We start from the raw sequence: 134,865 nt of genomic DNA on the forward strand, positions 1-134,865 counted from the left end.
ATCAGGACATTGTACAACAACGAGCCCAGGACAGAACCCTGCAGCACCCCACTTGTCACAGGGTGATGAGGGACCATTATGGGCTGGACCAGTATGCAGATGATACCCAGCTCAACCTCACATTTAAATTGGAACCAGTGAAGGCACTGAATGCCCTATGTCAGTTTCTGGGTGTGGTTGGAGGAGGGATGGCAGTCAATGGATTGAGATTGAACCCTGACACAATACTAGAATTCTGGGGGCATTAAACTGAATGTTGGAAGATTCAAGAAAGTCAAAAGGAGGTACTTTTTCATGCTTCATAAAAACTACATTTGCTCCCACCAATATGTAGTGATGGTCACTAACTTGAATGGCTTTAAATCGCTGAGGACAAGACTATCAATGGCTACTAGCTACAATGACCAAGTACTACCTCCAGTCTCAAAGGCATCCGAATAAGGCAAAGGTAAAGGACCCTTGGACACTTAAGTCCAGTCAAAGGCAACTTTGGGGTTGCGGCGTTCATCTCACTTTCAGGCCAAGGGAGCCAGCGTTTGTCCGCAGACAGATTTCCAGGTCATGACTAAACCGCTTCTGGCGCAATGGAACACCGTGATGGAAACCAGAGCGCATGGAAACACCGTTTACCTTCCCGCCAACAGTACCTATTTATCTACTTGCACTGGCGTGCTTTCAAACTGCTAGGTGGGCAGGGGCTGGGACAGAGCAACGGGAGCTCACCCCGTCATGGGGATTCGAATTGCTGACCTCCTGATCGGCAAGCCATCTGCATTCTACATCTGAATACCAGAGAATCACAAGATGGGAGAGCACTGCTGCACTCTGGTTCTGCTTGAGGAGATCTCATAAGCACAGGGTTGGCCACTGGGAGAAGGTTGCTGGCCCAGCAGGTTATCCTTATTTCTTTATGTCAGAATTATATGGCTGTGTGCTGCAAATATTGCCATAAGTCCACAGCCCCTTTTTGACTTTCCCCTTCCTCTGCACACACACAGGGACTGCCACATGATGGATCTTATTTTTCTCATTTCCCCATCCAGTCTTCCGTCTTGATACCAGGAACATACCTCAGAGTTGTGCTAATACCAAAAAAAGATTTAACAACAGTTCCATAGCTAAAATGTAAGGGAGAGAAATTTGTAATACATACCTCTGCAAATACATTTGACAGTTTAGTCATATTGGCTACTTGGGTTTCCATTTTTTTCTGGTACAACTGGATCTCCTGCTGGCACGGTGGTAAGATTTCTACCAGGTCTCTGTAACTTTCATACTTCTTAATCACTTCTTGCTTTATAATTTTTTGAAAAATTGAGCAGAATTTTAGCATCCCATGCACTTTGTATAACAATATTTTTCAGAAAACCTACCATATCTGGCCACTTTCAAGAACTTAGCAAAATTTTCTGATGGATTTGTATGCATTTATTATTTATTTAATAAAAATTATAAATAAAAGGGAAAAGAATAACATGAAATTATTAGCAAATGCCATTAAAAGATTCAAAAAATTAAAACAGCAATAAGCTATAAAAACACATCAGCATTCTAGATATTCTAGTTACAAGTAGGTAGCTGTGTTAGTCTGCCATAGTCAAAACAAAATAAAAAAATCCTTCCAGTAGCACCTTAGAGACCAACTAAGTTTGTTCTTGGTATGAGCTTTCGTGTGCATTCATAATTTTCGTGTGCATGCATAATTTTTGAATTATGGTGCTGGAGGAGACTCTTGAGAGTCCCATGGACTGCAAAAAGATCAAACTTATCCATCCTTAAAGAAATCAGCCCTGAGTGCTCACTGGAAGGAGAGATCCTGAAGTTGAGGCTCCAGTACTTTGGCCACCTCATGAAAAGAGAAGACTCCCTGGAAAAGACCCTAATGTTGGGAAAGATGGAGGGCACAAGGAGAAGAGGACGACAGAGGATGAGATGGTTGGACAGTGTTCTCGAAGCGACTAGCATGAGTTTTGCCAAACTGCGGGAGGCAGTGGAGGATAGGGGTGCCTGGCGTGCTCTGGTCCATGGGGTCACGAAGACTCGGACACGACTGAACAACAAAGGTGCTACTGGAAGGAATTTTTTTGTTTTGTTTTATCTAAATATTCTAGGTAGATATTCTATTATATTCTTTCCGAAGGGTGCAGAAAAAGCATTTAATTCCTCTTCTGATGCAATCATACAGATACATAATCATAAGGCAGAAAAAGAAGATTTTCTGCATATGAAGCATACAACAAGCAATAGGAAAGTTGTTTTTGCTCACTTGTCCAGCGGGCTTAATTGTTGCTGATATATAATACAAGGGGGGGAGGAGACAGGATAGCAAAAGGACCCACCTTGTCTTTCTTGAGTTTTTGCACTGTCTGCTGAAGTTGCTCTTTACGATTAGCCAGCTCCTCTGGATCATCTGCGATTTTGGACTTTAGTTGTTTTTGTTCTTCTTTTAGATTACACAGGATTAGTTTTTGCTCATTCTAATTAGCAAAAGAATATAAATATTCTTAATGTTACCACAGGTTGAAATTAGATATTGAACAACTGTTTTTAAGCACATCTATTACTGGACTGAAGTTAGTGATGATTAGACATTTTGCTTTCAAAACAAAACAAAAGCCATTTCACTTGATTAAAGTAGTCAAGGCTTTCATTTCCATGCACACACTTTGGAGAGCAGCACAAGGAGTGCAACATGCAGCCATTTCTGAATTTCCAAATTTTGGAACCTGTTCTACAAGGAGCAGCATGCAGGTAATTCTGCCTTAAAGTAGAGGAGATGCCTTATTCAACACTATAAAGAATTGTAAACAGCTGAATGCAGAGTTTACCCAAGTTTTACTTTACAAACTAATAAAAGGTATTTGCATTGCAGTGTCCATGATCACATGCTATTTTAAAATATAACCTCCTAGATTAAAAGGGCTGTTGCTGTAAATCAGGCACAAAACTACCTCATGTGAACCTGGGTCACTCAGAAGAACAAAAGTAGAAACCAAAACCAGGAGATATTTCAGGACTTGAGGAATGTTGAGAGCACATTGTCGAGAGAAGAAACATGGGGCGTAATGCCAAACACAGAAACTCCTCTCTTTGCTGCTACGCTTTGTCTGGGGGGTGAGTCATGCTACTGCTCTATCACAAGCATCACATGGATCTTTGGGGGGGGGTGAAAATTTGTAAATACTTAGGACAGAATTTACTCCATATTTCAGCAAATTTGTTATAGTCAGTTGCTGATGGTAGCAAATAACCAAAACCTCCCAAATGAAAATTTCAGTGACAGGCATTTCTGAAGACTCTTTAAAAACTAAGGATTCCCATATCAAATATAGCTGGAGAAGGAACTGGCAAGCCACTCCAGTATCCCTGCCAAGAAAACTCCATGGACAAAGACAAATATAGCTAGTTGTAGATAAACATATGCTGGTATTTCTTCAAGACTACCATTCCAGCTCCCCACTGAGCTCTACTTACCAGCTTCTGTGCTTTTTCTGCAACTTCTGTTTTCTTCTGGAAGATCTCTTCTTGCAAAAGAGCCTAGCATGAAAGAACAATCAGTTGCTAGTTAAGAAATGCAATTCTAAGGGGCTCATTCTGAACTCTAGAAGAATCTAGACTTTTACCTCACATGTTGTCCTTCAGATTATAGAGCCATTTTGTAGAAAGCTAGGGGAATAACATACCCACAGGAACATAGGTGAAATAATGGCAGTAGATAGGTGCCCAGTTCAAGTAAGCTGGTCTCTTTCTCTCTCTCATATTGCTCCTGCACAGGACTTTCATAAGCCCCACTCAAATGAGAGAGATACCAGCATGTTTCTATTGCTGGCTCTAGTAATTCAGAATTATTTCTGGAATTAGTTATTTTTTATTTTCTTGCTCTTATCTACAGCAGCACAGCATAATGAGCAAGTGTACAGAAAAGAAGCAAGATATTTTGTTAATATTTGAACCATTTTATGCTTCCATCACTTTTTCGGTTATTTTGGAGGTGGCAACCATTTTCCTCAGCCGCACCCCTAGCAACAGCCATTTTGTGAATGGTGCCCATCATCTCAAAATTCCAAATGCAACCCCAAAAAGAGAGGCAACCACTCATGCCATTGCCTTTAATGTTCTACAAATGGTAACAAGAGAAATTTAAAGGACAAGGTGTTCAACACTCTCCAGCAAAGACAAAAATTAAACAAAACCCCTAAGCATTATTTAACAGCAAATTTTAATATCAAAGCAACTTTGGATCTCCAGCTGACTTCAGTAAGAAAGAACACACACCGTTTTCTGCCGATATTCATGGTTCAGTTTTTGCTCCAGCTCTTGAATATCCTGAGAGAGCTCCTTGAACTCTGCCTCTTGATCTGCAGGAACAGTACTGCACATACAGAGAAAGGGTATTTTTACTTGCCGTATATGTTCACAAAGACCTACTTATTCTCACTTAGTTCAAAAGCTCACTTTAATGCAATTGCCTTACAATCTTAGGGGTGACATCCCACCAAAGGCTCTGCATGCAGATGAGCTTTCCCTTGCCCATTCCCTGTATCTGGTGGTGGGGAGAGCAATGTAGAAGAGAGGGGAAGTTCTGGTGGGTGGGCTGAAGTTCACAAGTGCAATGACTTCACTGGAATCATCCCCAATTTTCACAACATACAGGATGCTGCTAAATTTTGAATTTATTTATTTTTAAGCGTATAAATGTGAAGCATTCTCTCAACTAACGTCTCTCAAATAGATTTGCTTAAAAGACTCGTCTAAACCAAATGTAGTCCTACTGCATATGAGCTGTCTAGTCTTCTCAGTGGTGGCGCTCTCCCTGTGGAACTCCCTCCCGTCAGATGTCAAGGAGTTAAAGAACTACACAACTTTTAGAAGATATCTGAAGGCAGCCTTCTATAGGGAAGTTTTTAATGTTTGTTATTTTCTTGTGCTTTACATATGCTGTAAGCTACCCAGTGTGCGAGGAGCATCCAGCAGCATCTCCGCTGCTGCCTCCGCAGCGGAGGGTGGGGCGGCAGCAGGGAGTGGAGCAGATGTTGCTGGATCCTCCCCACAGCCTCCGTTCGCAAAAACAAGCCTGTTTTTGCAAACGGAGATGCGGGGAGGACGAGCTGGATACCGCCTCTTGCTGCTTGCTGGACAGGGAGCCTTCGCTCCATAAGACACACCAACATTTTCCCTTACTTTTTAGGAGGGGAAAAGTGTGTCTTATGGAGCAAAAAATACACTATTTGCATACTTTGGAGGCCTAGGGACTGTCCCTTAAATTCCATAGGTTGCTTTAAAGCATGGGTAGGCAAATTAAGGCCCACGGATGGTCCAGGAATCAGCGTGTTTTTACATGAGTAGAATGTGTCCTTTTATTTAAAATGCATCTCTGGGTTATCTGTGGGGCCTGCCTGGTGTTTTTACATGAGTAGAATGTGTCCTTTTGCATCTCTGGGTTATTTGTGGGGCATAGGAATTCATTCATTTTTTTCAAAATAAAATCCGGCCCCCCACAAGGTTTGAGGGACAGTGGACCGGCCCCCTGCTGAAAATGTTTACTGACCCCTTCTTTAAAGTGAGGTATCCAACCCTTAGCTGACTTACTCAAGTTTCTCCAACTTCAATGTTGCCTCCTGAATTGCTGTCTGAAGTCGTTGCTCTTTTTCCACAGCTGATTTCTGCAAAAAAAAAAAAAGAACGGTTTACATTGCATGCAACTCAAAATGTACACTTGGGTCTACAAAACAGTTTGACCTTACAGGCCAGAGAACTAGCATATTAACTGGGCCTATGCTTAGGTCCCACTGAAGCAGTGACTGTTTTTAGCCTATAGTACTGTACTTTATAGACTCAAGATTCCACAACTTTCTGAAGACAGTTGAATGTTATATAGAGTGATGACTGTCTGCAAGGTTCATTAACTTAGAGGCCTATCATGCTGGGGGAGTCAAAACCATGGGTGGCTCTTTCTAACTCCCACAGTGGAAATAGGAGCACTTTCGAAAGAGGGAGTCACTGCTGCTGCTACAAAAGTAAGGTGTTCCAGCCCCCAGAGTAGATTGGAATTCCAAACTTGCCACACGTTATTTCTTCACCTTGATGGTAAGAGGACTGATTTTCTGAAGGCAAGGCAGGTGGGGAAAAAATTTATTCACTTTCTTACATTTATATACCGCCTTTCTTCCACCATGGGACCCAAGGTGGCCTGCAAGGAGTTCCCAGACATTCATGTACCCGGGCACCAATTGCACCCAGACCCGCTTCGCTTCAGCAAAGTGGCCCTTCAGCCCCATCAGACCACATTGTGGTAGGCATATTTAGCAGGAGCACACAGAGGAAGAAGTAAATGAAATGCCCTGCAGTGCAGTATCTCTAGGTGCAAGAACTGGGAGGAAAACTCTGCTGCCAACTAGGGCTGGGTGGGGTGTGTCTGGTTTTCAACATTGTGATGTATCACCAGCCAAACATTGTGGTCTGGCAATACGTTGCAATGTTGAAACAACGAGCTGCATTGGCCCCGGCTTGCGAGGTGAAACTGCCACAGCTCTCACTGCGCCTTGCCATTGGGACAATGTAGCTTGCTTGCAAGGCACAGCTGGAGGGAGGGAGGGTTCCCCAGCAGAGCAAGCCCCATGCCTCTCCAGCGTGTGTGTGTGTGTGTGGCACTGGGGCTCACTCAGCTGGGGGATGGGAGCAGTTTAAAGAAGCAGAGCGAGGAGCAAGCTGCATTGGCCTGGCAGTACACCTGGCTTTTCCCTATGCAGTACGAGGGGCAGCGCGATGGTTGCTTCACCCAGAGGTACATCGCAGGTGAAACCACTGTCGAGTCCCTCTGCTACCGGCAGCCTGATGTTGGAAGCAGCGCTGGCACCAGAGGGACTCAGGAGCAGCGTCAGTTTTCACCTGCGATATGTCGCCAGGTGAAGCTGCCATCAGTCTGCCCCGTATACCGGTCCTGGGCGGTGCACCGATACATTGCCCAGGCCTACGACTACCAATTCCACTAAGCCCTGTCTCCAGTGACTGATGTGAGAACTCACACTGGATCTCCTCCTCCTGTTCTGAGAGAGAACCAACTGGTTAATCACTAGTCTGTGAAATTCAGATCCCCATATCCTTCCCTCACTGCCTTTTTGGGTTTTGCCACACTTGTTAGTCTTTATATCCAGAGTCCTGTATCTTAACTAAAAGGCTGTTTAAAAGGGAATAATTTCATTAGGTGTGGATTTTTCTCTTAGTTCTGGAAATCAATCAATAAATAGGTGGCATTCCAAAGGAACAAGAACCCACCTGGCAATTCTACATCCCCCCTGGCTTCCTACCCCACAACCACCAAGTCCCTAAATTTTGCCTCTGAAGTCCTGTTCTGCTGTCACCTATTACCCCTAACTCTGTCTGAATCTTCTTCCCCTCCTTGACCTGCCTTTTGTTGAAATCCATGCCTCCACCACCCACTATTTCTCATAGTTGCTGTCGAAAGCAAGATTTGAAGTGTCCTGTAGAACAGTGTTTTTCAACCACTGTTCCGCGGCACACTAGTGTGCCGTGAGATGTTGCCTGGTGTGCCGTGGGAAAAATTAAAAAATTACTTTATATATAGTCAATATAGGCACAGAGTTAATTTTTTTAACATTTTCTAATGGTGGTGTGCCTCGTGATTTTTTTCATGAAACAAGTGTGCCTTTGCCCAAAAAAGGTTGAAAAACACTGCTGTAGAACAAACAGCTGGTAGGGAGTTAGGCAAACTAAAGGAAGTAGGATCGACTTCCTAAACTGGGATATTTTCCTAATGAGATTTACCGTACTACCCTTAGCCGTTTTATCTTGCCTCCTGCTGTCCCACTTCCTGCCAAACTGACCTTTAAAAAGAAACTGAAATACTGCATATATCCTATTGCCCACAGCTTCATTTTGTCAGTACAAGTCTATGATTCTATGAAATACTACTATGGAGTATCTTTGTGTTCTGACATGTAAAGTCTAGAAACCCCAAACCTTGTAATTAATCTTACAAAGGTGCTCTGGATTTCCAGGTAGACCTCACGACGCGAGTCACGGAAGAAAAGGAAGTTAATGAGGCCACTCAAAAAACGAGCTGTCCTCTTGGCTTCTAGAAGAGCAACATAAGAGGAAATGCTTTTGTAAGACTTATGGGGCAAACAATTTTTCAAATTCAAAAAGCTGCCTGAAGTTTAAGCCTACAATAGATGGAATCTACCACATACAAATGATACATAGAAACTCTGGGATCCATGAATACTGTGTTGTGTGTGGGGTACAATCAAGGGAGTTAACTGTAAAGTTTCAGAAAAGAGATCCCCTTTGAGCTGGCCACAGCATGTCTAATGGAATATTATCAGGAACTGTACGTGTAGTTCTGCTATCATTTTTGCAGACGTTATCCTAATGCTGTTGTTGGAAACTGCAATAAGAAGTGGAAAACTGAACTTTCACACAAAAATTCATGACAACTCCCGCCGCTCCCAGTATCCCAATTCAACAGCCTAAAATTGTGGGAGTTGGGGTAGGTGGGTCAGTTTTTACTATTATCGTGCCATCTTGCTAACCTACTCAAAATCACCCAGAGATCAACACTAGTAGATCCGGATCAATCTCTGCAATAAACAATATGGCTCTTTTCGCACATAACACCAAGCCAAAACCAGGGCTTTACACAAATGCACAAGTTCCCAGAAATAAGAACGGCACCTATGCGTCGCCGTTCCCCCCCCCCCCCCGGCCCAAATCTCCTGCTGCCATGCCACTGGAGCTAAGCCACGGTTTGGCTCATTGTGTCATCCAAACCTGGGTTCATAGTTTGCCTCTTCTAGACAAATCAAGAATTGTAAACCAAGAACGAACCTTAATTACAAAAAAATGCAAGCTAGTAACTTTTATGGGCTCATTTATTATTAAATTTCTATACTGCTCTTCATCTGAGGATCACAGGGTGGTTTACAATATGAACACAAAAACACCTAACACAGTAGCTAACTAAACAATATTTACAAGGCTTTTCCTAAAGATCCACCAGGAAAATAAATTAATTAAAACTTCAGTTTTCACGCTGGCAGGGTCGTATGGTGAGAGGAACATATTGGCATACATGGGGGGATGTATATATGCCATGCATGCACACAATTTCTAGAAGCAGGTTGCTATGGAGATTGGTATTATTGTTGGCAGACAGGTCGCCTTGGACGCTAAAGCATGTCTCTTATCCGTTTTTGATGATAAAATGTTAATGTAATAAAGTTGTTTCCTCCTCCTGTAGCACGATGCGCCTTCTGCTTGGCTGCAATTCTGCCCTGTGATGGCAACAATTGTAAACGAAAGACCTGACTGGCCCAAGGTTTTCGCACTGATCTTTACAGCTTAACCAGGGATTTGAACCTGGGCCTCAGCAGTCCTAACAAACTGTAGGACAGGCAGTCATGCAATAAAAATCCATGACTGCACAACACATCCTAGGTAGTGCTAGTGTGGAAATTCCCCCAGACAAACTCTTACTGTGGGGAACACTGCGACCACGAAACAGAATCCCAACCAAACTGTGACATATGAGCCCTCGGTGGCAATTCCCTCAAGATCAAACCAAGAACTGTCCAAGACACAACACATTAGAACACACGAGACATTAAAAGCTTACTTGGATTTAGAATGTCAACAATCAGGAAGTCATTGACACGGCAGAGCGGGAAAAATCGTTCCCTGTCAATTGTACAAAACATTAAACATTTTAAAAATAGACTACAGTATACGTATACTTATAAACTTATTATTAGGGCAAACAATTAGAACCTGACAGATATACCTGTAGAAATGTTTACAATGCAATATTTTAATGGGGTTACTCTCTAGTAAACATGCTTAGGATTGCAGATTTTATCTTAGTGCTCTGAATCCGAAGAATTAAAATTTGTTGTTGTTGTTTTTTAAATAAAGAAATCTAGCATAAACATGTGCTTATCTCTATGAAATACCTTGCATGTGGCACAGCACTTTGAAAAAGCTGTAGTGCAAACCCCGGCTGACTAGAACTTTGAACTCAGCTTGCAAATTTAGCAGAACAAGATCAGCCATTACACAAGATTTATGTATTTGAGAAAATGTATGCCCTGCTCACTATTACAACGCTCAGTGCAGCTTCAAGAAAATTTAAAATTATTACAAAAATGAGTCATGAAAACAGTGCAATAAAAGCAAGAGATGGGCACAACAGATTAAAAACACAGAGGACATGGGATCATTAAGATATTAAAAACTCGTCAGCCCCAGCCTGCTGGAACAAAGAAAATGTTTTTTTTTAGCATCAGGAGAGGGGCTAGACAGATCTCCTGAGCCAGGCAACTCCATAACCCAGGCACAGCCACAATATCTAATTACCTGAACTCACAACACCTGCAACACATTTAATGTCTTACTAGAATAAAAGATGAACACAATGAAAAAAATTGAATCAAACCATACAAAATACATTCGCAGATCGCATTCAAAGGATAAAAATTAGTGTACAGAATGTGATTTCAGCATACTCACATGTTACTAAAGAGATTCGCTATTGGTAGGAAGCCATCAAAAATCTGGGGATATGGACTTTCAAAGGACACTGGCATCTAAGAATACAACAGAATCAGTAAAGAGATGCAATTTCTTTACTTACTGTATATTTCTGGAGTATAAGACTACTTTTTAATCCAGGGAAATCTTCTCAGAAGTCGGGGGTCGTCTTATACGCCGGGTGGAGAATCTGCGGTCGAGTATATATCAAGCTCTATATTTTAACTGGAAAAGTTGGGGTCATCTTATACGCCGGAAAATATGGTAATTCTTCGGACAATCCTGAAAAATCTTTTTGTAGCATTATTATCCGCTCACCCTCTCCTGGGGTGACACAGCATTTGTGGCCCAGTACCTTTACTGCCACCATCTGCCATACTGCTGTGGGTCTTGCTTCTGGAGGCCAACAGGAGATTGTTGCCCTCTCCTGATGGCAGCTGGAATTCAAAATTCCTGCCTGTGATTTGTCCAATCATGTGCAGACAGAGCATGTGGGCCTGAGGCTGACTCTCAGGAGTCTTCAGGACTCCCAGCATTTAAAAGCCAGAATGGCCTTCACTCAAGACCTATATTCATGGTTTATACAGTGGTGCCCCGCTAGACGAAAATAATTCGTTCTACGAATTTTTTCGTCTAGCGGTTTTTTCGTCTAGCGAAGCGGCAATGCAAACCACGGTTTTCGCTAGACGAAAAAAAGACAAAAAAAATTCGTCTTGCGAGGCAGCCCCACAGACTTTTTTGTCTTGCGGGGCAGCCTCCCGCTAGACGAATGCTTTCGTCTAGCGAGTTTTTCATCTAGCGAGGCATTCGTCTAGCGGGGCACCACTGTAATGTTCTCTTTTTCATTTGCCTTGTACCTTTATGGACTTTGCTGTGGTCATTACTGTCACCGTATTTGGGTCCAGGCAGGAATTTCTCTCATCAGACAAATTGGGCCCGTCTGTTGGTTTCGCCTTCCTCACTGCAATCGTCACAACACCGGTAGATAGAGCATTGGGGTTGGTTCCTAATCATTGGCAAAGGGGGAACTGGGAGCCTCTGCTTCCCCCTCCAGGGTGGTAGGGTATCCCATTAAAGGAATCGCAGGGAAGGGGCTTCTGTCCATAAGCCCAGGCAGGGGCTGAAGTCCACAGCACCATATAACGCAGCAAGACCGTGGGGGTTGCATCCACTTGATGTCTGTCATGGGTTAATCCTAGATTCAGCCTTGACCCCTGGTATCCCTCCAGCCCGCCTGCTGGATGGTGACTGACCCAGTGCCATGCCAAACTCACTGAAATTTGTGATCAATAAAGTTGTGGACCAATTTTAACCCAAAAATGTAGCCTGTGGTTTTTGGTTTACTGAGATGTCCTGATGTTCATGGCACCAAGGCGCACAAAACTAGGCCACTTCTGGCGAAACCAGAGCAGCGCACAGAAACGCCATTTACCTTCCCGCCGGAACGGTACCTATTTATCTACTTGCACTTTGATGTGCTTTCAAAATGCTAGGTTGACAGGAGCTGGGACCCAGCAACGGGAGCTCACCCCGTTGCAGGGATTCGAACCGCCGATCGGCAAGCCCTAGGCTCAGTGGTTTAGACCACAGCGCCACCTGTGTCTGCTATAAGTCTACATAAATACACAAGTGCTTCAAATTAGCATTATCTCGTGCGTTATGAAAATGACTGACTGTTCTGAGCAGGGAAGCCATGTTTGCTGTAATAGGCTAAGAATGTTGGAGACTCTTTAAGGCCTAACGTATTTCTTGCAGCCTAAGACAAACAACGGCTGCACTCACACACCACAGAAAGCCCTAGTGTGGATCCCAATAAGCCATGATCCCTGGTTTGGATGCAACACTATGTCACAGATTGTGGCTTGCTTTTCCTCCAATGTGAAAAAGGAGAAGCTAAATGGGCATAATTTGCTTGTGAGTGCTGAACAATTATTTACAGTTTACCACGACTGGCAAATAGAGCGAATAAATTTGTTGTTTTTTAAGGTGCCCCAAACTCTCCACTAAAAATAACTACGGTTCCATTATACTCTGGATTCATTGCACTTTTCCCCATGTCCTGTTTATACACTTACCATATAAAAGTGTTCCAGGCGGATTCCATACACAACTTGCAAGGCTCTCATAAAGATCATCTGCAGCACTTCAGGCTAAGAAGAGGCGAAATTTTATTTGCCATGGCAAACCAGACTAAGTTTAGATTTTATTTCACTTTCCACTGCGAGAGGCATTTTTTTTTTTTACAAATGCATATATTAATAATAGTATGTTTCTGCACAATTGCAACATTTGAATGCCACACTAAACCATGGGGAATAAGCTACAGGAAGCCTCAGGTTCACACTTCACCCTCATGACCAGTACAAAAATAGAACATAAGAAATTATAAAAACAGCCACAGATCTTAACTATGGCTGGTTGGTTTTCAAGTAGCAAGTATTAACATTAACCAGTTTGTTGGTCCAGATGATGCAACAAGCTATGGTTAAACAAACACAGAACAAAATGCTTCCAAACTCCTCCCCGAAGGGTGGGAAGCGGGTTTGTGGGTGCCAGTCTCATACTTGCTGCATCTCGTTGATAGTCCACTAGCCCTATGGAAGATGGAGCAAGCTTATTTTTTCCAGATCCAGAGGCTAGAGCACGAACAAAGAGTTTCAAGTAACAAGAAAGGAGATTCCAACTAAACATCAGGGAGATCTTTCGGAAAATAAGAGCTATTCAGCAGAGGAATGGACTCTTTAAGAAGTTGCTGGACTCCTTCCTTGGAGGCTTTTAAGCAGAGGGTGGATGGCCACCTGCCACAGCTGCTTTAGTTGAGATTCCTGCATTGCAGGGGGTTGGACCAGATGACCTTCGGGGGTCCCTTCCAACTCTATGATTCTACGATTCCACCCCCTGAGCTGAGTCTGTTTTGCCATACAGTCATACGCAACGCTAACATAGCAGTGAATTAAAGCGACATATATTTATATGCAAACAGCTACTTTGGCTAAATTCACTAATTCTGGCTCTGTACACAGGGAAAAATCAAATGCGTATTTTACCCACCGCAGTGCTGCACTTTGATTCTGTGCCATAAATCCGCTATCTTACAGCACTTACCTTGACGTTTGGAAATAAATCACCCTTGGAGAAGGTTTTGGCCTCGTTTGCTGTGAGCAAGCAGCTGCGGATGTGCGTGATGATGTCATTCTCACTGTACCTCGGAAAGGTGCAGCTATCCATTCCGTAAGGCGGTCCGTCCTAAAAAGAAAAAGTCAAGTACAACTTTTAAACTGCCGCCTGGGGGAGTGGGAGAAAGGGAACAACGACCAGAGTTTCTGCGGTCCTCGCCCCAATTCTCTCACCGACCTTTGTGAAATATGAGCGTGCAAAGGGGTTGATACTGAACAGGTGATTGCTTATTTTCAATTTCAGGGGTTCTTGGAAGTGGGAACTATTTTGTGTGTATGGGGTAGGAGTGTTATAGGTTCCCCTCCACCTGCTTATTTCGCCCGTGTTGTGTTTCTTTTCTTTTCTTTTTTTGAATTTTTATGCTGCGATCTTGGGACTGAGGGCTGCCTGTGAATTTAACTAATAATAATAATAATTTATTTATAATTCTCAGGTTTATACGTTTCAATAACTTTACAGTCATTTTAACATTTCAAAACTTGACTTCCTTCTCCCTATTTCTGCAATTCCTTAAATTTATTTTTAATATCTTCTGCATATCCATGTATTAACTTAATCTGTTCATTTATCCATCTACTTTAAATATATACTCTTATGATACTGCAGGTTATTACAATAATCCTGCCAATGTTCTAATCTGTTTACAATTTATCTGTAAATATTCCATAAACCATTTCCATCCTTTTATAAAAAGTTTATCTTGATTTCTTATTTTTCTGGTAAGTTTCTCCATTAAGTTTCCCCTCCACTTTGAGGTCTTCTTTGCTTCCCCTTTTAAGTTTTTAACTACAAGGATTTTTATTATTGTTCTTTTATCAAGTTTAAACTTTTTTTAACAGACCTCAATCATGACACTTGCTTCAGACTAAGTGCCCACCCCATAATTACCAAGGGGGAGGGGTGGAAGCGAGAGAGAAATGCTTATAAAATTCATAACTCATTGCCAGTTATAATTATGGGGTTGTTAATTTCAGTCCTGTAGATTTTTATTTTTATTATTCTTTAGATAGGGCTGGGCGACAAAAAACAAGGGAATCTCATTTAGGAGAGTAGTGGAATTGTGTTTAAATGTTAGCCTATGGTTCTGCTTCATAGCACCACTTTTTAAAACCATTAAACACTTAAAAAGAAAAAGAAAAGTTTCACCGGAATAATAATAATAATAAACCATATTCAACAAAAAGCAAAAAAACTAGGTAACCTCATTTAGCAGTTCAGTGGAATTGTGTTTAAATGTTAGCCTATGGTTCTGCTTCATTGCAGCACTTAAAAACACTTAAAAAAGAGCTTCACCGGAATAATAAGTATAATAATAATAATAATAATAATAATCCCAATGTAATAGCAGCAGCAGCAGCAGCAGCAGCAATAAACTATGTTCGCGGTGGGGAGCTATAACAATAATAGCAATACTAATAATACTAATCCATGTTTTTTTGGGGGGGTGGCTCTTTCTGGCTCCTGCCGAAAAACATTCCTACCCAGAGGCCTATGAAGTCGCCGTTTTATCCTTGCCTGTCTGTTTACCGTAACCAAGCAGCGGGGAGACGTTAACAGATGCGGCAGCGGAAGCTCCTCTCGGGAAGCCGCGGCCTCCTCGGCCCTCAAGCCTCCCTTCTTCAAGCCCAGAAGAACCGAGGCCTCCTCTTCGGCCGTTTGAATTTGGCGGGTAACGCCTCGCGCAGGCGCGCGCAAAAACACGAAACCGGCGTCTCGGTTGACGTCACGCCCAATCAGCGGCCCGGCTCGCGTCGTTCCGCTGGCTCCCTCGCTCGCGCGAGCGTTTGCATCTTGCCCTTTACGTCACGCCCAATCGGCTGCCGAGAAGCCTTTTGTTTTCTCGTTGACCTTCTCTCCTCCACCCCCCACCCCACGGTATTCGGTCCTTGAAGGTAACACGTGTCAGGATTTCTGTTGACCGACCTCAGATTTAAAAAGTTTTTTTTTAAAAAAAAAACACAAGTTAAAAAAGTGGGAGTTAGGAGAGAAAGGAGGTGGGAAAGAGCTCCGCTCTTTATTCTCCTGACGGAGCTGTGTTTATTCTACTCAGCTGCCTAGAGGGTCTCTGCCTCACTTGCCTCTGGTGTCATGGCGGCGGGAACTCACGGCGTAGTGTGACGAAAAGGTCAAAGGGGAGAGAGTAGTGCTCTGAACACTGAATCCCCTTCCTGTTTTCATTTATTTTATCTTCCACCTCGCGGGGAACGACAACAACAACAAAATAAATTAATAATAATTTTATTATTTATACCCTGCCGAGCAACCTTGGGGAGCTTACAACACATAAGAAATTGTAAAACATTAGACATTAAAAATTTCCCCATACAGGGTTGCCTTCTGATGTCTTCTGTAAGTCAGATAGTAAGATAGGGGTGTGTGATCTCCTCTGATTTTTATATGACTATAATAATTGCTGTAACTGTGGCTGTTAACCTTGGGAATGCCTTCCCACCTCCTGTCTGGGTTTTTTTTTTGGGGGGGGGGGTTCTCCCCTCCCTTTTTTAATTCCCACAACAACCCTGAGGTGTAGATTAGGCTGAGAGGGGGTGACTGGCCCAAAGTTGCGAAATGAGTTTCATGGTCGAGTGGGAATTTGAGGCAGTCCAACACACTGAGCACCACACTGTGCTGGCTCCCTGTCTACTTACCTGGGGAATAGAATCATAGAATCCTAGAGTTGGAAGAGACCACAAGGGCCATCCAGTCCAACCCCCTGCCAAGCAGGAAACACCATCAAAGCATTCCTGACAGATGGCTGTCAAACCTCCGCTTAAAGACCTCCAAAGAAGGAGACTCCACCACACTCCTTCGCAGCAAATTCCACTGTCGAACAGCTCTCACTGTCAGGAAGTTCTTCCTAATGTTTAGGTGGAATCTTCTTTCTTGTAGTTTGAATCCATTGCCCCGTGTCCACTTCTCTGGAGCAACAGAAAACAACCTTTCTCCCTCCTCTATATGACATCCTTTTATATATTTGAACATGGCTATCATATCACCCCTTAACCTTCTCTTCTCCAGGCTAAACATACCCAGCTCCCTAAGCCGTTCCTCATAAGGCATCGTTTCCAGGCCTTTGACCATTTTGGTTGCCCTCCTCTGGACACGATCCAGCTTGTTAGTATCCTTCTTGAACTGTGGTGCCCAGAAATGAACACAGTATTCCAGGTGAGGTCTGACCAGAGCGGAATACAGTGGTACTATTACTTCCCTTGATCTAGATGCTATACTCCTATTGATGCAGCCCAGAATTGCATTGGCATTTTTAGCTGCTGCATCACACTGTTGACTCATGTCAAGTTTATGGTCTACCAAGACTCCTAGATCCTTTTCACATGTACTGCTCTCAAGCCAGTTGTCACCCATCCTGTATTTGTGCCTTTCATTTTTTTTGCCCAAGTGCAGTACTTTACATTTTTCCTTGTTAAAATTCATCGTTTGCTTTGGCCCAGTTCTCTAATGTGTTAAGGTCATTTTGAAGTGTGATCCTGTATTCTGGGGTATTAGCCACCCCTCCCAATTTGGTGTCATCTGCAAACTTGATCAGGATGCCCTCAAGTCCATCATCCAAGTCATTGATAATAATGTTGAATAAGACTGGGCCCAAGACAGAACCCTGTGGCACCCCACTAGTCACTTCTCTCCAGGATGAAGAGGAGCCGTTAATGAGTACCCTTTGGGTTCGGTCAGTCAGCCAGTTACAAATCCACTGAATGGTAGCATTGTCTAGCCCGCATTCCAAATATTCCAAAACAAGGCTAGATTTAAAGGCACAGAGTGTCACTGTTGTATTTATTCAGTGTCTATCCACTTGGCATTTGGGATGACAGGCAAACAAATGCCAGTGTACTAGAAGAAGCAAAGATCACCAGTGTTGAAGCAATGATTCTTCAACATCAACTTCGTTGGACTGGTCATGTTGTGCGGTTGCTTGATGATCGTCTTCCAAAGCAACTACTGTACAGTGGTGCTCCGCTAGACGAATGCCTCGCTAGACGAAAAACTCGCTAGACAAAAGGCATTCGCTAGCGGAAGGCTGCCCCGCAAGACGAAAAAGTCTATGGGGCTGCCTCGCAAGACGAAAAAAAAAATTTCGTCACGCGAAAACCGCTATTTTGTATCGGTGCTTCGCTAGACGAAAAAATCACTGGACGAAGATACTCGCAGAACGATTTATTTTCGTCTAGCGAGGCACCACTGTACTCTATTCTGAACTTAAAAATGGAAAGTGTAATGCTAGTGGTCAACAAAAGAAAGACTCTCTCAAGGCAAATCTAAAAAAAATGTAGTATAAACACTGACAACTAGGAAACACTGGCCTGCGAGCACTCCAATTGGAGAACAGCCTTTACCAAAGGTGCCGTGGCCTTTGAAGACGCTCAGACTCGGGGCGAAAGGGAAAAATGTGCTAAGAGAAAGACACGCTTGGCAAATCCACACCGTGATCAACTCCTGCCCAGAAACCTATGTCCCCACTGTGGAAGGACGTGTGGATCCAGAATTGGCCTCCATAGTCACTTACAGACTTGCTGTTAAGACCAGGTTCATGGAAAACAATCTTACTCGCCAAAGAATCCACTCGGGGCCAGTTCGTGTCTGGGGAATCTCTACGACTTCTTCTGGTGCCACTCCTATATAAGATTTGGAGCCACAGGGAACAACACCCTGTTGCATATGTCTTGCATATGTCTTGTCTGGAGGCGGTTGGAGGATGGATGGCAGCGAACAAATTAAGGTTGAATCCTGACAAGACACAAGTACTTTTATTGGGGGACTGGGTGTGGGGGACTCCCTGATCCTGAATGGGATAACTGTGTCCCTGAAAGACCGGGTGTGCAGCCTTGGGAGACATTGTGGACTCAGAGTTGTCCATGGAGGTGCAGATCAATTCTGTGTCCAGGGCAGCTGTCTACCAGCTCCATCTGGTATGACTGTTTTGCCAGAGTGGTACATGCTTTGGTTGTCTCCCGCTTGGACTACTGCAATGCACTCTATGTGGGGCTACCTTTGAAGGTGACTTGAAAACTACAACTAATCCAGAATGCGGCAGCTAGAAAGGTGACTAGGAGCCACCGCCAAGACCATATAACACCGGTCCTGAAAGACCTACATTGGCTTCTAGTATGATTCCGAGCACAATTCAAAGTGTTGGTACTGACCTTTAAAGCCCTAAATGAGCCTCAGCCCTGTATACCTGAAAAAATGTACAGGACTGGAAAAAAAAGGAATCTGAACATTCAGTTCAGAAGAACCCCTGGCCAAAATATGAAAATATGCTTAAATAGATATCATCATCTCATTTCAAAGTTTTACTGAAATCAACATTGCAGAAGCTGAATTTCAGTGTTCTGTTGCAAGGTTTTATGGGATGCTATCTACTTGAAAAGATAAAGTGGCGAGGAAATGGGACGGACAGGGTAAATATTAGAGTTTAGCAAAGGAAGAAAGGATTTGCTGAAGAGAGTTGGTGAACTTGAGAATTATCTCAGCTTATCTCTTCCTCACCTACTGAGTCTGGGAATGGATTGTCTATGTCCAGCTCTGGCACATTCAGCAGATACTTGTTTTTATGGAAGGCTCCCATGTCTTTCTCTGCCATTCCTACTCCCCATATGGGAAAATCAGGAGCCGTCTTTAACCAGTAGTCTTCCATAAAACATTTTCCAGTGAACCACCACTCCTAGGAGAAATAAGGAAACAGGAACTGCTCAGAATGTTACTTGAGAGAGTCCGTTTGGGATAGAGAGAGAGACGAGCGGAGACATAGCTGTCAAGTCTCCCTTTTTTGCGGGAAACTCCCTTATTCCAAGTGGTTTCCTGCTGCTATCCCTTATTGTTGATATCCCTTAAATTTCCCTTATTTCCGGGAAGGAGAGTTGGAGTCCGGGGACTCCTTGGGTCCCTGCCTTTCTCAGCCCTGCCTGCCTGCCTGCCTGCCGACCTCACAGGACTGTTGTGGGGATTAAATGAGGACTAGGACCAGGGAGCTCCTTGGAGAAAAAGGTGGAATATAAATACCTAATAACAGACAGACAGATATATAAAGAAGAAGATAAAATAGACGAATGTTTCTCGGCAACAGGTGCTCAGATTAAGCATTGCTGCCCCTAACTGAAGGCAGAGCAGAGCCAACCTGGCCAGAAGCCATCTGTGGTCCTCTCCTCCTGTATGAATTTGCCCAATCCTTTTCTAAAGCCATCCAAGTTGGTGGCCATCGCTGCTCCCTGTGGCAGGGAGTTCCAGAGGTTAACTGTGTGCTGCGTGAATAAGTGCTTTCTTTTCTCTGCCCTGGTTTCTCTTTCCTAGGAGCTCTTTCCTGATGTAAATTAATTTGTAGTCTGGGGGGGATTACCACGGCGTGGACTGTCCCTGAGAACCGTAGACTGTCCCTGGGACAGGTGAGGGTGCTGATCCCTTATTTTCAAATCCGAAACTTGACAGCTATGAGCGGAGAGGAATCCATTTATCTTTTGCCTGGTACTATCTCTACCTGTCATGGGCTGCACACTAGAATCGTGAAACAGTTGTGAAAGAGCCCCTTTCTGGCCAGCACACCACTCTGCTTGGTGGGAAATGACAAGGAACATACCTGGTGCTATTTTTCTATGGAAAGAGGTGTGAGAACTCACCATGAACTCCTTCCTTGCTGGAACTGAGTTCCAGCTGAAAAAAAGGTCTGAGCGTACCACACGGAAAAGAGCAGGCTGCACAAGATATGAAGCCACACTGATGTTTAATCATGTGCAATTGAGGTTTTTTTAAAGTTGTTGCCTTTTTATTAAGAAATACAGATCAGTCAAAATTCCGCGCCAGCCATGCCATGCTTTATCTACAGGTAGTCGTCTCCAATCTGCTACATACCACCATGTTATTCTTGGGCATCACAAGTAATAATAATAATAATAATAATAATAATAATAATAATAATAATAATAATAATTTTATTATTTATACCTCGCCCATTTGGCTGGCTTTCCCGGCCACTTTGGGTGGCTTACAACATGTCTAAAAACATAATGAAAACATCCTTAAAAATGTCCCTAAACAGGGCTGCCTTCAGATGTCTTCTAAAAGTCAGATAGTTGTTTATTTCCTTGACATCTGAAGGGAGGGCGTTCCACAGGGAGGGCGGCACTACCGAAAAGGCCCTCTGCCTGGTCCATCGTCCATTGCCCCTGGAGAAATATTTTATACTGACTGGCGATCTCAAGACTTTACCTTGGTAATTTCCAGCCAGGATAGCTCCAAATGGTTTCCATACATCTTGCTGTCCTCAAATGCCTTCTCAAGGAAGCTTTGGCTGTTTTCATCCTGCCCAAGCATCAGTTGGACGTAGGCCTTCATATGGTAAACCCTGGAATAGTAGATGGGGCTTGTGGAGCAGTGAGTAATTGCTTGTTCCAAATTCTAATGGGAGCAATAGGAGAATCATGCCAGGCAGAGTCAGAAGGATGACGAGGTTGAATAGGAGAAGAAGGGTGGGAAGCAAAGACAAAACACAACTTCTCCTTTTTTAGTTTGCACAACACAGGGAGACAAACTGCTGTCCAAACCATGGCTTGCAATTAAGCCCTCACCTCACTAAAGACAAACTGTAGCCAAGGTTTGTTCTTGGCTGCAGCTCAGGGTTAGCGAGGAGATAGCGTAACTGCAGGTCACAGCTCGGGCAATAAACCTTGGCTTAGCTCAGTATGGTGAGGAGCAAAAAGACCCAAGGAGAAGCAACATAGCCAATCTCAGAATCAGCTATTTGTTGGCCATTATCTTGTATTTAATGTGTTGCAAAAGTGTAGTCTCAAGAGGCTAAGGGAGACAATACGTGCTGTGATTCCTATATTTTGGTGCACTGTAGGGGACTCTTAATTTCGGAACTTGAGACGGAGGAAATTTCCAGAGCCCACCTCCAAGCCCCTTACTTTTGTGATCTTGTTGCGCATCTCGTGAGCCTTCCCGGGCCTTTCCTCTATATATTTTCTCAGCAGCATAGCCTCACACTCCACAAACTTGCAGAATCCATGGTTAGCATAAAGCGAAGCACTCGTTCTCCTCACCAACCTTCTCGCCTGTTCAAACAGCTCCATAAAGTCATCCCACTCTTGAAGTCTGCCACACCTGTAAGATGGAGCGATGTCAGTTACAGGTCAAGAGGGGAGTCCTCTTTCTAAAGCTGTAGACTCTAAGCTCCAATTTCCAGCACAAAAGGGCAATAGATCTAAAATGCTGTCAGAGGTGGATTTAGGGCAACGCGACCAGATTCCCCACAAAGGGTTCAGGGACCAAGTGGATGCCTTCCCGCCATCTTCCCAAAGGCCAGTAAGTGCTTGCTTTGGGAAGGGGGCTACAGCACGAGTTTGCTGACATGTCCTTGAAGACCTCCTTCCTGCTTCCCAAAGTCCTTAGGGAAAGAGCTGGGAGAGCTCTAAGACCCTCCTAGAGCCCCTGCACCTCCTACCCAAAGCCCAGCACCCTGCTTACTGTGCTTTGGGGAGGCAGTGGATAAGGGGCATGTCAGATTTTGGCCTTGCAGAGGGTGTCCTATTACCAAGGTCCACCCTTGATGCTGTGATATTTCTAGGGTTGCAAGCGCCTCGTGTTATCTTCAAGTACATCTGTGCAACTGAAAAAGCCCAACCTCAAACACTGCCCCCTCCAAACAGAGTGGCAAATAAACATAGAACTGTATTGCCCCTAGAATAAATGGCTAAAAACATGGAAATTAGTGTGCGTTGCTTAAATATTTTTCAGCCGTTTTCACCCACAACATTTTGTTTCTTTCTAAGAAACTAGGTAAGTGATGCAGGGATGCCATCTATGGAGGCAGGACCCCCCCCCCCCCATTCTCTCTCTCTCTCTCTCTCTCTCTCTCTCTCTCTCTCTCTCTCTAATTTTTATTAGATTTTCTGTTTTGAATTTAAAAAACTCATTTTACATCCTTAAAATATCAATGAATTCCCTTCTTCTCTTTCCATGGTATTTTGCATATCATAAATCCCTGCATATTTTACAAAAACTATACCATTCAGTATTCCATTCTTGCATCCATCAAAACTTATTTACACTGTTGAATTTATCTTAACGCTGCCAACTTTTCCAGGTGTGCATAATTTCCCCCCATATAGTCAATAAACATTTTCCAGTCTTCTCCAAACCTATGTTCTTCTTGTTCTCTTATTCTATATGTTAGGTCTGCAAGCTGCACATATTCCATCAGTTTAAGTTGCCATTCTTCTTTAGCTGGGACCTTGCTCATTTTCCATTTTGGGGCTAACAAAACATGGGCCACATTAGTAGCATACATAAATAACCTTTTCTGACACCTGGGAATTTCAGTCTGAATTATTCCCAACAAAAGGACTCTAGTTTTTGGGCGATTTTTGAAAAGTACCTTTAAACATATTTTTTCCAATTCATTATATATTATCTCCCAATACTCTTTTACCCTTTTACAAGTCCACAACATGCAGTCTTAATGCTGAGATGAGAAACACCGAGTGCTAAACTTTACCAAATTGCCAGAGAAGAATACAGGCCAAGCATGATGCTGTTTTGAGACATAAGGATGCAGTTCATTTGATTGTTCAAAACAAAGTCCAGGCAGTAGTCAAAGGACTTAAATGCAAAACCTGCAAAAGGAAAGACACCTGTAAGCAGGCAGCCTGCCTCTGATCATAGCCCAAGTCTGAGATTACCAAATGTCCAAAAGTCATGGAAAAAGAATGGAAGACAACTAGTTTGAAGAAGGACTCAGCTGGATTGCTCACTGATTGTTGATGGCTTCCCATGGGAGCTAACAATATGTGCTGATTATCGGTAATTGTGGGATGTGATACACAGAAGTACAACATTCCTAGAGTGGACATGAAAGGGGATGTTTGCTCCAGTCAGTAGAAAACTTCCTGTTTCCTCCTGAGCTGGGACAATCTTCCTCTGCATGTGACTAGAGGTGGGCGTGACCTTACCTGCCCAGGTGACAAAAGGGCAAGGCAGGCACCACTCTCTCTCTCTTCTCCATTTTGCTTTCGCCGTGTGAACAGCAGCGACTGCCTGTCTGCAGTCACTGGGACTAACCCCCATATGGGGTAGTTCCACATGTATATGCTTTGTAACCTAAGTCTGCCATCAGGGATCCATCTGTGAACTGAATGTGTGAGTAAACGTCTTTTATAATACTTTGCACAAGATTGTGTTGTGTCTATTCTTTTTAAGGGGGAGGTAAGGGGATTACTAGGAATCCTATATTGAGAAGCTTAAATAAGCTTGCAACAAGCTAACTGCTGTGTGTTTAAAAGGGGAATGTACTCTGCTAAGTAAAGGGACTTGCTAAGTTAGAAAAGATATTATTAAACAATATATCCTCTCCTGCCTCCCTGAACATTCCCACAGTAATTGCAGTGTTTGGAAACATGCCTACCTGTTGACCTGTGGCCCGTTCTTACAGGTCTGTGTGTTTGCGTGTGTTTGTTGCAATGGCTAAATTATATATTTAAAAAGAAAAGAAAATATTTATTTGGTTTTTCAAATAAAAGTTTTACAATCACATATCCAACATACATCATAAAAGCAAGATTCCATAGAATCTCCTGGACTTCCCTCTTCCCCTTTGTGGATCCTATTGTTAGTCATTTCCTCCTGCACCTTTTATAATAATCCAAATCTTTTTACATCTGCATTATATCCAAAATTCACCATTAAACTACAAGTGTTATTCCAATCCACAATGGCTAAACTGTATATTGCAGGGTGTGCAGTCTTCTGGTTTAATGGGAGAACACACACATTTTTGGCTCAAACAGGTCACAAATTTTTTTTATGGAATATGCAGAAATGGTGAAACTTGCCAGAAAAATAAGAAATCAAGATAACAAACTTTTTGTAAAAGAATACAAACAAATTGTAAACAGATAAGAACATTGGCAGGATTGTTGTAATAACCTGTAGTTTCATAAGGGTATATATTTAAAGCAGATAAATAAATGAACAAATTAAGGTTAATTTGGATATGCAGAAAATAAATTAAAGCAACTGCAGAAAGAGGGGGAAGGAAGTCAAGTTTTGAAATGTTAAAATGACTGTAAAATTATTGAAATGTATAAACCTGAAAATCATAAATAAAATTAAAAACAAACAAATAAAAACAGCAAATAAAAACACAGGGCCCCTCCTATACATACAGTCTCACGAGGAACTAAATAAACATATGCAGTGCTTATTTTCTGGGTGGACACAGGGGTACACATAACCCTAAACATTTTGTGAATTTAAGTTTGGCCTCATTGAGGGGCAGTATTGAGTCTTTCTTTCTTCTCTTTGGTGATCACTCGTAGCCGAGTAAGATTGTCTTCCATAAACACGGTTTTAACAATGAGTCCATAAGTAACTATGGAGGCCAATTCTGGATCCACACATCCTCCCACAGTGGGGACATTGATTTCCGGGTGGTAGTTGATCACGGTGTGGATTTGCCAAGCGTGTCTTCCTCTTAGCACGTTTCCCCCTTGCATCCTGAGTTTGAGCGTCTTCAAAGCCCATGACACCTTTAGTAAAGGCTGTTCTCCAACTGGAGCGCTCGCAGGCCAGTGTTTCCCAGTTGTCAGTGTTTATACTACATTTTTTAAGATTTGCCTTGAGACAGTCTTTAAACTTCTTTTGTTGACCACCAGTATTATGCTTTCCATTTTTAAGTTAGGAATTAAGTTGCTTTGGAAGACGATCATCAGGCATCCGCACAACATGACCAGTCCAACGAAGTTGATGTTGAAGAATCATTGCTTCAACACTGGTGGTCTTTGCTTCTTCTAGTACACTGATATTAGTTCCCCTGTCTTCCCAAGTAATGTGTAAAAATTTTCAGAGACACCATTGATGGAATCTTCCGACGAGTTGGAGATGGCGTTTATAAGTGGTCCATGTTTCACAAGCATACAGTAAGGTTGGTAGTACAATAGCTTTGTAAACAAGCATTTTGGTTTCCCTGCAAATGTCCCGGTCCTCAAACACTCTGCAATTCAATCGGGAGAAAGCCGCACTCGCAGAGCTCAAGCGATGCTGGATTTCTGCATCAATGTTGACCCTTGTGGAAAGATAACTGCCTAGGCAGGAGAAGTGACTGACATTTTTGCAACGTTACACCATTGAGTTGGATTTGTGGCGCTGCAGAGGGGTTATTTTGTACTTGGGGCAGCACTTTGGTTTTTTGGATGTTGAGTGATAGGCCAAGCTTTTTGTAAGCTTCTGCAAAGATATTTAGGATGGTTTGGAGGTCATCCTCTGAGCGTGCGCACACTACGTTGTCATCAGCATACTGAAGCTCTATGATGGAAGTTACGGTAACCTTACTCTTTGCCTTCAGCCTGCTTAGATTGAAGAGTTTTCCATCTGTTCAATATATGATTTCTACTTTGGTGGGGAGTTTCCCTTCAACAAAGTGTAGGATCATGGCAATGAAAATAATGAATAGAGTTGGGGCAATAACACAACCCTGTTTTAACACCTGATCCCACTGTGAATGGTTCACTTTGAGAGCCATTGTTATCTGCGATTGTTGCTGTCATATTATCATGGAGGAGCCGAATGATGTTTACAAATTTATCTGGGCAGCCAATCTTCAGAAGGACAGTCCACAGGGCATTACGATTTACAATGTCGAAAGCCTTAGTCAGGTCAATAAACGCCATATACAGGGGTTGGTTTTGCTCTCTGCATTTTTCTTGAAGCTGTCGAGCAGTGAAAATCATGTCCACTGTCAGTATTGAGTAGGAAAAAAATTTTAAGAAATTTTTTAAAAGAAAAAAGCACTTGGACGTAAATTACATCCTCGGCATTGATAAAATTCCATCGTGAAATTCAGTTGGGACATTCCAAGTATTCCCCAATGCAGAGAACCAGCCCACCCATGAGGCAGGGGCAAGCACCCGCATCAGGAAGCAGTAGTCCAAGAGGCAGCACTATGTCTGCCCCACTGCTTCCATAGTCTCGATGTGTTGCCTACAGAAAACACTTTTTAAACTTGAAAACATGCCCTTTGGTACAAACCTCATCCTTCTTTTCCTTTAACCGACTCCTTACCAGCTTTGAACAGCTGTATGTTTTGAGACTCATGCCTTCCAGTTACCTGTACTTGCTTCTTTTCTTAGGCATTGCTCTCTGTTTTCTTCTTCTCAATATAGTGGTACCTCAGGTTACATACGCTTCAGGTTACATACGCTTCAGGTTACATACACTTCAGGTTACATACTCCGCTAACCCAGAAATAACGCTTCAGGTTAAGAACTTTGCTTCAGGATAAGAACAGAAATTGTGCTCTGACGGCGCGGCGGCAGTGGGAGGCCCCATTAGCTAAAGTGGTGCTTCAGGTTAAGAACAGTTTCAGGTTAAGAACGGACCTCCGGAACGAATTAAGTACATAACCAGAGGTACCACTGTATTCCTTGAGAATATTTTTGCTACAATGTGGGCTATCGATCTTTCCGATAGCTGCTTGTTTCTCAGAAGTCGCCCGTGGTGCTATTTTTCCATAAAAAGAGGTGCCGGAACTCACCACAAACACCTCCCTTGTTCTCCTGGAATGGCAATGGCACCCACCAGAGAGGTGTCAGAAATGAGTTCCAGCGAGTTCCAGCTGGAAGGGAAAAAAAAGCCCTGGCATTCCAGCCACATTGTGATAAGCGCACAGTTCTTACCAGCATAAAGCATGAGATCGAGACAGCCAGACACAAAGCAGGCCTGCCCAATGACATTATCATCTCGAGTGGATAACTCCTCCAGCCAGCTCAGCACACGCACAGAATCCTGGTATCTAGAGAGAAGCACAAAGGGGGGGGGGTCTCTCCAGGCAATTCTGGTAAGGTACTGCTTAGGTTTTGGGCATTATTAATTTCCCCCTCAAAGTTAAAAACATATATTTATTTCAAGGAAGTGTCTTCTGTAGGGCTGCCATATGCCCAGAATTTCCCAGACATAGCCGGAATACAGCAGTCGGAAACAATGTCCAGACGAAAATCGCTGAAACTTCCGGGAAAATCCGTATGTATGGCAGTCCCTGTCAGAAGTCTAGATTTTGGCGAATTTCCTTTAAAAAGCTCAAAAACAACTTTGGGCAAAGGTCAACAATTCTGCCCCCGCCCCCAGCTCAGTGACTTTGAAATATGGCAACCCTAATCTGTTGTAAACCACTTCGCATAGTTGTTATTTTTTTAAAGTGGTATATAAATATAGTTTTAGTGTATGGGCAATCTATCTGGAAGATAAATTGTATTTTGAGAAGTTAGTTATCTTCCTGCCTCTGTTCCTTCAGTTCTTTGGTGGTATGAAGAACAGCCCTAATCAGTTGGAAGGAAGTGATCGTGCTGGTTACCTTCTTTGATGTTGGACATTGTTTTGAGAAAGCGAGGCATTGGGAAGAGGTGGCTAATGAATGATCTGCACGTAGCCAGTCGGGCAAGCCACACAAGCTAGCTAGCTATAAATCAGATGGTTTTGGGCAGAGTTTTTAGAGAGAAGCTTGTGCATGGCGGCTGTGTAAACTGAGGCTACCTGGGGGAGTCACTTCTTGAGAGCTTCCAAGTGGCAGATTGAAGGGCTTGCTTGGTTTTCGAACTGCTTAGTTCTCGAACGTTTTGGCTCCCGAACACCACAAACCTGGGAGTAGGTGTTCCGGTTTGCAAACTATTTTTCGAAGCTGAACATCCGACGGGGCTTCCGATTGGCTGCAGGGGCTTCCTGCAGCCAACCAGATGCCACACTTTGGTTTTCGAACATTTTGCAAGTCGAACGGACTTCCGGATTCTGGATTCCGTTCGACTTCCAAGGTACAACTGTATATTGCTTGCGGTTTAGAATGAAATCTTTAACCTTCTCACTCACTTGTGTTTTATATTACTTCTGAATCACCTTTTAAAAGAACCACCTTACATTTGGCAAGACATTTAGTCAACAGTGGGAGATGCATTAGGCAAAGTACCTTGTCATGAGAAAAAGAGCATTGAAAAGGTCGTTGAGAACAATGCAGTCGAGTTTGGGCTTCTTCAGTTGCACACACAGCTCGTGTGCCCGGTAACCTGAAAAGAAAGCAACGCTCTTTAAGGATATCGCACAACTTCTCCTTGACCTTAGGAGAAGATATATCAATGTGACATCAGTTCTTAAGAAGAAAGGAATCTTTTTCCGCTGGGAATTCCCACAAGGCCTTTCCTTTAAGTATAGAGAGCGGAAGGTGAGAATCAGATCGATTGAAGACAAACATAAATTTCTGGACAAATATTCAGAGGATTTTGACGAGAGAAAGGAACAGGAGCAGCTTCTGGGGAGACTGGGAATAGCACCATCTGGATCAACACCCAAGACTGGACAAGACAAAGAGGATTTGCTGGGAGCTACAGCACCGATACCAATAGAAGACTAAAGACGGCGTTAAAACTTTTGACATGGAATGTGAGAGGCTTAAATTTGAAGGCCAAGAGGAACCAGGTGAACCATATATTGACTAAACAGAATTTGGATGTGATCTGCCTACAGGAGACTCACGTAATAACTCATAGAAGAGTGTTGCAAAACAAAAGATTAGGACAAGAATTTATTTTGTCGGACAAAGTCACAAAGAGAGGTGTAGTAATATATGCTAAAGAGAAGTACAATCCAAAAATACTTTTCAAAGACAATGAAGGAAGATATGTCACATTGGGGAGCCGGCCAGCTGACTTACCAAGCTGGACAGCTAAAGGCAAGTTCCCCAAGCAGAGCTTCATGTAGGCTAGTGACGTTGCCAGCTTAGCTATGATTAAGAGCTCTTCTCCAACAACTCGAAGGTGTGTGCTGCGTTGGATAGCCATTAACTCATATTTCATCCATTCTTGCTGGTAGCCCATCAGCTGACAGCAGAGTGAGAATTCCATGTAGGAGGAGATTATCTATGGCGATGCAAACAATAAGACAAGTGAACTTTTGTCACCTATTGCGAGCTCTCGATCAGAGAGAACTTGAAATGGATTTAAGGAAGCACCTTGATAGACCAGGAGCCCTCTGAATTTATGCTGTTCTTCCCTTGACCCTTTTCATTCTGACTTCCACCCCAGTGAGAGGACCAAGGGGGGAGTCAGTGGCTCTGGTGGGTGGGTAACATTTGTCTGGAGATGGCCCATGTTTAGGGTCCTGTGCACATCCAGCCCACGGAGGACAAAGGGACAGTGACAGCACAAACCTCAGGGAGCTCCTGAGGTGCACTAAATGCAAACACATACACACAGGCTTCTGGTGGCTAGGCAGCTGGTGCCCCTCTCTCGACTTGTTCTCTGAGCTGCACTGTTGGTAAGGTAAAGGTAAAGGACCCCTGGACGGTTAAGTCCAGTCAAAAGGCAACTATGGGGTTGCGGCGCTCATCTCGCTTTCAGGCCGAGGGAGCCGGCGTTTGTCCACAGACAGTTTTCCGGGTCGTGTGGCCAGCAGGACTAAACTGCTTTTGGTGCAACGGGACACCATGATGGAAACCAGAGTGCACGGAAAAGCCTATTTATCTACTTGCAGTGGCGTGCCTTCGAACTGCTAGGTTGGCAGGAGCTGGGACAGAGCAATGGGAGCTTACCCCGTCACGGGGATTTGAACCGCTGACCTTCTGATCGCCAAGCCCAAGAGGCTCAGTGGTTTAGCACCACCCGTGCCAGGACTGTTGGAGCAATGGATGGCAACATCTACACTCCAAAATCCAGTACCCTCATCTGACGGTGTAGCACAGACCCTTCCCCATCTTCCAGCTCTGGCACAAAACCCCATAAATCTCTACCCCCTTCCCCAGCATCTGCCTACTGCCCCCCCAGCTAACCAGCTAATCCTGCCACTCCTAGGAGCCCTGCTATTCCCTGACATTTAGAGGTGATAAGCCTACTTCTGAATGATGCGGTCGGTGTGACCTTATTTGACTAGAGGGTGCATTGCTTTTGGAGGAACATAGAGCTAGGTGTGTCCTTTTTTTGTCCCTAATTGTCCAAGAGGCTTTCCTCTCTTTTAGACAGCTTAGATTTTGCCTATGCTCATCCTTACTTTCATATCGACCAGGTTTGATCATTGCAATGCCCTCTAAAGTGAGCTGCCAATGAAGATGATTTGGAAGTTGCAGTCGGTGCCAATTGTTGCTGCACACCTTTCCCGTGAAGGAGCAGCCGGCAAAAAGTCAGGAGCAAAAGCTTTCTGTACCTGGGATTCGTCTTGAGATTCCTCTGCACAGTTCACATTCATGAGAGCTGCTAAGTGGGAGAACTTTTTGCTGCTGCTGGCAAGATCTAAGCTGAAGAGCTGCCACAGCACGGAAAGGCAGTGCCCTTGCTGGTACAGAACAGCTAGTTTCTTCTCCCTGCTATAAAAGATACCATAGGAGTGCAGGGGATCAGAAAGCCTCAGGCTAACCGCTCTCCTCACAATCCCCCTTACTATCTCTGAGATAACCCAGGAAGTTCTGATTTACTGGTGCAATAAGTCCGCTTACCTCTTTTGGTCGCAGGGTGGCAGAGGCTCACCTGGGACCCCAACGAGAGAGGCATGGCCTCAGTGCCCCTTCTTGATGGCTTCCACCATAAGGTTACCAGACATCCCCATTTCCTGGGGACAGTCCCCGGATTTACAAATCAGTCCCCATACAAAATCCATTGAAGTTGAAAAGTGTCCCTGGGTTCATCGAAAAAAATCTGGTAACCTTACTCCACTGCCTACCAGGAGCTGGATCCTAGCCTTTGGCAAATGGGGATGCAGGCTCGAACATGGGCTGTGCCAGGGGGCAGAGCTGCTGGAGCAGGAAGGCTTCCCTCAGGTCCTCCCCCTGGCCATTTAAATAGCCCTCACCTGCCTACTTTCCTTCGTCGGGTTCCCTCAGTTTAAGCTGTTAGTCAAGGACTTCACTGTGGCTACAGCGGTCGCCATTTTATGAGGCCGGGTAGGAATTTGTCCACCGGGCTAATTGGCCCTGACCTGGTGATTTTGCCTACCTCATAGCAACCGTCACAGCTGGTTGGGCAATGGGGCAATCCTTTGCCTTGGGTAGAGAGGAGGTTGTAGTCTCCACCTGCCCCTCCAAACGCTGGGGTATCCCGTTAAAGGGATCCGGGGGGAGTGGACATGTCCGCGTGACCAGCCGGGGCCAGGGCCGAAGGCGGTCCATCTGGGGGGTCACCCTATTTGATGTAAGTCTTAGGAACCCCTACCTGGATTGACCTACGCGTCATAGCTGATGGGACAGGTTGGAATTACAAGGGTGCAAGAAGAAGAAGAAGAAGAGTTTGGATTTGATATCCCGCTTTATCACTACCCGAAGGAGTCTCAAAGTGGCTAACATTCTCCTTTCCCTTTCTCCCCCACAACAAACACTCTGTGAGGTGAGTGGGGCTGAGAGACTTCAAAGAAGTGTGACTAGCCCAAGGTCACCCAGCAGCTGCATGTGGAGGAGTGGAGACGCGAACCCGGTTCCCGAGATTACGAGTCTACCGCTCTTAACCACTACACCACACTGGCTCACGTCGGGTTCCCTCAGTGCACCAGGTGATGTGGGAGCACAAAAATAGGTGCAGATGCAGAGGAAAATGTACAGTGGTACCTCCGGTTGTGGATGGGATCTGTTCCGGAGCTCCCAGAGGGACCGCTTGTGCACATGCACGTGCGGTGGGAGACGGCTTCTGTGCATGTGTGCGGCGTGATAGAGCACTTCTGCGCATGTGCGTGCGGTGAACCACTTCCGGGTTTGCCACTTTTGCAACCTGAAATTTATGTTACTCGAGGGTAGCATGAGCCGAGGTGCTACTGTATTTCTCATCCTCTCTAAGAAGATGAGGAACAATTGTCCATGCTATGCACAGTGACTGGGATAAAATCCAATCCAACACCTTAAGATAAGTCTCAGCTAAGTATATTATGATAAAAGTTTATGGCCCAAACAGCAGTTGAGCAGAACAATATGCTGCCTAGAGGGGAACAGGGTTGGAACAATTCCTCAACTTGAGAAGCTTCCTACTGGAGGCTTGACAGGCACCCAACTGTAGGTTACTTGAGATCTCAGCGGTGGACCTGTTGATCCACAATACCCCTTTCAATTCTATAACTCAGCAGCACATCCACTCCACCTTCTAAAAACAATTTGCCAGAATCACCATACCCACTGGACATTTGCCAAGAAACCTGCTTCTTCTGACGAGACAAGTGTTTGGAAGTTTCCACCATGGACTTGAAAAAGGCTCCCACAATGGTCATTGGGAAGCTTCTCTTCAATAAACTCAAAGCCTTCTTCAACAGTTTTTTTGCCAAATTGATTTGACCCATGTTGTAAGAGACCTACAGAGACGGGCGGGAGACAACAATGCAATGGTTATTGGCAAGTTCTTTAGTATCACCTGATAACTTTGCTTCTCGCGGTGAGCTAACCAGCAGAAGGCCCTCGGAGCTGGACCTCAGTGTCCGGGCTGAACAATGTGGGTGGAGACATTCCTTCAGGTATACTGGAATGAGGCCATTTAGGGCTTTAAAGGTCAGCAACAGCACTTTGAACTGTGCTCGGAAACGTGCTGGGAGCCAATGTAGGTCTCTCAGGACCGGTGTTATATAGTCCCGGTGGTTGCTCCCAGTCACCTGCCTAGCTGCCACATTCTGGATTACTTGTAGTTTCTGGATCACTTTCAAGGCAGCCCCATGTAGAACGTGCTGCAGTAGCCCAAGCAAGAGATAACCAAAGCATTCACCACTCTGGCGAGACAATCTGTGGGCAGGTAGGGTCTCAGCCAGCGTACCAGATGGAACTGGTAGACAGCTGCCCTGGACACAGAATTAAACTGCGCCTCCATGGACAGCTGTGAGTCCAAAATGACTCCCAGGCTGCTCACCTGGTCTTTCTGGGGCATTGTTACCCCATTCAGGACCAGGGAGTCCCCCACACCTGCCCACTCCCTGTCCCCCCAAAACAATACTTTGGTCTTCTGTCAGATTCAACCTCAATTTGAAAGCTGCCATCCATCCTTCAACCACCTCCAGACACTCACACAGGACCTTGACCGCCTTCACTGGCCTCCCCCTGAATCCCAGATACCTTGTTTAACACATGGACCTGCAAGAGAGCCTCTTGGGCCCATAACCACTTGTGTTTTTCCCATGAGAAAGACAGCTGTTTTGTCTGCTTTCTCAACCATGTGATGTTACTGTATATCTTTACTTTCACTTTCAGTTCTGGCTCGAGAGATGCTAGATGTGTTATGCACAGCTCTGACTTACTGAGCTGGCAAGCAGAGACATACTCTGCATCTTATCTACAATAAAATAGTTTAGCCTTAATGGCTTGTGTGTGTGGTTCTTCGCGCTGGGGAACAATCGCATATCAATGTGCCACTGGACTCGAGTAGCCAGGAATGCACTCAGGCTTCGTCCCTGCCTGGGGGGTCAGTCTCACAACTTGCCCCGGGCGGGACGTTTGCTAACACTTTTCGTGGGGGTGGGTTGATATGGGGCAAGGAGTATTGCATTTGTGCAGCAAGACTCCAACGGAAATAATGTTTGGCCATGATAATCCATGTTCAGAAAACACCTGAAGGCAGCCCTGTTTAGGGAAGTTTTTAAATTGTGATATTTTAAATGTATTTTAATGTTTGGTGGAAGCCGCCCAGAGTGGCTGGGGAGACCCAGCCAGATGGGCGGGGTACAAATAATAAATTATTATTATTATTATTATTATTATTATTATTATTATTATTATGTTGCCTATACAGCGATTGCGAGTATGTGACCACAAGAAGCAGAGTGAAGTTGTTCATAAAACAAAATCGTGGGGTGTCCAGCAGCTCTGCTCACCGCACAGCAGCAACGACTTCTGTAGGAACTATTGTAGCCAGTTTTCCCAGAGGGGGTGAGAAAAAGAAGGAGCTTATTCAAAGGATGGGAGCTGAAGGTTATCCCAGTGTGGAATGCCCAAGAGATGGGTTACCCTCAACCCCACCATGAGGGATAGATCAGTTGGTGGAGCACAAGACTCTTAATCTCCGGGTCGTGGGTTCGAGCCCTGCATTGGATGAAATATTCCTCCACTGCAGAGAGTTGGACTAGATGATCCTCGTGCCCCTTTCCAACTCTACAATTCTATGATTCTGTTATCTGATTTTGCCATTGCACTGTCTTTTTCCTGCCTCCATGTGAATTAGTGGCTCCATTAGTTCCTATGGGGGTGGAGAAACAGCTTGTGGGAGGAGCAAAAAGGTCACCGGTCATCCACAGGGCAGTGGCTTTCTGCCCATACTGTCCAGTATTAACCAATTTGATTTTTAAGAATTGAGAAGGCTGCTATTTTTAAAATCCTTCACTGCTTAATGAATAGTAATTTCAATTTTAACAAATAACTTGAGTGGAATTTACATCTCGGCCTGCACAAGACTTCTGACTGAGCAACTGGGTAGGAAATGATGGATTGATTTAAAAATAGAAATGTGGGGAAAGGGGTCATACTTGAGAAGAAAGGGAAGCCCCATAGCTCTAACCCTCAGGCCATCTCCATGGGCATGTGTGCACCAAGTGATAAGGTGCACATTGTTAGTTCTGCATGCAGACCAACCATTAAAAACTAATAGAATAGAATTAAGTGTGTGTTTGTGCATGTGTGTAAGATCTATTAAAGCCATACAAATAAATGCAATTTAAAAAGCACAGCATCAGCCCCCTCATTAAAAGCAGTCAGCTCCCAAAAGGCTGTTGGAAGAAGGAGGTTTTCACCCGCTGGTGAAGTGACAACAAGGAAGGAACCAGTCAGGCATCTCTAGGGAGGGAGTTCAAGAGTCTGGGAGTAGCCACTGAGAAGGCTGTGGGATGTGAAACACGGGAGCAGTCAAGTACAACATCCCTAGAGTGGATATAGAAAGCGGATGTCTGATCCGGCCAGTCAGAACTTCCTGTTTCTCCTGGGCTGGGACAGACTTGCTTTGCATGTGACTGGAGGTGGGTGTGGCCTCACATGTGCAGGTGAGGCCAGATGCCATCTCTCTCCCTGACTTCGCTCTCAAGCAAGCAACATCTTCTTAGCCAAAGATGCTCTCAGCCAAGAGAGGAGAAGGAACTATCTCCCATATGGAATAGTCTCCAAATACTGTATGTAACTTCACTAAGCTTAAGTCTGCCTTCTGGGATCCTTTTGTGAACAGATGTGTAAGTAAACTCTTTTTATACCTTTATAGAAGACTGTGTTGTGTCTTATCTTTTAGGAGGGAATAAAGGGGGAAATACCAGGACAATATTATTATAGAGGTTTTAGCGAACCTGAGCAAACATCTGCTGTGTGTTTAAAAGGGGAATGTAAACTCTGCTGATATTATTGAACTTGTAAACACACGTTGGAATAGGATATATTAGACAATATAACCTCTCCTGCATCCCTGAACATTCCCACAAAGGCCCCCACCCCCAGGGTGCTTGTGAGGGTGGCAGGACCAAAAGACAGGTGTCCCCTGAAGATCTCAGAGCCCAGGGAGGTTCCTATGGAGGAATACAGTCTTCTAGAAAGCCTGGACCCAAGCCATGTAGGGCTTCGGACTTCAAAATCTCCACCCTCTCCGTATCAACCAAATCCAGAAGGTCCTCTTACCTCTCCCTTGAGGCTGTGCAATACTGACTCCTCAAAGAAGCTAATGTTTCTTTGCTTGGATCTCACAGATTTCAGCATGAGGTCTGCTGTGTTCAGATATGTAAAAGCCTCAAAGAAGGACAACACAGAATAGAATATTTACTTCCTTGATCCCTGTTTACACCCATCCCTTGCCCATATTCTGGTGCATCTGGGGTTGAGCTCAACGCACACACTCTCCATTCACCAGAGGAGTACGGGGAAACGGGTGAGGGGGCAAGATTTTCTCTTTGCCTTTCTGACAAGTCCGCTAACCCCTCTTAGTGCGGTGGCATTGTGGAATGGCAGAGGCTTCACTGGAGCCCCAAAGAGGGAACTGGGACTTCAGTGCCCTTCCTGATAGGCGGCAGGGGCTTATGCTGCCACCGCCTATCGGAAACCAGATCCTAGCCTACATCCTGCTTTGGCGAATGGGGCTGCAGGCTGAGATTAGGGCTGTGCCAGGGCGCAGAGCCGACAGAGTGAATGGGCTTCCCTCGGGTCTGCCCCTTGCCCATTTAAGCAGCCTACCACCTGGGGCACTGCCTGTTTGTTCCTTCACCAGGTCACCGCACCAAACCAGTCACCCTCGGTTTAAGTTGGTAGTCAATGATTTTGCTGTAGCTACAGTCATTGCCACTTGATAGGGCCGGGTAGGAATTTGCCCACTGAGCTAATTGGCTTTGACCCGGTGGTTTTGCCTACCTCATAGCAATCTTCACAACTGATTGGGCATTGGGGCAATCCTTTGTTTTGGATGGAGGGGAGGTTGTAGTCTCCGCCTGCCCCTCCAAACGCTGGGGTATCCCGCTAAAGGGATCCGGGGGGGAGTGGATGGCACTCCCTCAGACAGCGGTCCCTGCAGAGGTCACCCTATTGGATGTAAGTCTTGGGAACACCCGCCTGGATTGACCACACATCACTTCCGGTGAGCGGGCCAGAAGTATTTAGATTGTCCCATGTCCATGCCAAACCTCTTTCATCTGTATTCAATAATGTTGTGGCCTGTTTTGACCTAAAACCAGTCTCTTATTTATATTGGTTGGGGTACAGGGAGCCCGGTGCCTGGTCCTGCAAGGCTCGAATAGTTGCCCAAGCCCAAGCCTTTTTTGTCCATTGACAAAACTGACCCTCTCACCCACTCAGCCAACAGAAGAGAGGGAGCAAACTCACCAAGCGTGGGAAACTGCCCCGCAGTAGAGTAAAATAAAACTAGCAACGGTTCTGTTCCCCACATGGCACTACAAATAAGAGTACAAACTTCTATCATACACAGTTTTGCCCTGTCACTATCCTGCGGCTTGGACTTTCACAAAACTTAACACATGCAATGTTGTGCATTTAGGGTAGCCTCTGACTGTGGAGAAGGAGAGAGGGGAGGAGGAGAGAGGTTGGTATTGCTGCCGTAGAGTATTTATACCGAGGAGGTAACTTGGTACGAGCCCTGATTACGTTTCTAGATTACAATTTAGCAAATTACATCTTCAGAGCCGAAAAACTATTTTAAACTATTTAAAAACGAAGGATTCGAGCTGCTAAGAATTTTTGAAAATAGAGCACCAATAGCTCCCCTCGTGGCTCCCAGGAGTGCTAAGACACGAGACGTGGAGGATCAAAAAGGGGGGAAATTCAAACAACAAAACAGATACCAAACGAGCCAGAGGGGCCACTATTTACAAGACCCATTAATTGCAAAAAGAAAAGATATAACCTGTGCTGACTCTCAATTTGCTACAAGAGACAATGAGGACTCTGTCTCTGAGGAGGAACGAGTTCTAATAAACCGCATCTGGTCACTTCAGTCTCCAGCTCAAAATGAAATCTTGGAAAAATTAGACATACTTAGAAGTAGACTGGCCAAAAAGAACGAACATAAGCTGACACCAGAGGGTCCACATCTGTGGCCCTTATCCCCCAACTGTCTAGTGGTTAAGAAAACGGCAGGAGGGTCATTTAAATGCATAGACTCGGACCTCCAACCACAACCCCCACTGAAGTATGACAATATAGGACCAAACCAGGAAGGAGAGAGGGATGAAGGACATGTGCAGCTGGAGTGGGGAAGATTGAGGAGGTCTTACTCACCATATAATTGTTAGAAAGGAGGACATAACCACATGCAGACTCCAACAAGTAATAAAGGGCCCGAGCGGTATCTTCCACAGCCACACAGTGTTGAGACAAAGGAACGAGGATGTACTCCACAATCTCTTCACATTCACAGGATCTCAAGTTCCCGATTCTTTTCTTGCCCATCTCAGTAAGCATGATGATTTCATCCATCCTCTCTAAAAACTTCATTTCTGTATCTTCCGCTCTGACCAAATGGGGACAGTGGAGGGGAAATCTCACCAACTCCTAATGTATGCTTGGCTCCTCAACCCAGGGCAGAAAGACCACACTTACATTTGCTCCACATTTCTGATATTTAGAATATACTGGACCCCATTACGTTTGTTTAAAAAAAGACTATCTAAGGCAGGCGTGTCCAAAGTCCGTTTCGGGGGCCTAATCCGGCCCGCTGGTCGGTTTAATCTGGCCCCTGTGGCAGTTTATTTCCTGGGGTAAAATCCTAAAAGAAACCTCCACAACTCCAATCTTAAAAAAGCTCAACAACTTTGCGGTAAAATAATTAAAAAAACCTCCACAACTTCGATCCTAAAAAAAGGTCAACAACATTGGCTGGCCCTTTGGTCAGCCCTCACGGCCCTTCACTTCATCAAATATGGCGCTCTTTGAAAAAAGTTTGGACACCACTGATCTACGGTATCTCATTGTTGAAGATGCAATAGGGATAACGCTTCTCTAAAATATGTATCTTTTCATTGTCCTATGTGGAAAGATTTTTGGCAGAAGGTAACTGAAACTATCAACAGAAGTGTACGGAACAACCTTACCTTTACAGAGCAAAATATCCTTTTGAATTATATGCCCAGCACATGGAACCTTACTAAAGGACAATACAAGTGGACTCTCCGTGCCCTTACCATGGGCAAAAAGACTAATACTGAAGAACTGGAAAAATAAAAGTGTGGCTCCCTTCTACGGTTGGATTGAAGACTTATACAAACTCACAATGCATGAACAACTTGCATATAAATGCAGACTTGTCATGGACAAATTCAATGATATTTGGAATCCACTTATCATGAACATGACAGCCCAAAATCGTAAGAGTAGCCGGAGCTAGAAAGTGGGCAGGCAGAGGAAGGACAGGGAGACTGGCAGATTTCTCAGGCAGCTAGCCTCCCCTTTCTGAAGCCATTAGGAATGCAGAATGAAAGCGGGCTGGATGAGAGCCAGCTCTCTGAAGAATCTCAATCTCTCACAGCACAAGTGGGGAAGAGGAATTCCTCACCGGAAGAGGAGGAAAAACTAAAATGGAAAGGGTCCAAAAACGAGGCAAATGGAAAGGGTCAAAGACAGAAGGAAAGTCAATAAACGTAAGGGGAGAAAGTTCAGAATATTCTGCAGGAGCCGGAAGTATTCTTCAGAAGACTCAACGTGATCATGATTTATGGATGCTCTGGGAGAGAGCGGACAGAGGCTAATTGCTTGTATGCAATAAATCGCCTGTAAATTACCGCCTGTGTGTTGTTTTCTCAAGCTGGACCAAGCTGGCCAGCTCCTGACACCACTCTTACAAATACTGTAATAGGTTGAGATCTGGTGAAGTACAATAACCACTTTGTAAAGTATAACGTTTTGGGGTTTTTATTTCCCATGCCCCTTTTATTTTCCCTTCTACATAGGTGCTGTTTCCTCCCCTCTTTTATTTACATCTCATCATGTTTAGTTGTACATATAATTATGTACTTTTTGAACTTTTCAAAAATTAAATAAATAAAACCTTTGCTCCTCAGGGCAAAAGTCCAGACTTTCCAGGTCCAGGTCCGAGACTCCCCAATGCTTTCCCCATGAAAACCAGCTCTTTACGGCTGAATTGGAGCAAACAGCAATTGGTGGAAAATCCAAGTTGCTGCTTCCTCCAGTTAAAAGAATCTCATGAAAATTCATCAGCCTTCATGCGCAAATTTCTCCTAATCAACATTCTTATTTGCGCTTTTGCCTAATATTGGTATATGCATTTCTGTATATTTGCACTAATATAGCCAGCTCCTTCAACCGTTCCTCATAAGGCTTAGTTTCCAGACCTGTGATCATCTTAGCAGCCCTCCTCTGCACACATTCCAGCTTGTCAACATCCTTCTTAAACTGTGATGCCCAGAATTGGACACAGGACTCCCAAGTGTGGTCTGACCAAGGCAGAAGAGCACTATTACTTCCCTTGACCTGGACACTAGACTTCTGTTGATGCAGCCTAGAATATTATTAGCTTTTTTTGCTGCTGCATCACACTGTTGACTCATTTTAAGCTTGTGGTCTACCAAGACCCCTAGATCCTTTTCACATGTACCGCTAGTAAGGCAGGTGCCCCCTATCCTATATTTGTGCATCTGGTTCTTCCTGACTTAAGTTAAGAATCTGACATTTGTCCCTACTCAAATTCGTTGTGGCCCAGTTCTCTAGTCTGTTAAAGTCCTTTTGAATCCCGATTCTGTCTTCTGCGCCATTAGCTACCCCTCCCAGTTGGGTGTCATCTGCAAATTCGATGACCGTCCCCACGATTCCTGCATCCAAGTCATTTATAAAGGCGCTGAAAAAACAACGGGTCCAAGATAGAACCCTGCGACACTCCAAACCACACGACTGCTTTGCAGCAGAGCAGGAAGTTAATAGTTAATTAGGTAGTCGCAGATACAGAGAAAAAGGGGGAGCGCCTGAGAAATAGGGCATAAGGGAAACCATGAAGAAACGGGGTGAGGTGGGGGGAGAGATGAGATGAAAAAGTGAAAAGTACAGAACTATCAGGGAAGATAAAGCGTGCTAGGGAAGGGAGAGAGGGAAGGAAAGGGGGCAGTGGGGTTCAAAGAAACCTGTGGAGAGAGGAAAGTATATTTTGGGGTTATGAAGAAAAAAGATGATTACTAGAGAATGGCTTTAAAAGAAAACCTGGGACTGAAAAGTCGACAAAATATTTTACTATATTGTGACTGAACCATCTTTTGAGTAAAAATAGAAAACTGAGCAATTTCAGATGAAAAGAGCCGAGTCCCCAATTCTAACCTCTAGGGAAGCTCACTCCGCCATATTTATGGTGACACAATCATATCATGAGTTTCCCCATCTCTGCTGCACATCATTACAACTTGGGGAGGGGGGGCAGGGAGTAGCAATGTCACATCAAGTGATGAGTTGCACCAAATCACGGGGAGCAGGCTGCCCTGTGTCTCCCAGATCTTTAGTTCTGCCCTAAGCTGCATTGTACTCTTTGGAGAAATGGTGGTGAAATACAGTCAAGGAAAAGGAACACTGAATTTCTTGGAAAACTGCAGCCGGTTCTAAATCTGCCAAGATACATCAGATATGGATTCACGGATGGCAAAAAGCCCTGCCTGTAGTAAGCTCTCTATTTTCTGACTCTTAGTAGACAACCTCTGGTAGTCTTCTGACAGTGACAACCCATAGTTTTTGCCAGAGTTGAAGCAGTGGGCTTCTTATTTAATCCCCTACGTTATCCCTAAACCAGGCATAGGCAACCTTCGGCTCTCCAGATGTTTTGGCCTACAACTCCCATGATCCCTAGCTAACAGGACCAGTGGTCAGGGATGATGGGAATTGTAGTCCGAAACATCTGGAGAGCCGAAGGTTGCTGACCCCTGCCCTAAACTAAGGGCTCTCAGGTTAACAGAGCTGAAAAAGACCCCCCCCCCAGTTGATCAACCAAGATATAATAACAAATACCAGCCAACGCTTTTAGTACTGGGCAAGATGAACTATTACTCTGATTTCATATAAGAGAGATCCTTAGGCCCTTAAAAGTGCCCCCGTCATAGCAGAATGCCAAGGAATATAGAAGTTCTTTTCATCGAACCTAAAGGAATCTTGAAAGCTGGTTTTCCACTGAAGCTCTTCTAGAAAAGGAAGGGAAGGGAAGAATGATAAATGCTTTGCTGCACACGTTATGGTTTCTTGTTAAGTAAGAAAAGGAATTGAATTCATAGGTATAAATGAGACTAAACCAAGCATTCATTTGGATGGGGTATGTGTGTGTGTGTGTGTGTGTGTGGAAGCATCACATGGAGATTTTTCAGTCGTGAACTGTTAAATACAGTTGAGCCTACCTTTGCTAAGAACGCGTCTTGCGATTCTACCGGTACTTTCCTTCCAGCTGTCAGAGACAAGAAATTCTGAGGGAGGAAAAGGAAGCAATGAAAGATGCATCTGATATGATTCCATCATTCAAGAAAGCGGTTAATTGTGTATGTACATCTGGGGTTTCGGTGAAATCCGTTTACCGTTACTTGATCCTAGAAAGTATTCTGAAGCAGACTGTTTACTGCTGGATAGGTGTGCTGTAAAGCAAACAAAATTAAAGAATAAGTCCAGTGTTAAGCCTACTAGCATCTCTCGGTACCTGCATTAACATTGCTGTTTCTTGGTTATGGGACACTGGTTTTCAATCAGTTTATTGTGCATAACCAAAGGCCACTACAATGCATAGCAGAGGGCAAGGCAAGGCTGCCCTCTGAAATTGCATGATATACCCTATAAAAAGTTTACAGCATAAAACTTTAAAATTGGAGAGCATTAACATATCCAGAATGGAGCTTCTTAGGTGCCAGAGCAAATTTGGCTACCAGGTGTGTAATCTGTAGGTCTTTATCAGCTAGGAGCTGAAGCGTCCCCTCCTGGGGTATCATCCTGAGAGACAGTCAAGAACAGGGGATAAAAAATTTTTTTTCCTGGGCATTGAATATAAGGGGCAAAGCAGCAGGGTCAGTGTCTCAAGGTAATGGGGCTTTAAGTGGATGATCTTGATTTGGGGGTACCAAACAGAATAACGGGCAGCCATAATAAATGCTCTGTCTTGGTTGGCATCCTGATCAAAGATCCAATTTCTTAGTTCGCATGGACTGAGGGCTAACTGTTTCTCCATTTGGAGATTATAAGCCCTAGGTTTATCACAACACTTTTGTGCCCAGCCACCTGTCCTTAGTTGCTCAGCAGAGCTTAGCAAGAACATGGTCATCTGAGACATTTAGTCGGTGCCAATATCAGGGATGCTGGTTGGGGCAGCTGACGTGTTCTGAGCTTGTTGAAAATTCTCAAGTTGCTCAGCAGAGGGACCAAGAATCTTGTACTCTTCTCCGTAAGGGAGAGATTCAAAATAGTGACATTACTATACTCAACAGGTTGTGTGAGCCCACTGTTGAAGATCAGTTGTCTTTTATGTTCCCATCACCCTGCATTCCATCTGCTGTTACAATAATTTTAAGGTCTCAAATATAGAATAAATATTCATAAATGCACACATATCTAAACATATAAGCCATGTGCCTGAAATAGTGCAGGAGAGCAGTCCTGAAGCCATTTTGTCTCTCCCAATGACCTCAAATATCCCTCTGCAGTAAGGGAGGCAAATGGGGAAAGCCTTCTCATTGTCTTTTCGCTTACAAATCCTGTCTTAGGGGCGTATTTGTGTATGGATAGGGTGAGCCTGTGACCTGGATTGGCCAAGCTGCCCAGGTAATGCAACCAGCGACCATTATGAGGTATCCTGGCAGAGAGGATTTCTGCTATAGACCCGCCTCCAATGATGTACGTATGATGATTTTGGGGTGGTCTTTGGCTAAGGGGGTTGGGCAATGTCAAAAGTCTTTAAAAGTTCCTGCACACTTTTGCTCAGGGTCTCTCCCTTCTTGGAAGGAGGAGGGAGAACTCTGTTGCAACAGAAAAATAAAGATCTGCCTTGCTTTCCACCGGATCCTGCCTCCATCCATTCTTCTCTGACCGATCATGGACATATGGGACTCAGAGCCCCATGGGGAGTTGGACAGCAAAAGCCAAACCCCGAATTTTTACATCATGCAATCCCATTCATCCTCCAATCAATATAAAACTTCCAGAAGGAGTTTTACCTGATTCTGATGTTGGGAAAGATACTGCGGTGCTGACTGAAGAACTGAACGGAACCAACACTGAGACATCTTCATTCATACCCGCTGCTAAAGGGAGACAGGAGCTGATGTGAATACTTCTCGCATTTGTATTTAGCATCAGTACAAACTCTGGGCTACACTGCAGGTTATGCTACAGAGGGATGGGGAGCCTTTTGCTCCTAGGGGGACCATGTCCCCATGAGGGGGCTGTATACTGGTGGTGGGTGAAGCAGGGCCACAGCACAAAGCTGGTGGTCCCAAAGCATAGATAATAGGCATATATATTACACAGCACATAGATATGTTTAATATATTAAGCAGTTTATAAACAACAGATCACAGTTAATGGAGTTGGACTAGATACCTTTGAAGGCCATCCCATTTTCTATTTTTGTTTCTATCTTTACCTTTCATCTACAGTTGTCAGTGTGCTGTCAGCGGCTCCCGGCTGGTTGACCAGGAAAGTATAAAGACAAGGGAACATTTCTTACCGTCCTTTTTATTTCAATATTACAGAGAGAGGCTATAGAACCCAACCTCTTGGATACTGGTGTTGTCCCGAGTGAATCTCCACCCCCTGTCTTTCTTACTTCCTCATTTGTCATTCTTATCCTGTCCTTTATGGGTCCTGCTACATGCCCTTTGTCTTTGAGCTTTTTGCTCTCCTACTTTTAAGGCTCACCAGGTTCTGGGAGATGGAGGGCCTGGGATGGTTTCTAATGACAATGTGTCAGCCGGGTGTTGTCCCGGCTGTCCCATGATTTCCCAGCTTTCCCCCTCGTCTGCCGCTGAGCTGCAACCTCCCTCAAACCCCTGTTGTAAATCTGTATTATCTTCTTCCTCTTCCCTGGAAGGGTCAGGATGGGGAGGCAGTCTCCACCATTCCTCCTCTGCCCAGTCCCTGACAACAGTGCTCTCAGTGACTTCAACTGATCCCTTGAGTTTCCGTCCGTTACAGATTACTTCCTGCCCTGTGGGCTCTCTGCAAAGTGACTACACTCGCACCCAAACACTCCTGTCCTTCAAGCGCCATCAGAGTTTTAGCACCTGCTAAGGGCATGGCTTTTACCTCCTTGATCTGCTTGCTCCAGTTTTTTCAGCGTTTCGGAAACGAGGACCGAGGCGGCCTCGTTCAGGACACTTTCCTTGCTGCCCTTCGCTTTCGTGCCCTGCGGGTCTATGTTGTGCAGCATGCCTTCCACGGCATAGCGGTGGAAGGGAATGAAGTCTCCTCCTCCGCAGCACAGGCATCGGTGAGCCTGGAACTCCAGGTAGCTGGCGCATTTGAGATGCAGGGCTCTCTTCTGGCTCTTAAGCCACAGCTCGTAAGCTGCTTCTTGCAGCAGGGGCGTGCAAAACCCCATGACTTTACACTGCATTATGGACTCCTCTTGCTTGAGCCTCTTGGCAATGACCATTCCAAGATCTGAAAGGCAAGGCGGGGTTTGCTCTCAGCTCTATTATTATTATTATTATTATTATTATTATTATTATTATTATTATTATTATTATTTATAACATCTTTATTGAAAGTTCAAAAGTACATAATTATATGTGCACTACACACTGTGAGACGTAAATAAAAGACAGAAAAAGAGAATCAGAACCCATGTAGAAGGGAAAATAAAGGGGGGAGCTGGGGGGACACCCCACAACTGTATATTTTACAAGGTTATTATTACAGGTAGGTAGCCGTGTTGGTCTGCCATAGTCAAAACAAAATAAAATAAAAAATTCCTTCCAGTAGCACCTTAGAGACCAACTAAGTTTGTTCTTGGTATGAGCTTTCGTGTGCATGCACACTTCTTCAGATACACTGAAACGGAAGTCACCAGACCCTTAAATATAGTGAGTGAGTGGGGAGGGGTATTACTCAGAAGGGTGGTGGGAATGGGTGATCAGCTGATAGGTGTGGAAAACCTGTTGACAACGACTGCAATTTTTACAGGGTCTTACAGGGAAAGGCAAGGGGTGAGATAGCTAAAGATAGCTTTGTCATCATGTATAATGAGATGAGAATCCAATGTCTTTGTTCAGACCAGGTTTCTCCACGGTTTTAAGTTTGGTGATTAGTTGCAATCACCAAACTTAAATTAATATTATTGTACTTCACCAGATCTTAACCTATTACAGTATTTGTAAGAATGGGTTCCAAATATCATTGAATTTGTCCGTGGCAAGTCTGCGTTTATATGCAAGTTGTTGTGTTTCAGGCTCAGAGAATCAGGTATTGCGAAGACATCCCTGCTCTCATTTCTGCTCCCTCTCTGGTAATAATAATTTATTATTTCTACCCTGCCCATCTGGCTGGGCTTCCCCACACACCCTAGTGTGTGCTGCAATAGGAAAATGCATCTTGAAACACAGCAAGGGAAAGCAGCCTCACTGTGTTTTAAGCCACTAATATATACAGAGTTTAAAAGGGTAAAGGTAAAGGGACCCCTGTCCATTAGGTCCATTCGCGGATGACTCTGGGGTTGAGAGGAATGGGAGATGTCTCCTAACATCTCTCATAAAGGTAAAGGTAAAGGAACCCCTGACCATTAGGTTCAGTCGTGTCCAACTCCGGGGTTGCGGCGCTCATCTTGCGTTACTGGCCAAGGGAGCCGGCGTACAGCTTCCGGGTCATGTGACCAGCATGACTAAGCCGCTTCTGGAGAACCAGAGCAGTGCACGGAAACGCCGTTTACCTTCCCGCCGGAGTGGTACCTATTTATCTACTTGCACTTTGACGTGCTTTCGAACTGCTAGGTTGACAGGAGCAGGGACCGAGCAACGGGAGCTCACCCCGTTGCAGGGATTCGAACCAGTTCGACATGAAATGCACGTATAGAAACACCCAAGATCTTGTGAAATCATCCTTTTCCTTTCGAGTAGCCAACTTGGAATATTCTGGATAGCATCAGTTTCCCAGGAATGCGCTTACCGGACTCTTGTCCCATTGATTTCACAGCTTCGGAGAAGAAGCAGAGCTCATTGGAAAGTTCGTCCTGAATTTGGCTGGTGTTCATTTCTTTCCTTTCACTAAAACACTTGAAGATGTGAGATTCCACCAGAGCTGCTAATGTCTGGTTCATCTTCATCTTGGTCCATTCAGGGAGGATGTGAAACAGCAACTCTGTAGAGAAGGTCACACCAATAATAGCTGCACATTTCACCACCATCTGCTCAGAAGGGTTCATGTTGTCCAACTCAGCCAGAGCAATCCCTAGACAGGAAAAAAAATTAAGCCATGAAGTGAGAAAACAGGTCAACATTAAAAACGCCACTGAAGGATGAATAGCACAATCAAATGTCAACTTTATCGGAGAGGCAAGCTGGATATTTTGTCTAAAATCCTTGACTTATATAATTTGTACAAAGAAACTCAGCTGGCTAAAAACACATTTACGGTAATGCCCTCCCTTGCTATGAGAGGCTTAGTCATGGTTCTTTTTTTCAGTTTCCATTTTATTTATTTGTACTTTTCAAGTTTACACATTTCACTTATTGTACAATCCTTTTAACAAAAGGGGGGGGAATCATCAGGAGAAAATGGGCAGGGGCAGTCACACTTTTAGTATCTTTAAAAAAAATATTTATGTTTTTCTAGTTTACAATTTGTCTGTAAATATTCAATAAACCATTTCCATTCTTTCATAAAAAATTTGTTATCTTGATTTCTTATTTTCCCGGTAAGTTCCGCCATTTCTGCATATTCCATAAGTTTTTGTATCCATTCTTCCTTTGCTGGGACTTCTGCTTCTTTCCATTTGGGGGCAAGGAACATTCATGCCGCTGTAGTTGCATACATGAATAAATTTCTATACAGGTTGGGTAGTTCTATCCCTATACAGTGGTACCTCTGGTTATGTACTTAATTCATTCTGGAGGTCCGTTCCTAACCTGAAACTGTTCTTAACCTGAAGCACCACTTTAGCTAATTGGGCCTCCCGCTGCTGCTGCACCGCCAGAGCACAATTTCTGTTCTTATCCTGAAGCAAAGTTCTTAACCTGAAGCGTTATTTCTGGGTAAGCGGAGTTTGTAACCTGAAGCGTATGTAACCTGAAGCGCATGTAACCCGAGGTACCACCGTAATTTTTTTTTAAAGAGCTTTCATTATATATCGTTCCCAAGTAAGCTTTACCTTACTACAAGACCACCACATATGATAAAAAGAACCTTCTTTCTCTTTACATTCCCAACACTTATTTGATTTAGATTTATACATTTAAGAGGCTTAGCCATGGTTCAACGTAGTGCAATGTCCAAACCGAGGCTCCTGGCTTGTCTCATTGCAGCCAAAACATGAGCTGCAGCCAAGCCTTCTTCTTGCCTTTTCCAATTGTTCTTCCTTTAAAGGAATCAACCCTAGGCCACACAATGCCTTAGTCCTTTGTATATTGCACTTAAAACACAATTAAAATGTTTTATTTGCAGCTGTATGGTGCAAATATGTGTCTACAGTGGTGAGACTACATCCAGTCTTTGTTGAACACTCCTTCTTCTTTGACGGTGAGATGATTAATTGCTTGCAGGGTATTGATACGTCTTCTCATTTGTCATGTCATGTAGCCATTTGTTGTGCTGGGGCGACAGAGCCCTTTAATCCACTTTAGCTGCACAAACGGGATGCGGGTGGCGCTGTGGTCTAAACCACTGAGCCTAGGGCTTGCCATTCGGAAGGTTGGCGGTTTGAATCCCCACAACGGGGTGAGCTCCCGTTGCTCGGTCCCAGCTCCTGCCAACCTAGCAGTTCGAAAGCACATCAAAGTGCAAGTAGATGAATAGGTACCGCACCGGCGGGAAGGTAAACGGCGCTTCCGTGCTCTGCTCTGGTTTCGCCAGAAGTGGCTTAGTCATGCTGGCCACATGACCTGGAAAAACTGTCTGCAGACAAACGCCAGCTCCCTCAGCCTGTAAAGCGAGATGAGTGCCACAACCCCAGAGTCGTTCGCGACTGGATTTAACTGTCAGGGGTCCTTTAAAGGTAAAGGTACCCCTGACCATTAGGTCCTTTACCTTTACCTTTTTAGTTGCACAAACCAACAGCACCACGATACACTAGAACCCCTCCCACAAATAGTGACATTTTGGGGGAACCCCGAGTTTGATCTCAAGGAAGGTTGGTTGCAGAAGGCACTGTTTAGCTGGAGTTTTCGAGAGCTCTGACACGTCTTCTCTCCCTTTCCTAATCCCCAGTCCTGAAATGGTTTTTGCTGAAGAAACAATGCAACATAGACAGCTTCCTTATACTTTTTCACAAGGGAGGATTTCACAGAGATGGGCCCAATGTCTCACCTTTTAATGTTGGAGGGAGCATTATGTTGTGCATCTTCACGTTCTGTGTGATGGTGCAAATGTATGAATCTGACTCCCTGGAGGTCATGGAGGTTTGAGTCTTGAGAGCAGTAACAGCTACACGGAGAAAGAACAACGAGATAACAGGGTTTAAATACCGCGTTTTCGAGAGCTTGGGGAACAAATATCACAACCGGAGAGAGAGACCTGTTGGAATGTAATGTAAAAGTGCTGTGTAAAATATTATTGGAATGGGAGGCAAAGGATGAGCAAGTAAAATCCTCAAAGAAACATTGGGCAATAGATATTGGTCATGATATAGACATGGAAGCATAGGAACGATGGTGGAATATGGATATAAAATTCACAGCATGTTATAATCAAAGAGAAAATTAAATGAAAATGATATATAGATGGTATCTAACACCAAGTAAATTGGCAAATATTTATAAATCTCAATCAAATAAGCATTGGGAATTTAAAGAGAAAGAAGGTTCTTTTTATCATATGGGGCAGTCTTATAGTAAGGGTAAAGCTTACCGGGAAATGATACATAATGAATTGAAAAGGATGTTTAAAATAACATTTGTAAAAAAAAAAAATCCATAAGCTTTTCTACTGGGAATTATAGGGACAGAACTACCTAAAGAAACTTATTCATGTATGCGACTACAGCGGCAAGAATGTTACTCTCCCCAAAATAGAAAGAAGCAGAAGTCCCAGCAAAGCTTAGTCATGACTAAGCAGGGTATTTATTATTATTATTATTATTATTATTATTATTATTATTATTATTATTATTACAGTGATACCTTGGGTTACAAACACCTCAGGGGTTACAGACTCCGCTAACCTAGAAGTTGTACCTCAGGTTGAGAACTTTACCTCAGGATGAGAACAGAAATCGCGTGGCGGCAGCAAGAGGCCCCATTAGCTAAAGTGGTACCTCAGGTTAAGAACGGTTTCAGGTTAAGAACGGACCTCCGGAACGAATTAACTTTGTACCCAGAGGTACCACTGTAATAACAATTTTATTATTTCAACCCCGCCCATCAGGCTGGGTTTCCACAGCCACTCTGGGCAGCTCCCAACAGAATATTAAAAACACGATAAAACACCAAACATTAAAAACTTCCCTAAAATGGGAAGCTAGACTTTCCTGCCTGTGGGATGACAGTGACTCCTCTTGGATTTCCCTGCAAAATCTGCTGGTCTGTGTCTTGTTGCGCGGCTGGCTCCTGCTGCCATTGCAGGCCAGCTGTGTGTCATTGAGCCTTTCCCAAAGGAGATGTTAGGATGCTGCCAAAATGGAAGAGCCATTGCTAGCGCCAGTCATTCTACAGAAGATGTGGCACAGAAATCCACGGCAGTTAATAAGCGGCCGCTTACTGAAAAGGTTGTCCCACTCGTCTTCTCTGTCTTCGTCTTCCTCTAGCATGTGGAACTGAAGCACGTTGTTCAAGTGGAGGTTCCGCAGAAGCTCTTCGCAGTACAATGGGTTCCCGTGGCTCCTTTGTATTAAGAACCTGGGGGCAGAGAGTCACAAGTGAATGCCAGGATTTAAGGCGCAACTTGTGGACAACGTTGTGTTGATTCGTAGCACGCTGCAGGCACGCTTGGGCCCCAGGAAAACCTACAGCTCAGTAGCTGTGCAACATCTGGCAATGCTACTGTCTCTGACCAGATGTGCACAAGCCAGGAGCACCCAGGGTTGGGCCAGGAAATATGAAGATTGCTCTTGGCCGTGGCTGGTGAGAAGTGTCTGCTGCTACATGCATTTTCTTGAAGGCCACATTCACTTGCAGCTTCCTGATGTTTGACTGGCTGCTGTAGTGCTGGAGAGTTTGTCAGTGCAGCAGAGCATATGCCCGTGCTGCCCAGGGCGGGTGCGCTCCCGAGGGGGGCAGGGCGCGAAGGATGCCCTCCCAAGCGTAGGATAGCTGCCCGGGTGCATGGAGCGGCGCGTGCGCGCCCTGCAGCCGAAGGCGGAGCAAGCCGCCGATGGTGGACATTCGGCACGCCGCTTGCCCGCAACTCCCAAGCCTCCCCCAGCTGTCAAAATGAAGGGGGGAGGGGGGACTGCCACCAGCAAAGTGGCACAGCTCCCCCCTTCCCCCGACGGCTTTGGGTAGGCTTGGGAGTTGTGGGTGGGCGGCGCGCCAAATGTCAACCCCCCCTCAGCGAAGACACTTGCAGTGGTTCGCCCCCACTGCACCCCCTTCCTCTACCCCTGGGCGAACAGCTGCTTCTTCTTCTTCTTTTTGAATTGCCACACATTTTATTAATGTACAATGGTACCTTGGTTCTCAAACTTAATCCATTCCGGGAGTCCGTTCAACTCCTGAAACTGTTAGAAAAGCAAGGTGCGACTTCCGATTGGCTGCAGAAGCCTCCTGCACTCAAGCGGAAGCTGCATCAGATGTTCAGCTTCCAAAAAAGGTTCGCAAACCGGGACACTTACTTCCGGGTTTGTGGCATTTGGGAGCCGATTTGTTCAGGAGCCAAGCCATTCGAGAACCAAGGTACCACTGTATTGTTATATAACAGCACAGGAAAGCCTCATTGTAAAATGGCTGTGACAGAAATTTGAGAACATTAGAAGGCATAGAATCATAGAGTTGGAAGAGACCACAAGGGCCAAGCAAGAAACACCATCAAAGCATTCCTGACAGATGGCTGTCAAGCCTCTGCTTAAAGATCTCCAAAGAAGGAGACTCCACGACACTCCTTGGCAGCAAATTCCACTGTCAAACAGCTCTTACTGTCAGGAAGTTCTTCCTAATGTTTAGGTGGAATCTTCTTTCTTATAGTTTGAATCCATTGCTCCGTGTCCGCTTCTCTGGAGCAGCAGAAAACAACGTTTCACACTCCTCTATATGACATCCTTTTATATATTTGAACATGGCTATCATGTCACCCCTTAACCTTCTCTTCTCCAGGCTAAACATACCCAGCTCCCTAAGCCGTTCCTCATAAGGCATCGTTTCCAGGCCTTTGACCATTTTGGTTGCCCTCCTCTGAACACGTTCCAGCTTGTCAGTATCCTTCTTGAACTGTGGTGCCCAGAACTGGGCACAGTACTCCAGGTGAGGTCTGACCAGAGCAGAATACAGTGGTACTATTATTTCCCTTGATCTAGATGCTGTACTCCTATTGATGCAGCCCAGAATTGCATTGGCTTTTTTAGCTGCTGCATCACACTGTTGACTCATGTCAAGTTTATGGTCTACCAAAACTCCTAGATCCTTTTCACATGTACTGCTCTCAAGCCAGGTGTCACCCATCCTGTACTTGTGCCTTTCATTTTTTTTGCCCAAGTGTAGTACTTTACATTTCTCCCTGTTAAAATTCATCTTGTTTGCTTTGGCCAGTTCTCTAATCTGTTAAGGTCATTTTGAGGTGTGATCCTGTCCTCTGGGGTATTAGCCACCCCTCCCAATTTGGTGTCATCTGCAAACTTGATCAGGATGCCCTCAAGCCCATCATCCACGTCACTGATAAAGATGTTGAATAAGACTGGGCCCAAGACAGAACCCTGTGGCACCCCACTAGTCACATCCCTCCAGGATGAAGAGGAGCCATTGATGAGCACCCTTTGGGTTCAGTCAGTCAGCCAGTTACAAATCCACTGAATGGTAGCATTGTCTAGCCCGCATTTTACCAGCTTCTTTACAAGAATATCATGGGGCACCTTGTCAAAGGCCTTGCTGAAATCCATGCTATGTCTTAGAGAACAACTTTGACTAGACCATAATCTTGAATTTGAAAATGAGAGTGGCCTTTCATTTTTTTCCCCCCAACACACAAGCCAGTTCGTCTGCAGCAGTGTAACCAGAAATTAATTGGTTAATAACTAGTATTACTTTGCAATCTGCCCCAATATTTCAGATCATAGCCCCTTTCTCATTATTATTCCTTGTAGACAAAAGCTGTAAAGGAAACATTATTGAGATAATCATCACAGCGACTAAGAACAGCTTACACATGTAAAGCACAAAGGTTATAATACACAAATCCATTTCTCCACATTTTACAGAGACCGCACAGAGATCTGTGAAAATCGCTTATTTACTGCTGTAGATAGGAATCCTTAATAGGCTGTAGGACTGCAAGCAAGACTTTCTCTTCAGCTTTGCAAGCAAGGGTTAGATCATGACGCATCTACATATGGAAGCATGGGAATGACTGTGGAATATGGATATAAAATTTACAGCATGTTATGGTTCAAGAGAAAAATTTAAAAGATCCACTGGACAAGGACTTCCCACTTACGTCTCAAGCTCCCTGGCGATGCTGACCACCCCAAGATCTTGGCAGGCCTTCTGAACAATGACTGAAGGGGTCAACTCCCTTAGCTGAACGTAGGTGGTGTCTTCGCTGCTCATGAGCCGCGCTGCGGCAGCGCAAGGCAGTCTCCCCTTCCGGGTTGTCGGAGACAACGACATGACCACAAAGATACCAATATTGCTTAGCAAGTTCTCCAGGAAGTCCCACGAGGCCGGATCCATGAACTGAGCTTCATCAATGACAAAAATGAGAACTTCTTTCAGCAGTGCCTAAAACGACAACAAACCCCACAAAAAATGAAGTGATAGCTCCTGCAGGGCGCTACACTTTTTAACTCTTCCCTGGGCTACCAGGAGCTTGTATCTTAGATGGTTCTAGCATCTGATATGCATTTTAAATTGTTTCATTTTTTCTTTACACTGCCTAGGAGGCATTATAGAATAGTTCTAAGAAATAAACTCACTGTTTAGCCTTAGATTTAGTCACTACAGGTGAAACTCAAAAAATTAGAATATCGTGGAAAAGTCCATTTATGTAAGCAATTGTTTTCATTAGCTACTGGACTTTAATAAATGAGATAGACTCATGACATGCAAAGCGAGAAATTAGAATTTAGAAAAATTAGAATATCATGGAAAAGTCCATTTATGTAAGCAATTGTTTTCATTAGCTACTGGACTTTAATAAATGAGATAGACTCATGACATGCAAAGCGAGATATGTCAAGCCTTTATTTGTTACAATTGTGATGATTATGGCATCCAGCTGATGAAAACCCCAAAGATGAAATTGTTAATTTGGGGGTCTCATCAGCTGTACGCCATAATCATCACAATTATAACAAATAAGGGCTTGACATATCTCGCTTTGCATGTCATGAGTCTATCTCATATATTAGTTTCACCTTTTAAGTTGAATTACTGAAAGAAACGAACCTTTCCATCATATTCTAATTTTTCGAGTTTCACCTGTGCATATATTTTTGTTGCTGTTCTTATTTTATTACTTATCGATTTTATAGCCCACTCTTCCTTCCAAAGAATGTACTTAGAGGCAGAAAACTGAATTTCCTTAATCCAGTCTGCATGACGCTGGTGGTGGTTTTTAAAAAAGCAACTGTAATATTTTAAAAACCACCTTGTAACTTGATGGTCCCCTCTCTTTCCTGTAGTTACTACTATTTTTCCTAATATTGTACGAGTTGTGTCATGTGTGGCTGTTAAGAGAGTATTACCTGAAAATGATGTATAGATGGTATATAACACCAGTGAAAAAGGCTAAGATGTTTAGGAAAGAAAATAATAGATTTTGGAGATGTAAGGAAAAGAAAGGAACTTTTTATCATATGTGCTGGGAATGTAAATGTATTAAAAAATATTGAGAAATGATATATAATGAATTGGAAAGAAATGTTTAAAATGAATTTTGTTAAACATCCTGAAGCCTTCTTGTTGGGTATTTCGAATCAAGAGCTGCCAAAAGAAAAGTGGACACTGTTTTATGTATGCTACAACAGCGGCGAGAGTCTTAATTGCACAACACTGGAAGACAGAAGAGATACCCTCAAAGGAACAATGGCAAGAAAAACTGATGAACTATGCAGAATTGGCTAAGCTAACAGATAAACTACGAGAGAAGGACAAAAAGGACTTTAAAAGAGTCTGGGAACCATTTACAGTATATCTGCAGAAACAACAAAATGGACTGGATTCACTGGCAGGTTTTGAATAAACGTTCACAACTTTATTACAGTAACATATAATTTAGAGAAACAATAAGGGAAGTTACTTTTATATAAAAAATGCAGGAGGCAATAAATAAAATCAGACAACTCAGTAGAGGGGGAGTTGAGGGAAGTCCAGGGGGAGGGAAGGGAGAATAAATGTATATAATAGGGTGGTTGAGATTTGTTATAAAATTCAATAAATATTCTTTTTTTAAAAAAATGAGTGTGGCTGTCAGGGGTGAGATAAAGATTGTATTGAGAATCAGATCCATGTCATAGGGACCCAGTTGATCAGCCATGTTTTGGTGGTTAGGATCTATGGGTTTGGCTAGAGATAGACCCCCTTATACCATGGACTGGTTCTACAAAATCAACTTCGAGCCAGAAAGATTAAGGTATCAACCGAATGCAAATGATTCTGAGGTCGTCGTGGGGAGGTAAATGTGATAGAGTTGGTCAGTCTTTCCTTTTCATATATATATAATTTTTACTAAATTTTATATTTTGCAATTTCAAATACTCATTTATACATCCTTAAGATATCAATTACTTCCCTTCTTCTCTTTCCATGGTTCATTTTACATATCATAGAATACCTGTATATTTTACAAAAACTATACCATTCAGTATTCCGTTATTATATCCATCAAAACTTGTTCACCCTGTTGAATTTATCTTAATGCTGCCAGCATTTTCAGCTGTACACAATTATTTCCCATATATTCCATAAACATTTTCCAATCTTCTTTAAACGTACGTTCTTCTTGTTCTCTTATTCTATATGTTAAGTCTGCATGTTGTGCATAGCCTGTCAACTGAAGTTGCCACTCTTCTTTGGTTGGGACCTCAGTCTTTCCCGAACTTGGGTCACCAGCTGTTTGGGGACTACAACTCCCATCATCCCTAGCTAACAGGACCAGCGGTCAGGGATGATGGGAATTGTAGTCCAAAAACAGCTGGCGACCCAAGTTCGGGAAAGACTGAGACCCAAGTTTGGGGAAACCTGCAATGGGCATTAGCCATACTTGGAGCAGACCCAATGAAATCAATGGTCCATTGATTTCATTGAGCCTCCTCTGAGTAGTACCTAGTTGCATATCACCCAGCCAGTTTATTGGGAGTTGCCAAGAACATAATAACTACTACTGCGTGATGAAAAGTATCACTTACATTCTTTAGAATATTGACGATAATGTTTTCCAGCTTTTCATTCTTTGTGTCATTGCTCATTTTGGAAACCTCTTCTGATGTGGGGAACTGACCAGAGAAACCAAACAAAGAAATCACACAGTGCTTTTGTTACCAACAGAGAGCTCTACATTCCTTGCCAGAAGTGCATATGGTAAGAAACAACCTCAAATCCATTTGAAACCTCAAGGTATCGGTTTCCCACCCTGTGAACTCGGGACTCAGCCAGACTGATAAAGAAAAGGTGTTTTGTATGTGTTGTATATGCATTATAGGTAAAGGCAAAAGACCCCTGGAAGGTTAAGTCCAGTCAAAGGTGACTATGGGGTTGTGGCACTTATCTCACTCTCAGGCCAAGGGAGACAGCATTTGTCCACAAACAGCTTTCCGGGTCATGTGGCCAGCATGAATAAACCGCTTCTGGTGCAACGGAACACCATGACAGAAACCGGAGCGCACGGAAACACCGTTTACCGTTTTGGGGATGCTAGCAGCGCTGTGGTCTAAACTGCTGAGCCTCTTGGGTTTGCTGATCGGAAGGTCGGCGGTTCGAATCCCCGCCACAGGGTGAGCTCCCATTGCTCTCTCCCAGCTCCTGCCAACCTACCAGTTCAAAAGCACGCCAGTGCAAGTAGATAAATAGGTACCACTATGGCGGGAAGGTAAATGGCCTAGGATCTCTGTTTCAATGGGCATCTGTCCTGGGTGCTTTAGCTGAGATGCCTGAAATGATGGGTGTTGGGCTATTCAGGGCATGCAGCTTTTGAAAGTTCCCCTCTTAAGATTTCTTCCGGTGGGAAGGTAAACGGCGTTTCCGTGCACTGCTCTGGTTCGCCAGAAGCGGCTTTGTCATGCTGACCACATGACCCAGAAGCTGTACGCCGGCTCCCTTGGCCAGTAACGCGAGATGAGCGCCGCAACCCCAGAGTCGGACACAACTGGACCTAATGGTCAGGGGTCCCTTTACCTTTACCTTTATGAGAGATGTTAGCAGATATCTCCCATTCCTCTCAAAGAGATATAATTTCCAGAGTTTCCTGAGAAGAACGGGGAATCTTCTGCAAACCAACATTGCTGCAGCTTTTTTTTTAACACCATGTCAATGTATTTTATATTAGTTCTGCTATTGGAATACGCAAAACAAACAAACAAACCACCAAGCACCAGGAAAATGAATTCAGAAGAGATAAAGGCCTTGCCTGCTAGCATCTTTACCTTAACATGATAGAGATTGTTGAGGAGGCAGAAATACTCTTCCTTAACTACTCCTCGGATTCTGGTCACAAGGATATACTGTCTTGCATCGTAGGTCTTGCAAGTATCAATCCCCAGAAACATAGCCATGAGGGTCCGAATGACAAAGAACTTCTGCCACACATTGATCTTTGTGAGCTCCATCGCCACAACCCTGCTTGATGACAAGAAGTATTGGTGAAAAGGTTTCACTGCCTCTTCCCGCGACCGATGAAGAAAAATTTGCTGCTGGGTGGGGGAAGATCAGACCTTTGACCGGGGGGGGGGGGATTAGCCTCCTCTGCCCTAACGTACAAGGGCACAGGTAGGTGTTGCCCACCAGAACATCTGGGAAGGGCTCCTGGAACGGATCCTGTTTACACGAGGGACAGGGAAGTGTTTCTGGGGTGAAAGACTCTTGCTGCCCAGCCCTGAGCCAAGAGAGTTGGGAATATACAGCAATGACTGTTCCCCAGATCAAATGGGGTGTGCATTTTGTGTGGTCGCTTGCAACCCCCTTAGATCCCACAGCAGCACCTGGCAGTTCGGACTGGCACCACCTTCCCGGGCAGGATACCTGTGGTCTCCGCCTACCCCAGTCAGCCGCCAATCCTGCGTGGGGAGGTGTTGCCAGGGGGATTGGCCAGGTGGGAGGAGGGACCACACAGTACACAATAGAGGGTTTAGCTTACCTGAGAAGCAGCAGTCGGCTCCAGAGCTTCCCCCACCCTCCACTCCCTCAATTAACGCTTACTTTACAGGTTAACCTGTTTTCCACAGGCGCTGCTATGTCAAGGCCACTGTTGAAGGGCTGGAAAGGAATTTCCCTGCATTGGCAGATTTCACCTTTCCCGCAGCAATTCGTCACAACTTTGGCGGTTGCAGGCCTTGGGTGGAATCCTTTAGTCATCTTCCTAAATGGGGGGGCGGGGGGCGGTGACTCCACGCCCCCAGTGCAGCGGCGATAACAGGGTTCCCGTTAAAGGGGCTTGGGGGAAGGCATTGGCCATACGCCCAGAGATTGTCATTGCCCTCCCCCTCCAGTGGCGGCAAACGGGGGGCAGGCTATCTGCTTGAACACATGTTCTCCAGACTTAGCCCAATCCCCACACATGTTGGATAACCCTGAAGTTACCCAGACCCCCGTCTGGGGGGCTGGGAAGGATAAACGCAGGGCCGTCTTAAAGGGATCGGCCGCCGTGGCGCAATGATCCCTCGGCGCCCCCAGGAGGGGGGTTGGGTGAGCGGGGGATGAGGGCGTGGTGCTGCAAGCCGCCCGCCCTCCGGAGCCCCAGCTGGAGCGCTGGGAAGGGTGCGCAAAGCCCTGCGCTGCTCCAGCGCCACACCCCTCACCCCCGAGGGGCGGCCAGTGTGGGAGGGAGGTGGGCGAGCGGGGGATGAGGGACGTGGCGCTGGAGCAGCACGGGGCTTTGCGCACCCTTCCCAGCGCTCCAGCTGGGGCTCCGGAGGGCGGCCGGCTTGCACTTCGCCCGCTGGCGCGGGTTGGGGAGGGGGCACCCGGTATGCTGGCGGGCTCGCGGGGGCGCAGCACCCTGGCGCGCTGCACCACCCAGCCCCTACGACGAGACGGCCCTGGATAAACGCCCAATGCCTGAGCCAAGGTCTTCCTACATCTGAATCTTAATAAAGTTGTGGCCAATTATAATCCCATAGCACGTTGTCTTGTGTCATTATTTCGCTCAGGGGCTGCATGGGGTTTGGGGGGCTCCGCCTGGCCACGCAAGTTACGGTTCAAAGCATTAACCTGTGGCCTGCTTCCTGTCCTAAGAAGGCAATCTCAGCCAACAGCTGGCTTTTTCCGTATCCCATGAGGCCTTCGTAGATGATAATGCGGCTTTTTCTGTTGACTTTAAAATCGTTCAGCAAGTTTTCAAAGAGGTCCGTCTCCTTCTTGCGGCCTAGGGGAAGCAAACAAAGCCGGTGGGACATCTTCGGAAGAGGAAGCCTCGCACAACTCAAAAAAATATTCTTGAAAATGTTCAGATTTTGAATTCAAAATTTACATTTGCGTTCTGAGTGCAAAAAAAAACACCTTCCACCAGTGCTAACATTTCAGTGCTATCCTACACCTGAGTTGCTGAGTGTTTGTTTGTTTATTTGTTAAACCCATAGCCCACCTCTTACGTGCTGTTAGCTGCAAGTCTGTGCTTTAAGAATCTTGTGTTGGGAAGGACCCAGGAGTCGAGAAAGGAGATGGGAGGATGGAGAGCAGAGAGGCAGAGGAAAAATATGCTGAGGATGTGGCAGTGTGTTCTTTATGGACCATTTCCTGGTTTTTCTGACGAGGCACTATTTCAACATGCTACCCCCCCCCCCAGAACAAAAGATGCGAGCATACTGTATATAAATAAAGGCTGCCAGATTTTAAAAATAAGCCGTTTTACACGAAAGACATAATCAAGCCAAGGTTTAAGCATGCGGCAGCCCCTTTGCTCTCAGTGGGAGAGTTAAGCATAGCGGGGTTTCAAAATCTTTTAACTCTCACTTGATTAGGATGTCACTGGTCTGGTCTGGTTTTGATTTGTTTCTACAAGTTAGCATGGCTCCCTCTCTGAAATCTGGCTGGATTGTATTCTTGGTACTTAATGATATCATTTGATCCTCTAGGGCTGTGATGGCCAAACCTGGCCCTCCAGCTGTTTTGGGACACCAGTTCCCATCACCCCTGACCATTGGTCCTGTTAGCTAGGGATGATGGGAGTTGTAGTCCCAAAACAGCTGGAGGGCCAAGTTTGGCCATCACTTCTCTAGGGAAGGGGTGGCCAACTCCCAAGAGACTGTGATCTGCTTACAGAGTTAAAAACTGGCAATGATCTACCCTCTTTTGGGGGGTTCAGGTCAAAGTTGTTGAGCATTTTGGGGGAGGAGGAAAGCCCCATTTTTTAGGCATTCAGGTCAAAGTGGTTGAGCTTTTTTAGGGGAGCCAGTGATCTATCAGTGATCTACCACGGACGTCCTGTGATCTACCGGTATATCACAATCTACCTGTTGGACATGCCTGCTCTAGGGCATGCAGCTTTTGAAAGTTCCGCTCTTAAGATTTCTTTTTGGGGGGGAGGGAGGGAGGGGGTTATGTCTGCAAACCTTGAGGCCCCCCCCCAACCCTACTGGTACCTCTTTCTGCATGTGGGGGTGCTCTTTGGGCTACAAAGGCAACAGCAATTGCACCTGAACATCAATAACAGAGCCGATTATAAGACCTCTCCTCCTTCCAGAGGGGAGGAGTAGTGAGCGGGAGCCGGTTCCCACGTTGGCGGGGGGGGGGCGTTTCGGCCCCCTGCCTCAGCTGTTCCAGGTTCCACACCGGATCTTCCGCCCCCCTCCCTTTAGGTCATTTCCATGCTTGTGACATTGCTATGGACTTCGGTTGATTGCCTTGGTTGCCCAAAGGGCCTTGTAGGAATTCTTATCCATTTGGCAAATTGGCTCCAGCCTCTTCGTTTTTCGCCTACCTCGTCACAACTTTTCTGGTATTGGCGGTTGGCATTGGAATATGTGTGGTGTATTGGAGGGCAAGGTTCGGGCCATCACCTGCCCCTCCATTTTGGATTCTGTCGGACGCCCTGCTGGTGACTAGGGCCATGGCACGACCCCCGGTAATATCAGGGGGAGCTTCCAGTTGTATTTGCATCAACGGGCTCCACCTTCTGGTTGTTAACCCTTGAATGACTCCCCGCTGAGCGGGGTGGAGTCATGTGAAGTCATTTGATCCAGTGCCCGAGCCAATACCACTCACATGCTGTAACCAATAAAAGTTGTGGCCTTTTTTCGTCCGTTAACGTAAATACATTGTGTCCTCATGTCTTTCTTTATTCAAGCAGGTGGCGGGTCCTCGACTCACAATACGTAACCATTTGAATACCACAGATCCATAGCATTTTCTCTCTCTTGCTCCAATAAATGATCATCATCATAAATGCCGCTGAATGAAGGATATGACACCTACCTAGCAAAGGGTAATATTCGCATCTCTCTCTGCTCAGATTTGCTTTGTAAATCATTCTAAAGGAATGAGGACAAGAAAAGGAAACCTCATAAGGTCTTCAACTCAAATCATCTATTCGCAACCACATACAACTGTGAGCCAGACATAGAGACAAAAGAAGGACAATTAGACGACTGCAAGTACCATATGATGATGCTCAAATGTCCAAAGAAAAATATTCCCTCTATGAGCCAGATAGGTAGCGATAACAGGCTCTGCAGAGAAATAAATACTGGCAAGAAGAGATTTCACGGCCCTTCTAGCTCCCATGGGTGCTGCTGTTCTGGCTGTTCCTAGGAAGCCCGAAGCCAGAGAGGTGAGCACAAAGGGGAACTTGCAAGGAACTGGCATGTTAAAGTCCTAGCAGCAAATTTAGTTCAAGTAAGCCACAAATATATTGCTTAGATTCAATAGGCTGGTGACGGGGAGCAGCCACCCAGACCATATGGTCCTGAAAGACCTACATTCGCTCCCAATATGTTCCCGAGCACAATTCAAAGTATTGGTGCTGACCTTTAAAACCCAAAACGGCCTGAGCCCACTATACCTGAAGGAACGTCTCCACCCAGGGGCGTAGCAAGGGGGACGTAGGGGGCGGGCCTCCCCAATTTCCATAATGGAGGGGGTGACAAATTATCAAGGAACAATTACTGCCCTACTAAGGTGGTTCATAAAAAAAACATTTTATTTTTTTTGGAAAATGCCTGCTCCAAAGGTCTTATCTTACTATACTAGGGATTATATGACTATATATGAAATTTCATGCATATCAGTTAATATCTTGACCCTCCGCCACCAAAATACAGTGGTACCCCATGTTACACACGCGATCCGTTCCGGATCACGCTACGTAACACAGGCGTGCTTAACACAAACGCCCCGGGGGGGGGGGAAACAAAAAACCCGGAAGTTTGCACAGTTTTGCACTTCTGCACAGAATGCTTCTGTGCACCTGCACGTCACGCGTGCTCCTGAGATGACTTCTGGGTCGTGTAGGTCCGTAAGTCGAATGTACGCAACATGGAGTGTACGCAACTCGAGGTATGACTGCAGCTGTTTACTTGGCTGTTTTCCTATGTCGTGAAGGCTGAAATTTCAGTTCAGTGGAGCACTTGCTCTTCCCAACCCTAACCCTGTGGAAAGCCATCTAATTAGACTTTAATTTGATTTTGAGATGTTTTTAGGAGGTAATTTAATTATAGTTTTTTTTTTATACCAATGTTATGTATCTGATGTTAGACACCCTGAGCCCGACTTCGGCCGGGGAGGGTGGGATATAAATAAAAGGTGTTTTTTTTTATTACATGTTATTATTCCTTTGTAAGAAAATATGAAATAATGTAAAACCATTTTTGCGAGGGGGGGGTGACAAGAAATTTTTCGCACCGGGTACCACGTGACCTTCCCACGCCTCTGTCTCCACCTCCATCATTCAGCCCAGACACTGAGGTCCAGCACCAAGAGCCTTCTGGCCGGTTTTGTAGTATATGTTGGAAGCCACCCAGAGTGAATAGGACAACCCAGTCCGATGGGCAGGGTACAAATCATAAAATAATTATTAAGCATTATTTGAAGGAAAACTGGTGAGTCTTTGGGGAGTCTTTGGATGGAGATATGTGGATGACATTTGCTTTTGGCTTATTATATCAGCTCAGACTGTAGGTTTTCTGTCGCACCTGAAAACCACATATGTACAGAATGAACAGCTGCATTTGGAGGCAAGATGGAGGGTTCTTGTGTTGTTCCAAGGAAAAAGATATGCCGTTTGCTTCAATAAGATGCTGGCTGTTCTTTCTTATTAATTGTGCTATCTCTAATATCTAGCCCAGGGGTCAGCAAAGTTTTTAAGCAGGGGGTCGGTCCACTGTCCCTCAGACCTTGTGGGGGCCCGGACTATATTTTGAAGAGAGAGAAAATGAACCAATTCCTATGCCCCACAAATAACCCAGAGATGCATTTTAAATAAAACGACACAATATACTCATGTAAAAATACTCTGATTCCCAGACTGTCCGTGGGCTGGATTTAGAAGGCAATTGGGCTGGATCCAGCCCCCGGGCCTTAGGTTGCCTACCCACGATCTAGCCCATTGGATTTTAAGCAGGTTTGCTGGGCCTGAGAGGGAGAACAACGAAAACTCACAATTTTCTTTGGTGTAACCAACACAGCCTTTAGAGGCAGTCACTGAAGCAAGCATCCTGTCTTTACTTTTCAGGAAAAGAGATTAGCAGCACTCCATCAGAATGGGTCCTAGCAGTGCAGGGCTCCAGCTGCCCCCGTTGCTAAGACAGCTGTGCTGAGTATGAAGGTAAAGGTGGCGGGTGGCGCTGTGGGCTAAACCACTGAGCCTCTTGGGCTTGCCCATCAGAAGGTTGGCAGTTTGAATCCCCGCAACAGGGTGAGCGCCCATTGCTCTCTGTCCCAGCTCCTGCCAACCTAGCAGTTCCAAAGCACACAAGTGCAAGTAGATAAATAGGTACCACTGCGGCGGGAAGGTAAATGGTGTTTCCATGTGCTCTGGTTTCCATCATGGTGTTTCTGTTGCACCAGAAAGCTGTCTGTGGACAAACGCCGGCTCCCTGGTCCTGAAAGCAAGATGAGTGCTGCACCCCATAGTAGCCATTGACTGGACTTAATCGTCCTGGGGTCCTTTACCTTTACCTTTTTTTTTACCTGTTGAGCATGAGGGGTGGAGTCTATTGGGAGTGGCTTTCGTTCCCTGAGCCCATTCTTCATTCAAAAGTGTCCCACGCCAGGGTTTTAGTTCTTAAGATTTAGTGTCAGGAAATAACGTAGTCCTGGACACAGCAGAGTGAACCGCAGGTTTTCTGGAAGCTTCTGGCTGTAGAGCATTGACTGGACAGCACAACTCAGGAACTCAGCAACTCACTTGGATAACTATATACAGTATTTATTGAAGCAACTAGTATCCATAAGTTACTATGTACAGACTTTACAAATAAAAGAAACAAAACATAAAACCTCTCCTCTCTGTCTCTCTCTCTCAACCTTCAGTAACCAAACTACAAACACCACACCACTAACAACCACAACCAGCTCTCACACAGAGCTCATTCTTTAGGAACTCATTGACAAATCACAGGTCGTTGCTAAGGGTCTGGAGAGAGAGTAGATCTTGGCTTTCAGCCAACTGGTAATTGCTACAGAGGTGATAAGCTGACTTTCTGCACGTAGGCACTCTGAAATCTCTAACATTAGTAACCCATCGTGACAAAAAAACCTCTTATTGCCCGGCTGCATGCGAAGGTAATACTTACGTTTTCTCTGTGACCCCAAGGAATTTATAGACTGTCCCAGGGTTCAGAACCCCTTTCATCTCAATTAATGGGAGCTCTTCAAAGAAATAGGATGGCAATTTGGATTTGACGCAAGTGACGGCATCGCAGGTCACTACCCCGGGATAATACATCATCATCCGGGCCGCAAGGTTCACTTTCCGGCCGATGACTGTGTCATGGGAAAAACAACAGCGACAAAACATACTTTTGTCTTTCTTCTAGCTGGTCTCTTAACACAGAGAAACAGGAGTGGCATTACATCTGGGCCACTTCAAGCACCACCTTGTGCAAGACAACACTTCTGCCAGACCAAAAGATGTAACTTCCTGTGGCATAGCAGCAGAGGGCAAATAAATGACAGAAGTCCCGCAGGCCCATCTCATGGAAACATGCTCGATTCCCTCCGTTCACAGCACCAGGTCTCAACAAGATCTGATGGGGGACCCTCTCTGGGAGGGAGCGTCTGCAGTGCCAAACAATCTGTGTAGAAGTGGCAGCAGGGCGATTTAGAGGTGTGGTCTGGCTGATAGGGGGACGCTGTGGTCTAAACCGCAGAGCCTATGGCTTGCCGATCGGAAGGTTGGCGGTTCGAATCCCTGTGACGGGGTGAGCTCCCGTTGCTCGGTCCCAGCTCCTGCCCACCTAGCAGTTCGAAAGCACGTCAAAGTGCAAGTAGATAAATAGGTAGGTAAACGGTGTTTCCATGCGCTGCTCTGGTTTCGCCAGAAGTGGCTTAGTCATGCTGGCCACATGACCCGGAAGCTGTCTGCGGACAAACGCCGGCTCCCTCGGCCTATAGAGCGAGATGAGCACCGCAACCTCAGAGTCATCCGTGACTGGACCTAATGGTCAGGGGTACCTTTACCTTTACCTGGCTGATAGGGCACCGAGTCTCTTTACTTGTGGCCGCCTACTCAGGATGTCCCAGGGCTCGCCCATACTTCTGTGTGTCCCTTCCTTAGAAAGCACAGGGGCCAAGTGCTTTTCTGCTTTTCCAGTAGTGGTTTTGCATTTGCTACACAGCTTCCCCACAGAAAACCCAACACTCTTTAGCACTAAATCAGAGCAAATGGCAATTCATGGAAAAGCCAATTGCTGCATAGCTGTCAACCTTCCCTTTTTTTGCAGGAAATTCCCCTATTCGAATAAGGCATTTCCCGCAAAAAAGGGAAGGTTGACAGTTATGAATTGCTGTTTGCTTAAATTCAGTGCTAAACCATGGGATTTTCCCAGCAGGGTGAACAGAAATGTGGATGACCACTGTATCTTGTTGTTTCTTTAATGTTCCAGTTACAGGTGGGTAGCCGTGTTGGTCTGCCATAGTCAAAACAAAATCAAAAATTCTTTCCAGTAGCACCTTAGAGACCAACTGAGTTTGTTCCTGGTATGAGCTTTCGTGTGCATGCACACTTCTTCAGATGACGATATTTAAGATGATTAAAGAAATGCACACGAAAGCTCATACCAGGAACAAACTCAGTTGGTCTCTAAGGTGCCACTGGAAAGAATTTTTGATTTTGTTTTGACCTATACAAAATATAGCTTTTCTCTATGCTTTTGTTTAGCTAAAAGTTAAACAGTTGATAGTGATGGCTTCATTCACTGCTTGAGCGGTGGCTGGTACTTCTACTAAGCACACCCTACTTATTTGGGAATTAATTAGATCCCAGTACACTTCATCTGTAGCGACCGCAAAACATCCAAAAAAACAGCATGACACGTTATTACTAACAAAGAAGACATCAGTTTGAATGGAGAAGTTCTGGCGCAAAGGAGCCAGAACTTCAATGTGCATGTTTTGAGTGTGCAAGAGGAACAAAGCTAGCGCTCTCCAGATTTCTTTAATGTTGTTGTGCATTCTAACACTTTATTTGGTTGTTTTTTGTTATTGAACTATTTTGTTGCTACGATATGTTTCTTTTAATGTAAGCTCCTTTGGAGGCTTCAGCATTTGCATAAATAGATAAGGACGACATGGGAAGAGGCAATGCTATAAGCCAAAAGGATTTCAGCAGCAAGATTTCCCTCCCCGCCCCCCTTGTGGTATATAAATTTTGCTTTTTAATTATTATTTTTTAAAATTTATTATATTATTTTCACAAAGTAATAATCATACATAAATAAGAATAAAATGTGCACCCCACCCCCGAGACCATTCCATTGCAACTATCCAACCTCCCAAAATTTCAACACCTCTTTCGATGGTTTGACCCCTTTCCATTTTAACAGTACAGATTCTACAGATACCCTTCAAAATCATTTCTCCTGCATAATCATCATTTTACCTTAATGGCACATGTTAATTTATCATTAATAACTATATCCCACACCTCTTTATACCATTCTTCCATTTTATATTCTGCCCCTTCCACTTCCTAGCTATCATAATTCGTGCAGCTGTCCATAAATTTGTGAGCAAGTCCTTCATAGCATGCAAACTTTCCACCCAATCGTAAGCAGCGAGATTTCTGCCCAGTGGTGCGGTTCGGGAGAATCCTTAGAAGCAGCCACCTGAAGAAGGCAACCCCACCAAGAGATGAAACACTAGTTGGGTTGAGCAGCAAGGCAAAGGCTCCAGGCAGCAGGCACAGGAGCAGGAGTCTGCAGGTGAAGGAAACCAGTGCTGGGAGTTGGCCAAAGCAGAGGCCATGAGGGGGTGAACAAGGAGGCACTGCTGGGAAGCACTGAGGTGGGAGCGAATCTTTGACTTACTGCACCAACATACATATGCGGCAGCTAGACTGGTGACTGGGAGTGGCCGCCAGGACCACATAACACCGGTCCTGAGAGATCTACATTGGCTCCCAGTACATTTCCGAGCACAATTCAAAGTGTTGGTGCTGACCTTTAAAGCCCTAAACAGCCTCGGTCCTGTATACCTGAAGGAGCGTCTCCACCCCCATCGTTCAGCCCAGACACTGAGATCCAGTGCCGAGGGCCTTCTGGCGGTTCCCTCACTGTGAGAAGCAAAGCTACAAGGAACCAGGCAGAGGGCCTTCTCGGTAGTGGCGCCCGCCCTGTGGAACGCCCTCCCATCAGAGGTCAAGGAGATTAACAACTTCCTGACATTCAGAAATTACCTGAAGGCAGCCCTGTTTAGGGAAGTTTTTAATCTGTGATATTTTAATGTATTTTAATATTTGTTGGAGGCCGCCCAGAGCGGCTGGGGAACCTAGCCAGATGGGTGGGGTACAAATAAATTATTATTATTATTATTATTATTAAACTGGCCTTGAACGCAGGGAAGGTACAAGAGGTCACAGTCACGATACCTGTGTATTCATGTCTCAAACGATGGCCAACCACCCCACAGAAAACTGGCCCACTGGTGACTCCAATGGAGACGACCCTGAAAGCACAAGAGAGAGTAAAGGTAAAGGCCCCCTGGATGGTTAAGTCCAGTCAAAGGCGACTATGGGGTTGCGGCGCTCATCCCGCTTTCAGGCCGAGGGAGCCGGCGTTTGTCCGCAGACAGCTTTCCGGGTCATGTGGCCAGCAGGACTAAACTGCTTCTGGCGCAACGGGACACCATGACGGAAACCAGAGCGCACGGAAACGCCATTTACCTTCCTGCCGCAGCGGTACCTATTTATCTATTTGCACTGGTGTGCTTTCGAACCGCTAGGTTGGCAGAAGCTGGGACAGAGCAACGGGAGCTCACCCCATCACAGGGATTTGAACCGCCGACCTTCTGATTGGCAAACCAAAGAGGCTCAGTGGTTTAGACCACAACGCCACCTGCGTCTACCTTTGTTGATGTGCTCCCCAGCCCAGTTCTGTAGCATTGTGTGAACCTTTTGTCTCAGGCGAGTGCTTTGCATTCCTGTGGTATGCATGATTGCACTTACGGGGAACTTGCAGCTTATGCAAGGGTTCAGTTCTGGGGGGTCCACACAGAATTGCAAAACTGCATAAAGCCAGGAACCCTAAGAACCACCCCCAATGAAACAATCTCTAACTGTCCGGAGCAGGTCTTGCCCTCTGTCTTGCTATCTGGGCAAATGAATGCAATTTCATAGATGAAACTTTTGTAACAGAAACAGTATGATGTTGACTCCCACCTTTAGCTTTTTAAAATTCTAAGGACAGGATTAGAGTTGACCCTGCGGGCTCCGGTGTCAGAGAGCCAACTCCTTTCCTGGACCTCTGAGACCCACTTTTTCTTAAATTATAATGGAAACTCAGTTTGGAATTGGTTCAACAATTACAAGCATCTTTGGGGTGGGGTGGGGGAATTGGCAAAAATCGGTTTCAAGTGTCCTGGATCAACTGGCAATTTTGGCTGTATGCCTTATTATACTGGCTTCCCATTATATCCAACTAAGCTTGCACTAGGATCCAGCGATGCTGTCATGCTCCTTGTTGGAATGCCTTTTGGAAATTTTTTTGGGCACCCCGTACAGACTGCGCATGTGCGGCTTCTGCGTGTGTGCACTCCGTACGGAATGCCGCACATGCACAGTCCATACAGGGTGCTGCTCACTAGCGGCATCCCGTACAGGCTGCAGCTTGCATGCGAGAGCAGCATCCTGTATAGACTGCGCATTTGCTGCATTCCGTATGGAGTGCACACGTGCGGGATGCCACACATGTGCAGTCCATACGGGATGCTGCTCGCGCATGCGAGCAGCAGCCCGTAAGGAGCTGTACACCTGGGGGAAGGCAGGGGCCATCTTGTCACCCCTCCCAGAATGTTACCCGGGGCGGTCCACCCCCAACGCCCCCCCTTCCTACGCCACTGCCCACACCCAACCGCCGAAACTCCTCAGGGCTGCTCAGCCTTTCTGGTTTGCTTCCCTTCCCCTAGCACAGTCTCTCCCCGCCCGCCCCCCCCCCAGCTCTGAGTGACATGACTGGGCTGAGGGCTGGGGCCTCTCCTCCTCACCCACAAATACACTTCCACCTCTTTCCACTAGAAGCAAATAGTACTGCGATAGAGGAGTGGGAGACAAGGGCCACCCACTGCCCACTGCAATCTAGGGCATGGGGTGGGGATGTCAGACACCTCCACAAAACTGGATGGGCCCTAATTTCCCAGTACCTTGCTCTGTTGCATTGAACCTACATCCTAGCTGCCATGTTTCTTATGATGCTCAACTAGGGCTGCAGCACAAGCATCGCCAGGAAGCAGTAAGAAGGTGGGACTGCTCAGTCACTTACCTTACTTTCATGAGTGCCGTGGAGCAGAAAGCATGGATTTTATTGGCACTGTCCAGAGCATTTGCACCTTCGTCAGACTGTTTGTCCCCAGGGAGGCCAAAGATGCAAAGCAACGTGCAACCCTTATGGGAGCAGGGGCAAGAACATCGGAGAAGTTGTTATAAGAGCAGCTTCATTGCCATTTGCAGAATACAGATATTTACGCATGTAGGGTTTCTGTGTGCAGATTTTCAATCTATGGTCTCCCAAAGCAGCCATATAAAATTCTAAAATAATTGTCCCATAAAAATAATATATGAACCAAAGCTAAGTAGTAGGAAACCCTAAAAGTTAAGTTACAGGTAGGTAGCCATGTTGGTCTGCCATAGTCAACACAAAATAAAAAATAAAAAAAAATCCTTCCAGTAGCACCTTAGAGACCAACTAAGTTTGTTCTTGGTTTGAGCTTTCGTGTGCATGCAAAGCTCATACCAAGAACAAACTTAGTTGGTCTCTAAGGTGCTACTGGAAGGAATTTTTTATTTTATTTTGTTTTGCCTAAAAGTTAAGTAAAGTATACAATAAAATAGAAGGACACTATGTTTTCAGCACTGGTGGTTAGTTCTGACAGAGAGGGTTTGCAGTGAGGATGTCTTAATGCTGACTGGCCATCAACCAGCTCTGAGGGAGATGTTGCCACAATCCAAATCCTGGCTCAGTCGTGGAGTCATGGGTGATGTTGGCCAATTGCTGCCTCTCAGCCTACCTTGTAGAGTTTTGGGGAGGATAAACTGAGGGAGGAAGAAAGGTGATTCTTCTTTTCTTGGAAGAAAGGTGGGTGAGTAAACGTGTTAATTAATTGTTGTTGTTTAGTTGTTTAGTCGTGTCCGACTCTTCGTGACCCCATGGACCAGAGCACGCCAGGCACTCCTGTCTTCCACTGCTTCCCGCAGTTTAGTCAGACTCATGTTCGTAGTTTCGAGAACACTGCCCAACCATCTCATCCTCTGTCGTCCCCTTCTCCTTCTGCCCTCCATCTCTCCCAACATCAGGGTCTTTTCCAGGGAGTCTTCTCTTCTCATGAGGTGGCCAAAGTACTGGAGCCTCAGCTTCAGGATCTGTCCTTCCAGTGAGCACTCAGGGCTGATTTCCTTCAGAATGGATAGGTTTGATCTTCTTGCAGTCCATGGGACTCTCAAGAGTCTCCTCCAGCACCATAATTCAAAAGCATCAATACTTCGGCGATCAGCCTTCTTTATGGTCCAGGTCTCACTTCCATACACCACTACTGGGAAAACCATAGCTTTAACTATACGGACCTTTGTCGGTAAGGTGATGTCTCTGCTTTTTAAGATGCTGTCTAGGTTTGTCATTGCTTTTCTCCCAAGAAGCAGGCATCTTTTAATTTCGTGACTGCTGTCACCATCTGCAGTGATCATTGAGCCCAAGAAAGTAAAATCTCTCACTGCCTCCATTTCTTCCCCTTCTATTTGCCAGGAGGTGATGGGACCAGTGGCCATGATCTTAGTTTTTTTATATATTGAGCTTCAGACCATATTTTGCGCTCTCCTCTTTCACCCTCATTAAAAGGTTCTTTAATTCCTCCTCACTTTCTGCCATCAAGGTTGTGTCATCAGCATATGTGAGGTTGTTGATATTTCTTCCGGCAATCTTAATTCCGGCTTGGGATTCATCCATTCTAGCCTTTCGCATGATGAATTCTGCATATAAGTTAAATACTTATATGCACTGTATTAATTCCTTTTGGGAAAGATAGGGACCGAACTACCCAAACTATATAGAAATTTATTCATGTATGGGACTACAGCGGCAAGAATGTTACTTGCCCAAAAATGAAAAGAATAAGTCCCAGCAAAGGAAGAACGGATATGAAAACATAGGAAATGGTGAATAAGAAATCAAGATAGCAAACTTTTTGTAAAAGAATAATTGTTTATTGAATTTTTGCAGACAAACTGTAAATAGATAAGAACATTGGAGGGATTGTTGCAGTTTTATAAAATTAACTTAATTTGCTCGTTTATTCATCTACTTTAAAAATATACTCTTACAATATATATTTAAAGTAGATGAATAAATGAGCAAATTAAGTTAATTTGGATATGCAAAAGGTATTAAAAATAAATTTAAGGAACCGCAGAAAGTGGGGGAAGGAAGTCGAGTTTTGAAATGTTAAAAAGATTGTAAAATTATTGAAATGTATACAACTGAAAATCATAAATAAAATATCTAAATAATAATAATACTGCATTCTTAACAGTTGCAGAATGTGGAGCAGGGAGGGAATCTGAGGCACATTTGGGTGGGATTGCCACTAACACCTCTGCCATCACCAGAAGCAGGGTTGGTGCACCCTGTTTCAGTGTTTGGGCGATACAAGAAGTACCACTTCCCCCTGCCACTGCCACCAGTGCCACTTCTCCTCCCACTCTGTCGCCTTTGCCGCTGGCAGAGAAGTGCTGCCAATATTGCCGCATGCCCAAATTACACACGATCTCATGCACTTGCGAGATCTCTCATAATTCCGGGTGTAATTTTAGCCGAAAACTGTGCCCATACCAGCGGCGCTACTGTGTCCGTGTTGGGAGCAGGAGGTGCACCCTGCTACTATCACCTGCTACTAACACCACATGACTGGAACAAAATTTCTGAAAGACCTACACTGGCTCTCAGTACGTTTCCGAGCACAATTCCAAGTGTTGGTGCTGACCTTTAAAGCCCTAAACCGCCTCAGCCCAGTATACCTGAAGGAGCATCTCCACCCCCATCGTTCAGCCCGGAAACTGAGGTCCAGCTCCGAGGGCCTTCTGGCTGTTCCCTCACTGCGAGAAACGAAGTTACAGGGAACCAGGCAGAGGGCCTTCTCAGTGGTGGCAACCGCCCTGTGGAATGCCCTCCTGTCAGATGTCAAAGAAATAAACAACTATCTGACTTTCAGAAGACATCTGAAGGCAGCCCTGTTTAGGGAAGTTGTTAATGTTAGATGTTTTATCATGTTTTTAATATTCTATTGGGAGCCGCCCAGAGTGGCTGGGGAAACCCAGCCAGATGGGCGGGGTATAAATTTATTATTATTATTATTATTATTATTATTATTATTATTATTATTATTATTATTATTATTATTGTTATTGTTGATGATGATGATCTGAGGGCACAGCTGAAAAATGCCCACAGCTACCCCGATGACATGAGTACATCATATAATTATAAAGGATGTCTGTAGGACCCTCCACCCTACGCTGATCCATGCCAACCCCAACTCTTGCCATGCTTTGGTGATAAGGACCATGCCTGCAGGAGACTCACTTTGTCAAACATGAAGACCTTGTTAATTTTGCCACTGAGTGGGTATATGATCGCCGCAATCTTCGTGTTGGCATCCTGGATGGCCTTGCAGAGATGGTGAGTGTTGGCGCTTTCGTCAAACTGCAAATTCACAAAGACAATCGTCACAGGTCGAAGCTCTGATAAATATTCCAGGGGCTGGTTGTCATCGATCTGAAAAACAGGACGGACCGCAATGACTTTTCCATGAAGTTGTAAGTGATGGGGGGAGACGGCAGCAAATCTAGGGGAGTGAGACCAGTCGGGTTGGGTCGCTCTGGGCATGGAGCCATAGGGGATGCTGCAACTATGATTTAGAATGGAGCGCTGGAGGTGCTGGATTTTGGTGTCACAGCTGAAATTTGAGACCCCGATTTAAAAGAGTTCATCGATAACGGGAAATCTCTAAAGAGTTACTTTAAAAGTAAGTGTTGCAATCTGAATTTGGGAGTAGCTTTTGAATAAGCTCTGTAAATAAAGGTTAAATGGGTTAAAATTGATATATATACATAGATGCATATTAATATTTTATTATGGTTTTGCTGATAAATTTAGGTAATAGGTTTATTAGAGTGAAAAGATGTTGAGAAGGATGGGAAGTCAAATTTATGAAGATACATACTTCTTTGATGGAATTTTTATTTTGATAAGTTTGATTTACAGACTATAAAATGTCTTTGATGTATGGATGTAACTACGGTTAATAAAGCATTTAAAAATAAAAAAGAACTTGGCTGGTGGATATGTCGTGTCTGTCTTGTGGTGGGGAAATTTTTAAGCCATTCGATCAAAGGGAAATGAAGCGTAAAAAGTACAGACTGTAATAATTATAGTTACAGGTAGGTAGCCGTGTTGGTCTGCCATAGCCAAAAAAAAAAAAAAAAAAAATTCCTTCCAGTAGCACCTTAGAGACCAACAAATTTGTTCTTGGTATGAGCTTTCGTGTGCATGATCACTCATGAACCAGGGGCTGATGATAACACAAACAACACAGAATTGATAAGCTGATGATAGCCATTGTCTCAGTTCAGACCATTGGGATAGACTTATTGATAAGGTGCAATTTAGTGATTTTATGCTGGAGACTCCTTTTGAAGTTCCTTTGTTCAGTGACTCGGGAGGCTTCATGGGTGGAAGAAATACTCACATTACCTTAATTTTTTTTAAAAAATACACAAAGACTGACAATAGCACTGCCTGTTTGCAACACGCCACATAACAGTAATCAGAAAGCAACTGTCAAGCACTGAAGTACCTTCTTTAGGATATTCCTCATCACGTATTTTCTCAAACACTTCTCAAGTTTGTCATTTGGAGGCAACACAGAGGCATTTCTCAAAATCTCTAGGGAGGGAAGGTGAGAGCATTTTCATTGAGGAAAGAAAGACGTGGTTAGGAAAGTTTAGAACAGGACGGAAACTTCTCCTGATATGCGTATTTGTGCAGGGCTGCACAAAATGTATGGGGGACAGTTACAGCCCCACGAATTGCCAGTTGACTAAGTAATTTTGGGGTGGTGGAGGGTCTGGTGCCATTTGCTTGAGCCACTATGATGTATATATGCCACTAGACATCACATGTATTTATGTCAGGCAACTATTACATCTAATACTTAGCTAACAAAATGCCCAACCAATGTTTAAAATGTAAAAAGACTCGGGTGTGTTTGCTGCAACAGGCTAACCCTCTGCAATATCTTGGACTAAATGAATTGTTCTGTAAACACATGGAATAAGTGAGTGAGTTAAGAGTTTCTTGGGTCTGTCTGAGCAGCGGCGGAGCAAGCTGATTGGGCGTCTGGGGTGGCACGCGTGCCCTGCGCCCAGGGGTGGGGCCAGCCACCCACGGGGTGGGGCAATCTGGGGCAGGACGCTCCGCAGGGCCTCCAAGGAGTCTGCCTGCCTCCTCCCACTCAGCTGCCCTACAGCTGGGGGGAAGGCAGCGGGCAGACCGTTTGGGGCAGCGCAAAGCCTGTGGGCACCCAAGCCACAATGTCACTCCCAGGAGAGACATGTGGCTCAGGCACACTGCAGGCCCAACGGTGAGTGCTGCCTGGCATTTTGTCACCCCCTCAGTGGTTACACCCAGGGTGGCCCGCCCCCACTGCACCCCCCTTCCTCCGCCCCTGTGTCTGAGTGTGTCTGAGGAGGAGACTTAGTTTTTTAGGAGAATGCCTTAGGGCTTCCTTATGGTGAGAGGCCCTTTCTTTTCCTTTCTAGAGGAAGCGTTTTATTTTCTAGTTTATTTTCTAGTTTATTGTCTAAGCTCTTTTTATTATGCCTTTTCTGTAAAGCTTTCTTAGCTTTTTAGGTTTTCTCTGTATACCTTGATCTGTAAAAGCAGTTCTTAATTGGTATATTGTTAATCATAAAGTTGGCAGGACAGGAGGCCCCTCACTCGCAGTACAGAATTTCCTGCCAAGCGTCTCAAGGTTAAGATAACGCGAGAATGCACGCTCTGCCTGGAGGGAGGTTGAGACAGGACGACTCCCTCGCTTGTTAGTTGTAAGGAGAGGCAGGTGGCTAGTCTTAAGATAAGAGTGCAAAGCAGGGATTATTTCATACACAAGGTTGAAAAGCCTAATGAGGCTGAATCCCTGGGGCGGGGAGTAAGAGGAACCTGGCACTGTTTGCTGTGAACTCATCACGCAGCAGTCTTTCTGCTGCCTGGGAAGCAGAAATAAAAGTTTTTTCTCTGAATTAACCCTCGGTGTCTTTTTTTGGCTCCTTCCTCCCTCACCCCGTGGTGCAATGCGAAAGCCTAGGTTAACGGAAAGGTCTGCAAAAGGACTACACCTTGACAAGGGCAAAAAATGATTGCATGAGCTCTGTCTGTGCATGTGAAAGAAAGAGGCTCTCTGTGTTGTCATCTTTCAAGTGCTGGTGCTTTGTACCCCTGTCTCAAAACTGGGCATGTGTTTCCTAGGAAATCTTCTGCATTTGCAATTTATTGCATGAGGCATTTGGTGTGTGGTATGACTTGAATCTGTCTTGATATTTCTGCTCTTTATGAAGGCAATTTGCTGCCTTTGTTATTTGTAGTGGAGGTATATAGCCTGGTCTGAGTTTTACCATGTGTGAATAGTACTGTTTGGTACTGCAGAGGATTTATGAAGACATAGTGTAAGGACGTTCAGTGGTTGCTCATGAGAAATCAGCCGAAAGCAGAACTTCTAAAACTAAGTTCTTTATTGTGCAGATATTTACAGTGGAGCAAAAGTTCAAACATCCATCTCATCCCTCTGCAGAGTCCGGGAATGAACCCTTCCAGTTCTTTGTCCAGCAAAAGAGGCGCGGGATCCTGAACCCCTGCCTCCCCCTTCCACGTCTTTCCTGTCTGCGAACTTGGGGCGCGGGAAACTGTCCCTGTTCCCCGTTTCCCCCTTGGTGCTCAGGCTCTGCGATCCCTTCAGAGCCCCTGCGCCGACTTCCTGCCTCCAACTCCCCCTCCCCACTGGAGGAATGATCGCTTCCTCCTGAGGAGGGGGATGATGAGCTGGTGAACAACGGGGTGGGTTCCCTGTACTGCAAACGTTCCTGGGATGCTGCCTGCCGCGGGGAGGGGGGTTTCCTGACACATAGATAAGGAAGGCCTTACCCAGATTCTGTGTAACAGGCAGAAAAAAAATTGAGTTGTCTCACGGCTCGTCTACACTTCTGCTTCTATTCCCATGCCTAGAAACCACAGTTTCAAGCAGTTTTCAGTTTGGCCCACACTCTCTAGGCATGAGTCAAAGCAGTTTTCCCCTTGCCCCTGGGAAAGCCCTGCTCTTTAGCCTTAAATTAGAACAAACCTCAATCTGCAGAAAACCCGATTGCTATTTGCTTCGATTGAGCACTAAAAGAGCAGTTTTCCCCAGGGGAAAGAGGTGTGGATAATCCCGAAGGGAGGGTAAACCCTTAAAAACGATGGGTATAATGCAATCCCAAATATCCCAATGTATTTTTTGTGATGTATGCAGATTTTAAAAGTACATGTGCTTTGTATGCATATACTGTATTTTTCCCGTGTATAAGACTAGATTTCCCCCCCTAAAAAACAATGTCAAAAATCAGGGGGTGTCTTATACATGGATAGTGCCGAGGGTGGATTGGCGATTGGTGAGTCCCCCCCCCCCTAAATAGGGGGCATCTTATACATGGGGGCGTCTTATAGATGGAAAAATACGGTAGTTTCAGGTTCTCTCCGTAGCACTGATTTAAAGTATTTTAGGGCTCTTCCCTATTATTGGTGCCTTTGCCTTCTGGTTCATATTGGGAGGCAGATTTCACCTGTAGAAAATGAGAAAGGGAACCCCCACCATATTATTTGCCCCAGCCCAGCAAGGGACATCTATGGACGTCTTTCTAGACATCTTAGAATAGCCAAAGAACTCACCAAAATTGTCACAGATGCGATTTTGGTCCAGGTGCTGTGCGCATCTATCAAAGAATTCATCAGCGTCAAAATCCGGGGTATTTCTAATGTATCGAACCTAGCAAACAGAATTACAGCTGTTTAGCCATCTTCACCCCTGTTTCTGCCAGATATGACCTTTGTCAGTCAACTTCCCAGTGTTAATCTCTCCCCACACCACAACACCCCAAGCACATTTCCTTGGATGCAAATTACCATCACATTTCCCCCTTATCTGTCTCCTCATGTCCCAGCCCTGTTCACCACCAGTATGATTTTTAAACCCAGCTATACATGTAATGTATAGGGATGCGGGTGGCACTGTGGGTTAAACCACAGAGCCTAGGGCTTGCTGATCAGAAGGTCGGCGGTTCGAATCCCCATGACAGGGTGAGCTCCCGTTGCTCGGTCCCAGTTCCTGCCCACCAAGGAGTTCTAAAGCATGTCAAAGGGCAAGTAGATAAATAGGTACCGCTCCGGAGGGAAGGTAAACGGCATTTCCGTGTGCTGCTCTGGTTTTGCCAGAAGCGGCTTAGTCATGCTGGCCACATGACCCGGAAAAAACTGTCTGCGGACAAACGCTGGCTCCCTTGGCCAGTAAAGCAAGATGAGCGCCTCAACCTCACAGTCGTTCGCGACCGGACTTAACTGTCTCCAGTCCTTTACCTTTTTTATATACATGTAATAGGCAGTATTTTTCTTACAGTTGCAAATCATAAATGCTTTGGGTTGTTGTTTTTTCCTTGAATAAATCACTGTAAACCCTGCGTGTCACTGTAATGCATTGCTTTGAAGTCATTTCTGCACCACGTAAAGTAATTTCAGCCCCCCAATTTCCCCCACAGACCTCTCCCGTATTTTGCCCAACCTGTCCTTTATCTTGCCTGACCAAAGGTGGCAACCCTAGCTAAGGGGAGGAATACTTCCCTTCTGAGTTAGTGGGGAAAGCCACAACCAGAAGACTTGTGAGGCTGAGCCCTGGGGAGCAGAATGAAGGTCTGCCAGGAGTGGGTTGGGACTGGGAGAAGGACAAGCCAACCCCCGTTCCTGTATGAAGTGCCATCCATCATTCTCCTTGATCCCAGGGCTAGGAGGAGGAGGAGCAGCTGAGGAATTGCAGAGCTTCAACACCACACCTGCGCCAGGACCATCAACCCTCTGGGTGGCCTTGCAAGGCTGACCCTGGTGGTGCTATTAATCCTGAGCTGATTTCATCCCTCCCCGGAGAATACATTCTCCTTCCCGGTTGCACACAGAAATAAAACATTACACTGTGGTGGGAGGAATTGCTACTGCTAGAGAAAAATTCTCCTTCTGATTTTGTGCGTGGAATCCTCCATTTTTCAAGAGTTGCCTTCAACAAAGAAGTCATTCCCCATATATGTGGAAGAGCACAGTGCCCTGAATGCAGAAGGTCCCGTGTTCACTCTCCAGCTTCATTCGTGTGGAAAAGACCCTAGACGGGCTTAACCACACTAACCTTTCCTCTCCTCTTCCTAGGCATGCTCTGTGATTTAAAGCTCTGTGTCTAAGCACCCTTTTTCTGCTCTGGATCTTCCCCCCGTGATAATCCGATCTTTAAAGCACAATCGGAGCAAACAGCAATCTGTGGGAAACCCGAATTGACGTTTGTTCCGATTCAGCTTTAAAGAACATGCTTTTGCAGGGAAAGCTCAGGGCAAGCAGCAGCAGCAGCAACAACAACAAATGCTTGGTCACAGAGTATTAAAGTGTGGACCTCTGCCTGGAAAGAGCAAAGCCAAAAGTAATTGTGGATAAACCCTAAGACCACAGAGAGCAGCTGCCTTTTCTAGCAAACAGTGCTAACCTAGGAGAGCCAAGGATCTTGAACTCAGCCATGTTCTATTTCCTCCACCAGAAGTTTAAACTTTGGGTAGAGAGAAAGGATGCCACAACAGGCAGCGGCAAGCGTGTCGTCCACCACCGGCACCCACCCACCTTGACAGCTCGCTCGTCTTTGATTTTTTCCACCTCAATTAATTTCCGGTCGCAGAGCTCCCAGCAATTTGGCGACAGGATAATCTCACTTGCTTTCGCCAAGTTCTGAGCCAACCGCACTTCATCCACTGCCCGGCCGATTACCAGGAAATACTGGTGCCTGTTGTCTCCAACCACAACTTTTGAGATGTGACCTGCAGATAGTCCTGGAGAAAGGTACAACATCGCAATCCATTTGAACACCTCACAGAAATGGCTAGATGGAGGAGACAATGGAGAGAATGCATGAATGAAAACATGTAAACAAAACAACATCTAAAGGGACAGCATACAACACGGACAAAAATCAGGCACGATAGCTGATTGATTGTCCAAGAGCATTTATTTAGTGGTTGGGGACTGAAATAATATTTGCTGAAACAAAAGACATTTGTTAAGCATCCCAGGTATAACATGAAATCATACATGGCAATGGAAATTAATTCAATAGTTCTCATTTTGCATGGAAATAATTCCCACCATATCCAGGACCATAGCGTTTCCTCTAGTCACCCAGCAGCTGCATGTGGAGGAATGGGGACACGAACCCAGTTTCCCAGATTATGAGTATACCACTCTTAACCACTACACCACACCAGGGGGAAATTATAGCAAGGAACCCTGAGTGTTCCTGCCTTGCTGTGCCAGTCTGTGCTCCTGTCTCTCTCAGGTAGAGGCACACATTGTGACTTTCCACGCATCACTGGCTCTGAGCTCCATGTAGGGGAGGATGCAGTACCTATCTTAACACGCAGTTCCAGTCCCACCTCCGTATCGCGAACCCCATACTCTTGCTGGATGCTGAAGCTACATTTCAGTGCCAGAGTGATGATATCATTTATATGGCATCGCTCCACCTTCCAGAGTGCCAGCAATGCATCCCCTACAGAAGCCAGAGAGAATAATAATAATAATAATAATAATAATAATAATAATAATAATAATAATAATTTATATATACCCCACCCATCTGGCTGGCTTTCCCCAGCCACTCTGGGCACCTCCCAACAGAACATTAATAATAATAATAATAATAATAATAATAATAATAATAATAATAATAATAATAATAATAATGCAATCAAACATTAAAAACTTTCCTAAACAGGACTGCCTTCAGATGTCTTCTAAAAGTCAGATAGTTGTTTATTTCCTTGACATGTGATGGGAGGGCGTTGCACAGGCCGGGCGCCACTACCAAAAAGGCCCTCTGCCTGGTTCCCTGTAACCTCACTTCTGGCAGTGAGGGAACCAGAAGGCCCTCGGAACTAGAGCTCAGTGTCCGGGCTGAACGATGGGGGTGGAGACGCTCCTTCAGAAAGACTTGGATTTGTGACTGAAATTCCCAGGTGTCAGGAAAGGTTATTTATGTATGCCACTACTGCGGCCCGTGTTTCGTTAGCCCAAAAATGGAAAACAAGTGAGGTCCCAACCAAAGAAGAATGGCAACTTAAGTTGACAGAATATACGCAGCTTGCAGACTTATCATGTAGAATAAAAGAACAAGAAGAAAGTGTGTTTATAGAATATTGGAAAACATTTGTTGAATATATTGAATTGTATATAGTTGAAAACACTGGCAGCATTAATATGAATTCAACGGTGTAAATAAGTTTTGATGGATGCAGTAATGGAATACTAAATGGTATAGTTTTTGTAAAATCTGCAGGGATTTATGATACGCCAAACGAACCATGGAAAGAGAAGAAAGGAAGTCATTAATATCTTAAGGATGTATAAATGACTACTTTAAATTGTGAAACAGAAAATTTAATAAAAAATTATTATTTACAAAAAAAGAAGAAGGAAGACTTGGATTTGTGGAACATACAATTGAAAGCGCGCACACACACACACACAGGTGCGACACCCACCCACAGAAGGGTCCTACCTGCAAATTTCAAGACATCGCCTCCAAAAACCAACACCTCTGCAAGGGAAAGAGAAAGGGAGAAGGGTTACAGAAGTAGCTTCCACTGTTTCCACAGTTCTTCTAACTCTCTGTGTGCTCTAAATACCTTAGGAAGACAGACAAGGGTATAAAGTTTTAAACTGGGGTCCTTTACTTCACCTCCTCAGCCCCTACGAGGAGGAAAAAATGAAAGAAAGCTAAAGTTACGACCCAGAAAGGGCACTGCCACTTTCTGCTACTTTCCTTCTCTGTGGGCATTAATTAAAGGCTGTTACTTAGTCCTGCCAACCTAGCCGTTTGAAAGCACGAAGCACAAGTAGATAAATAGGTACCGCTCCGGCGGGAAGGTAAAAGGCATTTCCGTGTGCTGCTCTGGTTTGCCAGAAGCGGCTTAGTCATGCTGGCCACATGACCCGGAAGCTGTACGCCTGTTCCCTTGGCCTATAGAGCAAGATGAGTGCCACAACCCCAGAGTCGTACGCAGCTGGACCTAACTGTTAGGGGTCTCTTTACCTTTACCTTTACTTAGTCCACCAGTATCGATCGCCCTTAGAACAACTGTGGGTGCTGGTGCGCCACAATTCCCAGTTTAAAATCCAGGCTTGAGCCCTCAGGAGAGTTCAATGATCCCAAGATGATCTGAGATTTGAACCTTGATCCAATCAAGAGAGTGCTCTGAACTTGGGCTTAGCCACGGAGCAGTGGCAAAAGGGGGTGCCCTCCACTTGCGCCCCCATTTCTGGACTCCTGGAGTCCAGCTTTTGGTCTATCTGGCCCTCGAGTGCCTGTTGTAACTGGCAGTGGCAACAACGCCCCAACCTTTTCGGCCGGAGTCTCTCCTAGCCCTGCCGTCGGAAATCCTTTGAACGAAGGTGGCAGCGACTAAAGCCCATTCCAACCTATGATCTTTCATTTTCTACTTAGGACTTAAAAAGCTAAAGGTAAAAGGACCCCTGACCGTTAGGTCCAGTTGCGGACGACTCTGGGGTTGTGGCGCTAATCTCGCTTTATTGGCCGAGGGACCCGGTGTACCGTTTCTGGGTCATGTGGCCAGCATGACTAAGCTGCTTCTGGCGAACCAAAGCAGCGCACAGAAATGCTGTTTACCTTCCCACAGGGGCAGTACCTATTTATCTACTTGCACTTTGAAGTGCTTTCAAACTGCTAGGTTGGCCGGAGCTGGGACCGAGCAACAGGAGCTCACCCCTTTGCGGGGATTCGAACCACTGACCTTCTGATCAGCAAGCCCTAGGCTCTGTGGTTTAGACCACAGCGCCACCCGCATCCACTTAGGACTTAGATCAGCTCAAAATTGGTCCTGGCCATATTTTAGCCCTTGCAGGATCAGCCGGCAATTCCCAGCACTGTCTGAGTGCCGGGACGATTGAATATCTCTGGAACCAACACGAGGGCTGTGAGGGGAGGTTGTAGCCTCCACCTACCCCTCCTCCTCAAGGTATCCTGTTCAAGGGATTGGGATGTGTGGATCCTGTCCGATGCCCAAACGTGGGCTTGGGCCATGCCACAACCCCAACGGGGACCCCTCAGGGTACCCCTATTTGATGTAAGTCATAGGGCTGTATTGGTGGTTTACCCTTAGTTAGACGGCCTGCAGACGGGCAGGAGTCAAGATATAGCCTGGCTTCACCCCAATGCGTAAGTTGTGGCCTATTTGAACCCATAAACCAAAATACTTGTGTACATGTGCTCATTATCTACTAGGGAACTGCGGGGTCATGGGGTCTTGGCACTCAAATTGCTCTACTTACCTTCCACAATGTCTCCCACATAGTTATTAAGGGCCAATGTGAGCTCATCAGCACTGCGGTCGAGGTTGGTGGTCATGCTGAACTTTTCGGTCAGAGCCGTGAAACCTGTAAGATACGCAAGCACTTGCTATTAATAAAACACAGCCTGAGTTACAGCCAAGAGTGGGAAAGGCAGGTGGAAGGTTTCACATCACTTTGGGAGAGGGTTTATTTTCTCTCCCCCCCCCCCAATATTTTATTATTGGGGGCTGACTGCTTTTATGCTGCAAAAAGGAGTCAAAGAGCATGGCTGGTTTCTGTTTTGGATCCAAGCCTATGAGAGAAGCCAGAGACCCTCTCGGGGTGCAACTCTTTGAACTCCTCCCCATCAGGCTCAGGTTGTATATCTGTGTAAATAACCCATATGTCATAAAGACACCACAGTCTCTGCTGTGCTGCATTTCCAAACTCTGCCTAAGCACTGGGAACCCTGGATTCTTGCCCTGCTGAGGAGATTGGGGTGGCATGAAACGATATGAATGCCTGAGAAGCTAGATTTATTTTCAGTATGGAGGGGCTTGTGCATCTTTTACCCATCAGGACAACAATTTGAAGTCTCTCAACTCTTTCTTTCTTTCTTTCTTTGAGGTGCCTCCGAAATCTGCTCCCCACACTCCCGACCCCGATCTCCCTTTGCCTACCTACCTGAAATGTCCACAAAGAGCAGCACGCCATCAAAGCTCTCGATGAAAGGCACTTCCTGGGAGAAATCGCCATACACTATGAGGTCGGGGACATGAGCGGCTACTTTGCCGAGGTTTGAGATCTCAATCTGCTTCTTGTCCTCACTTGTCATTCTTGCTGAGCATCTATGGAGACACTGTCTCAGAGCTGCTGAAGAGAGACATTAGGACTTCTTCCCTGTTGCCTCGGGACCGGGAAGGGAGGGCTCCTTCCCACACCTGTGTCGGCAGCATCTCTTTTGTCAGCCACATGTCACAATGAAGTGACAGCGGCCTCTTCTCCAATAGCAGTTGCTTAAAGTTGTTTTCTTCCTAACAACAGTTGCTAGGCTAAACATACTCATTTTGCCAAAGAACCTACTGGGCCACGGGCCACTGCATGCCCCCACCTCACCCAAAGGGCAAACTAAACTCCAGCTCAGGGGTCGGCATTTTTTTTTTAACCGCGGGCCAGTCCACTGTCCCTCAGACCCTGTGGCAGGCCGGAGAAGCGGCACCGGGGGGGGGGAGCCTGGAAGAAGAGGCAAGGGGGGAAGTAGTCCTCCCCCCAGCCCTCAGCCGCTGCACTTACCTTGCCAGGGGCTGCCACCACCGCCACTGCTGCTTTTCGTCAGTAGGCAGAGCAAGCTCATCCGCTCCGCTCTCTGGCACACAGGAGCCCCAGGGCAGCGGTGGAAACGGCGGAGGAAAGATGAGCGGCACAAAAGGGCTGGCTCCGGAGAAGGGCTGCTTAAAATGGCACTCAGCCAGCTGAGTCCAGACCCCTTCCTCCTCTAGGCAGGGCAGGGAGAAGCCATTTTACATCCTCAAGGTATCAATGAGTTCCCTTCTTCTCAGTGTGGTGTAGTGGTTAAGAGCGGTAGACTCGTAATCTGGTGAACCGGGTTCGTGTCTCCACTCCTCCACATGCAGCTGCTGGGTGACCTTGGGCTAGTCACACTTCTCTGAAGTCTCCCAACCTCACTCACCTCACAGAGTGTTTGTTGTGGGGGAGGAAGGGAAAGGAGAATGTTAGCCGCTTTGAGACTCCTTAGGGTAGTCATAAAGCAGGATATCAAATCCAAACTCCTCCTCCTCCACTTCTTCTTCTTCTTCTTCTTCTTCTTCTTCTTCTTCTTCTTCTTCTTCTTCTTCTTCTTCTTCTTCTTCTTCTTCTTCTTCTTCTTCTTCTTTCCATGGTTCATTTTACATATCATAAATCCCTGCATGTTTTGCAGAAACTATACCCATTCAGTATTACATCATTACATCCATCAGAACTGTTGAATTTATCTTAATGCTGCCAGGGTTTTCAGCTGTACACAATTATTTCCCATATATTCAATAAACGTTTTCCCAATCTTCTCTAAACATATGTTCTTCTTGTTCTGTGTGTTAAGTCCGCAAGCTGCGCATATTCTGTCAACTTAAGTTGCCCTTCTTCTTTAGTTGGGACCTTGTTCGTTTTCCATTTTGGGGCTAACAAAACACGGGCTGCAGTAGTGGCATAAATAAAAAACCTTTTTTGACAACTGGGAATTTCAGCCCGAATTATCCCCCAACAGAAAGGACTCTGGGTTTTTTTTTTGGGGGGGGGGAGTATTTTAAACATTTTTTTCAATTCATTATAGATCATTTCCCAATTCCCTTTTACCCTTTTACGTTTCCAAGGGCAAATCTATAGCACAGACTTAAAATAGCTTTACTGTCCTTCCTTCTCCCCAGGGAAGTTTGGGAACTGGCACTCTGGGGGGGGGGTGCCTCATGCCCCCCACCCCAGTTAGAATTCCTGGGGGGAAGCCTTGCTAGGTAAACTTGCATAAGACCAATATTGGCTTATGGTGTTGACATGTCCAAAGAGAAATAAAGCCTAGAACCTTATTGGCACAAAGGTGGAGAACAAGTCTAATACCCACCAAGGAAGAATGGCAGTGTAAAACGTTCAAATATGCTGAACCAGCTGGTCTGACGAACAGGATAAGAGAAAACAAAGATGAGGAACGTAAGGAGGAATGGATAATGTTTATGGAGTATTTTAAGAACCAGTATAGACAAATACATAGCTTAGCAGGTCTCAAGTACATCCAGCAGATACGAGTTTTTAATAGATAACAAATTGGATGATTAAAAAGATGTGGATTACGTGGAGCAGTAGAAAAGCAAAGGGAACCAGGAAAAAGGATGGAAGGGAAGACATATGGTATATGTATACATGCTGTATTTGGTATGAAGTTGTAAGTGGGACAGGGGGAGCGGAGAGGGTTAAATATGCTCTCTGTCCTGCTTTTGAAAATGCAAATAATTTAAAAAAAAACAACAACCAGAATATATGACCTAGGCAGTAACTTCTTGATACATCATCACTCCAGATTTGTGGGCCAAACTGGTGATGTCATAAAGGCAACTGGTACCAACTGGGATGACATGGGAGCTGCTCCAGCAGCAGGAAGCGTTTCTCCTTTAGTGCTGAAGGGAAACCCTTCTTCTTCTGTTTAAGGCGTATAGGATGGGCCATCTTCTTCTGCCCTCTTTCCGTGCTTCCACACCCTTGTGGATAGTCGTTCTCATTGTAATAAAATGGACAGGAAAGAGTCTTAGCTGTCCGGCATCGTGCAGCTGTGAACAAAAGACAGTAAACTGCAGCAGCAAGGCTTTAGACAATGTTCCAGGCTCAATTCCGCTGACCACCAAGGAATTGATTCTTTCCAACAACAAAATCGTCACTTTGCCAATATTAGAGATGAGCTATCTGAACGAACTGGTCTATCTGGACTGCAGCCACAACCTGTTAGAAATGAGCCTGGATTTCACCTTTCCCGGTATAGTCAAGTTGACGTACCTAGACCTCAGTTTCAATAGACTCTCTTATGTAACCCCTCACACTTTCTCGCAACTCAACAAGCTGCTGCTGCTGAATCTCTCAAGCAACCCGTCGTTGGTGGAAGTGAAGGACAAAGCCTTTGACAGCAACACCCTTCTGAGATTCGTGGATATGAGCGACTGTGGCTTGACGTACATTGGTGGCGAATTATTCAGAGATCTGCAGAACCTTCATAGTTTGAGACTGAAGGGGAACCCCTGGAATTGTGACTGCAATTTCTTGGAGTTTAGCAACTGGATGAAGAGAGTTGATGTTTTGTATCCAGGTGAGACCTTTTCCCAGGTGTGAATTATGTGGGGTGCCTTCTCCTGTTCGCAGGCACTTGGGGCCGGCCCACTGAGGATGCGGGATGAGGCACCCCGAGAAGGAGGAAGAGGAAGATAAGCATGGGGAAATGGGATACAAAAGATGAGCAAGTAAAATCCTCAAAGATACATTGGGCAATAGATATTGCTCATAACATAGACATTGAAGCATGGGAACGATTGTGGAACATGGATATAAAATTTACAGCATGTTATAATCTAAGAGAAAATTATATGAAAATGATATATCAATGGTATCTAACACCAAGTAAATTGGCAAATATGTATAAATCTCAATCAAATAAGCATTGGGAATTTAAATTTATTAATGTATGCTACTACAGCGGCAAGAATGTTTTTCTCCCCAAAATGGAATGAAGCAGAAGTCCCAGCAAAGGAAGAATGGATACAAAACCTTACGGAATATGCAGAAATGGCAAAACTTACAGGAAGAATAAGAAATCAAGATAACAAACTTTTTATAGAAGAATGGAAACGGTTTATTGAACATTTACAGATAAATTGTAAACAGATAAAAACACTGGCAGGATTATTGTAACAACCTGCCATTTCATAAGAGTATATATTTAAGGTAGATGAATAAATGAGCAAACTAGGTTATTTTGGATATGCAGGAAATATTAAAAATAAATTTAAGGAACCGCATTATACATTTCACTGATTTTACAATCTTTTTGACATTTTAAAACTTGACTTCCTTCCCCCCTCTTTCTGCAGTTCCATAAGTTTTTGTATCCTTCTTCCTTTGCTGGGACTTCTTCTTTCTATTTTTGGGCAAGTAACATTCTTGCCGCAAATATTGCTCTGTTTCCTTCATCGCCCGCTTTTGACACTGTGTAGATTTTTAAATATCCTGTTTTAATGTTGTAACTTATTTTAGGACCTTAGGGTGAAGGGCAGGTAAGTGATGATGATGATATGCTGATGATGATGATGATGATGATGATGAAAAAGAATACAGTGGTGCCTTGGTTCTCAAACTTAAACCGATCCGGAAGTCCATTCCAAAACCAAAGCATTCCAAAACCAAGGCGCACTTTCCCATAGAAAGTAATGCAAAATGGATTAATCCCTTCCAGACTTTTAAAAACAACCCCTAAAACAGCAATTTAACATGAATTTTACCACTGATCTATAAAATGAAAGCAATAAACAATGTACTGCAGTCACACAATCAGTCAATCAATCAGTAGCTGAACTGGGTTCCACACAGCGACACACAAAAAAGAGCCTCAAAAACAAAAATGCAAAATAAATCACAAAAACAGACGGACCTCAGCGTAACACTCAAAATGGAAGTGTGGCCCTCAAATTGGAAGCGTAACACTCAAAACGGAGCATGTTTGGCTTTCAAAAAAAAGTTTGTAAACCGGAACACTTACTTCCGGGTTTGCAGTGTTTGTGTTCCAAGTTGTTTGAGTACCAAGGCGTTTGAGAGCCAAGGTACCACTGTATATTAAACTTCAAATCGAGCTTATGTGGAGGAAGGTCAGAGAAGATGGAGATTGTTCATAATATAGGCTACTGGTGGTGGCCAGAAGCTCGGCTCTGCCCTCGCTAGTCCTGGAAGGAGCTTATAAAAAAAAGTCCCATATGCTCAGAGACTCTGTGCCTGTTCATTGGGGGAAACAGGAAGCCCAGAGCACTTATTTTTCAGGTGTCACTTCTACAAAGAGGCAGGTAGTGCTGCTGAAGCTTGTTGACCTACCGGAAGAGCAAAAATACAACCTGCTCCTGTTAGGTAATGATCAGAAGACAACCCGGTTGGTCGCCAGATTCTGTGTTCAGATCTGCAGACACAGACCATCCCCAGATCCAATCTAGTTTGTTGAGAATATCCCCCAACCCAGCTCCGCAGGTGATCCAGGGTCACTTCTCTGCAGTAGCTTATCTTAAAGTTTTTAAGTGGCTTTATGCTCATCGCATTTATAAATTTTAATTTTGTACAATGTATTACATGTTTGTTTTTTGCTTGAGATTGTACCTCCAAATGTGGTTCTTGTGCTGGTCTCCAGCCGTAATAAATTATCCGTCTGTCTATCTATCTATCTATCTATCTATCTATCTATCTATCTATCGGTGGTGGGGGAAGAGGTCTGCTCTAGAGCATGAATGTCTGGCCCAACTGAAGATGCTCTGGACTTCTGTGAGCCAGAGATGTTTCCTCCCTTCCATGATCTCTCAAGGGTTCTTTACTCGTTTTTTGCTTGTCCATGGTCTGTTAAGGTGCAGTCCTATTATAGATTTACCAGCCACGATTTAAAATGCTGACTGTAACTCCTCTTAAATTTGTTTCTCCCCCCCCCCCACCTTCAGACTCTGAGGAAATGACTTGCAACAAACCAGACCTTCTCAAGGGTCTGACAATCAATGTGGCCGAATCGAAGCTCCACTACCTCTGCCTTGTGCATTTAGACCTCCAAGATTTCATCTTCTTGGGTCTGATTGCCATCTGCATCTTTTTCGGAGGAACTCTGGTGGCCTGGCTGGTTGGCGTATGCACAGTGATATATTATCACCCTGTAATGAAGGTGGACGAGGAATTGGACGAGGAGGAATACAGAACATTTTAGACCTGCTGTTTTGGAGCTCTGAGAAGTGTCAATGGCTAATGCCTTGTAGCCCTTCTGTTTCATTGCAAAATCCATTTGCTGGCGTTTCCCCACCTTTCAAGGAAGGTCTCACTTCCCCCCCCCCCCACACCTGTTTGTGCACAAGTATAACCTTGCGGTATAGAACGGGGCCAGACTCCAATTCTCGGCCCACGAGGCATCAAAGGAGTCAAGTGGGAAGGAGGTTCCTGGGGGACGAGTGTGATAGCCAACACTTGGTGGCCCACCTGCTCAGTAAGAGCTGAGGGCATTTCTGAAAGGGCCCCTAAGCAAAGGACAACTGACGCCATTGATTTAGAGGAGTGGGGTCAGATGTTGAATTTGTCTCTGGGGACCTGTGTGCACTTCACACATGGCCTTCAAACATGCTTGCACAAAGGGAATCTTTTATGTGGGTCAGCTGCCCACCAGGCTGGGGGAAAATGTCAAAAAGAGCTCCAAAGCCAAAAATTCATACCCTCATGGGCACAAATTTAAATGGCGTTCCTTACGGGGGAGGGAGAGGGGAGAATTCTGTTAATCAATGGGGTGCAGAATTGAAACCAAATCATGAGTGCCTTTCCCCTAATACCTGCTACATTCACACTCCTAAACTAAAACAATAAATTCCTAAAATAGAGAGAGTACTCATACTAACAATCATGGTGGGAAAGGGGTGGGAGCCTGTCCATTCAACAAGAAAACTCCCCCAAAAGGAGAAAAATTTAAAGTTACCTATTCAGGGCTTAGAAGAGCTCTTACAGATGTAAACTGGTCACAAACCCATGCGCTTGTGTGTTTTATTATTTTTATTTTATTTTGACAAAGACATAATCAGAATAAAAATGTGCTCCCCAACACCGAGACCATTCCATCGTACACTAGTGGCCAAAATTGTGGAAACCTTTTGGGGAAAGTGTATTTCCAAGGTTTGATGGCTCACAACACCACTTTTTGGGGGGAAGCAATACCATAAAATTATATCTCAATGGAAAGATCATTAAATGAAGAATGTAATGCACTCTAAAAGATGGGGGGGGGTTAGAAGTCTGAATTAAGCTCTATCACACAAGGCCTGCCTGCCTTCTCAGTCTTGGGCTCCCTAAAATTTACTCGGTACAGAAGACGTACACTCTCTCTTGTGTATACACACAAAGCATGCCCAAAACCTGTGTAGGGATGAACCTTGGGTGACATAAAGGTGTCAACTGGCAGTCAACATGATACAGAACAGCAAGTGGCCGTTTTGCACATTCAAGAAAGTGAGCTCTCTGCCCCAGGTGCTTCAATTGGCAGTTTGCCCGAGATGTTGACGAGCAAAGAGTTTGCAGAAAGCAGAGCACCTTAGCTCTCCGCAGGATCGGTGCAGAGAAGAAATGGCTCCCCACCCAGAATGGAGTGGAGGACATCGGGGTGCAAAGGGAGCAGGGAGCTGCTTGCGGTGGGTGGTGCTTCTCCTAGGAATTTGCGGGACGGCAGAAAGTGTGTCGTGTCCCCAGGGGTGCACTTGCGAGTATCTGGCTGTGAACTGCACAGGGAAGCGGCTCGCAGAGTTCCCGGCCACAATCCCTCTGGACACCAGGCAGCTGATCCTGGCTCAAAACCAGCTCAGCTACTTGCCATCCGTGGAGCTGAACTTCTTCAGCGACTTGATCTACCTAGATTGCAGTGGCAATGCTTTGGGCGAGGACCTGGACTTCACCTTCGTGAGCATCGTCAAGCTTGTCTACTTGGACCTCAGTTTCAACAACCTCACCCTGGTCACGTTTGGGACCTTTTCCCAGCTCGGCAGCCTGGTTGTGCTCAAGCTCTCCGACAACCCCGGTCTGGTGGAGATTGAGAAGGACTCCTTTGCCAACAATACCTGGCTGAGGCACCTGGATGTGAGTCGCTGTAGCCTGACGTTCATTGATGCAATTACCATCAGGGATCTGCCCAACCTGAGAAGCCTGGGCTTAAGTGGGAATCCCTGGTTCTGCAACTGCTCCTTCATGGAACTGTGCAGCTTGATAAAAGAGAGCGGCATAACTATCCCAGGTGAGTGGGAAATGCTGAGCGTCTAGGGGAGGGTGTCCCATCTCCAGGTGAGCTGTAGGGTGCTCACTCAGCTGCTGGGCTGAGAAGGTGGGCAGTCTGTGGACTCAGGACAACTACAGGTGAAACTCGAAAAATTAGAATATCATGGAAAGGTTCATTTCTTTCAGTAATTCAGCTTAAAAGGTGAAACTAATATATGAGATAGACTCATGAGATGCAAAGCGAGATATGTCAAGCCCTTATTTGTTATAATTGTGATGATTATGGCATACAGCTGATGAGAACCCCAAATTAACAATTTCAACTTTGGGGTTTTCATCAGCTGTACGCCATAATCATCACAATTATAACAAACAAAGGCTTGACTTTGCTTGTCATGAGTCTATCTCATATATTAAACTCCACTAGCTAATGAAAACAATTGCTTACATAAATTGACTTTTCCACGATATTCTAATTTTTCAAGTTTCACCTGTATGTCCCTCTGGCGTTTGGTCAAGTGCCTTTAAAAATAAGTCCTCTGCATTCCTATGCTTAGAGTAAAGGCATGTACCACCACTTTGCTCCTCTACCTCAAATGAGTCAAAGCCAAGGAGGAACAGCAATAATGTACTTTTCATTGAAGTGGCAGTATAACTATTTGCAGCAGGAAGGTGCTTTCTTGATGAAGTTAATGGGAGAATAATAAGAAGCTCATTGGAAACGTCGAGCAAGGATGCACAAAGATTTCGTCTTGCCTCCTTCTCCCCTCACCGGCCATCAAGGCGACAGAGAGCCCTGGTGCTGCTTATCCTGAATTTATTGTGATTTCCAAGTTGCGTGCAAGCTTCACTATTCTGAGTGGAGTGTTTCTTGCTTTATGATCTGCAATTTTGCCGATGCCATTCTTTTCGGCTGTTGTCGCTTGTTATTGTCGAGGAACCACCTAAAAGGCTTGCAGTATTATCATGGTAGTTTTGGGGTGGAGACCCATGCAATTCACAAAGTTTCAATCCTTCCCTCGCGCTTTTACCAAAGCAGGGGCCTTTTCGCATTAATTCCGATACTGGATCCTTCCCTCCCTTCCCATATTTGAAGCGGAGATAAAGCTATGCTCCCAGAGGAATATTTCTATTCCTGCGTCGTAACTCTCAGAGGAGGGGAAGGGGAAAGGAGGAAGAGGCTGCTTATGTGTCACGGAAGGCACCCCTGTTTCCCACTTATGTCACACAACTCACCTTATAGCCTTGCCACTGCTGTTTCAAAGAACAAGCAACACTGTTGGTGTGTGAAACAGACACGTCCCTTTGCATTCCTCTGCGCCTTGTTCGAGAGCAGCGGTTAAACTTTAATGCTGGCTGCAAGCTTATATGGCAACGAGAGCTCCTCTTTCCTTCTGGAAATGAAATAAGACACACCCTGCTCCATGCCAGCCGGTGGCACAAGATGGCACATCATGATAACTCTGTCGCTCCACTTGACCGCTGTCTTCTACAGTATGAGAGCGAGCTCAGGACAGGCAACCTGTCTCCCTCCCAGTCTTTGAGAGCTGCACTAAGCGAGTGGTGGAAATCCTAGAAAACTAGGTGGTTCTGGTGCCAGAGTTGGGTGGTCCAACACTGCATGAGTTCTGCCAATGGCATCACCACCGTTTGGGCAAGTTGGGACACGGCTGGCGCTGTCGTCTAAACCACTGAGACTCTTGGACTTGCCAATCAGAAGGCCGGCAGTTCGAATCCCCGCAATGGGGTGAGCTCCTGTTGCTCTGTCCCAGCTCCTGCCAACGGCTCTCCAAAGATCTCTCCAAACTAGGAGATGGGGAGCAAAATGGGCAAAAGAGGTTCTGTGTAAGGAAGCACAGAGTGATCACACTGCCACAAAGATGGAGTTGGGCTAGGTCATCTGGCCCAACTCCCAGCCAACCCAATGCTGCAGCATCCTTGGTACATGGGGAAGGTGGGTGGCGCTGTGGTCTAAACCACTGAGCCTCTTGGGTATGCCAATCAGTAGGCTGGCGGTTCGAATCCCCATAACGGAGTGAGCTCCTGTTGCTCTGTCCCAGCTTCTGCCAACCTAGCAGTTCGAAAACATGCCAGTGCAAGTAGATAAATAGGTACCACTGTGGTGGGAAGGTTAACGGCATTCCCGTGTGCTCTGGTTTCCGTCACGGTGTCCCGTTGTGCCAGAAGTCGTTTTGTCCTGCTGGCCACATGACCCAGAAAAGCTGTCTGTGGACAAATGCCGGCTCCCTCAGCCTGAAAGCGAGATGAGCACCGCAACCCCATTGTCACCTTTGACTGGACTTAACCATCCAGGGGTCCTTTACCAGGCCCAAAGCCAGGTGAATGTGACTCATCTGCAGGGCTGGCCCAAGACATTTTGGCACCCGAGGCAAACGACAAAATGGCGGGCTCACCGCTGCCAGGGGAGAAGAAGTGAATGAAGATCTACATTGGGAGCCAAGGGAGGGAATCAAATCAACCTCCCCCAATGGTTGAAGTAGGAATCAAAGGCCGTCACGGAGGGGAGAGAAGCTCGCTCTGAATCACACTGGGCAGGTGCCGAGTCCAGGAGACCCCAATGGGAAAAGGCTCCAAATCCAAACAGCACCAAAAGAGGGAAACTGTGAGCATACTTAGAATGTGCTCCCCATTGTTCTTTTTGAATTTGGGGTCACAGCTTTAACTGTCCTGCAGCTAATGTCATATGTCAAGTGACTGACAGGTGGGTGGGGTTTGGGCAAAACCACGTCATGGGCTAAATGGGGAGGTCTGGTGGGCCTAATTCCACACCCAGGCCAGAACTCGCCAACTGCTGCTTTTGTTGGACTGTCTTCACCAACCGAGTTTGCGCAGCGACTGGGGCGATGGGATAAAAACTTGCCCGCAATATCTTTGCTTACTTTTTATTTTTTTAAAATAATAATCAAACAGCTGCAACTCACCACTCTACACCAGCCAGTACCATACAAAGCATTTGGTCAACTTAAATACAGTTTTCAAAATAACCGATTACCCTATCACATTGCTGCATTCGGTGCAGCAGGTAAACTCCCCCTGCTAATCAGTTAAATTGTTAAGATGCTACAGGTGTGTTGAACTGTCAAAAGCTCACAGATGTGCTGCCATGCAGGTTATAATTACAAACACACATCTCTGAGTCGCACCGTTGACCACATCAATATTAAGAAAACCCAGCAGCTTTAGCCCATGGGCTCCTTCATCCACCGATATCTGTTGGCATGGTGGTCCTCCTTCACCAAGTGTGCAGCTTCAAGAGTGGCACACATGGACAAGAATGTGGTCTAAACCTCCCTATAAACCCATATCAGCGAAAAGAAAAGAACTCACTCTGAAACTCACTTACAGATGGTACCTAACATCACGGAAACTAGCGCTGATACGCCCAGGAACCTCACCAAAATGTTGGAGGGGGTGCACCTCCACAGGCACATACCTCCACATGTGGTGGGAATGTCCCAAAATCCAACACTTCTTGACCTCAATCATACAAGAAATATGCAAAAATAACTAAGCAAGTATTAGAAGTCACCCCAGAACTGGCCCTACTAAACATCTTCCACTCTACTCTCAGCAGCCAGAAGCATCATAGCCAGACACTGGAGAGACCTGTCAGGAGTAAGCATAGACCAATGTTATCCAATAGTATGGGAAACAGACTTATTTGAAAAACTAACCAATAAACTGACACTGACACAGGGAAAAATAGAAGCAGGCACCTTCACCCTGGTATGGTTCCCCTTTATCACATACACAGCCCAACAAGACAACAACAAGAATCTGCCAACAGCATACAAATCAATTTGGCTAACCTAATCCAAAACAAAACAAAATTAAAAATTAAAAATTAAAAAGTATTTCCAGTAGCACCTTAGAGACCAACTAAGTTTGTTCTTGGTATGAGCTTTCGTGTGCATGTACACTTCTTCAGATACCAAACAAATACTTCAGATACAAATCAGATACTTCTTCAGATCCAAAACAAACACACACACAAACCCTACTCACACACAAAAACAAATCTCACTACAACCAACCAAAGACAACCAACCACACCCTAGGCCACCCCAACCTCTCTCATCACCAAGAAAATACAACAAGCAAATAGTAAGAAAACCCACACAAGTGACGCTGACACAAAACCCCACACATACACTAAGCAGAAGAATAGAAGCATTTCCACCTGACGCCACTCACCATTCCCCCTCTCTTTCCCCCTCTTTTCTTCCTGACCTAACACTGTATGCAACACTAATGTCTCGCAACAAATGAAACTGATCTGTAGAAAACACAACTTGAAAAAGAGACAATGCATGTATTTTTGCAAACTAAGAAATCTTTAATAAAAAATATTAAAAGAAGGAAAAAAGTGTCACACATGGAGTGATGACCATCATGCCAGTCAGATCAGCCACATCAGCCCTGGTGACCAATCGAGTGACAGATGTCATAGCTAGATCACCCTTGGATTCACCCATTAACATGAACTAATAATCGCTTTTCATTCGGTATTCACCAAGACAATTGTTTCGAACAACAACAAAACCCAGCTGCAGAAATCTTTCCCCTTAAAGTGATGGAGAATTCTGCCTGCCCCTCCAAGAATATTTGTCCCCTGGGAATGGGTCCAGTAATCCGTCTACTGGGCAGTAAGCACTCTAGCCTGCCATTTTAGATGCTTAGTAGAAAGATAACAGTGGACAGTGTTCTTGAAGCTACTAACATGAGTTTGGCCAAACTGCGAGAGGCAGTGAAGGATAGGCGTGCCTGGCGTGCTCTGGTCCATGGGGTCACGAAGAGTCGGACACGACTGAACGACTGAACAACAAGAAAGATAACAAGCGAAAATGCTGATTTATTTTGTTTCCTGAAATTTACAAGTGAAACTCGAAAAATTAGAATATTGTGGAAAAGTACATTATTGCTGTTCCTCCTTGGCTTTGACACATTTGAGGTAGAGGAGCAAAGTAGTGGTACATGCCTTTACTCTAAGCATAGGAATTCAGAGGACTTATTTTTAAAGGCACTTGACCAAACCCCAGAGGGACATACAGGTGAAACTCGAAAAATTAGAATATCGTGGAAAAGTCCATTTATGTAAGCAATTGTTTTCATTAGCTACTGGAGTTTAATGTATGAGGTAGACTCATGACTTGCAAAGCGAGATATGTCAAGCCTTTGTTTGTTATAATTGTGATGATTATGGCGTACAGCTGATGAAAACCCCCAAGTTGAAATTGTTAAGTTGGGGTTCTCATCAGCTGTACGCCATAATCATCACAATTATAACAAATAAATGCTTGACATATCTCGCTTTGCATGTCATGAGTCTATCTCATATATTAGTTTCACCTTTTAAGTTGAATTACTGAAAGAAATTAACCTCTCCACAATATTCTAATTTTTCGAGTTTCACCTGTATATACCACTTGACTGGAACAAACATGAAAGCAAGTTAGGTCTGAGTTTAAAGGGGAGGGTGTCTTCCTGGGTCTGGAGAGGATCAAGGCCACAGGCCTGTAGACACACCCTTAATTGACATGTTTTTTTGTGCACAAGTCGAGACTTCTTGTTACCCTTGCGTTTCCTCTGCAGACTCTGACAACGTCACCTGCTACAGCCCAGCTTTTGTGCATGACTTGAAGATGCTGGATGAGGCACAGGAGCAACTTAATTATAAATGCTTCGTCCATTTTGACGACCAAGACTATCTTTTCCTGGGTCTGGTTGGGTTCTGCATCTTCTCTGCCGGTACGGTGTTTGCCTGGCTCTTGGGAGTTTGCGCGGTTGTATATGAATTCTTAACTGCGACAGGACACGATGAAGACGAAGAGGACGGGGATTAATGAGCCTAGTAGACTCTGAAAACGGACTTGGTGATATATTGAGAGCGTCGGCCTACGTATCTTTACTTGGAAGTAATCCCCACTGATCACAGTGTGACTAAGACTGCAGTCCACCACGCATGTCCTAGGAAGCAGTTCTTTTTGAAAACGGTGGGGCATACTTCAGAGTAAATAAGCGTAAAATACCTGAAAATAAAGACATCCTCAGAATCATATTTGAAACTCTATGACAGCAAATGCCAGCAATTTACCTTACTGGTATAGTTTATGTTATGTACTGAGTTGAATAGGATCCAAAATGCAGCAGTCTGATTGGTCCTAGAACAATAGGATTCAGAATGCAGCAGTCTGATTGGTCCTAGAACAATATGATCTAGAATGCAGCAGTCTGATTGGTCCGCAGGAGTCACCCAATCCAGCTCCAGGTGGAAGTGAATCCGCAAACCGATTGGCATACAGGAGTATCCTGGAATTAGCCAATCATGTGGGGCCCATTGTGTAAATAGTGTATATAAAGCAGACGTTTGGGGGGAACTACATTCCTCACTACTATGAGCTGAATAAAGAGCATGAAATCCGCACTTGACTCCGAGTATATTTCAGTTTGGCTTTGGAGAGTGATATTATTCTGTTAAGATGTTGCTGCTATGCCTGGCGCTAGATTGGAGTGCAGCTTTCCTCATATTTGGTAACGGCTCAGAATTGCTCTTTACTTGCAATAGAAATATTATTAGCGAGATGCAATGCGTTAGCAACCCTTTCAGATGCTTACTGAAAACATGAAATGTGAAGCACGCAAAGTAAGCTCCTTTCCAGCACAAACACTCCTGACTGCCAAGGAAAGACCCTCCCCCAATTTCTTGAGTGTAATTACTGTATATCTTGGGTTGAAACAATTTTTCACTGGCTTTCCTCCTCAGCCTGATATGGCTGATCTTTAAATTCCTAAACAGCCTTGGTTCAGTGTACCTGAAGAAGCGTCTCCACCCCCATCGTTCAGCCTGGACACTGAGGTCCAGCTCCGAGGGCCTTCTGGTGGTTCCCTCACTGCGAGGTTACAAGGAACCAGGCAGAGGGCCTTCTCGGTAGTGGCGCCCGCCCTGTGTAACGCCCTCCTGTCACATTAATGGCCACATTAATGTAAGAGACTTTCATTGTATTTTAAAGTTTTTCTTGTTATATTAAGTTGCCCAGGGAACTTTGTTATTGGGCAGCATAAAAAGGTTGTAAATAACTAAATGTTTTTTATTTAAAAAAACCAAGATAACATAAACAAACCAACAAAAACAACCAAGGCAGAACCTCTATACAGATGCAAAGAAGAGAAATATAAGTGGTAATATAAGTACAGTCGAAAAACCCCGACTAGATCTGAAATCGAGTTCAGTAATAATTCTTCCAAGTATAGCCAACACTGGCATGGAGTGAACTGTATATTGAGTGTTTGTTCATATATGCTACAAAGGGTCTCTATTCTGCAGCAGTTGCAGCCTTACCACTGGCACCGTTGAGTTTGTGGGTCAGTTTTTCTAGGGCAGTGATACACAAAGTCTTTTTGAACCAACCTCCATTGTGAAGGTCAGAGCATCTGCCCGGCCTTGACGAATTGCTCGCCATGCCACAACTGGAAGAAACTGGACAAGGAGAAATCCAGAATCTCCTCTCTTCTACCCATCTCCAAGCGATGCAAAGGTCTTTACCCACAGGGTCTGTTATGTACTAAGCTTGGATCCTAGAATGCAACAACCTGATTGGCCTGCAGGAGCAGCCCAACCAGACCCCAGGAGGAAGTTAATCAGCCTATTAGACTGGTAGGATACCAGGATGCAACAACTGATTGGCCGGCGTCAGCAGCCCAATCAGGCTCCAGGAGGGAAACATAATCAACCAATCAGATGGTTCTCATTGTGTAAATAATGTATATAAAGCCTGAGGTTTGGGGGGAAATTCAATCACTATTCCTATGAGTTGAAATAATGAGCATGAAATTTACTACTCAACTCTGAACAAAATAAAAAAATAAAAAATTACTTCCAATACCACCTTAGAGACCAACTAAGTTTGTTCTTGGTATGAGCTTTCATGTGGATGCACACTTCTTCAGATACACTGAAACAACTCGTGAGTATATTTCAGGGTTGCTGCAAAGCACGTGAGGCCTCAGTATGGTCTTAGTACTTCTCAGAGCTTTGAATCTGTTATGTGGAGTGTGTGTGTCTTTAGTGTGAGGGCTGGGGAAGGGGTATGTGTCTGTGTGTCACATTTTGGGCTTCCTCCCTGTCCTTCTGCCCGTTCGACAAAGCAGTGTGCAGCCTGTAGGTTGTGTGTCATGCAGGTGGTGCTGTGGTCTAAAACCACTGAGCCTCTGGACCGAGTGACCGAGTTCGAAAGCACGCCAGTGGAAGTCCCAGCAAAGGAAGAATGGATACAAAAACATCTGGAATATGCAGAAATGGCAAAACTTACCAGAAGAATAAGAAATCAAGATAACAAACGGTTTATAAAAGAATGGAAATTGTCCCTTGAATATTTACAGGCAAACTGTAAACAGATAAGAACATTGGCAGGATTATGGTAACAACCTGCAGTTTCATAACAGTATATACAGGTGAAACTCTAAAAATTAGAATATTGTGGAAAGGTTCATTTCTTTCAGTAATTCAACTTAAAAGGTGAAACTAATATATGAGATAGACTCATCACATGCAAAGCGAGATATGTCAAGCCTTTATTTGTTATAATTGTGATGATTATGGCGTACAGCTGATGAGAACCCCAAATTAACAATTTCAACTTTGGGGTTTTTATCAGCTTTGCGCCATAATCATCACAATTATAACAAGCAAAGACTTGAAATATCTCGCTTTGCATGTCGTGAGTCTATCTCATATATTAAACTCCAGGAGCTAATGAAAACATAAATTGCTTACATAAATGGACTTTTCCACGATATTCTAATTTTTCGAGTTTCACCTCTGGCGTTTGGTCAGGTGCCTTTAAAAATAAGTCCTCTGCATTCCTGTGCTTAGAGTTTCACCTGTATTTAAAGTGGATGAATAAATGAGCAAATTAAGTTAATTTGGATAGGCAAAAGAAGATAAATTTAAGGAACCGCAGAAAGAGGGGGGAAGGAAGTTGAGTGTTAAATGTCAAAGGATTGTAAAGTTAGTGAAATGTATAAACCTGAAAAGCATAATTTTTTTTAAAGAAAGGGTAACTAGGCAATGCTTTTTTTAAAAAAATTATTAAATTTTATTTATACTTTATTGGAAAGAACTAAGCAATGCTAATGTTCTCTCTCTCTCTCTCTCTCTCACACACACACACACACACACACACACAGAGAGAGAGAGAGAGAGAGAGAGAGAGAGAGAGATGTACTAAAACTTTCCTTTCTCCATTGGAGAGGGCGCTCTTGCGCTCTCCGCGTTTCGGAGCAGCGGCGCCCACGGATGGATCCGCCCCGACGTGGGCTGGGCTACCCGGGCAACCCTTCCCTCTCGGCCCGGGGCGGCGCTGCGTTTTTTGGCGTGCTCTTGCTGGGCGGCGACGGCGGTGAGTCCGGGTCAACGGGGCGGGTGGGAGGTCGAGGGTCTTCGGAGCCGGGCAGAGCTTCCCGCAGCCGTGCGCCCTGTTCCTGCTCGGCCCTTTCCCCGGCTCTTGGGCCCGGCGGCCCCGTCCGCCAGAGCGCTTTTGCCCATAGCGGGCGGCTGCTGGCCGCTCCCGGCCCTCGGGCGTGAATCCTGCCGGCTGCAAGCCGCTGCTGGTCGGGCTGAGATAGTGGCAAAGCTTGACAGTGCGTTTGCAAAAACGGCAGGGCTTGTGAGCAAAACCCGGCTAAGCATAGAGATCATAGGGGTGCAAGGGGACCCTGGGCATCATCTAGTCCAGCCCCCTGCAATGCAGGAGTATGCAGCTGTCCCATGCGGGGATCGAACCTGCAACCTTGGCGGTTCTCAGCACCACGCTCTCAGCAACTGAGATAAACATGCCAGAAGATGGGGCTTTTGTCCAGGGCTGGCAGGATGCTGAATGGCAGGGGGGGGGGGCGCGTCCTTCAGCAGAAGCGGCTGACTTTCAGCCTCGTGGAATGAGCAAGGGCTGTTAGAGAAGTGAATTGGCAGCAAGCAGATTCCCTTGCATAATTTTGCCCGATATGAAGCATGTCGGGCAGCAACTGGTTTGCGATTTCCTAGTGCAGTTACTATTCTCCCAAACTACTGTACATGCTTGCCTTTTCACACGAGCAGTTGACTCAGTGGAGGGGCTTGTGCTCCCTTGGTGGCAACCAGAGGCTTCTGGATCAAAGTGTGGACTTGACCTGATATATCTGGGGCAAATCACTCCAGCTGCAACCTGCTCCAGAGGACGGAGCCTTGCAAGGGATGTGGGCACTGCGGTTGAAGATATCACCCTTGTAGAGTTTAACTTGTTGGGGTGAAAGGTCATCAGGTTGCAGATAAGCCGTCCCTGTGTGTTTGGACTTGGGACAACTTTACACAAGGGGAACTCATTTGCTATTGATTTTTCTTCCAGACCAGGCGTTCAAGTCCCTGGGCCCTCAACTTTGCCCAGACTTGGCTGCCGCACAAAGTGCAATTTCCTTTATCACTGAGACATAGTCCTGCAAAAAGGCAGTCTCTGCCCCAGAGCATTTTATAGCTGCCTGCTGGGCACCCTTTGGTCTTTGTCTTCCTCCTTTCCAGTACTTCAAGCTCAGGCAGTTCCTCTGGGTGCATTGCTGGGATTTTCAGCCTACGCGGCCTAGGATTTCTGCTAGAGTATTGTTGGGGGGGGGGGGTTGCTTCAGAAAAGCCTCCCCTGAATGTGTAGATTTCAAGTTCATAGACAAGTTTGGCAGATACTGGAGATTTGGGGTGGTCTAGTTAAGACAGGTGGGACGCAGGTGGCGCTGTGGGTTAAACCACAGAGCCTAGGGCTTGCTGATCAGAAGGTCGGCGGTTCGAATCCCCGCAACGGGGTGAGCTCCCGTTCTGTCCCTGCTCCTGCCAACCTAGCAGTTCGAAAGCAGGTCAAAGTGCAAGTAGATAAATAGGTACCGCTCCGGCGGGAAGGTAAAGGGCGTTTCCATGCACTGCTCTGGTTCGCCAGAAGCGGCTTAGTCATGCTGGCCATATGACCTGGAAGCTATACGCCAGCTCCCTCGGCCTATAGAGCGAGATGAGCGCCACAACCCCAGAGTCGTCCGCGACTGGACCTAATGGTCAGGGGTCCCTTTACCATTACCTTTAGTTAAGACTGAGTGGAATATCTGGCATGTTTGATGGAGGCATTTGAGGATAGAGAACTCCAGTAGTTTGAAACTGTACCTGCACCCTGACGCATGTATGTGCTGAAACAGCAGCTCTTGGTTCCTTGATTCTGCAAGGACTTGTTGCAAAGGCGTTGTCTGTCTGTTCTGAACATGCGCAGGCTGACACAATAATCTAGAGCCAGGAGCATTTGGGGGAACATGAATTTTATTAACAGCCACTAAAATCAGACATTGCCCTCATGGGGCTTGTTTATGGCGGAGAGATAACATCGTTGTCCTCTGGGAAAATAGTGCTGGCTCTCATTTCTGACTCCTCAACAGGCATGTTGATTGCTCTAGCTAGAATAGTAGAGAATTAAACATGTTTTTCATGGGGGTCAGAAAAATGACCGACAGCAGCATCGATAAATCACTGGAGGGAGGGAGCTCAGTAGCAGAGGCACCACCACAGAAAAGGCCGTGTCGTTACTTGCTGTTTCATTATGTTTGCTTTGCTCATTTTGCGTTGCTTTAATTATTATTAAGCTATAAGCCACATTTGCCATTTTACAACTGAAAGAAGGAACTGAAATTACTACAAGAAAAGGGGGATAAAGAAATAGGTATAGGCCAGGGGTCAGCAAACTTTTTCAGCAGGGGGCCGGTCCACTGTCCCTCAGACCTTGTGGGGGGCCAGACTGTATTTTGAAGGGGGGGAAATGAACGAATTCCTATGCCCCACAAATAACCCAGAGATGCATTTTAAATAAAAGGACACATTCTACTCATGCAAAAACACGCTGATTCCCGGACTGCCTGCGGGCCGGATTTAGAAGGTGGTTGGGCTGCAGCCGGCCCCCGGGCCTTAGTTTGGGGACCCCTGGTATAGGCCATTGCTCCAAATAATGTGAACTGCCTGGGGCTACAACCCTATAGTTACTTACTGGGGGGAAATTCCACTGAATTTTGCAGGTCTTACTTCCAAGCAAACCTGGAAGTCAAGCAGGTTGTTGTTCAGTCGTTCAGTTGTGTCCGACTCTTCATGACCCCATGGACCAGAGCACGCCAGGCACGCCTATCCTTCACTGCCTCTCGCAGTTTGGCCAAACTCATGTTAGTAGCTTCGAGAACACTGTCCAACATCTCATCCTCTGTCGTCCCCTTCTCCTTGTGCCCTCCATCTTTCCCAACATCAGGGTCTTTTCCAGGGAGTCTTCTCTTCTCATGAGGTGGCCAAAGTACTGGAGCCTCAACTTCAGGATCTGTCCTTCTAGTGAGCACTCAGGGCTGATTTCTTGAGAATGGATAGGTTTAGGGGAGGAGAAAGAGCAGAATATGCCCTGGGGGGAACATGCAGCTGATCTGCACCAAAACATGTGCATTTTAATTGAGGAGGAAACAGAGAGTGTGGGCTGCAATGAAGACTGTGTTCTCCCCTCTCCAGAATATCAGCAAGGCTCGTCCCTTAACCCCACTGCGTATCTTCCCTTTGGTGGTTGCTCCAAACGCAAATAAGTCTGCCAGGTGGATGAACGCAACTCACCCCCCCCCCCCGTTCTGAAATTAAGATTGGAGATCAGCGAATTCTGGAGGAAGGCAGCAGAAATGCAGGTTGAGTGGAAGTTGATTAAAGGCACAGATACAGGAGAAACTTGAAAAATTAGAATATTGTGGAAAAGTCCATTTATGCAAGCAATTGTTTTCATTAGCTACTGGAGTTTAATATATGAGATGGACTCATGACATGCAAAGCGAGATATGTCAAGCCTTTGTTTGTTATAATTGTGATGATTAGCCTATGACGTACAGCTGATGAAAAACCCAAGGCTGAAATTGTTAATTTGGGTGTTCTCATCAGCTGTATGCCATAATCATCACAATTATAACAAATGAAGGTTTGACATATCTCGCTTTGCATGTCATGAGTCCATCTCATATATTAGTTTCACCTTTTAAGTTGAATTACTGAAAGAAACGAACCTTTCCACGATATTCTAATTTTTCGAGTTTCACCTGTAGTTCTGTTTACAATACATTTCAGTATGTTCTTCCGACCCCTTACAACCAGTGCCGACATATCTATGGCTTTTGGCATCATTTCTTTACTTGGAGCTAGGGTAGCAATGGAACTGGAAGCCGGCTTCTGAGTTGCTGGACTGCAGAGACTGGCCTCCACTTGGTTTGTGCTCTGCTCCTTTGTATTACTCTCAGATCCGTTTCCTATTGTGCTTAGGGCCAGGAGGCTTCTCGCTGTGACCTGTTGCCTTCTGTTGCTTCCAGAGTGATGGGTTTTTGCCCACTCTGTGTGTCTTGGCGGGGCGGGGGTGGGGAGCGATTCTGATTCTTGGCCTTGGACTAACTTTCCCCTTTCCCCTCTCCTCAGTGCCAAGATGGTGGTTCTCTCGAAGGAATACGGCTATGTGATTCTCACTGGTGCTGCCAGTTTCATCTTGTAACACACCTAGCCATCAATGTGGGGAAAGCCCGCAAGAAATACAATGTTCAGTGAGGGGGCGGCCGCGTTGCTGCATCAAGTCTCTGGGAAGACAAGAGTACAGATGCAGCATATCCAATATGATCTGATCATTCTGCTTATTCCTGTGGGGTCTGTTTTTCCTTTGTGGTGTAGTGGTTAAGAGCAGTAGACTCGTAATCTGGTGAACAGGTTTGATTCCCTGCTCCTCCACATGTAGCTGCTGGTGACCTTGGGCTGGTCCACACTTCTCTCTGAAGTCTCTCAGCCTCACTCACCTCACAGAGTGTTGTTGTGGGGAAGGAAGGGAAAGGAGAATGTTAGCCGCTTTGAAACTCCTTAGGGTAGTGATAAAGTGGGATATCAAATCAAAACTCTTCTTTTTTCAAAGAAGCATGTTTTTTTTAGACTTCATGGCCAGTAGCGTGGGATTTCCCCCCTTTGCTGGCTGGAAAGTGGGTGGGGTTCCGTCCCTCTTTCCTTTGGTGCGCTCTTGAGTAAGCCATGTGCAAATGGCAACACTGCAGGCAGCTAATGCTACTTTCTGCCAGGCGACATGCTGCCTCAGTGGAACCTCCATAGTCAAAGACAGTGTACCTCTGAGTGCCAGTTGCTGAGAGGGCTCTTCCCTTCATGTCCTGCTTGCAACGCCCAAGTAGCACTTGGGTGGCCGTGATGGAAACGGCCTAGGTAGACCTTGAATCTGTTCCAGTGCTGGTGTTTGCACGCATTATGTAGGCAGGCCTTGAAGGTGGCTCGGGGCGTCCTTGACAGTAGATTTGATCTTCACATCAAGCTTCCAACTCTCTGTGTGTTTTTCATCTGTGAGGACTTGGGCGAGGAAATTGTGAGTTGGCTTTTGCAATCGCCCACAGCTGGCAGTGCTGCGCCAATGTTTCTAACTTGAAAGCTGCTGTAGGGGGAACAAGCTGCATGGCCACTCTTGCTATCTTCTGTGGTTTTCAGCTGCTAGCATCTCTTGGGGAGAAGGTGAGCCATTTTCCAGGGGTCTCCGAAACAGAGGAGTCCTGTGCACAGAAAAGACTTCCTCTCCTCTTCCTGGAAGGCTTTGGTGCCACAATTGGGAAGGAGGCCAGAGGGTGTGTCTGCTCTGCTCTCTGTTGGTGAGTCATAAGCCTCTCTAAAAACAGCTGGAGCTGGGCTTTGTGCATTGTTTCTTGTGCCTCAGGAATGCGTGGGGGACTTCAGCCATAAGACTGGCAAGCCTTGTCCCTACCACTCCTCTTCCTTGGTACTCTTGCTTCTGTATTAGTTCACTGCTGCAAATAGCCTTTGAAATGCAGTTTGCAGGCAAACATAAAAGGAGAAGAAACAACTTGGGAGGGGAGGGTTGCGGCTGTTGTGTTTGGGCTCTTATTCCCCCTTGTGGGGAGCGAGCTGGCTTGTTTCACCTGCTACTGTTTGCTGGACCCTTTGTTGACTTTTGCTTGAGACACCATGGCTGCTTCCGGGTCTGGCCGGAGACCAGGCTGGGAAAAAGGAGAGTTTCTTCCTCTGCTGCCATGGTGGGAAGGCTTGCGGCAGGTGGGAAGGGAAAGATGGCAGCAAACAGCAGGAAAGTCTCGCACAGAAGGAGCACGCTCAGACACAGTTTTAATTGACCCACCTAACATGGTATGTCTATGAATGTGTGTTTCTGGCAAAGTGCAAAACAGAAGCCCAATCAGTCAGTGGCTGCTATAGCTCCATTCTGGGTGTGCCCATTGGGTGTGGGAATAGAGTAACACATTGATCACTAGGTAGCACGTGGAACACTTAAACGGCTCAGGACCGCAATACCTCAAGGACCGCCTCTTTCCATATGAACCTACCCAGACCCCGCGATCATCTTCTGAGACCCTCCTTCGTGTGCCTCCCCCTCGAGACGTCCGAAGGGTGGCAACACGAGAACGGGGCCTTCTCTGAAGTTGCTCCCCATCTGTGGAATGCTCTCCCCAGAGAGGTTTGCCTGGTGCCTTCATTATACACCAGAAATGTTCCTTTTTAACCAGACCTTTGGTTGAGCTGACTGACATACTATGCCCTTTTAAAACGTGGCTCTTTGTGGGGAGGCGCTATTGGGTTGTTGTTTTTATTTTTATTATGTATTTTGTGGTTTTCTATTTTGATTTTATTCTGTGAACCGCCCTGAGATCGGCGGTTCGAATTCCTGTGATGGGGTGAGCTCCCATTGTTGGGTCCCAGCTCCTGCCAAACTAGCAGTTCATAAGCACGTCAAAGTGCAAGTAGATAAATAGGTACTGCTCCGGCGGGAAGGTAAACGGCGTTTCCGTGCGCTGCTCTGGTTCACCAGAAGCGGCTTAGTAACGCCGGCCACATGACCCGGAATGCTGTCTGTGGACAAACGCTGGCTCCCTTTGCCAGTAAAGCGAGATGAGCGCTGCAACCTCAGAGTTGTCTGCGACTGGACCTAACGGTCAGGGATACCTTTACCTTTACCTTTTATAAATTACAACAACAACACCTTTCTCCTCCAACTCCATAGTTGATGAGGTGTGGACATTCACTTTTTCTCTTTCTCTCTCCCTCTCCCCCCACCAACCTCCCTCAAAAGTACCCAAACATGTACAGCACAGACCCTGAAAATGGACATCTCTTCAACTGTATCCAGAGGGCACACCAGAACACGTGAGTAGCCCTTGGCACGAGGTGTTTAATTTTGGTTTCTTAAGTGTTTAATGCCTCAAGTGCTGCAACTGCTGTTGCTTTGGGAAACCCTGTCCATTCTCAGTGCAGCAATCCCTGCCATGCTGATAAAAACACTTGAGGAAATCCATATTCTAAACGCCTGTCATAGAATCTTATTAGAGTTGGAAGGTACCCCAAGGGTCATCTAGTTCAACCCCCTGCAATGCAGGAATCTCAACGAAAGCATCCCTGAGAGATGGCCGTCCAACCTCTGCTTAAAAACCTCCAAGGAAGGAGAATCCACCACCTCCCAAGGGAGTCAAATGGCTCTTACCATCAGAAAGTTCTTCCTGGTGTTTAGCTGGAATCTCCTTTCTTGTAACTTGAAGCCATTGGTTCAAGTCGTACCCTCTGGAGCAGGAGAAAACAAGGCTGTTCCCTCTTCTGTGTGTCCGCCCTTGAGACTGTTGGGTGTCTTGCTCCGGCCAGTGGCTTGTCAGCGAAAGGCTTGTCGGAGGCAGGTGGTCCCTGGGTGGTTCAGGAGTCTGCATTGCTGGAGCACAGAGCTCATGCAACAGCCAGGAAGGTGGGTTACGGAATCCTGGGGAAATTTCCAGCTTGCGCAAGTGAAATTTTGCTGACCCTTCTTGTCAAGAGAGCGTATGCGATTCCTACATCAATATATGTTGGGAGTCCCTGTCTTTGGACCTTTGCACATCAACCGTGTTCCTGCCTCGGCCTTCCTTCTCTCCCCTTTATACCAATCCTTGATATTCTGCTCTGAACCTCCTCTTAATTCATGTGTGCACATCCCAGAGGTTGGAACGGGGAAGATGCAATAAGGGATACACTGTGCAGAAGAGCAGTCTTTGTCTCCGTGGCACCCGGACATAGCTGCAGAGGACTCACTTTCCCGTAACAGGAAGGAGTCATTGCAAGCGTGCAAATTATTCAAGGACACCTGTGAAATCTGCTGCCTTCTTCCTTGCAGCCCTGTTTAGGGAAGTTTTTAATCTGTGATATTTTAATGTATTTTTTTGGAAGCTGCCCAGAGTGGCTGGGGAGACCCAGCCAGATGGGTGGGGTACAAATAAATTATTATTATTATTATTATTATTATTATTATTATTATTATTATGCAGTCTCTTGTTGAGAATGATGTCCTGGTCTCTGAGGCAGCTGGCATTTAAAAACAGAAACAGAGCCACAATGCACACAACTTTTTCTGTTCTTGTAGGTTAGAAGTGTATTCCTCCTTCTTATTCTTTCTTGGAGTGAGCGGAATCTATTTCCCGGTAAGTACGAAGATGAGAGACTTTGGGGTTTGTTTTTCCCCAGCCTGCTCAGTGGGAGCAAAGCCCGGGTGTGACTGCGTAGCCCAAGGTACTTGATTCCCTGCTGTAGTTTCTCTGGAGCAGAGTTCAGGAACATCCATACTGGTCAAATCTGAACAAAATAAAAAAAATTCTTTCCAGTAGCACCTTAGAGACCAACTAAGTTTGTTATTGGTATGAGCTTTCGTGTGCATGTACACTTCTTCAGATACCAATGAACACGAAAGCTCATACCAATAACAAACTTAGTTGGTCTTTAAGGTGCTACTGGAAAGAATTTTTTTTATTTTGTTTCGACTACGACAGACCAACACAGCTACCTACCTGTAACTGGTCAAATCTGGTATGCCTCAGGGGGACAAATTCTACTTTGAATCTCAAAGTAAGAACAAAGGACAGTCTTTACCAGAGCAAAACATATCCTACTGAATGCCTGCTTGTCTGTTCATCTGCCGTTCCCTTCTCCAGAACTGCTATTCTCTGAGACACACACAAACTCCCTTCCCGGCCTTCTGCCAGTCTTCAGAGCCACCTTATTTTTTGGTTCCTCCATTCCTTGGGGGGGGAAACGATGGGGGTGGAGACGCTACTTCAGGTATACTGGGCTGAGGCCGTTTAGGACTTTAAAGGTCAGCACCAACACTTTGAATTGTGCCTGGAAATGCACAATGTAGGAAATGACCTACATTGGCTCCCAGTACGCTTCCGAGCACAATTCAAAGTGTTGGTGCTGAACTTTAAAGCCCTAAACGGCCCCTGCCCATTATACCTGAAGGAGCGTCTCCACCCCCATCGTTCTGCCCAGACACTGAGGTCCAGTGCCAAGGGTCTTCTGGCAGTTCCCTCGCTGCGAGAAGCCAAGTTACAGGGAACTAGGCAGAGGGCCTTCTCGGGAGTGGCACCCGCCCTGTGGAAAGCCCTCCCACCAGATGCCAAAGCGAAAAACAACTACCAGACTTTTAGAAGACATCTGAAGGGTTTTGGGAAGCTTTTAATGTTTAAAGATTATTGTATTTTAACATTGTGTTGGAAGCCGCCCAGAGTGGCTGTGGAAACCTAACCAGATGGGCGGGGTATAAATAAATAAATAAATTATCCTCATCATCATCCATAAATGGCTACGGCTGGTGTACCACGTGAAGTTCGGAAAAGGCACTCCTATCGCAGAGGCTGCTTGACCCTCTAATGACAGTTGATGTGTCAAGGAGGACCTCAAAACTCCTTTACAGGAGAGTGTAATCAAGTCCAGGACAGGTAGTTGACCCATTTCCTGGACAAGGGAGCCTCCGCTCAACAGGGTCTCCGCCTTCTCAGGACTGAAACGCCGCTTATTGGTTCTCTTTCTGCACTCCACTGTGTCCAGGCAGCTGCTCCTAAATCAAACGTTACCATAGACTTGTTGAGTTGGAAGGGGCCCCAAGGGTCATCCAGCCCAACCCCCTGCAATGCAGGAATCTCAACTAGAGCATCCATGACAGATCGCCATCTAATCTGCTTAAATACCTCCATGGAAGGAGAATCCACAGCCATCCGAAGGGGAGTCGGTTCCACTTTCGGAACAGCTCTCAGTGTCATCATACTGATCACCACTCACTCCAAAACTTCTATTGACTGCCCCCTTTTGTTCCATATAGATGTTAAAACAAAACTGGAGACAAAATAGAAGCTGATCTCCTCTTCCCTGTTGCACATTCTTGTCAGCACCAGCCCCCTCTGTGAGCAGTGACAGTTTCTGCTTTTTTTTTCCCCCAGCGGGTTGCTACAGGACTTGGTGCATCTTGGATCATCGGAAGACTGCTTTATGCTTATGGCTACTACACAGGAGGTGGGTTTATGGGGCTGGTAAACGCAATCCGTTCGTCACCTGCAGAGTTGCTCCAATTGGACAGTTTTCCTTGGATCCCAATTGGATCTGTTGCCAAACTCTTCCATGCTCTGTGCAAGAGCTTGGAAACCAGAGCAAACAGTTGGGAATCAAGAGGAATGGTCTATCTCAGGCATGGCCAAACTTCGTCCTCCAGCTGCTTTGGGGCTACAATTCCCATCATCCCTGACCACTGGTCCTGTTAGCTAGGGATGATGGGAGTTGCAGTCCCAAAACAGCTGGAGGGCCAAGTTTGGCCATGCCTGGTCTGTCTTATGCTTCCCGCCCCCTCTCCCATAAGAGTGGGAAGCTGCTGTATTTTTTGCTCCATAAGACGCACTTTTTTCCTCCTAAAAAGTAAGGGGAAATATCTGTGCGTCTTATGGAGCAAATGGTGGTCCCTGGAGCCGAATTGCCCAGGGGCCAAAAGAGAATCGTGCTTTTTATTTTACAAAGAGAAAAGGGGGTGTTGAAAGGACCCCGCTCAGCAGCTGATCAGCAAGAGATCGGGAGAAAGAGGAGTCCCCGACTCCCTTTCAGCCCTGCCCCCTTGCCCAGGCCTCCATTGTTGAATGTGCTGCAGAGGGAGGTTGTTTGTTTCCCCAGCAACATGTGACTGGCTGATTAGATTATCTGTCTGGAAACTGTAGAAACGGCTCCCTTTCCTTAAGGAGCTGTAGAAATGTGAGTTGAACCCCATAAAAATGGGGCTTTTCCTCTTTGCTTTCCCCCCTTTGCAAAAAAAGCTGCAAAGCTTTGAGCTGATCCTCAAAAAACGGGGCTTTTCCCTTTGCAAAAAGCTGCAAAACTTTGAGCTGATCCTCAAAAAAACAGGGCTTTTCCCTATGCAAAAAAGCTGCAAAACTTTGAGCTGATTCTCAAAAAAGGACTTTTCCCTTCGAAAAAAAGCTGCACAAATTTGAGTTGATCCTCAACTAACAGGGCTTTTAGAGGAGGAAAACCAGAAAAATATTTTTTTTCTTGTTTCCTCCTCTAAAAACGAGGTCCGCCCTATGGTCTGGTGCGCCCTATGGAGCAAAAAATACGGTATATTTAGAATAAAAACAGTGGGATTTTATCCCATTATGCAATGCCTTAACTCCATCCTCCTTTGCCAGAAAAAGAGAGTCCCCTATGCATTCACTGAAGCACATACTGAAGTGTTGACTTGAGTAGAGAAGCACACTGATAATTTCATTGCTTCCCCCCCCATCGCTTTTTTTTTGAGGGGGGGTTACAATCAAGCAGAATATAAATTTTGGTAAATAAAATAAATATTTCACATATGGAACACTAGATGATGTACACATGGGTTGCACACACACACACATATCCCTCCAAACACACCCCGAAATCTCAAAACTACAGGATTTCTCCCCATTTAGAATCAGCAAGGCTGCTGGTTTTTGCTTTCAAATTTATTTGCAATATGCTTATAGACCACCATCTCATGCATAACATCAAGGTAGGGTGCGACAATATTTTCCAAATACATTGTTGTTGTTGTCGTCGTCATCCATCTGTTTTGAGAGACAATGGAGTGCACCTTTCAGGGTGAAGTCAAGCGGCTGGAGAACCACTGTGGCTGCAGAGACTGGTAACTCGTAACTGCTGCCTCCCGCGTAGTTTTTCCTGCGTTAGCAGCAAAGTGACCTCTCTGGGGTGCAAGCATGGGCAGAGTACATGGAGGTCCTCTCTGGAAGGTGTGAGAAGGAGCAGTCTAGGAAGGCAGCAATAGTAGTTCATGAACGTGTGTCCTGTTGACATTTGGCCACCAAAGCCTCTTTAACGTTTTGTACTGAAGCCTGTGTATTGCCTTTGACAGCATATCTTGAAGGGGACGATAAAAAATTAAAACTTAGTGTTTTAGAGGTTTGCCCTTTGCGGGCAAAACAACCACAGGGAAGTTTATCCTAGGTACAATTTCTCCATCCTGCACACTTTGAAAGTTTTGGCGCTCTGGTTGGGTAGCCGAAAAGAAAGGCTTCTTGCAACAAGTGAAGCTGGAGTATCAGCTGCTCACCTTGTTTCTTGTACCAAGAGTGAGTCTTGTGAACCTCACCTTTTCCTTACAGATCCCAAGAAACGAAACCGAGGAGTCCTCGGCTCTTTGGCACTTCTCGGATTGGCAGGGACCACCGTTTACTCTGCTTTGGTGCATCTTGGCTGGGTGTGCAATAACTAGATGACACTCCCTCTGTGGCTTCATGGGAAGCCTTTAAATCTTTCAATAATGCAATTATATTTTAATTATAAAAAAATCAAATAAAAGCCAACATTAACCATAATTGCTCTCTTTCCCTTCATTCTTGATATAATCTGTTTATAAGCCTTATTCCTCTGCACACCAGACACTTTCCTGTGGCCAAGAGCTCTAGCCCTGCAGAGGCAGCACATGGTAAAAACTGTGGTTATTTTTAAAATTATTATTATTTATTGAATTAATATACTGCCCTATACCCAGAGTTCTCAGGGCGGTTCACAGAAAAGATCACAATATATAAATTCAAAATAAAAATAATAACCCAATAACACCCCCCAAAAAAAGATCCACATTTAAAAGGGCATAGTATGTCGACTAGGTCAACCAAAGGCATCATTAAAAAGGAACGTTTTTGCCTGGCACCTAAAGGTGTCTAATGAAGGTGCCAGGCGAACTTCCCTGGGGAGAGCATTCTGGAGACAGGGAGCCACTGCAGAGAAGGCCCCGTTTTTGTCCTGCCACTCTCCGGACCTCTCAAGGAGGAGGCACACGAGTTGGTGGTGCTTGCCAGAGGGGTGTGGAAGACCTGCCAGGGTGACCGTGCCCAGTGGAATTGTATGCTTAAAGAACGTAAGATGAGCAGATCTAGTCCAGCAATTCTGTGGCCAACCCGTTGCCTCTGAGAAGCCCACACGGAGCCCGTGACTGGATCAGCGCTCTCCCACCAACTGGTTCCCGGACGCACGCTGCCTCTGACAGAGAAAGTAGAATGGAACTGTCAATATTGTCTGTGAATTTTATCCCTTCCTCCTATAAAGCTGCCGCTACCTCTTGTGGAGGCAGGTTGCATAGTTTTAAGTACTGTACTGCCTGCTTGAATCTCCGTGGCATCTACCTACCTGAGTTTCCGCATTGCTGCTCTCACACTGCATAATCCAACTTGAAATTTTATGCCGAATCTTGGAGAGCGATAAACATGGTTGCTGTTCTTAAGACATGTATTGGTGGACAGCAGACTGTCCATGTCTGCCCTGCCAAGCCGAAACGCAGGATGCCACTTGGAAAAGATGGCTCACCCGCTGCCAGTTCATTTTTGCCTGCTGCTGGCTTGGGACAGGGGACAGAGGGCAGGGGACTGCTTCCAGTGTCCCTGTGAGGAGCTCTTTCCTCCCCAAAGCTGGCCTGCTGCATTTTTTGTCTTCTAAACTGGCCCAAGTTGGTGGTTTCTCTAGACTTGTCCTCCTTGCCATTCATTTTAGGATTGCTGGCTCTCCCAAGGCTTAGCAGGGGCCACAGCATAGGAGCTAAAACGGGGTGCCTGGGAAATAAACAGTGCAGCTGCTGTAACAGGGATGGAGCCAGGTAGTGACAGGGGGGTTGGGCCTGGCTGCAGACCCCACCTTGGGAGTTTGCAGCCTGTTAGTACTGCTGTAGGCAAACAACTAGAAAAACCTTTCAAGCTAAGCAGAAACCACCTGCCGCTGCTTCCTTTTTGAGCTTGCATTCCTCCCCTCCGTTGTGTTGAGGGCCCTGAACATGGAACTTCAGTCTTTTTCAGACAAGACCCTGATACCTAGTGGTCTGATGTTCACCATCCACAGCCAAAGTGTGCAGAATTATGCGTTGGGGAGGGGGGCGGTAACTTTGGAGCCTCAGGTTTGCTTTGCAAAATCTGGGTTGCTCCGGCCAAAACCTCCTCATGCCCAGGCTTGGCAGGGGGGAGGTGCAAATAGTCTACGTACTTTAAAGTAAGCCCAGTGAAACACAAAAAGGCCCTACTCAACAAGAAGGCATAGAATTGAGGCTGTACCTTTTATTACACAGCAGGCAACACTGGATTGTTGACTGGCATCCGCACTATATTTTATTTTACATATTTTCCATTGTGGTGTGAGTTGGCACTTAGGGTAGTGCCATCAGAATTAAAGGTAAAGGGGACCCCTGACCGTTAGGTCCAGTCACGGACGACTCTGGGGTTGCGGCGCTCATCTCACTTTAGAGGCCGCCGTTTGTCCGCAGACAGTTTTTCCGAGTCATGTGGCCAGCATGACTAAGCCGCTTCTGGTGAACCAGAGCAGCGCATGGAAACGCTTTTTACCTTCCCGCCAGAACGGTACTTATTTATCTACTTGCACTGCGGGCTTTCAAACTTCTAGGTTGGCAGCAGCCCAACTTTGAGGGGACTTGCAGTTTTCCTTTGATCCAATACAAAGGGAAAATGAGCAGCAAACCTGCATGTAAGAGGGCATTCCAACTATACTGAACTTTGATTCAAGTATTATTATTATTATTATTATTATTATTGTATTGAATTTCTATATTACCCTATACCTGGAGGTCTCAGGGTGGTTCACAGAAAAAAAATCAATACTATATATAGTATAGTATAGTATACACACACACACACACACACACACACACTAGCTGCCCAGGCCACGCATTGCTGTGGGGTTTTTTGCTTTTTTAAATTCTGACCCCGAATGTATTCTGGAAGCTCCTGTTTTCGTTCTTCCCTGTCCCTCTAGAGCAGGGGTCAGCAACCTTTTTCAGCCGTGAGCTGGTCCACTGTCCCTCAGACCATGTGAATGAACGAATTCTTATGCCCCACAAAAAAACCCAGAGGTGCATTTTACATAAAAGAACACATTGTTCGGTGGTATTGATCACTTGGGACTGTGTGTGTTGAACATGCGAAGCTGCGGCGGCCATTTTAGGTGAGGGCACTTGGGAAATGTTACAATGTCTGAGTGTGCAGCGGCCATGTTAATTGAGGGCACTGGGCACCTTATGGAGGCCTACTGTGGGCCTTGCTGTGGTCTTTTTTACAGTAAAAGCGCACCTCCTCACAATTAACTGGCCCCTTGCTCTACAGCATTAAAAAGAGCATTCTCCCCCACCCCAGTCCCAAAATTACGCACCCCAGCGACAAAATCCCCTCAGAGCCAGTCTTACTCACTGCGACCTCTCAGGCAGCCTTGGGCTTATTTCGCTCCTGCATTTTTTTTCTCCCCACTCTCTTCCGCAACTGCCCTGACTCATGCTCCGTCTCTTTCCCACATTTCCACTAAGCAGTTTGTGTCAGAAAGTCCTTGGGTGCTTACAGATGGCAGTTATAAAATGGTGGAAGGGGCATTATTTGTCGGCACAGGTCTGATGACGTCAGCAGGCAATCCGCCTTTCTATTGGATGCTGTTGGTGTCTTCATTTCTGTTGCTGGTGAGGTATAATAGGCGTGCCACTCCCCCCCCCTTTATCCTTTATTTTAGGTATGACAGGTGTGGTTTAAAAAAAAAAAATTATTATGCCAGATCCTTCCTTGATGGTCAAGTTACGCTTTGTCCTAATTTGATGCTGTTTGGTGCAGCGGTTACGGAGAACATAGGTTTCCAGCGTACACACAATGGGAACATTTATATATATATATATATATATATATATATATATATATATATATAGTATTGATTTTTTTCTGTGTATATACACACACACACACACACACACACACACACAAAAACAACAACAACCCAATAACACTCCCCTATGTGTGGTATTATATCTGCAACTGTCTTTGAAGACTGGAAACTTCAGCAGGTACAGAATTCAGCGGCCAGGTTGCTCCCCAGAGCAATACAGTTTGAGCATATTACGCCTATGCTGGTCCCCAGGTCATCCTCTGAGGCCCTTCTTCGTGTGCCTCTGATGTAAAAATTGGGGTTTGGCATGGGACTCTGAGCCCCCCAAGTCCATGGTCGGACAGAGAAGAATGGATGGAGGCAGGATCCAGAGGAAAGCAAGGCAGATCTTTATTTGTACTGTTGTAACAGAGTTCCCTCTTCTCCTTCCAAGCACGGAGAGACCCTGAGCAAAAGTGTGCAGGAGCTTTTAAAGACTTTGGACATTGCTCAACCCCCTTAGCCAAAGACCACCGCAAAATCATCATACAGTATGTACAGCATACATATTTACTGTGGAGCGCCCTGATTCCGAAGAGCGCCCCCTGCAGGCCACAGGCCACTCTCCGCACTCGCCCTGTAAACTCCTGATCTTTCCGTGGCCTTAGCGCTGGATGGCCTCCGCCGCGCATGTGCGTGCTCCCTGCCATGCGCAGTGAGGTTCGAGGCGCGAAGACGAGGAGTAGGGGAAAGGCGCGAGGGAAGGTGTCGGGAGGGCCCCCTGTTGCGCATGCGCCCACCGTGGGCGCGCGCCTCCTGCCATGCGCAGTGAGCTCCGCGCCTCGCTTTGAGCGAGAGGCGCGAAAGGGAAGCGGCTCCGAGGGCGATGGCTGCGCTGGCGGCGCCCGCGTCGCGTCTCCCGGCGGCCGTGGGGGCTCTCGGCGCCGCCTTACCCGGGCCCCGCGTCCCCCCGGAGGCCTTCCGCCTCGCCAAACTCGGCCGGCCCCATGCGGTGGGTGGAAGGCGCGCGGGTGGCCTGTCTGTGAGGCCGGGCGGGATCCCTCAGCCCTGCTCGTCCTCATGCGTTTATTTCACGAAAAAGTTTTAAGTTCCCCATGGCGTTTCCGAGCGCCCGGGGTCGTCTTTCCGTTACCCAGCAGGTGCCGAAGCGAGCGCGGCAGAAGGAAGGCGCCGTCCTGTTCTCAAGAGGCAGGGAGTTCCGCAGAGTGGGCGCCACCGGGCTCCGTGGAGAAATAGGTGGGGGAGGCGCGGGGGTTATGTGGCGCCTGTAGTCGGGTTGCTATTCCCCCGGTAGAAGGAAAAATGCTGGTAACTTAAGCAAAAACAGCACTGTGCCAGCCCTTTAGATGTCGGTTCATGAAAAGGAGGAGGGCCCAGCCCAAGTGTTTGCATAAAAGATATCCCCTTCCTCCTGTCTTGGGATCCCCATTCTGCCAGTGCACAAGGGTAAACTCTGCTCCTTGCCTTGTGGCTGAGCTAGATTTTGGGTGGGGGTGGGGAGGCTTCCAGAGCTGTTAAGGCCCATTGCTGTAAGGTTCGGCTTCAGTAATAAGCACATTTATAAGGGAGTGAAGTCCCACTGAAATTGGTCACAACTGCACAGTTTCTATAGTAGAACAAGCATGTTAGGGAAGAGCCACAATTAGTAAAATGGGGGAGTAAAAATATCTCATAGCTATAACCAAGTCTGCAATCTCCTCAGCTGTTGCAATGTCTTGGGAAATTAAAGGCTTCTGGCCTGGCACCAAAAGGGCCTTCACATTATCAGGAGAACCTACCTCGGGGAGAGTATTCCATGGTTTGAAAACAATCTAAGTCATCCAGTGAACTTGCTGTAGGAAGTTAGAGGGGAAGGTTGCATTGCTGCTATTTGCATAGCCCACCTGCAGTGTGAATTTGTTCTGGAGCTTGGTTCCCCCAGGACACAGTTGATTTTGAAATTGTGGAAAGTGACAACTGCTGCCTTATCTGCCTTCCCTGTATATAGGGAAGCTTTTTAATGCGCAATGTTTAATCATCGTCATCATCTGCTTCCTAGGTACCCAAATCAGATTGGTCAGGAGTGTAGTGTTGAGCCTTGGCTACAGAAGACCAGAATTTTATCAGCTTTCCCCTGATGGTTCAGAGGGAAGCAGAGAACTACTATTGGTATTTTCCGGGCTTCTATGCAGAATCAGCTTAACAGGGCAGTTACTGGCCCTAAATAGAGTGAAACTTTGGGAGGAAGCAACTGTTTGCCTGGTGAGTAATTTTTTTGTTAGTACTGTAATATTCAGGTATCCTTTTTTATTTTATTTTTTACTAGGAGCAAGATCTTGGAGAGTGGGGCTGGACTTGAATGTGTATTGCAGCTTTGTTGCTGTTGCTTGTTTGGTGAAAATGGCAGTGCTGGTTGTAAGAAAAGACTCTTATACAGTGAATGTGGTTCCCAATGCATTTTGAGGAACATCTTTAATTCCTGGTTTTAGGAATAATCCGTTGTAATGGAGGGGCTGTCAGGTATGTGTTTGTGCTCTGTCTTACTTCTGTACTTTATCGAACTTCGGATTACTGGTAGGATAGATTTGCCAACGGACCGTGAGAGTAATGTTAAAGGAAACAGTTGTATTCATTGTCAACTGATACTGGATAAGTTAACTTCTGCAAAAATCTATTTTTATTGATAATTAGTATCCCACTATTTTTTAGAAACTTTATTCAGGACAGTCTGCCACTTAAAAATAAAACCAACAGTAAAATAGAAGCAGTTTAAAACATTACAGAAGAAACATATTTAATTTCAAAGTCTACTTAGACTTTGTGGGAGCTGGGGCCAGGCACATTTCCGTTTGCCATGGGGAAGCAGGTCTGAAGAGGGGAGGCTGTGGACCAGATCCAGAAGATTGGGGGCCAGAGGTTCCCCACCCTTGTTTTAGAAGAAGCCCTCATGAGGCAGTTTACATGGGGGGGACCATAAAACTATAAAAATTAGACACCAGAGACCAAAGCTAGAGCTTGTTGTATAGTAATGCCTGGTTTTAAATATACTACTCCTGTAGTAGCCTCTGAATTGAGTCATTAGTATATCTCTTGGTCGCCTGCAAAATGAATTTGTTGAACTTTGCACCTTGTTCCACAACCCATTTATGTAAGTGGTACTTAAATTGCCAATAGGCGGCAGCACAGATGTAGTGGAAAGTCTTTTCAATAGGAAAATGGTTCCATTGAGCAATGTTTTACACTTGCAGCAATGCAGAGGCTTCTTGCACTTGCCTTTTCTAGCAGAACACAGTTTCCCAGCTTCTTGGTTATGTTAAAAATGATAGAAATATAAATATGTGATGCTCCCCAAGATAATGTAATTGTGCCACAAGTATGACTCAAATGGGGCTCTTTGAGAGTTTGCAGCATCATACAGAATCTACAGGCAATGTGTTCTGCAACATACAATGGGGTTTGGGGTAGCTAAGAGAGCAAGGGCACCGGTCCTTTCTCAGTTTTACTGGCTCACTGCAGCCTGAAGAACTCAGAATGAATTTTAAAAGGTTTGCGAAAGATTTATTAGCTTTTGTACCAGCCTTGTTCATGTGATCACTGTGCTGGTGGGTGATTCAGCTGGCTTTCCCCCCTTGCTCCTCGTCTCCCATCTCTGCCTGAGTCCAATAACTTAGTTGTCCTGGTTGTGGACTTTATGGGGAGGATATTCATATTTCCCGCTTTAAATGGATTCAAAATGCACCCTAGCAAAATGGTTGCTGGGAGAATTGCTTTGCTTTGTTGCAATCACTATTCTCTACCTTTTCTTCTGAGGTTTAGAAATCTTTCTGAATCTCCTGAATCTTTTGTTTTATTTACTGAAAACATTTTACTCCACCCTTGAGCAGAAAAAGGCTCCTACTTTCAATGATCAAGAAAGCGGCTCACAGAAAACAGCAACTTGATTAACACAAAATATCAGAATGAAAGTCAGTATAGCAGAAAAACGTATTTGCAAATATAAAACATTATCAAAGTCTTGTGAAAGCATGAACTTGCTTTCAATAAATCTATTTTACTGCTTTTTTCGGCGTGCTCTTGTTGGGCGGCGACGGCAGTGAATCCGGGTCGACGGGGCGGGAGGGCAAGGGTCTTCGGAGTCAGGCAGAGCTTCCTGCAGCTGGGCACCCTGCTCCTGCTCGGCCTTTTCCCCGGCTCTTGGGCCCGGCGGCCCCATCCGCCGGGGCGCTTTTGCCTATAGCGGGCGGCTGCTGGCGGCTCCTGGCCCTCAGGCGTGAATCCTGCTGGCCGCAAGCCGCTGCTGGTCAAGCTGAGATAGTGGCAAAGCTTGACAGTGCGTTTGCAAAAACGGCAGGGCTTGTGAGGGGATCCTGGGCATCATCTAGTCCAACTCCCTGCAATGCAGGAGTATGCAGCTATCCCATGCGGGGATCGAACCTGCAACCTTGGCGGTTCTCAGCACCACGCTCTCAGCAACTGAGATAAACATGCCAGAAGATGGGGCTTTTGTCCAGGGCTGGCAGGATGCTGAATGGCAGGACGGGGGGGGGGGCTCCTTCAGCAGAAGCGGCTGACTTTCAGCCTCGTGGAATGAGCAAGGGCTGTTAGAGAAGTGAATTGGCGGCAAGTAGATTCCCTTGCATAATTTTGCCCGATATGAAGCATGTCCGGCAGCAACTGGTTTGCGATTTCCTGGTGCAGTTACTATTCTCCCAAACTACTGTACATGCTTGCCTTTTCACACGAGCAGTTGACTCAGTGGAGGGGCTTGTGCTCCCTTGGTGGCAACCAGAGGCTTCTGGATCAAAGTGTGGACTTGACCTGATATATCTGGGGCAAATCACTCCAGCTGCAACCTGCTCCAGAGGACGGAGCCTTGCAAGGGATGTGGGCACTGCAGTTGAAGATATCACCCTTGTAGAGTTTAACTTGTTGGGGTGAAAGGACACCAGGTTGCAGATAAGCCGTCCCTGTGTGTTTGGACGTTACAGCTTAACAGCTCTTGGTGGGGCAACTTGGGGAACTCATTTGCTATTGATTTTTCTTCTGGACCAGGCGTTCAAGTCCTTGGGCCCTCAACTTTGCCCAGACTTGGCTGCCGTGCAAAGTGCAATTTCCTTTATCACTGCAACATAGTAGAGGAAAAATCCTGCAAAAAGGCACCAGCAGCTCTTGGTTCCTTGATTCTGCAAGGACTTGTTGCAAAGGCGTTGTCTGTCTGTTCTGAACATGCGCAGGCTGACACAATAATCTAGAGCCAGGAGCATTTGGGGGCACATGAATTTTATTAACAGCCACCAAAATCAGACATTGCCCTCGTGGGGCTTGTTTATGGCGGAGAGATAACATCGTTGTCCTCTGGGAAAATAGTGCTGGCTCTCATTTCTGACTCCTCAACAGGCATGTTGATTGCTCTAGCTAGAATAGTAGAGAAATAAACATGTTTTTCATGGGGGTCAGAAAAATGACTGACAGCAACATCGATAAATCTCAGGAGGGAGGGAGCTCAGTAGCAGAGGCACCACCACAGAAAAGGCCGTGTCGTTACTTGCTGTTTCATTATATTTGCATTGCTCATTTTGCATTGCTTTAATTATTCTTAAACTATAAGCCACATTTGCCATTTTACAGCTGAAAGAAGGAACTGAAATTACTAAAAGAAAAGGGGGATAAAGAAATAGGTATAGGCCAGGGGTCAGGAAACGTTTTCAGCAGGCAGCCGGTCCACTGTCCCTCAGACCTTGTGGGGGGCCGGACTATATTTTTTTTTGGGGGGGGGGCAAATGAACGAATTCCTATGCCCCACAAATAACCCAGAGATTCATTTTAAATAAAAGCACACATTGTACTCATGTAAAAACACCAGGCAGGCCCCACAAATAACCCAGAGATGTATTTTAAATAAAAGCACACATTCTGCTTATGTAAAAACACGCTGATTCCCGGGCCATCCGTGGGCTGCATTTACAAGGCGATTGGGCCGCATCCGGGCCCAGGACCTTAGTTTGTGGACCCCTGGTATAGGCCATTGCCCCAAATAATGTGAACTTCCTGGGGCTACAACCCTATAGTTACTTACTGAGGGAAAATCTACCCTTTGGTGGTTGCACCAAACACAAATAAGACTGCCAGGTGGATGAACGCAACTCACCCCACCCCCCACCCCCCGTTCTGAAATTAAGATTGGAGATCAGCGAATTTGGGAGGAAGGCAGCAAAAATGCAGGTTGAGTGGAAGTTGATTAAAGGCACAGATACAGGTGAAACTTGAAAAATGAGGGAAGTCATGGTTTGTTAGCCAAAGATGAGTTTAAGGAATTTTTTTGTGATGATTATGACGTACAGCTGATGAAAACCCCAAGGCTGAAATTGTTAATTTGGGTGTTCTCATCAGCTGTACGCCATAATCATCACAATTATAACAAATAAAGGCTTGACATATCTCGCTTTGCATGTCATGAGTCCATCTCATATATTAGTTTCACCTTTTAAGTTGAATTACTGAAAGAAACGAACCTTTCCACGATATTCTAATTTTTCGAGTTTCACCTGTAGGTCTGTTTACAATACATTTCAGTATGTTCTTCCGACCCCTTACACCCAGTTCCGACATATCTAGGACGTTTGGCATCATTTCTGTACTTGGAGTTAGGGAAGAAATGGAACTGGAAGCCGGCTTCTGAGTTGCTGGACTGCAGAGACCGGCTTCCACTTTGTTTGTGCTCTGCTCCTTTGTATTACTCTCAGATCCCTTTCCTATTGTGCTTAGGGCCAGGAGGCTTCTCGCTGTGACCTGTTGCCTTCTGTTGCTTCCAGAGTGTTGGGTTTTTGCCCACTCTGTGTGTCTTGGCGTGGTGGGGGTGGGGGGAGCGATTCTGATTCTTGGCCTTGGACTAACTTTCCCCTTTCCCCTCTCCTCAGTGCCAAGATGGTGGTTCTCTCGAAGGAATACGGCTATGTGATTCTCACCGGTGCTGCCAGTTTCATCTTGGTAACATACCTGGGCATCAATGTGTTGAAAGCCCGCAAGAAATACAATTTTCAGGTAAGGGGGCGGCTGCGTTGCTGCATCAAGTCTCTGGGAAGACAAGAGTACAGACGCAGCATATCCAATATGATCTGATCATTCTGCTTATTTCCTGTGGGGTCTGTTTTTCCTTTGTGGTGTAGTGGTTAAGAGCAGTGGACTCGTAATCTGGTGAACCGCGTTCGATTCCCCGCTCCTCCACATGCAGCTGCTGGTTGACCTTGGGCTAGTCACACTTCTCTCTGAAGTCTCTCAGCCTCACTCACCTCACAGAGTGTTTGTTGTGGGGAAGGAAGAGAAAGGAGAATGTTACCCGCTTTGAAACTCCTTAGGGTAGTGATAAAGTGGGATATCAAATCAAAACTCTTCTTTTTTCAAAGAACCATGTTTGTTTTAGACCTCATGGCCAGTAGCGTGGGATTTCCCCCCTTTGCTGGCTGGAAAGTGGGTGGGTTCCGTCCCCCTTTCCTTTGGTGCGCTCTTGAGTAAGCCATGTGCAAATGGCAACACTGCAGGCAGCTAATGCTACTTTCTGCCAGGCGACATGCTGCCTCAGTGGAACCTCCATAGTCAAAGACAGTGTACCTCTGAGTGCCAGTTGCTGAGAGGGCTCTTCCCTTCATGTCCTGCTTGCAAACGCCCAAGTAGCACTTGGGTGGCCGTTGATGGAAACGGCCTAGGTAGACCTTGAATCTGTTCCAGTTCTGGTGTTTGCACGCATTATGTAGGCAGGCCTTGAAGGTGGCTCGGGGCGTCCTTGACAGTAGATTTGATCTTCACATCATAGCTTCCAACACTCTCTGTTTTTTTCATCTGTGAGGACTTGGGTGAGGAACTGGTGAGTTGGCTTTTGCAATCGCCCACAGCTGGCAGTGCTGCGCAAATGTTTCTAACTTGAAAGCTGCTGTAGGGGGAACAAGCTGCATGGCCACTCTTGCTATCTTCTGTGGTTTTCAGCTGCTAGCATCGCTTGGGGAGAAGGTGAGCCATTTTCCAGGGGTCTCCGAAACAGAGGAGTCCTGTGCACAGAAAAGACTTCCTCTCCTCTTCCTGGAAGGCTTTGGTGCCGCAATTGGGAAGGAGGCCAGAGGGTGTGTCTGCTCTGCTCTCTGTTGGTGAGTCATAAGCCTCTCTAAAAACAGCTGGGCTTTGTGCATGGTTTCTCATGGCTCAGGAATGCGTGGGGACTTCAGCCATAAGACTGGCAAGCCGTGTCCCTACCACTCCTCTTCCTTGGTACTCTTGCTTCTGTGTTAGTTCACTGCTGCAAAGAGCCTTTGAAATGCAGTTTGCAGGCAAACATAAAAGGAGAAGAAACAACTTCGGAGGCGAGGGTTGCGACTGTTGTGTTTGGGCTCTTATTCCCCCTTGTGGGGAGCGACCTGGCTTGTTTCACCTGCTACTGTTTGCTGGACCCTTTCTTGACTTTTGCTTGAGACATCATGGCTGCTTCCGGGTCTGGCCGAAGACCAGGCTGGAAAAAGGAGAGTTTCTTCCTCTGCTACCATGGTGGGAAGGCTTGCGGCAGAAGGCAAGGGAAAGATGGCAGCAAACAGCAGGAAAGTCTCGCACAGAAGGGGCACGCTCAGACACAAAGTTTTAATTGACCCACCTAACATGGTATGTCTATGAATGTGTGTTTCTGGCAGAGTGCAAAACAGAAGCCCAATCTGTGTGCCCATTGGGTGTGGGAATAGAGTAACACATTGATCACTAGGTAGCACGTGGAACACTTAAATGGCTCAGGACCGCAATACCTTAAGGACCGCCTCTTTCCATATGAACCTACCCAGATCCTGAGATCATCTGAGGGCAGTATATAAATTACAAGCGGAACGCGGGTGGCGCTGTGGTCTAAACCACTGAGCCTAGGGCTTGCCGATCCGAAGGTCAGCAGTTCGAATCCCTGTGATGGGGTGAGCTCCCGTTGTTTGGTCCCAGCTCCTGCCAAACTAGCAGTTCGAAAGCACGTCAAGGTACAAGTAGATAAATAGGTACTGCTCCGGCGGGAAGGTAAACGGCGTTTCCGTGCACTGCTCTGGTTCACCAGAAGCGGCTTAGTAACGCCGGCCACATGACCCGGAATGCTGTCTGTGGACAAACGCTGGCTCCCTTTGCCAGTAAAGCGAGATGAGCGCTGCAACCTCAGAGTTGTCTGCGACTGGACCTAACAGTCAGGGATACCTTTACCTTTATCTTTTATAAATTACAACAACACCTTTCTCCTCCAACTCCATAGTTGATGAGGTGTGGACGTTCACTTTTTCTCTTTCTCTCTCCCTCTTCCCCCACCAACCTCCCTCAAAAGTACCCAAACATGTACAGCACAGACCCTGAAAATGGACATCTCTTCAACTGTATCCAGAGGGCACACCAGAACACGTGAGTAGCCCTTGGCACGAGGTGTTTAATTTTGGTTTCTTAAGTGTTTAAGGCCTCAAGTGGTGCAACTGCTGCTGCTTTGGGAAACCCAAAGATACAATAAGGGATACACTGTGCAGAAGAGCAGTCTTTGTCTCCGTGGCACCCGGACATAGCTGCAGAGGCCCGACTTTCCCGTAACAGGAAGGAGTCATTGCAAGCGTGCAAATTATTCAGGGACAGCTGTGAAATCTGCTGCCTTCTTCCTTGCAGCCCTGTTCAGGGAAGTTTTTATTCTGTGATATTTTAATGTATTTTAATATTTGTTGGAAGCCGCCCAGAGTGGCTGGGGAGACCCAGCCAGATGGGTGGGGTACAAATAAATTATTATTATTATTATTATTATTATTAAGTCTCTTGTTGAGAATGATGTCCTGGTCTCTGAGGCAGCTGGCATTTAACAACAGAAACAGGGCCACAATGCACACAACTATTTCTGTTCTTGCAGGTTAGAAATGTTTTCCTCCTTCTTATTCTTTCTTGGAGTGAGCGGAATCTACTTTCCGGTAAGTACCAAGATGAGAGACTTTGGGGTTTGTTTTCCCCCAGCCTGCTCAGTGGGAGCAAAGCCTGGGTGTGACTGCGAAGCCCAAGGTACTTGATTCCCTGCTGTAGTTTCTCTGGAGCAGAGTTCAGGAACATCCATACTGGTCAAATCTGAACAAAATAAAAAAAATTCTTTCCAGTAGCACCTTAGAGACCAACTAAGTTTGTTATTGGTATGAGCTTTCGTGTGCATGTACACTTCTTCAGATACCAATGAACACGAAAGCTCATACCAATAACAAACTTAGTGAAGTTCGGAAAAGGCACTCCTATCGCAGAGGCTGTGTGACGTGTCAAGGAGGACCTCAAAACTCCTTTACAGGAGAGTGTAATCAAGTCCAGGACAGGTAGTTGACCCATTTCCTGGACACGGGAGCCTCCACTCAACAGGGTCTCCGCCTTCTCAGGACTGAAACGCCGCTTATTGGTTCCCTTTCTGCACTCCGCTGTGTCCAGGCAGCTGCTCCTAAATCAAACGTTACCATAGACTTGTTGAGTTGGAAGGGGCCCCAAGGGTCATCCAGCCCAACCCCCTGCAATGCAGGAATCTCAACTAGAGCATCCATGACAGATCACCATCTAATCTGCTTAAATACCTCCATGGAAGGAGAATCCACAGCCATCCGAGGGGAGTCTGTTCCACTTTCGGAACAGCTCTCAGTGTCATCATACTGATGACCACTCACTCCAAAACTTCTATTGACTGCCCCCTTTGTTCCATATAGATGTTAAAACAAAACTGGAGACAAAATAGAAGCTGATCTCCTCTTCCCTGTTGCACATTCTTGTTAGCACCAGCCCCCTCTGTGAGCAGTGACAATTTCTGCTTTTTTTCCTCCCCCCCAGCGGGTTGCTACAGGACTTGGTGCATCTTGGATCATCGGAAGACTGCTTTATGCTTATGGCTACTACACAGGAGGTGGGTTTATGGGGCTGGTAAACGCAATCCGTTCGTCACCTGCAGAGATGCTCCAATTGGACAGTTTTCCTTGGATCCCAATTGGATCCGTTGCCAAACTCTTCCATGCACTGTGCAAGAGCTTGGAAACCAGAGCAAACAGTTGGGAATCAAGAGGAATGGTCTATCTCAGGCATGGCCAAACTCGGCCCTCCAGCTGTTTTGGGACTAAAATTCCCATCATCCCTGACCACTGGTCCTGTTAGCTAGGGATGATGGGAGTTGCAGTCCCAAAACAGCTGGAGGGCCAAGTTTGGCCATGCCTGGTCTGTCTTATGCTTCCCGCCCCCTCTCCCATAAGAGTAGGAAGCTATGTTTAGAATAAAAATAGTGGGATTTTATCCCATTATGCAATGCCTTAACTCCACCCTCCTTTGCCAGAAAAAGAGAACACCCTATACATTTTCTGGAGCACATACTGAAGTGTTGACTTGAGAAGAACACTGATAATTTCATTGCTTTCCCCCCAAAACCGCTTTTTTTTGGGGGGGGGTTACAATCAAGCAGAATATAAATTTTGGGAAATAAAAAAATAAATATTTCACATATGGAACACTACATGATGGGTTGCACGCACACACACACACACACACACACACAGCCCTCCAAACACACCCCAAAATCTCAAAAACTACCGGATTTCTCCCCACTTAGAATCAGCAAGGCTGCTGGTTTTTGCTTTCAAATTTATTTATTTATTTGCAATATGCTTATAGACCACCATCTCATGCATAACATCAAGGCAGGGTACAACAATATTTTACAAATACATTGTTGTTGTTGTTGTCGTCATCCATCTGTTTTGAGAGACAATGGAGTGCACCTTCCAGGGTGAAGTCAAATGGCTGGAGAACCACTGTGGCTGCAGAGACTGGTAACTCGTAACTGCTGCCTCCCGCATTGTCTTTCCTGCGTTAGCAGCACCAAAGTGACCTCTCTGGGGTGCAAGCATGGGCAGAGTGCATGGAGGTCCTCTCTGGAAGGTGTGAGAAGGAGCAGTCTAGAAAGGCAGCAATAGTAGTTCATGAACGTGTGCCCTGCTGACATTTGGCCACCAAAGCCTCTTTAACTTTTTGTACTGAAGCCTGTGTATTGCCTTTGACAGCATATCTTGAAGGGGGCGGTAAAAAAGTAAAACCTGGTGTTTTAGAGGTTTGCCCTTTGCAGGCAAAACAACCTCAGAGAAGTTTATCCTAGGTAGATTGCAGAATTTCTCCATCCTGCACGCTTTGAAAGTTTTGGCGCTCTGGTTGGGTAGCTGAAAAGAAAGGCTTCTTGCAACAAGTGAAGCTGGAAAATCAGCTGCTCACCTTGTTTCTCGTACCAAGAGTGAGTCGTGTGAACCTCACCTTTTCCTTACAGATCCCCGGAAACGACTCCAAGGAGTCCTTGGCAATTTGGCACTTTACGGATTGGCAGGGACCACCGTTTACTCTGCTTTGGTGCATCTTGGCTGGGTGTGCAATAACTAGATGACACCCCCTCTGTGGCTTCCTGGGAAGCCTTTAAATCTTTCAATAATGCAATTATATTTTAATTATAAAAAAAATCAAATAAAAGCCAACATTAACCATAATTGCTCTCTTTCCCTTCATTCTTGATATAATCTGTTTATAAGCCTTATTCCCCTGCACACCAGACACTTTCCTGTGGCCAAGAGCTCTAGCCCTGCAGAGGCAGCACATGGTAAAAACTGTGGTTATTTTTAAAATTATTATTATTTATTGAATTAATATACCTCCCTATACCCAGAGTTCTCAGGGCGGTTCACAGAAAAGATCACAATATATAAATTCAAAACAAAAACAATAACCCAATAACACCCCCCCCAAAAAAAATCCACATTTAAATGGGCATAGGATGTCGACTAGGTCAACCAAAGGCCTGATTAAAAAGGAACGTTTTTGCCTAGCACCTAAAGGTGTCTAATGAAGGTGCCAGGCGAATTTCCCTGGGGAGAGCATTCCCCAGACAGGGACCCACTGCAGAGAAGGCCCCGTTTTTGTCCTGCCACCCTCCGGACCTCTCAAGGAGGAGGCACACGAGTTGGTGGTGCTTTCCAGAGGGGTGTGGAAGACCTGCCAGGGTGACCGTGCCCAGTGGAATTGTACGCTTAAGAACGTAAGACTAGCAGATCCAGTCCAGTAATTCTGTGGCCAACCCGATTCCTCTGAGAAGCCCACATGGAGCCCGTGACTGGATCAGCGCTCTCCCACCAACTGGTTCTCGGATGTACGCTGCCTCTGACAGAGAAAGTAGAATGGAATTGTCAATATTGTCTGTGAATTTTATCCCTTCCTCCTATAAACCTGCCGCTACCTCTTGCGGAGGCAGGTTGCATAGTTTTAAGTAGTATAACACCCAAAAGAACCAATGTCACGACTGATGTTATGCCAAACACACAAAGATCATAACCGGCTGGTGAAGTAATCACAATTCTCATCAATTGCACATATAAACAAATGTAATATAAATCTCAAACATAATAATGGATAGGTACAACCATTCAACTGTAAATATATGCCATCAACATGTGTCCATAAGTATCATGGGATCCACATATTACAGATCAAGGTCCCAAGGCAGACAAAAATAAAGCATGGATGTAATAATTATTATAGTCTTGCCAGTCTGCAACATGAACGTTGCCACAGAGGGGTGTGATGCAGGTCGTACTGGTTGGCGATGGCTCTGTAGTTAACACCACTCCAAAAGATACAGGTGAATTTGCCACGAAGAATAAGTCAAACAAAGAAGTAATTCTGTAGTAATGCCACTCCAAAATTAGATGAAAAAGGCCACGAAGAAAACGTTAAACAAAGAGGGACAAGGTTACCCGGGTTACAGTCCTTGTTTTGCCTAAATTAGGCTTTATCAGCAATAAATAGGCTGTATAAAGAAGTACAAAATCAGTTTCTTAACCCAAATGTCTGCTATCAACCCACAAAATAAACAACGTTATACATACCACTTATAATGAATGCGTAAACACAGAACAACAGGAGTATAGAGGGTGGAACAAACATACCAAGTAAGGCTAACTATGTATAGGTATACAACCAAGAGTTACAAGTGTTACTAATTAGGATTCTTCTGGAAAGCCCTTAAAGGGACAAACAAAAATACTGTTAAGTTGAAAATTTAAAATGTTTCAAAATTAAAGACCAGGAATGTACATAGAACAAGTATCAGACTCAAAAAAAAGCGATGAGGGAGAAGAGATAAGATCTGGATTATAAAAAACGTTATAGTCTATATCTGTATTAAGACCAGCAGGATGTAATGTATTAAGAAAATAAATCTGGCTTCTTTTTGCAATAATCTTGTCTTTGCTAGTTCCAGTGGGCCAGAATAAGTCCAAATAACAAAAAAAGAGAGATCTTCATCTGTGTGTGATGCTTCTAAAAAGTGTGCAGCAAGAGGAGCATCAGTCACAGTTTCTTATTCTAGATCTATGTTCAGAAATTCTAATTTTTATAGGTCTAAGTGTATATCCCACATACAACAAGTCACACGGGCACCTGATAACATACACAACTTGGGACGTGACACACGTCGCAAAGGAATGTATTACAAACTTGTACCCTTTCACATTTGTGAATTCTTTAACCTGTAGAGCGTACTTGCATGCACTGCAGTGTCCACATCTATAAAAGCCCCGCGGAGGGCCTGAAAAAAATTGTTGGGTCAACATGGGTTTTATATCTGTGTGAACCCAAAGAATCTTTAAGGGATCTTGTTCGCCGTTTTGCAAACAAAGGTACAGTATTACATCCTGGAATGTCTTGCACAATGTGCCAGTGCCGTCTAATGATTTTTTCAATGTGAAACGTCAAATGGTTAAACTCAAGCGAGATAACCAGACGCGAGGAATTTACCTCTTTGGCTGTATGGTCTGTTAGAAGTGAAGACCTGTCTCTTAATTGAACTTTTTGAAGTGCTGAATTAATAACCGACGTGGAATAACCTCGTTGCATAAGGGATGTGGTAAGTATTTTAGAATGATATTCAAAATCCTGAAGTTTAGATGAATTGCATTTTAGCCTAAGAAATTGTCCCACTGGTAAGGTGTCGCGTAGGTGTTTGGGGTGATGGGACCTGTAATGTAGTAAAGAATTTCTGGCAATGCTTTTTTTGTAAGGCCGTACTTGAATTTTTAATTCCTCTATAAAGATTTCCACATCCAAAAAGGGTAAGCCATGAGGACTTGATATACCTTCAAAGGTTAAATGAGGGTTCACTTGATTAATCCAGACATGAAATTCATTAAAGATATCGGAAGAAAATATAAATAACAGGTCATCGATGTAGCGACCATAAAATAATATATATTGACTGAAAGGATTATTATTTTTTATACAGGTTAGATCAAAGTCTCTCATGTAAATATTCGCCACACTCGGGGCACACTTAGATCCCATCGCAACTCCCTGTTTTTGTAAAAAGAATTTAGAGCCAAATCTAAAAAAATTATTGGACAGAACCAGATCAAGGAGGTCCATAAGAAAGTGTATAGGAGGTGAGGACTGATGGTGGTCGCTCAACAATTTATGAATTAAGGATTGTACATCATTTAATGCAGTGTTTTTCAACCACTGTTCCGCGGCACACTAGTGTGCCGCGAGGTGTTGCCTGGTGTGCCGTGGGAAAAATGGAAAAATTCAAGAGAATTACTTTATATATAGTCAATATAGGCACAGAGTTAAATTTTTTAACATTTTCTAATGGTGGTGTGCCTCGTGATTTTTTTCATGAAACAAGTGTGCCTTTGCCCAAAAAAGGTTGAAAAACACTGATTTAATGGAATATTTGTGTATAACGAAGACACATCCCAGGAGGCCACAATACTGTTCTCCGTGACTGACAAATTTTCAACGAGAGATATTAAATGTTTTGTGTCTCAGTGGTGAAAGGGTGCAAAAAGGTGTCTATGTAATGTGCACAGTTCTCTAATAGAGAACTTGATGCAGAAACAATAGGTCTGCCAGGAGGTGGTCCAGCAGATAAAGGAGGAGCAACAGTCTTATTAAATAAAACTGATTATATTAAGGAGGCCGAGAAACAATTAAGTAACACCAAGTTCTACATGCAGATTCCTGGAGACCCTACTACAACTGTTAAGAATAAATTAAAAAATATCTTACAGGAAGCTGTTTCCTTAGGTTACATTAAAGACTCGGTTGCTGATTTTTTATGTCCAGACTATACCAGGACACCAGTCTTTTACACCCTTCCAAAAATACACAAGGGCATTATACCACCTCCTGGCAGACCTATTGTTTAAATATTTAAATAACATGAAATAGTTTGGGAGGATTCTCCCCCTACTGCTCGTTATTCTTTTGGTTTGATCTTAGTAACTTTCTGATTTCCCTCTGAGGAAACTGACTTCTTATCCAGTGAAACAAGGAAGAGCTGGCATCTCGTTAGGGTTTCAGTTATGAGGGTTTTCATTTGAGTAATATATATATATATATATATAGTCTAATTCCACTTAGTTGTTTAGGGGCCCTCACCCCATTTTTTTGAGTTGTGTTCAGTCAAGTTTGGGTTATATCTTTATTATACCTTTACCTCATTTTAGGAATTAGTCACGGCTGAGTATTTTATACTTTTTTCCTTTGCTACTCAACAAGAAGGCATAGAATTGAGGCTGTACCTTTTATTACACAGCAGGCAACACTGGACTGTTGACTGGCATCCGCACTATATTTTATTTTACATATTTTCCATTGTCATGTGAGTTGGCACTTAGGGTAGTGCCATCTGAATTAAAGGTAAAGGGGACCCCTGACCGTTAGGTCCAGTCGCGGACGATTCATCTCGCTTTACTGGCCGAGGGAGCTGGTGTACAGCTTCCGGGTCATGTGGCCAGAATGACTAAGCCGCTTCTGGGGAACTAGAGCACTGCATGGAAACATCATTTACCTTCCCGCCATAGCGGTACCTATTTATCTACTTTCACTGCGTGCTTTCAAACTGCTAGGTTGGCAGGAGCAGGGACTGAGCAACGGGAGATGGTTGGACAGTGTTCTCGAAGCGACTAGCATGAGTTTGGCCAAACTGCGGGAGGCAGTGGAGGATAGGGGTGCCTGGCGTGCTCTGGTCCATGGGGTCACGAAGAGTCGGACACGACTGAACAACAAAATGATTCACTCACTCCACTTGCAGCCCAACTTTGAGGCGGACTTGCAGTTTTCCTTTGATCTGATGCAAAGGGAAAATGAGCAGCAAACCTGCATGTAAGAGGGCAATCTAACTATACTGAACCGTGATTCAAGTATTATTATTATTATTATTATTATTATTATTATTATTATTATTATTATATTGAATTTTTATAATGCCCTATACCTGGAGGTCGACCTCCAGGTATATATATATAAACAGCAACCCAGTAACACTCCCCTATATTTGCCTCCATGTGTGGTATTATATCTGCAACTGTCTTTGAAGACTGG

At 45.4% G+C, this 134,865-nt stretch overlaps 6 protein-coding genes across 9 annotated transcripts in view; 4 read left to right on the forward strand and 2 right to left on the reverse strand.

Moving 5' to 3' along the window:
• The window catches only part of NUF2 (NUF2 component of NDC80 kinetochore complex), a 21,369-nt gene extending 6,065 nt beyond the window's left edge, over nucleotides 1-15,304 (reverse strand). The window contains exons 1-11 of the mRNA XM_033151353.1: nucleotides 15,204-15,304; nucleotides 13,651-13,791; nucleotides 12,621-12,695; nucleotides 10,525-10,601; nucleotides 9,635-9,696; nucleotides 7,998-8,095; nucleotides 5,590-5,663; nucleotides 4,276-4,372; nucleotides 3,475-3,537; nucleotides 2,340-2,477; nucleotides 1,154-1,294 (exon numbers count right to left, since the gene is read on the reverse strand). Coding sequence (XP_033007244.1) covers nucleotides 1,154-1,294; nucleotides 2,340-2,477; nucleotides 3,475-3,537; nucleotides 4,276-4,372; nucleotides 5,590-5,663; nucleotides 7,998-8,095; nucleotides 9,635-9,696; nucleotides 10,525-10,601; nucleotides 12,621-12,695; nucleotides 13,651-13,773 — 948 coding nt within the window. The 5' untranslated portion in view covers nucleotides 13,774-13,791; nucleotides 15,204-15,304. The remainder of the gene's footprint in view (nucleotides 1-1,153; nucleotides 1,295-2,339; nucleotides 2,478-3,474; nucleotides 3,538-4,275; nucleotides 4,373-5,589; nucleotides 5,664-7,997; nucleotides 8,096-9,634; nucleotides 9,697-10,524; nucleotides 10,602-12,620; nucleotides 12,696-13,650; nucleotides 13,792-15,203) is intronic.
• Nucleotides 15,305-19,013: 3,709 nt separating this feature from the next.
• On the reverse strand, nucleotides 19,014-84,651 carry ADCY10 (adenylate cyclase 10). Its single transcript, XM_033151078.1, has 32 exons — nucleotides 84,591-84,651; nucleotides 83,907-84,011; nucleotides 82,117-82,155; nucleotides 80,965-81,108; nucleotides 80,187-80,392; nucleotides 78,210-78,306; nucleotides 75,088-75,176; nucleotides 73,815-74,006; nucleotides 70,506-70,627; nucleotides 68,618-68,694; nucleotides 65,325-65,514; nucleotides 62,008-62,063; nucleotides 59,806-59,959; nucleotides 58,023-58,215; nucleotides 56,790-56,876; nucleotides 53,879-54,162; nucleotides 50,996-51,132; nucleotides 49,607-49,723; nucleotides 47,252-47,533; nucleotides 45,395-45,751; nucleotides 42,258-42,297; nucleotides 38,408-38,639; nucleotides 36,305-36,412; nucleotides 32,849-33,024; nucleotides 30,904-31,063; nucleotides 29,420-29,624; nucleotides 28,679-28,775; nucleotides 27,399-27,514; nucleotides 23,225-23,342; nucleotides 21,636-21,831; nucleotides 20,938-21,126; nucleotides 19,014-19,399 (listed from the first exon to the last, which is right to left on the reverse strand). The coding sequence occupies exons 2-32, from the start codon at nucleotides 83,980-83,982 to the stop codon at nucleotides 19,205-19,207; spliced, it is 4,731 nt and encodes a 1,576-aa protein (XP_033006969.1). The 5' UTR covers nucleotides 83,983-84,011; nucleotides 84,591-84,651; the 3' UTR covers nucleotides 19,014-19,204.
• Nucleotides 84,652-87,092: 2,441 nt separating this feature from the next.
• On the forward strand, nucleotides 87,093-90,469 carry LOC117047755 (leucine-rich repeat-containing protein 52-like). Its single transcript, XM_033151002.1, has 2 exons — nucleotides 87,093-87,753; nucleotides 90,131-90,469. The coding sequence occupies exons 1-2, from the start codon at nucleotides 87,114-87,116 to the stop codon at nucleotides 90,385-90,387; spliced, it is 897 nt and encodes a 298-aa protein (XP_033006893.1). The 5' UTR covers nucleotides 87,093-87,113; the 3' UTR covers nucleotides 90,388-90,469.
• A 1,312-nt stretch (nucleotides 90,470-91,781) lies between these two features.
• On the forward strand, nucleotides 91,782-98,287 carry LOC117047853 (leucine-rich repeat-containing protein 52-like). The gene is made up of 2 exons (XM_033151080.1): nucleotides 91,782-92,442; nucleotides 98,037-98,287. Exons 1-2 carry the CDS (start codon nucleotides 91,782-91,784, stop codon nucleotides 98,285-98,287), a joined length of 912 nt encoding a protein of 303 aa, XP_033006971.1.
• Nucleotides 98,288-101,790: 3,503 nt separating this feature from the next.
• LOC117048032 (microsomal glutathione S-transferase 3-like) lies at nucleotides 101,791-129,980 on the forward strand. Of its 4 annotated transcripts, none has more exons than XM_033151358.1 (6): nucleotides 101,791-101,842; nucleotides 124,374-124,497; nucleotides 126,788-126,861; nucleotides 127,349-127,406; nucleotides 128,293-128,365; nucleotides 129,767-129,980. In XM_033151358.1, exons 2-6 carry the CDS (start codon nucleotides 124,381-124,383, stop codon nucleotides 129,874-129,876), a joined length of 432 nt encoding a protein of 143 aa, XP_033007249.1. In that variant the 5' UTR covers nucleotides 101,791-101,842; nucleotides 124,374-124,380; the 3' UTR covers nucleotides 129,877-129,980. The 4 variants fall into 4 exon arrangements, with proteins under 4 accessions (XP_033007249.1, XP_033007246.1, XP_033007247.1 ...); XM_033151355.1 differs by lacking the exon at nucleotides 101,791-101,842 and adding an exon at nucleotides 118,445-118,468; XM_033151356.1 differs by lacking the exon at nucleotides 101,791-101,842 and adding an exon at nucleotides 119,516-119,718.
• On the forward strand, nucleotides 105,925-114,149 carry MGST3 (microsomal glutathione S-transferase 3). The gene is given in 6 exon segments (XM_033151359.1): nucleotides 105,925-105,989; nucleotides 105,992-106,046; nucleotides 108,589-108,663; nucleotides 109,901-109,958; nucleotides 111,750-111,822; nucleotides 113,937-114,149. Coding segments are annotated over 6 exon segments (429 nt in total). The 5' UTR covers nucleotides 105,925-105,931; the 3' UTR covers nucleotides 114,047-114,149.
• Nucleotides 129,981-134,865: the final 4,885 nt, after the last annotated feature.

Source organism: Lacerta agilis, chromosome 6, assembly GCF_009819535.1.
Source record: "Lacerta agilis isolate rLacAgi1 chromosome 6, rLacAgi1.pri, whole genome shotgun sequence".
Classification (NCBI taxonomy): domain Eukaryota; kingdom Metazoa; phylum Chordata; class Lepidosauria; order Squamata; family Lacertidae; genus Lacerta; species Lacerta agilis.

What these genes read in the sequence shown, in the direction of transcription:
- ADCY10 (XM_033151078.1), bottom strand. Translation starts at nt 83,982, where the DNA reads ATGACCACCAACCTCGACCGCAGTGCTGATGAGCTCACATTGGCCCTT. An exon ending in AGCTTTCAAGATTCCTTTAG is followed by an intron (nt 38,640 to 42,257) that starts GTTCGATGAAAA and finishes CCATTTGGTCAG; the next exon opens with AGCGGAAGATACAGAAATGA. An exon ending in TGCGCAACAAGATCACAAAA is followed by an intron (nt 21,127 to 21,635) that starts GTAAGGGGCTTG and finishes TGCTCCCATTAG; the next exon opens with AATTTGGAACAAGCAATTAC.
- LOC117047755 (XM_033151002.1), top strand. Translation starts at nt 87,114, where the DNA reads ATGGGCCATCTTCTTCTGCCCTCTTTCCGTGCTTCCACACCCTTGTGG. An exon ending in AGTTGATGTTTTGTATCCAG is followed by an intron (nt 87,754 to 90,130) that starts GTGAGACCTTTT and finishes CCCCACCTTCAG; the next exon opens with ACTCTGAGGAAATGACTTGC.
- LOC117047853 (XM_033151080.1), top strand. Translation starts at nt 91,782, where the DNA reads ATGGCTCCCCACCCAGAATGGAGTGGAGGACATCGGGGTGCAAAGGGA. An exon ending in GAGCGGCATAACTATCCCAG is followed by an intron (nt 92,443 to 98,036) that starts GTGAGTGGGAAA and finishes TTTCCTCTGCAG; the next exon opens with ACTCTGACAACGTCACCTGC.
- LOC117048032 (XM_033151355.1), top strand. An exon ending in GCAAGAAATACAATTTTCAG is followed by an intron (nt 124,498 to 126,787) that starts GTAAGGGGGCGG and finishes CTCCCTCAAAAG; the next exon opens with TACCCAAACATGTACAGCAC. An exon ending in TGAGCGGAATCTACTTTCCG is followed by an intron (nt 127,407 to 128,292) that starts GTAAGTACCAAG and finishes CCTCCCCCCCAG; the next exon opens with CGGGTTGCTACAGGACTTGG.